Source organism: Plectropomus leopardus, chromosome 17 (genome assembly GCF_026936395.1).
Source record: "Plectropomus leopardus strain MGB_pleo_1.0 chromosome 17, ASM2693639v1, whole genome shotgun sequence".
NCBI lineage: Eukaryota > Metazoa > Chordata > Actinopteri > Perciformes > Serranidae > Plectropomus > Plectropomus leopardus.
Genome location: NC_142192.1, coordinates 22,843,306 through 22,965,201, shown reverse-complemented (window position 1 = coordinate 22,965,201; position 121,896 = coordinate 22,843,306). Strand labels below are relative to the sequence as shown.

The 121,896-nt window shown below is 38.7% G+C and overlaps 2 protein-coding genes across 12 annotated transcripts; one reads left to right on the top strand and one right to left on the bottom strand.

Annotated features, from left to right (window-relative positions):
* The first annotated feature begins 5,599 nt into the window (after positions 1-5,599).
* LOC121957467 (sodium bicarbonate cotransporter 3-like) lies at positions 5,600-61,778 on the top strand. Of its 10 annotated transcripts, none has more exons than XM_088090582.1 (26): positions 5,600-5,774; positions 25,210-25,291; positions 26,978-27,127; positions 30,234-30,372; positions 31,167-31,327; positions 32,183-32,332; positions 33,398-33,781; positions 39,607-39,722; positions 40,436-40,593; positions 41,962-42,049; positions 42,204-42,350; positions 43,076-43,182; positions 45,237-45,411; positions 47,028-47,161; positions 47,337-47,582; positions 49,234-49,339; positions 49,527-49,688; positions 50,166-50,279; positions 50,730-50,891; positions 52,952-53,203; positions 54,213-54,281; positions 54,529-54,702; positions 54,945-55,082; positions 55,463-55,563; positions 56,615-56,731; positions 58,133-61,778. In XM_088090582.1, the coding sequence occupies exons 1-26, from the start codon at positions 5,733-5,735 to the stop codon at positions 58,212-58,214; spliced, it is 3,756 nt and encodes a 1,251-aa protein (XP_087946708.1). In that variant the 5' UTR covers positions 5,600-5,732; the 3' UTR covers positions 58,215-61,778. The 10 variants fall into 10 exon arrangements, with proteins under 10 accessions (XP_087946708.1, XP_087946709.1, XP_087946707.1 ...); XM_088090583.1 differs by having other exon boundaries at positions 5,601-5,774; positions 32,183-32,371; positions 39,607-39,680; XM_088090581.1 differs by having other exon boundaries at positions 5,601-5,774; positions 32,183-32,371; positions 39,607-39,686.
* Positions 61,779-64,420: 2,642 nt separating this feature from the next.
* Positions 64,421-76,528, bottom strand: LOC121958247 (homocysteine-responsive endoplasmic reticulum-resident ubiquitin-like domain member 2 protein). 2 transcript variants are annotated; one of them, XM_042507131.2, is made up of 9 exons: positions 76,402-76,528; positions 74,676-75,021; positions 72,205-72,282; positions 70,548-70,661; positions 70,257-70,378; positions 69,390-69,503; positions 69,011-69,298; positions 68,067-68,181; positions 64,421-65,551 (listed from the first exon to the last, which is right to left on the bottom strand). In XM_042507131.2, the coding sequence occupies exons 2-9, from the start codon at positions 74,820-74,822 to the stop codon at positions 65,384-65,386; spliced, it is 1,146 nt and encodes a 381-aa protein (XP_042363065.2). In that variant the 5' UTR covers positions 74,823-75,021; positions 76,402-76,528; the 3' UTR covers positions 64,421-65,383. The 2 variants fall into 2 exon arrangements, with proteins under 2 accessions (XP_042363065.2, XP_042363066.2); XM_042507132.2 differs by having other exon boundaries at positions 70,548-70,658.
* Positions 76,529-121,896: the final 45,368 nt, after the last annotated feature.

The following is a 121,896-nucleotide window of genomic DNA, read 5'->3' as shown; positions in this document are numbered from 1 at the left end:
AATTTGTAGCATATTAGTGAAACTTCCTCTTATTCAATGTGTGTGTGTGTGTGTGTGTGTGTGTGTGTGTGTGTGTCGCGTGTCTTTGCCCTTCCCTCAGGTCGTCCATTGGCGACCATGTTGAGAGTTCATGTAAGAAAGGCCAAGGAGGCTACGGAGACATTGTACCCAAGGAGGGCTGACATCTAAACCCAGATGAAGGCCTGAGGCTGTTTCCTCACCTTCAGTCACACACTATTACTGCTCTCACTGACTAAATGCGGCCAGAGGCACATGTGTGTCTGGGTCAAGATTTTTTAGATGCCGCTTTTAAAAAAAGTAACCTACAGACAAGCAAGAGTGAGACGGTGGCGATTATGTTTCCTTTTCACACTATATTTCCCCTTTTGATGTGTTGATAAATGTCACTTCCGTTAAATGGTCATCAAGCCAGTTAGAATTATCGTAGAATTGTTCCTCAGGGACGGTTTAGTCTCATACGGCCACTCGGTTGTTTTGTGATGTATTCACTCATGATCTAGGAAACAGACTGCAACTAATGATTATTTTCATTGTCATTTGTCGTCATTTTTCTCAAAAAATCAATTAGGTTTTTTATCTATAAAACTGTCTAAGACTGAAATGTCTTATTTCGTTTACAACTCAAAGATACTGTCACAAAAAAGTAAAGGAACCAGAAAATATTCATATTTAAGAAGCTGGGATCAGAGAAATTTGACATTTTGGCCTTAGAATTTTTTTTTTCTCAAACCAATTAATTGATTATCAAATTAGTGGTCAATTAATTCATTGCAGCACTACTTAATTTATTTTATATTGCAAACTTACTTAAATTGGCATCAATATCATTGGCTGACATGAGTCAGATGCTTTCTTTTTCTATTATATGAAATTATGGACATTGAAATAAGAACTGCAACAAGTAATTGATGTGTTGTCAACTATTAATTAATCACCAGTTAATTTAATAATGGATTGATCACTCTGAGTAATTTTTTTAAATAAAAAAAAAATTCTCTGATTCCAGCTCTCAAAGTGAAAATATTCTGGTTTCTTTTCTCCTCTGTGCCTGTAAACTATTACAAACCAATAAACAAGTTGACGATTCATTTAATGGTTAAAAACTAGTCGATTAATCATTGCAGCTCTTCTAGTAAATTGCTTTATTTTGCACAGACTCTCTTAAATATCTGGAGGTTAAAGTAATTAGTTGACAGCGGTCATATTCAGTCTTTCTCTTATTGTATAAAAAAATAAGGACACAGAATTATAATTGCAACGATTAGTTGATCAATCAACTAGTCATTTGAATTAATCAGCAGCTAGTTTGATTTTCAATTAATCAGTTTGAGTAATTTCTGAATACAACAAGGTCAACATTCTCTGATTCCAGCTTCTTCAATGTGAATATTTTCTGGCTTATTTTTCACTTTTGTCAACATTTTATTGACCAAACAACTAACTGATATTCACTAACCATATGCGGTGAATATTGTGTAACTATTTATCAAATATGATAATACATGTACTGCAGATATCTTCTGGTGCATCATGCTGTATTCTCTTATGCATAATGAGCATATGTTTTTTAGTATTAAGTGGAGGTCATGGACATTGACAGTCCTAATGATGCTGACAAAGGCTCTCCTTTTAGCTCGCCCCAGGTGTCTATCTACACAACACAATGCTTTATTTAGTCTCACTTCCTTGCTCTGGACCTGGTTAATCAGCAGTAAATGGGGGGGTGGTGGGCTGACTACAGCACGGGTGTAATGCTCACAGGTCTGCTGGAGTGAGACCCTGGTGTGAGATGAGTCTCAAGTTAGCGGGGCCACAACTGTTTGGAGAAGGGCGCTGAGTGTTGGCAGAGAGCGCCGAGGTGAGAGGAACCGGAGGCGCGGAAGGGCCTTGTGTCGGTGCCCTCAGACGGCTTGTGCAGCGCGCAGGCCCCTGACTCACCGGTGCATAGATAATGTTGGAGAGAGTATCCCGCGGCTAAGCTGCACTTAACAGCACATTGATTTCAAACCCCTGTGTTCCCTCTGGAGGGCAGTGGGATGCACCTCAACAGGCCGGACCCCCACCCCTTCTTTTCCCCCTTCCCACCTTCCCCTTCTGACCACCGCCACCATTTACCCCAACCTACCCCTCCCTCTGTCTACCCACCCCTGATTCGATTTTGGTACACCATGCTGGTCACTGGCCTCTACTCCCCCCCCTCGTCTGAGCGTCCCAGCGGAGTTAAACAGAATTCAGGGGCACAAAGGCTCCCGCAAGACCCCAGTCTTGAGAGCAATGTTTTGGGTAGGGTGTGCAGAGGCAGCCGCGTGGAAAAGATCTGTGGTCAAAATCAATGCATTGGCACTTTGATGGAGCGCTCCAACAGATTTGGGAATTTCACATTCTCGTTTTTCTCTCCTGACACCAACAGAAGGCCTCACCGCTGAGGAAAAACATCATCCACTAAACCTTCTGGGAAAGGGGGACTCTTAATTTCTACAGCTTCGGGGACAAAACACGACACAGTCAATATTCATTCGGTGACTTGTGAATAACATCTCCCCAATCTGTCGCCTCTTTATGCTTGAAGCAAAATGAAATGCAACCTTTGCACAGATTCTTTAAGTTACATTTGGTTGCAATTCTTCCACTACAGTAAGTTCAGTCCTCCTTTTCTTGCTAAAGCTCGAAAAGAGAAAACTTTCTTTCTTATAATTAACACACCTTGTGGTGTGCATCTCTTCATGCTAGTCCCAGCACAGGTGGATGCCAGTATGGTGCTTCTTCCACTTGTCTAACTTCTGACTCATCTCCCAGCTGCATCATGCGGATGCATGTTTCAGGAGCAGTACACAGCACTCTTCTTTGTGCGCTAATGGGCTCTCAGCATCTTTAAGACTCGGGGTACAATTAAGAGGTGATAGTTTGATCTCCCACCTCGCAGTTCTATTTCTGAGCTGCCGCGTGATTATGCCGGAGGTTGATGGGTGTGTGAGGAACGGGCTCTATTTAAAGGAAGACGCCCATAAAATCTTCTGGAAGAAGAAGAAGAGACTTTTTTTTGCTGTTTGCACTCGCCTGATTTCTATTCTAATTGTGCTTTAACAAAATGCATGACATGATCACAGAGGGATTTTTAAATAAAGCTTTTGATGGAGTGTGATGATGTTCACTGTAATCACTTGGTGTGACATTTTTATCATTATCTGATGGTGTAGAAGCAGACTGGAAATTGGGAGAGAGAGATAAAAGATAAAAGTAAAACTTTATTTTTATTTATAAGTCTTAAAGGTCTACAAAAATGTTTTACATTTGCTTACTGAGCTGGGTTTTAAAAGGCAATTGTATTGGCAAAGAGTATTTTATCACATATCAGCACCAACTTCCATTACCATATCTTACCCATCAGGCAACTTTTTTGATGGTTTAAAAACAAGTTAGGTGCTTCTGCTATTGTAGTCAATTTCACTTTCCCAAATATGTCGCTGAATGAGCAGATATAAAAGATAACTTAATATATCATCTCTGAAGAGGAAAATAAACATGTTCATATCTCGCAGCCAGCTGCCGCCTGACATGAGAGGAATGGTTGATACAGCATTGCCATCTGCTGGTTAAATTTAATTATTACACACTGTCAAATTTTAATACATGCTAAGAAAAGGTGGTTTTATAGAAGATGGATGATAAAGCCACACCAAGAGGCTGTAGGATGATAAGGATTTAATTTCACATTTGTTCATATACTTATTTCCGTTTTATATTCAGGTTTCTCAACCGGCATAATCCATGCAGATGAATAGATAGACCATGATTGTTGACCTCCCACCCTAGGACAAAGGTTAAAATATAAGTCCTTTTTTTAAAGAATAGGGCTGCAATTGACAAATATTGCCATTGTCATTATTTTCTAAATTAATTGATTAGTTTGGTCTTTAAAATGTCAGAAAATGGGGAAAATGACAATAATGGTTTCCCAAAGCCCAAGATGAGGTCTTCAAATGTTTTGTTTTGTCCACAGCCCAAAGATAGTCAGTTAATTTTCTTAGAGGAGTAAAAACAAAACCCCCACAAAAAACAAATAAACAAAACAAAACCTAACAGAAAATATTCACAATCAGTAAGCTAGAATCAGAGAAATTTTACTTTTTTCTTGAAAAAAAAAAACAAACCAACCAACTAATACACTATTTTTTTTGTAACTTGACATTTAAAATAGCCTATACAGAAGTTGATATAATGTAATATAACATTAATATCTGAGGATTAGCAATTAGCAAATCCACAATACACCTGTATATTTAAGTATGCCTAAACAAAGTAAGACTATGTTAAAGTAGAAATCTATAGTGTGTGAATGCTTGGCCATTATGAATCTCAATACACATTTCTATTTTTCTCTGTTTTTGTCTAACATTTGGGTTTCATTAGGCTGTTTTCAGAAGTGAATAACTTTAGGTCATAATAAACATCTTTAAACAATAAAGGCTACTAGGCCTATTGATTACTTTTTCTTGAAGACCAACAAGGACCCAAAAATAGTTATTTTTTTAATGTATATGTAGGATTTATTTTGTAAAAATGTGTAGCCTGCATTCAATTTCGAATGTCTGGCAACTTTGTTTGTTATGTATGATCATTATTCCAATGTCCAATCCCTTATATTATCAAAATAAAATACATTTGATTGTTGTCAAGGAAAAATATTTTATTTTAACATTGTAAAAGTCTTTCATTTTTCTCAAAATAAAAGTAGAGAGTGCTTTTCTAATGTTTGAAAGCCACACCATTGTTTGATTTCTTTGTCCTTCTGTCAGTCTGTCTGGGTCCAGCATGATTCCTATCTATTTAAAAAAAAAAAAACTATGGTGGTGGCCACTTTGGTTAACATTTCCACCATATATAGGCCTACTTTGCCTTTAAGTAGCCTAGCTTTAGTTAGTTAAAAGGAAATTACCTAGCAAAATATAGAAAAATTATGAAGTATATACAGTTGGTTAAGTGGTAGTTGATGAGGTGGCCTACCTACTCCTATAAAAAAAATAATAAAATAAATAAAATAAAATAAATAAATAGGCTAAATAATAATAAAATAAAATAAAACAAAATTAATTAAAATAAAAAAAATAAAATAAAATCCAATGGCATTTTGGCTGATAGGCAGGTATACAGTTAATAGCCAGTAAAAGAGGTGGGTATATCCTGTATACCTGTATATATATATATTGTTGGCCTTTATTCAACTATATGGGTCCCCAAAATAAAAACCAAACAAGCATCATTTTCATATCCAGTTAATTTAAATATGAAACTTGGGAATCAAGACTTTGTAATAAAGTTGTATGTTTTTATACACTTCTCTTGTGTTCTACTTGCATTTAAATGATGGATGCAGAAACCGTCTCAGCAGGTTTAGTGTGGTAAAAAAAAAAAAAAAGAAAGAAAGAAAATCAGAACACAAAAAAGCCCGCTTGGGACTTTGACATAGAAAACAACTCCCGCCCCCATCATTACGTATTTAGATGTGATTGGCTGAGAATGCCGGTAATCGAACGCGAATTGGCAATCAATCACTGTCAATCAATTTAGGGGCGTGTCCTCACTGTGTCGTTAGGGAGAGCACAGCCAGTCTTCACAGTACACACAAGTGCCACCCGGCTCCGTCCTCTCCGTTTACCGACTGTGAAAAAAAAAGAGTTAACGGTGGGAAGAAGACCGGCGGCAGTTGAAAAATGGACGAACCGTCGGAACAAATGAGGCCCCTTTTGAGAACTGTGAGTACCCGCCCAGCCGCTAGCCCACCATTATTATTAGTGTGGCTCTTTGTCCGTGTTTGCCCCTTGTTTGCCAAGCAGCCGCAGAAGTGATGCTTGGGAGTCAGCTTCAGTGAGGCACCATCCGGCGGCGGCTATTGTTAGCCGGCTTTCCACTTCTGACACGTGGCACGGGTACAAGTTGGGTTCAGGTCCCTGGTTTAAGTCAACGAAAGCGTTCATTCAGATATATGTTGTATTAAAGTGTGTTTTAATGCCGTGGTTTTTCACGTTTTAAGTCAGCTTTGTTTGTTTTCAGCTAGTTCTTGCTAATGTAGCCGAGCGCGAGCAGAGTCAAGGCTGTTCAGTGACGTTATTAACGTTATTGACCGTTGTTAACGTTAAATTAACGGATGCAAGTAAGTCTGGACGTTAATGTGCGCCCACGCACTTTGATTGACCTAAACGTACACATAACTTACTATAAACATTCAGAGTTGCCTTAATAAGACTGACAAGAATGTCTGTGTTTAATTAACATTACATAGCTTTGTACCGGTATTGTAGCGTTTTCCCCCTAACGTTCAACAGGTCCACCTTTCCGTTACTTGATAATTTGTGTCCCGGCGAGTCAGTTGATAAGATCTGCCGGTACATTTACAGAAATAAAAGGCTCATTTGCGTATCAAATGCGCCCAAAATAGATCAGCCCTGTTGTGTGACATTTCCAAGTCAGGAAATGCTGCTAATTTTACTGTGAAAGCTTGTGCCACCGGAAAAAATAGACATGAAAGTGAAAGAGAGAATGTTTACACAATGGCAGACACGTGAGTTACAGTATCTACCTATTATTTTTTATTTTATTTCCTTAATTCACTCTTGTTTTGAGACAAGGACGTAGTGTCCATCAAATACTTTATTGTCTCACACATTTTTATTTTTAAATAAACATAAAATTATAGATAGATAGACAGATAGTAACTTTATTAATTCTTTAGGATTCCAGCAGCTCAGTACCCTATGCAGACATAAAAACAGGAGAGACCCCCCCCCCCCACAGGAAACAATAAAAGAATAAAATATGGGCTTAAAAGGATACAAAAGTAAAAACCCCAAGAAAAAAAGAGCCATTCCATAAAATCATGGACTTTCACAATCACATTTTCCAGGCCAGCATAAGTCAAGAAATTAGTAAAAATCATTGAAAGTTTGGGGAAAATCATGGAATTTTGTTGTGTAATGAAATTAGTACAGTCATTCTATGGACAACCTTCCATTTAGAAAAAAACATGACAGCAAATTTATTTTCTGTAGTGTGTGAACATAATGTAGCCCTTATATGTGTAGATTTGCGATTGCGTACATTTCTTCGATTTTCTTTCTGGGTGATGTTTGAATAACATTTGATTTGAATATAATAGCAATTATAAGTAAAGGATAAAAAGTGAAAGTATCTTTCTTTTTAATGTGTATTTTAACTGAGCTGTGTGTAAGACAGACCCACATCCTGTCTGCTGGGTGTAACTTTACAGTCACAGATGGGAGGATGAGCATCAAACACAGCAGTGTGAACACGTCTAAAAAAGAAACAGGTTTCAGATGCTAAGTTTAAAGTGCAGGATGACTTACTGACATCAATGCTGGTGTAGGGTTGTCCACTACTATGTTGGTGTTAGTGCCTATGAGGAGTATATGCGTCTGCTTGCGTCTGAGGAAACTTGACCCCTGGCTGCCCAATAAAAAGGAGTTGCTGGATAGCTGAAGTACTATATCAATGCATTCACTGTGGCATGTGTAACTGTTCACTCATCAAAATGCACATCCCAGAGAATATACAGTGGTTAGGCTTTGAGTTGGACATTCAGCACCAGTGTCTGCATGAGTCTGGTTTCAACAAGACATTTTTTGTCATTTTCAGGCTCACTGGTTGAGTCTTAAATGTCATGTTTAAAGTGAAACATTGATGTTATTGGGCTAAGAAATGGGTTTGAGCAGTGAGAATCTCATCTAAACTACAACGGAATAGTTAGCTATTATTGTTTAGTTTGGCCTCAGCGTCTTTGTTCATTTCAAACAAGAACGGACACATGCTATGTAATCTCATTAAATGGTTGTTGTTCTGCTGCCTTTATGGCGCCGATTATCATCTCAGGCTCTATTTGTGGCATTTATAGAGCTGCTTAAATAGATTTGCTTCTTTGTTTAAGTGACTTGTATTAGAGATGAGTTTTCTTCTCTGCTCATGTGTTGCATGAGTGCTTAGTAGCCAAAGATTAAGCCTCTTGGTACCACCTTCTAATGGTGTGTTTGGTGTCATGCTTGAGACACCAGTAGGGGTTGACAGATAATCAGTCTGGCCGATTACCAGGGCCAATATTTATACATTTTAGTTAGATATTTTGCAGATCATCTGTATCTGTGTTTTATTTTTATGATCGCAGTTAAACTGATTATTTAAAAAGTGCAAAGAAAGTGTCAGCATGGGAGGAATTTTTACTTTGTAAAACCTCAGGGAACTTTTTTTTATCCAGTCATTTTTTTCTTAAATTTTCACTTGACTTTGTAAAAAAAGTTGCAGGGAACTTGCTGGATATGATGATGAAAGTTTTGATTAAACATTTGATAAAGGCATTTAAACAAACTTTTGTGTTAGATTGAATACTAACAAAGATTTTTATTTTTATTGTTAATGCATACTGGTCATTATGTCTCCTTGAGGCATCTGATTGGTATCTGTATCAGCCGTGAAAAATCAATATCTAGTCCAAAGTGTGGCTTCATTTCACAAAGAACAAAGACAACAGCACCGCTTGAAATGTCTGTAAAATTAAGTAAGGGTGGAAACACCAGCAATATGCTAAAACATCTTTCTATGCAACATGTGCTTAAATTCTAGAAATGACATGAATTTGACACTGCACTCGTGAAATTGCTAAAACTGCTAAACTGCTAAATATCTGATGTTATCAATTAACATTAGCACAGTTAAACAGTGAGGCGTTTGCACATCTGAGTATTATGCATGCATTTTTTGAAAACTGTTTCTACACTGTGTTCAGATACAGAATATGAAAACAAATGTGTTAATGCTGAAAACCTGCATAGGCCTTAGGGTTGCAGCAGTATAATAATTTTAAGGTATACCGCGATATGGAAGTTGACGGTTATCGTACTTTGTACATTTGCGGATCTACAATATTGGAAGAAAATGCAGCTGGACAGTATTTTTTTTTCAAGAGGGAGACTTGTACACATACTTTCATTAAAAAATGTTTCAAGTCTGAATCATAGTGATGAAACATTTATTCAACCAAAACCAACCCTTCTGTTTTCATTCCTTCATTAATTCTTAAATACCGTGATACCGTGAAACTGCGATATTTTCTGAGATGGTTATTGTACCGTAAAATTCTCATACTGTTGCAAATATAGTATAAAACCAACCATAGTATAACATTTTATCAGTTCCCAGTCCTAATTGTTATAGCAGTGTTATAGTTTCGAACACCAGGATTCCCATTCTTTTTGTTTGGTTCATGCGTCATAATTTGCTCATACACACTTTCTGAGACTTACAGTCACTCTTTATGGACTATTTGGCTCCACAGTGTGAGCGTTCATTAAATTTAACTTCAGGTGTTTGCTAGCATGCCAGGAAAAAAGGGATTTGTGCGTCCCGCTGTTCGACTAGTGAAAGAGGGTTTTAGTCTGGCCAGGAAAGGCTGTATGACCTGGACTATTATTGGCTCAGTGCAGTAGCACTTACTGCCAGGGATAGTGAGTGTTTTATGAAGCTTACTAAGTGTATAGCATGGCTTTGAATGGGTAATTACACCGAATGAGCTACTTTGCCAGTCTAATGGTGCTCTGTTCTGTTCAGCAGTACTATTAAGATAATACGATAAAAAATAACAAAGTCCCACCATATCCAGCTGTAGGCTAATTGGTGTACAAAACAAAGAGCCTGTTTGTTTATATTGACCCAATCTATTTACTACGAGAATGTAATATACTTTATGAAAGTCGGATGCAGGTGGCTAGTAGCTTGCTTGGTAGAGCAGGTGCCCCGTATGCAGGGGCTGTGTCCTTGTTGCGACAGCTGAGGGTTAGATTCTGGCCTTGGCCCTTTGGTGCATGTGGCCACTCTTTCTTCCCTTTTCATGCTGTCACTGGCTATCCAATGAAAACAAAGAGCCCCAAAAATATATCTGAAAAAAAAGTTTATGGTCTCAATAAGAGCTGCGTGATTAATCAAAAAAAAAATTTCACAATCTCGATTCACACATCTATGCAATCTCATTTCCAAATAACACAGATTTACTCGCTCCTACTTCCCTATGCATTCCTGTGAAGTTGTAGCAGGTTAAAAAACGATATCTCCTGCTTTGGTTGATTCAAAAATAAAATCCATTAAATAACAAAACAAGGGACTTTTACATGAAAGAATGTTTAGGAAATCAAACGTCCACTGTTTTTCAACCGCATAAATCTCTGCTAGCTGCAAGGCTAATTTATACAATGGAAAAGCCATAATCCTGTGCTGTTAACATTAGCATGTATTTGTTATGAAAACATGTCCACCAAGTGTTTTGTCTGTGAATCTTTTTTGCAAGAATCATGCAGCCCTAGTCTCAATTGCTAGTTTCAAGCATTCTTCAAGACAGCGTGATTTTTATTTTGTAAATGATGGACCTATTTAGAGTAAAATGTACAATAAAACAGGGTATGTTTTTTTGCGTGGCTACCTCATGATTGACAAGTCACTGATGGTGTCCTTGGGTTGTCACTCAGATCCACCCTTGCTCCTTCACCCTCTCGTCCAAATATGGTCACTTCTGGTTAAAAAAAAAAAAAAACAACAACAATAAAAACCATGATGGTACCAGCCAAAATGCCAAACCCAAGGCTCCGTAACGACAGTCCACAAATCAGCGTGTGACGTCACATTGGCCACGTCAACTTCTTTTAAGTGGTCTAAAGAGGATAGGGGAGAGTTTCATTCACATCTATTAGCCACCCACGTTTACAACTCATCAGAGGATTCAAACCAGCAGCATTTGATCACAAGCGTACCTGTCCTCTAGTTTACCACTGGGAGTAACAGATCAATGTCCTAAAGGTAATTTCATGATTGAAAAGACTGAAAAGCAGATCAAAATGCCCACGGTTCTACATGGCATTATGCCTCATTATGCCTTTGTCTACCATGTGTCCAGAGATGATTTTGAAGCTCATCCAATTACAGGAAAACTTAGAAAAGTCATCTAAGCCATTATGCTGTTAAGTGTGGTCTGAGTCTTGATGGTTGCTGTCTGAGTCGTGATGGTTGCACATAATGGCAGTTTAGCTTTCTGTTGGGTGGTGATATAACCTGGGAGGGGTAATGGATCTGAGACATTGAGAGGTTAATCTTTGATCCCTAAGCCTCTGTCTTGTGTGTAAACACTGGTTTGTACACGCAACCCTATGCAAGAAAAATCTTTCTGTCTCACCATACAGGAACTGAATGGCTATATGTGTGTATGTGTATGTTTATCCAGATGGTATGATTTTAAATACTTTCAAAAATACAGATGCTTCTTCTTGTATTGAGGTGAAGTATTGTATGTAGTGCACAATGGGCACCACACACAGATACCTTCATGTACTGTATACCCCGATAAAACGTCAGGGATTTACGAAAGTATGTAAAAATTAGGGCTATACACAACTCAAAATTATGTCAGTAGAATCGGATTTGGCTGTTTAATATGACTAGTAAACTCAGGGGTGCAAACTTGTAACTATTTGGAAAATATTGCTGTTTGGAATTCAAATTGGGTAATTTGTGTAGCCAGACACACACTGTATTTCCATGATGCAGAATTGCTCAGTTGTAAAATATATTGAAAATGATTTACTAATTTTAATGCAAGTAGCTGACCACAAAGAACCATGAACAGAAAGAGACTGTTTGCCCAGGGCAAAATATGAATTACATTTTTCCACAGACTGCATCTATTTTTTCAGTAACAATACTACAAATACGGCTCTGTTTCACTTTTTTCTTATGGATGCATGTAGTTGTTGGTGGTATGTCAGTGCACTGGATTTCACATACAGTACCGCTTTGTACCACCGGTATACTAATAATGCACATCATTATAGCACTGCCTCTTACTTTCACTCTTTATTGAAACTGGAACCCTAACTTGGGCAGCTCTTGCAGAGCTATTAAGGCACCTTAAGGTACCACCTCTTGTGTCTGGACTTGTCTGATATCTAGAGGTACAGATTTCAGGAATGTCCTTTTGCCGTACTCATGTGACACACATTCTTGTTGTGGACAGGAAACAAATGAGCCATAGTTCTTTGTAAAATCACAAGTTGTTGAGAGACATATCCAACCTTCAGGCTGTGAGAGGGTTTGTGAATGTCAAGTCAAAGACATGGAAGCTTTTTGAATCTTAATGAATACACAGGCTATCTGTCCTTTTTCTGCTCATTGCACCCCCTGAGGAATGCAGAGCTCACACGTGTGCTTGTTTCTATTTATCTGTGTTAGGGGGTGGGTCTTCATTTGTGACCTGAATACCTCAGCGGGTGAGCATTTGAATGTCCTCCAAATGTGTGTGTATGTCCTCCATGGGGTGGTGTGTATGGGTGCGTTTTTAAGCTCTTGGCTGGGCAAATAAAATATTCATGGTGGCATAGTGGGATTGGCTGCTGAGCAAAGAGCGGGCTGACAGGGTAGAGCAGAGCACTGTGTGTTCAGAAGCATCTCTCTCTCTCTCTCTCTCTCTCTCTCTCTCTCTCTCTCTCTCTCTCTCTCTCTCTCTCTCTCTCCCTCTCTCTCCTCCTGTCTCTGTATAAAGAGATGAGCAGAGGAAGAGGGAACAGACGAGTGCGACAGTGTCTGTTAGTGCTTAGCTTACACACACCTTCTACAACAGAGATAGCCATCAGAAAGAGGGAACTGGCCGACGTCCTTGCTGCCTTTGCTTTTGCGGATGTTTTAGTCTAAATGGATGAACAGAGCGAAGGGGAGCATGTGCTTACGGTACGTCTAGTCCTCTGTGTGTGTGTGTGTGTGTGTGTGTGTGTGTGTGTGTGTGTGTGTGTGTGTGTGTGTGTGTGTGTGTGTGTGTGTGTGTGTGTGTGTGTGTTTCATGTGTGCCCCACTGTTAGTGTTCCACACTTGAACAGGATCCAGTGGCTCTGTGTGTGCAGCATTATTGGTGTGTTTTCTATTGGTTTGTCCTCTTGTGTTCTTTTACGGTAGAGTGGAGCGGTTTATAAGAATGAATGGGGCAGGTGGTCAGTACAGAGAAGCTGTTGCCTCATCGGACGTGACTCTTGAAATGGAAACGTTTCCTTTCAACTCTTTAATCGCCTCAAGGAGCAGGAAAGAGATGAAGCCGACAGAGACAGTTATGGCTGCTTGAAGGAGCGGGACAAGGAGAGCAGGAAGGAGGAGAGGAGAGAGACAAGGAGTGTGAGGAAGAGGAGGGTGAAAAATGGCTCTGCCAAGGTAGCAGAATACAAACAAGGTGCATGCTGTCAGTAGAGATGGCATTTATTGACTGGAGTGAAATTAAACGCAATACCTTTTTACATTCAGTCTAGCTAAAATTAAAAAATTGCAAAAATTACTCTGCCCAGAGCGGGAGCTATGCGCAAGGAGGTACTGGTGTAATCAGGAGGAAAACATTTGTGAGGCAGAGACGGGGGATGGTTTCCATCTTTGTGTTTTTGTGTTTGTCTGCAAAGTCTGTGCATCTTTGGGAGTATTGATTTCATTAGATGGAGACTGTTTGTTTTCCAACATTTCTGCTCAATGAGATTTTCTTCCCAGCTGTTGAAACTATGAGATTAAACTATATCTTCGCTCAGACATTAAATACAGGACACAAGCTTCTGACTGCCTCTGCCTTCTTAGTTTTGTCCTGTTCACACATGGCAAGGATCTAGGGAGGTAAATAATTTAATGGATAGTCAGCAATAGTCAGCAAAATATAGCTGCCTGGTCAAATTATAGAATTTATCTCTGGGTGTACATTCGTACAGCACATGCCAAGTACCATGGATGTTCGCGCCTTCCTGAAAAACACTTTCCAAAATAATTAGTCTATGATTCACTTCCCTTGTATGATAGTATCTTTCAATTTTTGATTAAAATTTTTTGTCAGTTTTAAAGGCTATTACAGTGTTAGGCTACTGAGTCTTGATTTGTAAAGATCAACAGATCATAGGTTTTATGCCCTAAAAATTGTCATTTACATTTTCAGATTTTTTTTTTTAATTGTGGGCTACATGTTAGTCTTGTCAGGATACTGAAATTTCAAACTTTGATTCTGTACCTTGAAAAACATCCATATTTGATACCATTTTTGAAATTTACACTGAGGGCATATTATTGAAAATGATATTGAAATTTAATAATACATGACTGCGAAGACTTTTTCTTTCTTGGTTAGGAATGTACTCACTACTGGACTGTTGTAAATATTCACAATAATAATTTTTTTTTTTACATTAATGAAAACAATTTGAACACAACACATTTGAAAGCTTTTTTAACACACATTAAAAAAGCCAATAAAATGCAAGTAAAAAACTTGGATGACAGAAATGCAATATGATATGCGTATGTTTTCTGTAGTGTACAATCTCCTGAAAATAAGAATTGTTGAGTTTTAGTTATGTTGCCCCGCCATGTTTCTACAGACGCCCAGAATGGACAAACCAAGTACTGGCTCTAGATAGGCCTGCTTGCGCTACTGTAGTTAGAATTCCGGCTGCAATGAGAGTGTCAGAAAAACACTGATTTTTAAAAAAACTTTTTAAGGTAAATCTGCTTTATATACTAGTTTTACTGGTTTTAATCAATTATTCCTTTGGTTTTGAAGAAGAGACCTCTGTGGAAAACGAAGCTTGCTGTAAAAACCTCCTGAACACTGATGGAATTCTAACAGGGAAAAGTTTCAGCAGGTTGCAGTCTCCTATCCTCATCTCTAGATGCCACTAAATCCCCATAAATCCTGCATACTGTACCTTTAATGTAATTAACATAATTTGGTGAGTGGCCATCAATAATCTCACAAATGTCTGTTTCTATTATCTTCCTGTTTTCAAACATAATTTAATTGGTTACATCATTCAAAAGTAATTGGCAGTAAAGGCATGTCAGTATTCTCATCCTTAGTATGTAATTGTGCATTTTGGCAGTGTGAGACAGAGACATTGGGTAATCTCGAGGGACAGGTCTCTCACTATGTAACACCTCTCTTACGTCAGTCTCTATTGATTGGATCAGGTCCCAGTAAAGCAAAGCTGGCAAGACACTGAGATTAGAGGGAACCAGGCCTGTTGGCTTGTTGGGTGGCTCGTTGTTTTAATTCTCTGTCTGGTTGGCTGACGAGATGTTTGGCTGCTGTGAGCTTAAATCACTCCCACACAAACGTACTAACAGAAGTGAGGTTAACCTACATGTTGTTAATGACTTTAATGTGTAAAAAAAAAAATGCAAAGCGGAAACAATTTGCCCATCAAGCGAAAATTGATTGCTAATTACTTTTTATTTATCAGTCAAACATTTGAATTAAAAATATGCAACTTGAAACATTTTCTGGTTTTAGCCTCTAAACTGTGAGGACTGGTTGATTTTAATAGTCTTCATATGTCATTAAAATAAATAGCTATCAGTTGTGCAAAACAAGCAATTTAAATTTACCACATTTAACTATGGAAAGTTGTGATATGCAATTTTTTTGTGGCATTTTATTGACAAAAAGTTAAAGGCACCCTGTCAAGCTCATGTTTTGTTTGTTGTGTGCATGTGCACCAAGTTACACATGCACATGTGCAATGGTGTCACACTATCCCACTGATCTACAGGTGGCGGTAATGCGCTAAGATATGCAGAAAGAAGAAACTGCTTTCTAATGAGCAAGGATGTAAACAATGCTGGATTTAACTTAGGAACTTTACAGGAGTTTATGAGGAAGGTTTAAGGATACACGGAAACTGCATTTTGTTAACTAACACTGAGTGTAAGCAAACAAGAAAACTCACAATGTGTACTGTTCCAGAGAGTAAGGCATTGTAAAGCATCACAACAAAGTTATTTCATACAGCACAACCTACTGCAGCCCCAAAAATTGCCATAGATTTAAATACAATGTCTATATCTTGATTACAAACACCTGTGTATACAGTCTTTAACAACTTTACAAGTCTATCTTGAGCTCAACCATGCGCCTATTTAACATGAAAGTCCTTAGATAAAGTTCAATGGTGAGTTCAAACAGTATTTTCCTTGCGATTGCATGAACACATGGTAAGCCTGGTGTTTACTCTTAAAGGTTCTTGTGAAACACAAATCCTCATCCGTGCATAATACCCAACACATTGGTGAATTTACCTCCTAAGCTGCTGTAAAAGCCAGAAAATCTTTATATACAGACTCACGTACAGCAATGATTTTACCAGCCCTTTATCCTTCATATACAACATGAAAACATTATAGTGAGAAATTTTGTATTTGCATTTTTCAAATTAATATTAATGAATTCATTTTGCGCTATCTAGCACACAATAGGTCTGTATTTCTGTCTTTATATGCAGCTGTTTAAATTATTGAACAGGTTTTTGACAAGCAATCACAGAAACAGTTTTTCACCAAATGTATGAAATTCAGATTGCTAATGGTTTTAAAACTGCATTAGATTGAACTGACTTTTGGGGTTTTATGGGCTGCTGCCACTACATTGGCTTCCACCTAAATCCTCTCCCAGTGCCTACATTGAACACATTAAACCAGCCTTGTTATTAACTGGTCTTCTCAGTTAATTTCTACAATTTTTGGATCCATGTTTTGGTGGTGAAGCCTTCATTTCAGCTCTCTGTGGAGAAAACTAAATCTTAACTTTTACAGCAACATTTCAAGTCTGTAGGCGGTGAGTGTTTCATGCTTAAAATACAATAAAATGTAACTATGAAACTTAGAGCAACTGGGGTCATTTCGGCCCACTTGATATCATCTTTTCACAATTGTATTGGACTTCATATTGTTGTTTGCTGACTGATCTGGTTGGGAGCAGATATGTTAAGGTTATTGTGAAGAACGTGAGAGTTGCAAATGAACCGAAAGGAAAGTGTTTGATATTGGTGATCCTCCACAGACTTTCACACATTTTATTATTGTTGTCTGGGAACAGCATTCCCACAAGAGACCCGTGTGAGAATGAATAGAGGATGAGGGGGCAGGATTGGACAACAGAAAGATGAGAAATGATGAAGAGTGACACTCTTTATGGTTTGATTGTGTTGGCACTTGGCAGGTTGCCTGGTGCTGTTGCCTAGCTCTCTCTGATTGTTATTTGAAACCCACTCTGTACTCGTCCACATTAAATTTGTCTCCTCTAAAGTGTATTGAGCACAGCCAGGCAGGGCTTATCTAACACCAGACTCCATGCATGCTTTCAGTTCTCCCGATCTTGGACTACAAGTGACGTAATGTTCCCTGGTGGCATTGAGGGACTTCTGATCAGAATTTCCCACCACGCTTGACATCTGTTATGTCAGCGGTAGGTGGAGCAGAATGTGACACGTACTATGAGTAATGTTTCTGATATTTGGCAGTAGGTTTATGAAAAAAAAATTAATGCATTCATCATTCATTCATATTTTTAAATGAATACAAATCTAAATGTGTCATGTGGTGAGTTAGCTAGTAGCAAGTTAACTTTTGAGGAAATATACTTTTTTTTTTTTACAAATGTGGCAACAATGTTGGCTAAGTGCAAACTATGGGTTTAAAGTGAACAACTAATTTATAAAGGAAATATTTGATAATAAATAATAATTGGAAATAAATAAATCCTACATAAAAAAAGCTTTCTAACCTTCACTTTTACCTGCACTGCCTAGTGTAACTGCAGCACATGTTTCGTACTGTTCATACTGTACATATCTAGCGTATTCGTATCCTCCCTTTGCCATTTAATCCATTCTATATTTATTCTTTATACCCCTGTTCATTCTGTGTATACTCTGTTCTGCACTTCTGGTCAGATGCTAAACTGCATTTCATTCTCAGTACCTGTGCTCTGCGCAATGATGATAAAGTCGACTGATTAAAAAAAAAAAAAAAACAACAACAAAACCAACAAAAAGTGGTAACAGCCGGCAAACAAAACTAGCAAATACTTTAAGGTTAACAAGCTATGAACTGCATACTTTGCTTGAGGCTACTATCTGCACCTGGTTAACTGAAATATCATAAAAATAGAACATATATGTACTTTTGAAATGTCATCACAAATGTAGTCTTTTGGCCACACAGTAGTGTTGGCAGTAGTGTAGGCTGCACATGGCAGAATGCACTGTGCATCCAGTGGGTTGTAATTTCACTGAATTCTCTTTTATTTGATGTTGGCAAATTATCTATGTGATAGAAGAGTGGGTTGCTGAATATTGTGCATGTTTACTATTCATTAAAAAGGGCAAAGTTTGAACTGAAACATGCTATAAGACCAACTATCACTTGATTACGTGTATTTTACCACTATACAAGTTCACTATTATAAGGTATGTTTTTTATATTGAAATTGTGCAACAATTCCCAGAATTTCCCAGCTTTCCTGGAAATTTTCTGCAAATTTACCAAAAACTTCCCAACCCTTTGTAACCTGATGTGGTAGCACTCATGTCTTAGTGGACACTGACAGGTCAGGAAACACTATGCATGCGTTTACACCTGCAGACCTTTCTGGATTAAGCTCTAACCATGGATCCATTTGAATTTAATGTTTCCATCTTTGTAACTTGATCACAATCTGACCTTTATTTGGCAGTCTAGTTACTGCTGTATTGATCCAGACCTGCTTGGATAATCTGACCTGCAGCTTTGCTATCACTCAATAGTTTCAGACAGGTTTGGTTGCATATTTAAAACAAACATCACAGAATCAGTAAGTGCTGGGCACATATAGTCTGGCTTTTTTTTACTGTGTAGATGCAGCCAGAGACACATCTGCCATCATCAACATCATCTGTTGATGTCACTACATGATAGCTTTTCTTACTCAGCTGGCAGTTCTGCTGCAAACCCTCCCCACTGGCACTGCTCCTGTAGCCACAGCTGTGATTTGAAGGCATAATGGCCAATTGCCTCCCTGGCCTGGGGGCTGTGGGTGATAGACTGGGGGTTTATTTTGGACAAAGCTATGTGACAGGTTGCATCATGTGCTCTTAAAATGTACCGAGCAACGTGGGGTCGAGGGCACAGCAGACTTTAACACGTGCATATACTTCACAGGCATGATGACAACATGCATACAATACACGCACAAAAAAACATGTAAACAACTTTGTATATGGTAAAATGCACAGATTTGTGTAAGTGGTATTTTAAGAAGCTTAAGAATAAGACGATACTCAGGAAACAGGAAAAGGTTCACACAAGTTTTGTACGTCCTGCTTATAAAGATTGGTTCATGTGATATCAGTGGGAAGTTAGTTAGTTTTTTTAATTGATATCGGTCCTAAATTGGCATATTTTTCTTATTTTATTCCACTACAGAAGAGACTTGATGATCAATGAAATAAGTTGGGGAAAGAAAGTGGATGTATTGATAACGGTATACGTTATCGGTCAAATTAGTTTTGAAATATTGCCATGTTGGATATCAACAAAAAATCCAATATCGTGCACCCCTAGTTTACACCTACATAGGTAGCGGATCCTCATCCACTGAGATTACCATGTCTCAACTCCATGTTTCTACAGTAGCCCAAAATGGACAAACCAAACACTGGCTCTAAATAGGGTCATTTCTTTTTTGTATCTGCCACCATAGTTAGCATCCCCTCTTGAACAACAGCTTCAGAACACTTAGATTTTTGAAGTAACCCTGCTTTATTCCGTATTTTTACTGGTTTAAATCACCTGGTCCTTTTGTTTTAGTTAGGAAGAGACCCTTAAAAAAAATTTGAAACATCCTGAACTATGAACACAGAAGGAATTTCAACCAGGAGAAGTTTCAGCTGATTGCAATCTATAGTCTTCACTGCCAAATCCCCCCTAAATACACACTGTTTCTTAAAGTTAAAAGTAATTACACCACACAGCAGTCAGAAATCTATTACAGATGTTTGAACTTCAGCAATCTCCACGTTTCAGCTAGTGTAACTGATGGACCAAGATGTTAGCTTTCTGTCCTGACGATTGCAGCTGAACATCCAGTCCCTCCGTCACTAATGACCATGAGGGACCAGTCCAATTTTAGTCACCCTTGATCAGTTTCACCCACCCGTAGTGTGCTGTGGGGGGGATGAACTCCAGTTACTAGAGAGAGATTAATTTCTTCTTGCTGCTCTTCTCCCTGCAGCTGAATTATTACTGCTCCTCATCAAGGCACTGTCAGAGAGCAACACTGCTCATTATCATGCAAATCCACTTGCAACTGAGAAACATGCGCACATGCACGCAGGCACACACACACACACACACACACACACACACACACACACACGTACATACAGGCTTACAAACGCACACAGACACAATCACAGATGGCATCACTCATCGTAGGTGGGGTTCAAACAGGGGAATGATTATGGTAATATATGTGTGGAAACCTGAATGTCATTGAAGACATATTCGCAGTAGTAAGCCAGCAATCAAACGGGGAAAGCAGAAGGTCATAGAGTATGTGCTTTCTGTCAGAATAAAACCTTAGTGTGGCAAGTGGAAATGACTGCATGTTGTGGCAGACACACAAGGCCCTGATATCATCCATGTATCATGTATCTTTTCATCATGTGGCTGTCATCATCACCTTTTGTTTCCACACTCCCCTGCTAAGCAGCAGTGCTTCTCTGTGATTGGCTATAAGGATTCAAAGGATCATCCAATTGGGGATTGTGTTGTGTTGAACGTGTTGGTGCACAAGCCAGGAGAGCGGTGCATTTGTAGTTGTTGACATGCGATGTCTGATCGTGTTATAAAAAAGTGGATATCTTTGATCACTTTGAACTCAGTTGAAATATGAAGAAATTCATTTTTAGTTTCATAAACAGTATTCTGCAGCCTTACCCAATCTGTATTGAATCATAAGCTGGCAAATAGACTGGACTTAAAGAAACTATAAGACAGGATCAAAACTACAAGCCTGGATGTCACAAATGTACTATCATATATCCCTGTTTCAGCCTGTTCTTATCAGCCTGGTGATTTGAGCCAACATAAGCTCACTGCCAGCCTTTGGTGTTTATGACGCTATATGAATGTGTTTCTAAAATAAGCTTTTCCTTCATGCTCACAATACACTATGCCTGGTTGAAAGGACACACAGATCATAAAGCCACGCTGGCCTGACTTCTAGTGATTCTCTCTGTGTGGTCTTGGAGAACAGCTGGACGTATTAAGTTCCTTAGAGGTGCGAAATTGTCATTTCTCACAAGGGTGGCCTGGCAGTGTGTCACATATGTTTTTGATTGGAGTGATTTGACATTTCATGTGTTTGTTTGTTGATTGGGGTGCTAGTTATGGTGGTAGCAGGGGTATGGTGTAATTAGATGAGAAGAAGCCAAGAGATTCTGGTACGTCATTATTTTTGTGGCCTTGGGTGACATTGATATCAGTAGCTTTATTCTAATAGGGGACCCACAGTGACTTCTCCCAGCAATTTTATTTCCGTTTTGGCCACACATGAAACAGTAATTGGAGATGGTTGTGTCTCTGTGGCTAACTTAAATTCTCTGGCACTTGAGGAGCAGACAATCTGGTTTTTGTCTGTCTGTGTGTGGCTTACACTTCTGTCTGAGAACCAGTTTTGAGTTTCAAACTGAACCAAGTTAAGTGTAGTTTAAAGGTTAGAGTTAAGATTGGGCTAACTTTAGTTTAAATGTTTAAGGTTAAACGGATGGTGCAGATCCTTTGAAGTTGTGTTGTATGAGGTACTTATTCATAGTCGATGTATCACATACAATAGATTTCCGTCGGCACACCCCCAATTTAGAGAAGCAGGCAGGAGTCCAACATGGAAGATTAGCAAAGTACTGCTATGAAGGGGTCTGCAACAAAATGTATTTTAACCACCTTAAAAAAATCTGTTTAAGTTTAAACTAGGCTAGCTCATTTTTCATAACTTACTGAAATTTTACCAGGAAATACAGTATATGATGATATAAGTGTGCACTACCAACCCCTCCTACTTACTCTCAGCTTTTCAAACTAATAAATACACAGCGAAAAGTACAAAATGTTAAAAGTAATATTCTAACATGAATTTTCCTTATCAACCAGAAATATACAACTGTACCCCTTTGAATTCAACTTTCTCTTGGTCACAGAAGACTGATGAGGCTTAATTGCCTCATTAACTCATAAAACACACTTCGTTCAGACTCGACAGAAACAAAATAAGTCATCTAAACTGTCTTGGTTACTCTTGGTGGTAATCTATTTAGTAAGTCCACTGTTTCAACAATCACCAGTTTTGTTTGGTCAAAATAAATCCCTAATTTACCAAGTTAGATGTAAAAAAAAAAAAACCATGCTGTTATTCCCCACAGGCTCTGTCTTCCGTCCTGGCCGCCAGCTGTAACTTTTCTTCCAGCACTAGGTGTCAGGGTGTCTTTCAGCTAAGCTTCCTGTTCCACCATTAAAGATTGGAGACTGAGCTCTGGTGGTGCGTGCTGTGCACTACATACAATGAGTTTAATAAAAATAGCAGTGCCTGTATTTATGACAATATTGAAAAACATACATTTGGGATTTCTAAATACCCTGGTATACTGTTATACTGTGATGCAGCCCAAGATATTGCTAAACATCGGCCTTTAAAGGGATGACTTCGGATTCACCAAAGTCATGCAATAACACAAGCTAACCGATCAATAATGCAATAGATCAGCAGCTCCTGTGTTCAATGAGTCGCTAGACTGTTTTTTTCCCGTTGTTTTCAAAGAGTCTGTTGACTCTGACAAGAGCATAGATGGGGAACTTAAGCCATCAACTGCTACCCCGTCAGAATGGACTTTCTCAAGGTGGCTGAAATACATTTTGCAGTACATTGCTTGACTTTCTTGATGTGGGTTCTTTTCTGCTTCTCCAAACTGGAAAAACCTCCAAACCGACCGTCATATTCTGTATGTCATGTGTAGAGTATAGATAAGAAACCCGTACAATCTCAATCCACATAATCTGAAGTATCCCTTTGAGCATGTACTGCTGATTTTTAAGACTGCAGTGTGGGGTTGAGGGATGAGTGTCCTCACAAATATAGTAATTCGCTGCATGTGTTTTGTTGCAGTAATTATTGTTTCTAAGGCATTATAATTTGATAAAGAATATTAATAATATGCACCTTTGCTACCATCTATCCTGACAGCTTTATGTCTCCTCTAATTGGATCTTTCTATCTCTTGATGTTTCTGTGAGATTGATATCAGGCTAATTATTTTCTCTGAGGTCGTAACCTCTCTTTTTAATGAGTGTAACCAGCCTATCAGTGTTGCTATGAAACTCGACCTTTTATGGCATGGACCATAACAACGAATTTGTTTTCCACTACTGACTAATTAGTATGAGAAACGGCACATATATAAACCCTCTTGAGATGTTAATGATATCATGCTGCATCATACAGAACAAGTTGTTTAAAGAAACCCAGCAGAGGTTAGTGTAGTTGATAAACTATGCTGTTATCACATCTGCCAAATCTAACCTGTTTGTCAGAGTATTTTATTGTGTTCTGGACTCAACCAAGAAATGGTTTATCAGTCTAATCATGAAGTACACTTAATTATATTTTCTTCCAGATCATGGTTTGAGTCGTTGCTCTTCACTGTGGTGTGAAAATGGGCTGTCGGTGTTGGCCATCTGTGAAACCAAAGTGCTTTGTTTGCTTTACTCCCACACATAAAGCCAGAGCTATGGAGCTATGGTCATTTGGTATTGTAATCAACAGGTGCTTAACATATTTGGAGGAAATGTAGACTCTCCATGCTGTGTTCCCACCAGTCTGATCACAGCCAAGCCAATCTTGGTCAATATACTTGGCTTAGTGCCAACACTATCTGAAAAAACTGTTGTCTGATAGAATCAGGGTCCTTTTTCTGCCCTCCTAGTTTCTGACATTCTCACCAACTCAGACATCTAGCTTATTCCTTTGTGACGACAGTCTATTAGAGTTCTTCAAATAGATACTAAAGCTGATTCTTCATATTTATCATCTATGCTAGGAATAATGTTTGCAGCCAATTTCACAAACTACTGGACCACATAGACTAACATTTTGTATGCACATTTATAGGTCCCATCATCACACCAAAATGTGTTGCTAGGAAAGTGTCGCTAGAGAAACGTCGCTAGCAAAACCATTGTTTCCTTATGGTACAGCATGCCTGTTGGGCATTCCTCTCTTGCTGCTGCATGATGCGTTTTTCCTGGCAGTTTTTGGGCACACATAAAAAGTTTAAATGTTTTCATCTTTTCCACTCAAAGCAGAGTCGCACCACTCATTTATGTCACTTCAGGCCAGGCGCATGCAGTATATGCACGCAGTGTGCACACAAGCAGTATACGTACGCGGCCCTGCTCCACAGGTGCTCCCAGCTGATTTTCAGATGCACTTCCAAGGCGTTTTTGAAGCGGTTGTGCTCAGCGAGATGCATCTTGGTGTGATCGCCCCCCTATGACTGTATGCTCAAGGATCTCTCATGGTTGCGATGATTCACAATTGTTGCAAAACTTGTTTTATTGACTGTTTTATACCATCATTTGCTGCTGACTCAAGTCCTCATAAAAATGACAAAGCAAAAAGCATTTACGACAAATGGCTCAGGCAATAAACAACACACTTTAATAAAATAAATAAATAAACGCTTTCTTTTTGTTTGGTCATATTTTTAACAGGAGGGTCAGTGGATGAATTCCTTCCTCGATATGGTATGATTCACTTAAGTTTTGAAAAATATCAGATTGGGAAAAAAATCATTTTGTTATCTTTGCTGCCATCTTGACTGTGAAGGAGCTGGTAAGGACAATTCCACTGGGTGCAGCTGTGCCGCATGTATTATCTTGAGTAGCTGCTATCAGTTCTGGCGATTGCCTGGCAAAGATTTGCACTCTACTGAGTGCACTTTTCTAGTTTCAGTCTGTCATTGTTTCTAACATTTTGCTCCATTCTGGTGATAAAACATCTTATTGAATGTCTGTGTGTATCTGCTGTGTTATTAGCAAAATGCAAGGAAGAAATGTTCTCAAAGGTTTTTATGTCCTGATCTTTCTCATCCACTGGTATTTCCCCAAGACCAATACTTTTCATGTTCAGTGAGCTGTAGAAATATGTCTCTATATAATGTATGTAATTGTATATATAATTGTTATAATATTATATAAGCCAAAAAATCAATGTGCACATGATACTCATATTTCTTCTGTCTCTCTCCCTCCTGTCATTCTCAGGGTCTAGATGAGGAGGCAATAGTTGACCATGGGAAGACCAGCTTCACCACTCACACAAACTATGAAAAGGAAGATTTGGAAAGTAAGTTTAAAGCCACCCAGACTGGATGATTTGTGTGTTCATGTGTTCATTTGTCTATGTGATTTTTTTTTTCAATTGATGAAAAGGGTGATAATCAAACCAGAGGGCATAAAGCTGAAACCTCAGCAAGATTATGTTGCCTTTTCTATTTCTGTTAAACCAATGCTTTATTTTATTTTCATTCATTAACTTGTTGCTGATCACTTTAAGTGTGACTCACCAGGCTAAGTAGACTTAAGACGCTTTGGTCCCTTAGGATGGGATTTTATTGTTTTTGAGATTTAGCACAATGGCTTGGATCATTAGTTTGCTGTCAGCTGATGCGCAAGTTCAGGCATCGGATTTGGATCATCACTAGATGGAGTCTAACATCTAATGAAGTGTCAATGCAGCTCAGGTGTAGCCGCACCACAGATGCTATTACCACCTTAATATCTCCCTCAGGTGTTTGCTATTTGTCCCTCTGTCTTCCCTCAGCATACTGCTCTTTCTTTATGTGTCCACCACACTTCATATCCTCCATCCTCTATTCAATAATGTCTCTATCCCATTCTCTCGTTTTGTGACACCCTACAGCACTCTGCTTTCCGTCCAGCTAAGCTGGGGTTTTTTCACTCCATCCTCTTTCACCTCCTGTTTCTTTCTTTCCCTTCCTCTTTCCCTCTTTCTCTTTCTCTGTCTCTGTTTTTCTCTCCATCTGCTCAGCTCGTGTGTGTCACTTCTGCCTTCCTCTGAGTGCTGCATCTTGGTTTCATTCCTCCTGGGTTCCCTCTCAAATCAAAGAGAGATGACTCATCTGTGAAAAATGAGTATTGGCAGAGAATGTAGGGCAAAAATAGGGCGTTCGCATTTCAGAACACGGTTCCTGTGTGGCAGTAACCATAATGAGGGGAAGTAGATAAAACATTTGGGAGAATGCAGAGAGGTGAAAAAGTTAAATGTTGTACTCTGGTTTCCTTCATGTAGAATATCTAGAGCACTCAAAAGAAATGGAAAGTAGTCCTCTGTCATTCTGCCTGAAATGTTTGTGTGTCTTTTACTTCAGTTGTAAATGACTGGTATTGTGAAAAATGTTATTGTAGGCCTAAACAGTCAGTTCAACCTAGCCTTGTACTAATTGAATTTAATCCATTGCATTTCGAATTTCATCCTATTATTGTCCACCTGGGAAGAATCTGACTTATTACTGAATACTTAATACTACAAATTATTAGCTTTGCCTGCTAACAGAGGCAGAAATCTGCTGTGTGTGCGGGTCAAGAAAAGACAGGAGGCTAGTAACATGTTCTACCAAAGGAGCAGAAATACAGGGTTCCTGCCAATCCTTCTTAAGTCTTAAAAGGCATTCATTAATCTATTAATTATTAATCTAATTTTGTGCTATTGTAAAATTAGTCCATTCTGAGTTGGGTTAAAAAAGTATTAAAAAGTCTGAAACTAACTTTCCTTGAGCTGTAGGAACCCTGAATTATAAAACAGTTTGATTTCAACATAGAATTCTTTACCATGTTTTTAATGATATTCTGAGTAACTTTGTGTCATACTGAAATTGTGAACTGTTTTGTTGTTTGACCTTTATTACGTTATGCTTTACTCTCTTTCCTCATGTTTCCTTTGCTAATTTGTGTGAAAGTGGGCGTATGGGAAAAAGTGTCTGAATTGGTGTTGCACTTATCTTGTCCCCAGGCCACAGAGCAGTGTATGTAGGCGTCCACGTTCCTCTTGGAAGGGAGAGCAAACGGAGGCATCGCCACCGAGGACACAAACACCACCGAAAGAAGAAAGAGAAAGACTCTGAAGAGGGGAAGGACGATGGCAGGGAATCCCCAACCTATGGTTGGAAACACTCATCCTTAATGTCTTAATGCCCCCATTTAGTACCAAACCTGAAAGCCCCTTTTACTATCATTTCTCTCTCCAAGTCTCTCTCCCTTCATACCTGTGTCCCATCACACAGTACCTGGCTGATAATATAGTTTTTAGAGCCTTCAACTGTGTTTATTCATGCACCCACAGACTCGCCTCAGACAAGAAACAGAGACCCTTTCAATCCACAATAGATAGATCATGCTTTTCTAATTCTTTTAATTGGTGGGATTTTTGTGCTGCATTCATAAACTGATTCTTTGCAAATAGTTATAAAGCTAGTTAAGTGATAAACCACTCTCTGATGGCCATGGTGGTGGACTTTTAATGCAGTAACAATGCCACAAAACATCTTGAATTCCATCACAAATAAAAAGCTTAAAAGCTTGGTTGGCAGTGAAAGGAAAATTGAGGGAAGCAGACCTCCCTCTAACAATGCATAGATTTTCAGGTTATAGCACCACTCTGTTTAAGCCTTTTGTGTTTCCCCGCCTTTCAAATAGTTCTGAATAAAACATTTAGCTCTAAAAGGCAGAAAAGGCCACCGGGAACCAGCCGCTGACACTGATTGAAGGCTATGACATTTTAAGTGATGTGTGCGTGCTTTTGTGAGAGAACTTGCTGCATCACCTCAACTGCAAGACACATAAGCAACCAAATAATGCTTTGAACTCTATAGCACCTTTCCCTCTGCACAACAAACATCTGGCTTTTATATTTAATTGATGGGAAAGGTCATAAAGGCATTCATTTCTGGGACAAATGACTTGTTAGTAGTCACAGGAGTATATCAGCTCCGGCTCCCGTCATCTCCAGTTGGCAGTGATGGGAAAAACAACCCCTGGGTGGATGTGCTGATTTTAGCCTCTTTGCTAGTAGGATGCAATGATGGGCCGCTACATCTTCTACCTCCGTCCAAACAGTGCTCATACATCGTTCAAAATTTGGTCACAAAGTTTGAGAGCGAGACACTGATTAAGTCAGAGACATTGATAGAAATAACCACCATAACATTTTAATTGGTCTCCATGCTAATCCTGTTTTCCGGCTCACTTTAAAATGTGACATACCAGAAAAAGAAAAAAGTGGACAGCAGGTTTTCCCACACATTCATTTATTTGTTGGAGCTGGACTGTTTATCTATTTGTTACACCACACTCTTGGAGCGCAGAATGTACTCTAGTCACAGAAGGAGCAGTTGAAGTTGCAGTTTAAGTAAAATTTAACTATTGATTGCACAGAGTCTAAAAGTGTGCTTTAACTTGTCTCTGCTCCTCTCATCCATCAAGTTGTCAGGATGCTAGAATTTCTAACTGGATGCTCAATACCATTGGAAAAATGTAAAAAGCTGCTAGTGAAGGGAGGAGCTGTGAGCCTGCCTGTCTGCAGCTGTGCTGTGTGTGTAGTTGCGTATCAGTGAGGAGGCATAGAGGGCACTGCTGGTATCGATACTGTTGCAAATGAGTATTGTATTCAATACTAATTATAGATTATTTTGGCAACCCTAGCTCTGACTGGATCGACAGATCAATTATCTATCTCACGACTCAAACTCCTCAACCTGTTGCTAAGGAGATAAAGACGTCATGTCGGGTTTAGCTTGTTCTTTGTCTGGAAAAAGGGTATGTGAGGGTTTAATAGACCTTTATGACACTAAACAGGACAGTATTGGTCCTGTTGTCATGACAGCACTGACTGAGGGCACACAGCATCCCAGTTTATAGGATGAATATTCTAGATCAGCACCTTACTCATGTACACAGTTTCATACCTCGTGCTGGTGCCTAAAAATTTCATCACATGTCCAGCTCGTGCAGAGTCTCTAACACACACACACACACACACACACACACACACACACAGAGAGTTAAATAAACCATCTGTCATCATGTGTCTTGCTTTCTTCTCTAGAGATGAATAGCAAAAAATCTTTAAAGGTTTATAAGGGTCAGTAACATGAGTAATTGACCCAGAAAAAAATATCAAAGGGTAGACTGTCTTAATGCTGAGGTTTAGGAGTGCAATAATGTTAAGCAGCAACAAAAGCCATATTAAGTGAACTCATGTGTTCATGATACACACCAGACCACCACACCATGTACCCATGTGTGAACAGAAAATAACTCTCCCTTTTTTTGTTTCCAGTCACTCCATATCTGCCTCCCCGTGGCATGTAGTCTTGTAATCTGCCATATCTATTTCCGTTTTCTCTCCGGTTCCAGATGTCCTGATATCTGCTCTCTAATTCAATCAGACATGAAAAGAAAATTGCTGGAAAGCATTCAGGTTTTCATTAGGCTATCTTGCACAGTTTCTCAGCATCAAGCCAGCAGCTGTATTCCCTCTTATGTAGTATAATGAAAAGCAGTTCGTGATGTGCCGGTCTCACTGTACCTAAAAAGTATTCTCCCCAGCTTGGGAAGGCAACAGTGTAGTTGCCAACACATTTTCTCAAACAGACCCAAAATAATTCTGTTTCATCATGCTACCATCTATTAAGCTCCGATTGAATTTTTGCTTCTTCAAGGCATTTTGTCACGCTCTATGGCTGAACTCACAGAATAGTCTGACACTAAAGGGGAAACTCTTGCGAAAATGTGTTTAAGAATAAGACATCCACTTAAAGGTGCCCTGTTTTCTTGTAAATGGAAAAAAGTTATGTTTCACACTCTCAGAAATGCAAAAGTGTATTATGGCACAATGTGATCTAATGAACACAATACATCTCCATCTTCATTTTTCAAAGTAGATTTGGAGCACATTTTGAAATGTGCATTATTTAAAGCCATGTTTACTAGCTTGCAGTCTTCTTCTCCCCTGCCTTTGCTGGCACATTGCTGCATATCTTGGCACATTGCAGCCACCTGTAGATCAGTGGAAACGTTTAAAACCTTTTGCAAGGTATGAATCACATCATCAGTGTATATTTGCATGTGTTAAAAAATTAAACAGGAACCCACTCAGAAATAAAAACAACAGCTCCACAGAGTGTGATAAATACTGTCTGGAGAATTTCACTGTTATTATTGTAAATATTATTAATTTGACTTTTGGCCCTTGCCCACTCTCTGTCCAGACACACCATCTCAGCGGGTCCAGTTCATCCTGGGTACAGAAGACGATGACCTTGAGCACGTCCCCCATGACCTCTTCACTGAGATGGACGAGCTTTCTTTCAGAGATGGCAGCGCCACTGAATGGAAGGAGACTGCCAGGTCAGAAGAAACTTGAGGGGTGAACGCCATGACGTCCACGAAATGTGACAGCAACACAGAACTACCAGTGGCCTTTAATGCCTCTGAGCTGAATAATTCCAGATCTCTTGGTGTTTGTATGTGATAGCTTTGGAGCATAATCATAGAATGACATTATTGGGAGTTCACTGGAAACCCTGATTAGCTATTGTGATCACAGCTATTACCCAAAGCTATTAGCCTTGGTGACTTCATTTACAGTAAATTTGTTGGTCTCTATATGAGATCTGAAGAGACACAGACTAGGCTCATTCTCCACTGTAGGCCAAAAACTTCAATGTGGTTTACCTTAGGGGTCAACTGAGTGGTTTTTTAGGGCTGATACTGATTATTAGTACTTAATCAGACTGATAACTGATACTAGTTTAGGTAGCATCTCTCATTTGTTTATGTCATTTGTTAGCTTGCAGGCTTGTAGTTTTTTTTGCTGGGTTTGTCTCAAAATCAATTTTCCTGTTAATATGTTTTTCTTGTATTAGACTGCAATTGGCTTTCGTATGAGTAACGTACCTAATCTAGCTTCCCCAGCTTGTGTTTGGAACTGGATTTTAGGGAAGTGCGAAGACATCGCCCCCTTCAGTAAGGGAATGTGAAAACACTACAGATACAATACAGGAAAGTCCATGTCATACATTTTAGGGGATATAAACAGAAGAAAAGCATATTTTTGAATGGAGTGGGACTTTAATAATAATTTGTGGATTCAAGTAAATTGTTGGGTCTATGTGTTTTGTGTACCTCTTGTTTGTATACAGATGGTTGAAGTTTGAAGAGGATGTGGAAGACGGTGGGGAGAGGTGGAGTAAGCCCTATGTGGCTACATTGTCACTACACAGCTTATTTGAACTACGGAGCTGCATACTCAATGGCACAGTCATGCTGGATATGAGGGCCAACAGTATCGAGGAAATTGCAGGTATACATATTGAAATCATGTTTTAACAGGGTTCCTACAGATCCTAAAAAAGTCTTAAAAGGCATCGAACACATTATTTTAAAATTAAGGCTTAATTTGTAGTAAAAAGTCTTAAATCAATATATCAGAAGCCTTAAATGCTAAGACATGGGAAGCAGGATTTTCTGAATTGTTTTTTCTTACCACGTTGCATGTAAGGCTGAAACTGAAAATCAAGTATGCATATTATTTGCACTGAAGCTTCTTTTAGTCCATGTTATTATATACAGCGTGCATGGTTTCACACAGATGATCATTACTGTGGCACACTGTGCTTATGCTGATGGGGCAGCACGTGAAGATGATACCTAAAAATCAAACACCGAAAATAAAAGATGTTATTTGAGAGTAAGAAACACATAATCACCAAAAAAAAACCCCAAATGAAAGCAAACAAACAGCAGGTATGTCCTAGTTTTGTTATTTCCTCGTCACGGCCGAAAGATTAAAATGTTTTATGATGAAATAAAAATTTCGGCAAAATTGTTAATCTGGCAGTGGCAATTTTCTTCCTAGTCGCCCCTAATGTGCCTTTCAAAATTGTTCCTCACTCCTCATAATTGTCAGTTCTGTTAATATTTTTTCTCCAATTTTTCTTATTGTAAGATTGGTCCTAAAATCTATCATGAGTGGCATTAAAAAGTCTTTAAAAGCATTAAATATATCTTGCCTTAATCCGTAGGAACCCTGTTTGAAGATTTGTGACATATTTATATTATTGTATTGTATTTATTTTGTAGCGGATAAAAGTGTGATATAAAGGCTTATAACTCTTTTCTTTCTGTGTGTTTCTGTCCCTGCCTCTGTACACCTCAGACATGGTGATAGACAGCATGGTGGCATCAGGACAGCTGAAGGAGGATCTGCGGGACAAGGTGCGGGAAGCCATGCTGAAGAAACACCACCACCAGAATGAGAGAAAGCTCAGCAATCGCATTCCTCTGGTGCGCTCCATTGCTGACATAGGCAAGAAACATTCTGACCCACTCTTGCTTGAAAAAAATGGTGAGATTCTGCGATGCACTCGCATTTCTTTTTCCTCCATATTTTCGACCACTGGGGAACTGTTCCTAAAACCTCCACTGTTCAAATCCCTCAATGCCATCGTACAAGGTGGATGGTAAAAGTGAGTAAATCTAGAGAATGATTTATATCGAAGCAGTCGGCCCCAACAGTGAAACAGAAATCTGGGTGCTACTGACTGTGCTAACCTGTATGGCTGGCCTGGCTTGGGGTATTGGATTACTGATTGTTTTCACTCCATAGGGCAACACTCGGGAAATATTGCTTAACCTGCAACCAGAGTCAGCATTGTGTGTTTTCTAACTAGGCATGGCTGCAGTGATGTTAATGTATGGTGTGCATTTTTATGATCTGAGGTTTTAAGAATGAGAGAAATATCACATTCTCCACTTCTGTGCCTGTGGTTCTTGTTGGGCTTGCATTTCCATACCATGAAACCTGAAATGTCAAAATTATATATGTCACATTACTGGTTGGTGATGGTAGTACTTGTGGTGTGAAAGATCTATGTCTCTTGCCATATGAATATGTACTGTGCAGGATTTATGAGTGGTTTGTTGCGGTTAGAGCACACGTTTGCTTACAGTGCACTGACATTGTTCTAACTCATCCTCTCCTGCATGAAAACCTCTCTGAACTTCAAAGTTTTGCCTTACCTCAGTCATGATGTGTGACTGGTTTGTTCGGAGTTGAATGAGAGGAGTTGTTTGGCCCCTGCAGACCCTCCTACACGCCTCACTGAATCATTCTTAGTGTCTCCTGCACACAACCTCGCTTTCGCTCATGTTTACGCAAGCACGAATCTCTCTAACTACACCTCTGCCACGCTCTTGCTGCCCACCCCTTCTGGCTGTGTCTCTTCCAGATACCACCTCTGTGATGTACTCCTACTTCATATGTTTTTCCTCTCTGCTCCATCCCTTATTCCTTTTTCCTCCTTTCCCTCCTTTCCCTCCTCTTCTCTCTCCCTCCTCCTCTTCCCTTTTTTGCCATTGTCTCCTCTGTTAGGAGAGGGCCTGTCCTCTTCACGTCTCTCTCTCCACAAGCCAGGGGCAGCCTCCTCTGTCTCCAACCTCTCCCAGAGACGAGAGTCCAGAGTCTCCGTCCTGCTCAACCATCTCCTACCCTCTTCTTCCTCCAACACTGGGTCAGCCCCAGGCACCCCATTCCTCACCACCCCTCAAAATACCCCCTCTGTCTTCCGGCGCTCCTCCCAAAGCCCGCCACGCACCTATGGCGCAGGCGCCGGCCCTCAAGGCATCCCCGAAGTGGTGGTATCGCCTCCCGAGGATGACGACCCACCGCACTCTGCAGAAGAAGACGCACCATCACCAGAACTCAGCCGACGAGCATCCTCGGCATCCCAGGGCCTCGAGCTGCTGCCCTTAGAAGGCAAATATCTGTGTAGCCTGCCAGTGTGAGTCACGGCTTGAACAGAGAACACTAGCACTAGCATGAAAGCTCTGCTTCCTGTTAACTTCCAGTCCTGCGGCCATCTCATCAGTAATCCACAGCAAGGGCTCACTCGCTAGGATGCTCCTCCTCCTGTATTTATCCACAAAGTTTTTGACACCACTCTCCTCTCCGCCTCATGATTCTTGCTCCACTCTCCTCTCTGTTTCTATCTATTCCACCAACCCCTCTTTCTTCTCTCTGAACTCTCTATACTTCTTTTTGCCATTCAAACTTCTCTCTATCTCCTTTCACATTTTTAAGACTTTCCTCAACATATATGCCTTGCTTGGTCCCGTCCTTATTAACACCTCCTTCATTGTGGTTGCATGGCTTCCTTCTATCTGTCTTTCCCCCATCACTGCATCATGTGATGTTTTATTCCCATGTTTAGCCATCTTCCCCATCTCTTTATCATCAGTCAAGGTGTGTCATGTAAGACCAGAAGGGATGTCCTGATCGTGTTTTCTTTTTAATTTAGTCTAAACTATTGTTAGATAGATACAGTACAAACTTAACCTCAAAGAGACCTACATTACAACTTACATCACCACTTCCCTAGTATAATTTCCTACAAAATTTTAAAAGGTTTCCTTTAGTGTTTTGTATGATATAAATAGAGAGGAGTGTCAATATGGATCTGTAGTGACAATAAGCTACAGATGGGATTCGCAAAGCATGTCTGTAGAGTGCCACAGTAATAAGTCCTAAAACTCGGGAAATAAGTTATCATTTCAGCACCTCCGGTTCCCTCGTATCAAAGTCAATGTGTTTTTTGAATGGGTTTTTGGTTAGAAGCCTGAAATAAGATTGGTAGTTAATGCAAGGGACTTTCACATTTTGTTCTACAGCTTAAAATATGTCTGTAAATACCCCATTCAGGAACTTTGATGCTTTAATGTGTCTTTAAACAAGCAGCTGCTAACAAATGACTAAATGAGACTACAGAACGTCATCACGCTGAGCCACGCTAAACACAGCTTTACAGACTTGATGTGGTGGTTACGTTAAATCATGCTGCTGTGATGTAATTCGTTTATAGCCTCTGGAGATTGCATTTAGGCTCCTAAAATCCTAAAAGTTGTGTTCGCTCATGAAGATTACCTTGCTGAACCAAATGTGTAAGTGTCAAAAATATTGTTTGCCACAGATCTTATTTTCTGCAATAATCCAAAATCCAATGGAAAAATCCAATAGCATTTTTGATGAGGGAACCAGGGCAAAGCTAACATCTGCATTGGCCTACAGAAAAATGTCATCCCTTGGGCACTCTTTATCCTAAAATGAACACAACGTATAAACACTCCTATGCAATTTGAGTGTTATGGTGCTGTAATTGGAACTACTGGCTGCTTTTTTTTCATGCTGCTTGTTGTTCACTCACTTACAACATTGCGTTTGGAATAATTTCCTTGTGTTCATGCAGAGTGCCCCGGGCCTTTTTTATAACTTTCCTATTCAGGTGACAATTTATTTTAATAAAGGGGACTAAAATGGATTGTTTTGTAATCACTGATACTATCAATCTTTCAGTGTCAGACACAGACTCTGATATAGGCTTGGGACATCCCTATCTGTTTGTTATTATGCAGCAGCTAACGTAGTACATGTCTTATCCTTAGGTGACCGCCCCATTTTGAGCACACACAGATGTAAATGTCATGCAACTTGTGCTTTTCCCATTGCATCAGTTGGCACCATATTCTTCCTCCTCATCAAAAGTATAAACATTCTTTTACCCGATTAAGTTTAGTGAGGGTGAGGGTGCCAGCAGCATGGCTAAATATAAGACCAGGGTGGGAGTATTGGTACTGTATGTACCGTCATATTGGCACCCAGTGACTTCTTGTTCTTCCCAAAGCAAGTCTGGTCAGTTTATTATTAGACTGTGTTTGCATTTCAGTGTGCATGTCTGTGTTTGTCCCCCTCTGGGAACAGCTTCAAAGTATGGGTCATTAGAACCAGTGATCACTTGGTGGAAGCTGAGTCTGAAAGGTTGGGGTGGTCTTATTATAGCTGGAGAGCTTCTGTAATTGTACTCCCTTCAAGGAAAATATACAGTATTTCCCAAGAAGCAAGCATCTTGACATCACTGTGTGGGTTATTAAAGGGGGTTTTAAGCCTTCATTATCACAGTTTAATAACACTGTAGCCATTTCAAATCAATATTGTACAACAGAGCAGTTTACAATCTTAACTATCTCTAACTGTGTATTGAACAGAGATATAGTGTTAAGACAAATTCCCTTAATGTGTCATTTTTAGAATAATTTGTCTGGATGAGTGATAGCCTGGCTTACAGGTTAAAACAAGTAACAAAATAATTCACGTCAATGATTCACTGATTTATATGTTCTCCCAGTTTATACACGTACTATAATGGTTTTGAGCTGACTGCAGCCTATTTATACAAATACATGCCATGGACCCACTGAGTGTGAAGTCATGGGGGAAATACCTGCACACAGGGCATGCAGGGAATCACCGATACACCCGCTTCATGTTATTTCAGGCTCTACTTGAGAGCTTGTCAATTCTTAAAGGGAAACTGCTTTTTTTTCAAAATTCATACATGTTATTCCTAAGGTCATAGACAGGCTAAAATATAAGAAAACATGAACAACTCTCCCAAATCCAATAAAGTAGCTGGTCCACAGACAGTTAAATGGAAAGATTTCACAGATGACACTGAGAGCCTGTTAACATCCAGACACTGTTAGACAGCCGAACACATTGCCTTCATACCTGTGTCTATCATGTGTCTCCAACTGACCACTTGTGTTCAGATGTCATTACGTACACAAAAGGTCAAAGTGCCCCACGCACCTTTATTACATCCAAGGCTATTCAAAGAAGTCTGGGACACGCTCTCTGACCCTGTGGGAGCTATGGGGTTACAACAATGCAGCATCAATGTAACAAAAGCTGCGATCTTCGAATGTTACAGCAGCTATGAATGAAGGGATGCTGTCAGGTCAGGTGCTCTTTGGGTGTGCTCAGCCCAACAGAACTTTTGGGTACAAATTTGCTTATGGTTTTTTATACACACTTTTTCAATGATAGCAGAATTGTGATTATGACGCCATGACTTCTCTTTTTAACCTCCTTGATTACGTCCACACTCTCGCTACTTTCTGGATCGTCACATTAGCGGTTGTGTTGGTGGAGTATAGGATGTTGCTGTGAATAGAATTCAACACGTCAGATCACAATGTGTCTTAGTGATCGTTTACAACTGTATTTAGTGGTGTCCACTTATAATCCAATCATCAAGACGCATCTTAAAACCAAGTATAAACATTGCCTGAGAACTACCAGGATAACTGAGTATATGGGTACATGTTCTGTTTGAAAACTAAGAACACTGCAATAGAATAAAACTAATTTGGGTGTAAAAAAGAAAACTAACATTTCCGTGGGTCCACAAAATCTTGTTTCCCATTCACTGTCTATAGAGTACCCCAGACTTAATACTTGATGAAATCACAAATTTAAGACTTCAGTGGTTTGAGAGAGAATAACTCATGTTCGTAAATACTGATTACACTTTCCCAGGCCTTGGAAATTATTTTATTGTTTTTAATTTCAGTGTTGTTTCTGTTTAAGTGTTTCTATTTGTCAGTTTTAAGAAACTGAGCATATTATGAAATAGCAAATGGCAGCATCGAGATTCTCTAAGTCTTTTTACAGTGTAATGTCAATTGTAGAAGGGACTTTAGATTACCAGTACTTGACCCAGATCAAGACATGCATACTATGCATCCGTATAACTGCTCAAAAGATAAATTATTATTATCATCTTTGCACCTTTCATCAGAGGATATACAGTGCTACCAGACTGACAGTAAAACAATCTGTATCATTTCAGTTATTAATGTCACTGTTTTGCATAGGAATGAAGTAGCCCTGTGATGCCGCTTTTTAAAAGGCTAGTATGGGGGAGCATTCCAGGGCTTAGCCTTCCTGAATGAAGTGCGTTGGCGAATGCAACCTAAGCTAATCCCTCCCTTATTCCAAGAGGCTTTGTCGGGTATGTGAGCAATCATGCTCCTGTTCAGCAGTCACAGCTACCCAGCTTCCACTGGGGTTACTCCAGGGTACAATTCAAGGGTATGGATCACTGGCCAAACCACAGGCTGGCAGAAATGGCACATTTTAATTTAGATTTGGGATTTTCGTAAATGAGTGACGCATATTGCTTACGCCTTTATACGTGTTTTTTTGTTTGACGTTGGGTTGATTACCTCCTGATGGCAAAATGAGAAATGTGTTGATGTGGAAAATGAGAAAAGAATGAAAACCTGGTAAAAGAAGTGTTCTCTCAGAATTTTCAGAGGATAGTATGTAAATGCTATCCTTTGATCCATATACATGACTCCCTCATTTCATCTCCCACTCTCATGTCACCTCAAGTGCTAGCGTTTCCTGTATCTGGTATGGCTCAAATCACATAAGCAATGTTGAAGTGTGCAGCCAATTACGCACACATCAGAGAGCTTCCTGTGCTTTTTTTTTTTTTTTTTGCTTCAACACTTGAAGGTGCTGAAGTCTGAGGAAGGTGAACTGTCAGGCATATCAAACACATCCCCTCACCTTCAGCTCAGCGCTGACATGAATTTAAGCTAAGCAGGGCTGATTTAACCACAGTAATGGAAAGCAAATAGGAATAGTACATTGTGAAATATATCGTCTCTCCTGTGGAGAGACATCACAGTGTTACAGCTCTGTACCAAATCATCATGTCTAATAATGGCTGCACGGGAAGAAATCCTTTACTTCCAGCCAAAACTGTAAAATATTAATTAGCAAATCAAATTACTACTTTTTCAATTTGTTGTTTATCTATTTCAAGTGACTATTGATCATTGCTGAGCACAGTTGAACTTGCACATTCAGTGCAAGTACAACAGGTTTCATTTTATCCCACGCTGATCAGACAGGCCACTCAACTAATGAGGATAAGTGACTGCATATTACCGATGCAGTGGTTCATATTTTTCTGTTAATTACCAAAACAGAGTGCAAATATCACACAAAAACAGCAGCTTCATTTAACTTGTGGGTCATTTCTCTTATGCAGCAATATGTTAAAGTCAAAACTTTTGAGAAAAAGATGCATTGTTGCATTAGTAGTGACATGTTTAACTGTTTGGAAAACATATTTGCCAGTCTCAGGCACTCAGATAATAATTCTTACAGGTGGACCGGTTCATAATGGCGTAGCAGGGTGAAACATTTTGAGCAAAGTTAGTCTTAGCTTTGTGAGTGATTGAGATTTAGCCAGCTAACCATCTATACATACACTAAACTTTAGTATGTTTTTTATTTTCATGTTGTTGTTTTTTGTTGTTGTTTTTTTTAAAAATCAAAACCACCTTTCTTTAAAATGTAGCAGTTAACTTGTGGCTGTTTTTCAAGAAAATGTTGCTGCATAACAGGAATGAATATTATAGCATTGCATTACAAACCTGCGTGGGCAGCAGTGTGACTTCAGGATTTTGTATTCGCCAAGAGCTCACCTGTGATCCAAAATGAATGTAATGCCTGTGAAATTGCCTCTTGTTTGATATGCCCACACTATAAGTTCATCAAAATTAAAAACTGAGTTGAGAGAAAAACTTGCATTTGATAATAACACCCCAAAACGGCATTTCCTGATTAACTGTGCTGCAATTCTCGACCTGTCTTTGCTTTCTAAGTACTCACACAGTGTCCATCACCACTTTGTCTCTCCTCTCCTCTTCCTTTCCTCCTGTCCCTCTCAGGACCACTGGTGTCTCCAAATTCGGTCCCAAACAACCTGGATGGCAACAAGGCAGTGGAGAGGAGACCGTCCAAAGTAGGGGTCAGTAGAGAAAGCAGCAGTGTCGACTTCAGCAAGGTAACCTAACCGCAGTACTGAGCACAGAAAGGGCCCATGAGTTCATCTTGACTTCCACAGACGTTTGAGTGGTCTGTGTTGAAAATCGCCTGTATGAGAGCCGCCATCTCATAAACCCATCAGAGCTTTTCCTCTGGGCTCAGCAAGCGGCATCTTCAGTCATTGCTCCACCTGTAATGGACTACAAATTGATCAACAAAGTAAAAGTCTTGTAGTTACGTAACTATGTTTAGTTTTGAAAATTCCTCCCTCGCATTGGCCTCCATTCATCCTTCCATTTTGTACCTCATCCATTAGATGAAATGGCAGGGCGCCATAAGTAGCTATCATTATAAAACCATCCACTATGACTGCCAAAAAATAAGGTGCAGTGTTTGTGTGAGTCACAGGATACAAAGGAGGGATCAAGACAGTCTTTTCTAAATAGGAATAAAGAAATTGTTCCATGCTCAGATCTGTATTTAGCATTGCATTTAAGATATATTTATTTAGTAACATGATAATTCCTGACAGACAGTCTTTGCTCAGTACTCTCTAGCAGTTTATGTAGCTACTACCTTGCCTTATCTTTCATTTGTTATCATGGTTTCCGAACAACATGCTGCCATCGCTTACATTCCAGCATCTCTGTTTGCATGTGTGTCCGTCACTCTTCTTGTTTTTTACTGGTCCTTTTGTCTGATTCTTAAATTGAATTTTTTCTATGATTTCAGGTGGACATGAATTTCATGAAAAAGATTCCTCCGGGCGCCGAAGCCTCCAACGTACTGGTGGGAGAAGTGGACTTCCTGGAGAAGCCCATAATAGCCTTCGTACGACTGTCCCCTGCGGTCCTGATCACAGGCCTCACAGAGGTGCCTGTGCCCACGAGGTACAATTATTTGGAATTAAATCATACCATGACAAAGACTTTGACTTCCAAAAATTTGATATCTGACAAAAGCTGCCGACTCTGAGAAGTTATTTTCCTCTGAAAGCAACTTAAAGCAAACTGCTAAAGTGATTTGTAAAAGCCCTGTTCATATGCAACAAATAAAACCAGGGGATTTTTACGGTGGTTCCGACTACATACAATCTGCATCCACAGCCCTGTTTCCCATGTCTCTAATCTCTGCAGTAACAGGACTGAAGCCCAGTTCAGACCAAAGATTTGTGACAAGACAATCAGCTTGTAACAAAGTCCGCTGGCCAAGTCACTTACAAGCTGTCAGCAGATGTTGTGTTTACTTGTTGTGGCATTCTCTGACTTCAGCCATCCCTTCATCCCCTCCGAGCCCAAGTCTGTCTCATTTACATTCTTGTAGCTGTTGGCACGTCTGTCGGTCTCTGTCTTTATGGTGTGTCTTGTGGTATGGTGGGTGGCTGCTGCTTGCTGTATGTGTGCATGTCATACGCTCATACTATCTGCCTAATTAATCGGTGCTGGTTATTTACATTATTGTGACGTATTTATATTTTATATATATATATGCCGTTTCATCACAGCTAGAAATGCAACTGTATCAAGTATCTCACTGTTACTATCCTTATTCATATTTTAAGATGCTACAAATAATATTCAGCCACAAAATAAGCCTGAAAAGTTGGAAATCAGAAAGGAAGTGCAAAGAGTTGTTGCTATGGGTACAATACTCTGTCTCGTCTAGTGGCATTGGTGTAAACTGGCAGGATTTCAGAGTGTTGCAGACTGGCACAGTGCAAGTAGTTGAAAGTTTTGACTGGTCGTGTAGCGAATCTTTGGTCTGAACTGGGTTCAACAGTCTGTAGCCATTTGATGCTCATTACACACCAGACACAAAATGGTGGCTTGGAAAAATAAAAAGATGATTTTGGTGATCGTTGAAACTTAAAAATCCAAGTTATTTTCATATATTAGGGTACAAAAATTTAAAATTTGCTCAGCTTGGTACATGAGCAAGTGGTTGATACCGTTCATCTCACTGAGGACAGTTTAAATCTATTTGGCTTGTCAATAGTAGCTATAACATGCCAAGAAAGAATGGCAGCAAACACAGGTAAGAAGACCACATAGTCAATGAGCATTCATGTAAACAATATAGATATCAAAATGTGTGTTTTCAAAGGAATCTGCAAAGGTTTTACAGAGGAGGAAATGCATCAGACATGTTTATTAGACTCCATAGGGTCATTTTAAGTGAACATGGTATGTAATCATGAGATCTGTATTGAGGTCGGTGTTACTCATGGTGCATTTCATGATATTTTTTCCTTTTCAAAGGTTTCTTTTCTTGCTTTTGGGTCCTCATGGCAAAGGGCCACAGTACCATGAGATTGGCAGATCCATGGCTACACTAATGACAGATGAGGTGAGAGAAAGAGACTGATCCCTTTTTGTAATTTATTTCAGTTTGATCTGCCCTAAAACTGTTTAAAAAAAAAAAATCTCTCATTTTGGATTTTTTGAGCTATATTTTTTGCTGCATAGAAATTTAATAACTCTTACTAATATCCATTATTCAGATTTTCCACGATGTAGCATACAAGGCCAAAGACCGAACTGATCTCCTCTCGGGAATAGACGAGTTCCTCGATCAAGTGACTGTCCTGCCTCCCGGAGAATGGGACCCCACAATCCGGATTGAGCCACCCAAGAACGTCCCATCTCAGGTTAGTGTTTCTCTCAGTCAAAGATTGTTTAACATGTACTTAGCAAAAACGGCATGCAATGGTGTGTTTTACAGACATAAAATGCAAATGCCATGTAAAGCAAGCATACAGTAATTCACCTGGGAAGTGCAGGTGCAGAGATCATTAACCAGCTGCATCTGAACACAGTACTCGATCTGACCTCACATGGAGTAGTTACAGTGTGTCTGATGATCCTTAAAATTAAAGTTTTCTTTTTTTTTTTCAAAATTATTCAAGCTCTTCTGTGTGAAAGACGTTTTGATGTTAGATATCTTTTGACCATTGAACCCAATACCTTCTTTTTTTTTTATACTTTCACATCCTGTTTGCAAAATGTAGATTAACCTAACTCACTCTAATAATCATATTCCTACATACAACCTGCAACTGCACAGGACCAAATATATATACTATTTACTTGCAATGCCTAAATAAGAAAAAGATGATTCAGTCCTAAATATGGTTCAAAATGATCTTGAAAAGGTCTTGATGTCTGACACCTGTATACTCACTGGATTACTTATGTTATCTCAAAATGTTACCTAGATGTTTTTATTTACTTCACTGTACCTGCATTTCTTTAGAACACTTCAAACCACTATAATCACACTGAGAGTGCCCCCCTATGGTTTTAAAGCATCATGACAGCGATGAAATTTTAATACATGTCACTATATGTCATTTAAATGTCCTGTGACCTGCAGATGAAGAGGAAGAGACCGTCCCAACCCAACGGCACTGCGTCTCCAGCTGGAGAGCTGGAAAACGATGATGATCATCATGCAGGGCCTGAGCTGCAGAGGACTGGGAGGTGAGTTTAAAACCTTCTCTTGCCAAAGCAGCGAGTTAAAACAATTATAGGGACTTATTCACTCCAGTAATCTCTATTAATACCCCTGTCAGCAAAAATGTTCATATTAAGATATATTTGATACTGAAAGTGTTTCCTAGTTGAATTTACAACTTCATTAGCACAAGTAGGCATGTTTAATACATCATGTTGATTAAGTTGAGACAAATGATTCTTGTTAGCGAGAGCTGCTGGAGAAAACTTGTCAAAGACACTAAAGACCTCATTTTATCCTCTTTAGCTTCAAAGACTTAATTGTGGTTATGATGTCCTTACTCCAAACACTTAAAAATGTAGATGAGATGAATCAAAAGACATTATCAGATGTATTTTACAGTATGCAGTTTTTCCCTAAAAGAAACAGTTTACCTCAAAATCAAAAACACAGATTTTTCCTCTTACCTCCAGTGCTATTTATCAGTCTAGATTGTTTTGGTGTCAGTTGCCATAGAGATGTTTTCCCTTTCTTCAATACAGTGGAGCTAGATGGCACTTGGATGGGGTGCTCAAGTCATCCAAAAAAACAAAAAAAACCCACTACATTTAAAAACTTCACAGCAAAGTCTCTTTCCAGAAATCATGACCCTGTAACTCAAGATAATCCACAGACCTGGTTGTGAACAGTTTCATGTAAGAACTATTTTCTCTCACTGAGCTACTACCACTACCAAACAGGGAAAAGTGTACAGCTGCCCCTTGAAAGTAGGAGATTCCAATAATCAGTCAGATGCTGGCTCTCTGGAGCTTGGGCCACACAGCAAGGACAAGTTGTGTTTATTTGAAACCTCAGACAGACACACTCACACACACACACACACACACACACACACACACACACAGCACACATACACATCAGATGTGAGGTACTATATTATTTACAGATTCACTCTGCTTTTTACTGCTGCTATAAAAGGCTCATGCTCTGAGGGAGTAGGACAGTGGACTGTATGGAAGTGTAAGAAGCTACTGTAAAGCAAGCTATCAGGAACAGGCTGTATAGAAGAGACAGTGGGACTTGTGCAGGCAGGGAATAGAGGTTGTTCCAGAGGTGTGAGGAAAAGAAAATGAAAGAAGACCTCACAGCAGAGCAATTGGACAGGTGTCAGGGGAAAAAGATGAAAATATACAAGGTGTGAAATGGAATCCCTCAAAGAAAAGAAACAAGACAGAGAAGAGAATGCAGCAAGATCACACTGTTGTTACGTTTTGTGGTTGAATATTATAAAGATGCACACTTACTTGCAAGCTCATGGCACTGCCCCAGCATTAACACTGCCAGTGTTAATATCTTCTCCAGAGTAATTAGTGTTCAAGCAACAATCAGTTGAATGTGTAAAAATTTGACACCTAGTAACTCATTTGTATTAATTTACAAGATGTAGGTGTAGAAAAACAAACCCACCAGCCATATAATGACATCTCTGTAAAATTTTATTATTTTTATGTATCACTTCTTAACCATTAAAGGATAGTTGCATGTAGGCTTTGCATTATTGTTTTTATTCATTTATTTTTATTTCTGAATTAATCTTAGTGAAACTGATGGATAACTTCTTAATAAAGTTTATGTGACACTAAATTGGATGTGTTCACTTAACTCTCTCAATTTCCCTTGCTTAACACATTAATGTGTTTTTCATTCATTCAAGCAAAAATGATACCATGGAGTCTGCCTTTTTAAATAAAGATTTGACAATGTAAATGACAGTTGTCAGGGTATAAAACTAGTGATCTGTTGATCCCTACAAATCAACACTTTGCCCAATGGCAGTTCATTGCTGAAAAAAAATGTAAAATTAGAAATGAAATAGTATTGTGATCTTAAAATGAGAAGTCTAAACAAATAATGGATTTAAAGAATCATGTGAACTCCTGACAGTAGATTAAACCACTATAAATCTATATATAAAAGGGTAAAAAATACCGTAAAATCACCAGAATCTTAAAAAAAAATATAGTGGTACATATTGTGGCTCATACCACCCAGCACTAAAACAACCTCTCTTCTCTTCCAGGATATGCGGAGGTCTGATTCTGGACCTCAAGCGGAAGTTACCGTTCTACTGGAGCGACATCAGAGACTCCCTCAGTCTGCAGTGTCTAGCCTCCATCCTGTTCCTCTACTGCGCCTGCATGTCCCCCGTCATCACATTCGGAGGTCTGCTGGGGGAGGCAACAAAAGGCAACATAGTGAGTCTGAAAGCCTGGCACTTAAAAGTCACTGCTTTTCATGAGCCCAGTGGGAATCAAACTCCTCATCCCTGGTTTTCTAAGTGCCATGGTTTTCCAAATAAGACATAAAAGAACCTAGTGAAATTTGGCAATCACACGTGAGTATATCATTTAATTTAGTGAGTCTTGATCTGGCACCTTAAATAGATGTTGCTATGATAATGTTACTCCTGAATCCTTGTGTTTAGTAAAAAAAACCCATAATCTGATGTAACGTATCCTAAAGATGTTTCCATCAGCCACTGTGTGTAACACAAATGCTTTCTTACACCGTAACATTTAATCTGACACACCCATGTACATACGGTACATGAGGTAAGGAAAGAGTCAACAGCTACATTAACTGTGCCAGTCGAGTGCTGTCCTGATCTTTACTTCATTGGTACATGCATAGAGGATTCTGCACCCAGTCTAAATACGTTTAATTGTGGTAAGTCTGTTGTGTCTCATTTCATCTCATTTTATAAGGAATATATAAAGGAACCCAAAATATAAAGGAACATTCCCCTTATAAAAAAACAAGTAAATTAAATTTCCTCATTCATCCCATTAGGAATGAGGGTGTATCTAATATGAATGAGAAACAGTGAGAAGGATTTTGTCCCTGTTGCTTAGGATCTTTACTGTCTCTAAATCATGAGGGTGTATCTAATATGTATGAGAGACAAAGGGATTTTGTCCCTGTTGCTTGGGATCTTTACTGTCTCTAATCATTCCTTAAAAATAGATGCATCTCAACTGTTGTCGGGGTTGCTTTAATATAGGCAGAAAGAATGCTCCATACCCTAAACACTGAGCTTTTCCTTCTCACATTTTCTGAATTAAATAATATTCTGCAGGCCATATATGGACCATGGGCCACCAGTTGACAATCACTGATGTGGGAGTTAAATGTTGATGTTATGATCTGCATGTAGTCCATCCCAGTCATGACCATTGCTACTACTTCTAAAGGGAGAAACACATTTTCTAACTACCCTACTTCATCTTGTCTTTATAAAGCAGATCATTTAGTATGTCAAGAAAAGTCACCATCATCTTTCAACCACTTCACTGCGCTATTACATACTCATTTAGGTAGATGTCTTTCACTGTGAAGTCTTTATCAACTGTCCAAAAGAGGATATGTTGATTCTTCAGCCTCCCATGCACTAATCTGTTATCACTGCAAGCTATACAGTGTCTCTCTTTTTATTGCTCCCTGTCTCTCTCTGTCTGACTCTCTCTCCTCTTTACTCAGAAGTCCTTAGTAGAACAGGGACTGTTGGCATAGGTACCGTCTGTGTGCTGGTGTGTGTGATGCGTCTGAGTAAACTCAGCAGGCGAGGGCTACACACAGATATGACTTCGGACAAATCAGCAGGGTGGAAACACTCAGACAGTTTATCTAGCCTCTCGGAGGCAGCCCAGAATGTCTGTTTAATCAAAACTCTCTGTGTTCTGGTCCGGGGTCTCTTCTTCACCTCTCTCTTTTCTCCTTCAGTCTTTCCCTCTCTATCCTCCTTCGGGTGGTTCACCTCCCACATCCTCCCTTTCTCACTCCCTCACTCCCTCCCTCTCCTGTGTGTCTACAGAGTGCCATAGAGTCTCTGTTTGGAGCCTCACTGACAGGGGTGGCATACTCCCTCTTCGCAGGCCAGCCCCTTACTATTCTTGGCAGCACGGGGCCTGTTTTAGTGTTTGAGAAGATCCTCTTCAAGTTCTGCAGGTAAGAGCAAGCAAGTTTACTTTTACATGATGAAACAGTCAAAATATTGACTCAATAGTCTGCATAGTGTACAGCATGTTAACTGGACTTATGGACATTAGACACATTGACACATTTGGCATGTGTATGCCTGCATCTGTTCTCCTCCATGTGACCTTTCGTCTGTCTCTCCCAGTGACTACGGCCTGTCCTACCTGTCTCTGCGAACCAGCATTGGTCTGTGGACAGCCTTCCTGTGTCTGGTCCTGGTGGCCACAGATGCGAGTTCCCTGGTCTGCTACATCACCCGATTCACAGAAGAGGCCTTCGCTGCGCTCATCTGCATCATCTTCATCTACGAGGCTCTGGAGAAGCTCTTTCACTTGGGAGAACACTACCCCGTCAACATGCACAACGACTTGGACAACCTTACCCTGTATTCGTGAGTACTAAGAGCTCAAGTACTTTTACATTTAAGTTTATCTTATTCATATTTGTTTACACTTTATCTTGTGGTAGGAGGAGTTGGGAGCTCTTACTGTGAAGAAACAGGAAGCTTTGCTGTTGTTGGTTTTGCACATCAGATGTCTTGCGACATGGCCACTGCAAATAAAGTATTTGTCTGGTAGCTTAAAACAATGTTATCACTTTGTCAAGTAACAACCACTCGAGCTGGTTTCCTGTTTGAGTATTTAAATATAAAAAAATGTCCTCTTGGTAGGTGGTCTTTTTTTTTTTTTAGATATTTTTTTTCTATATTAGACCCTAACCAAAAGCAAGATTAACCAGAGGCCTGTGCTATAAAATAAGCTACAAACTAACTTTAGGTTTAATTGTGGGTTTTCCGAGTTACAAAGGTGGTTCACCTCTTACTCTTACTTTATGTACATAAAGTAGCCGTGGTGAGTTATGCTGCAAACCGTATCTGATCCAGTTCTGATCCAGGGTCTTAGTATATAAGGGCAAGGCTCATCAGGGGGTGGCAAAGTCCTTTGGCTTTTCTTGACAATTTTCCTATGATAGATAGCCTTGTCAGTTGGGAGCTGCCACTCCAACCAGGGTCTGATGAGACATCCCCTCCCACCCCTTGCATTAAGGAGTGTCTCTCATTATTGAAGAGAGCCAGCTCCTCAGCAGGAGTGTACTCCTGTGTGGGAGTGCCCCCTCCTGTCTTCTGCAGTTCATCTTTATCCTACAACAGAGATGGATTAAAGCACTAAAGCTTTGTATTTGTACTATTAAGATATGACAGTAAGCCAACGTGCTGCTTTGGATTATGTTTTTATGTTCATTATTTCCTCCCAAGTCTATCCACTGGGGTTGCACCTGAAAGGATAAGGCTAAAATTGTCATACACGCCATGAGACTATATCAAATAAGCACATTAATTTAATGAAGTACACAAATGTAACATAGTCAGATGAACATGTGCCAAGGTTTGGGGTACTCTTCACATTTGAACCGATACTGGTACTGATGCCAGTGCCTTGAATCCAGTACAGGCACCCAAAGGTACAGTTTTTTCTGTAATTTATTCTTTTTGTGGTACCAAAAATGAACAGCAGTGAAGCAAGGCCATTTCTAAGCCTTAGCCTTGAAATATTGTGATAATATTTTAAAGCCATAGAGCCCAGCCAATGTTCATTAAATCATTGTTAATTAATTCATTCTATAATGCTTTGAATCTATTAAATCCTTTCATTAATAACAAAATAACCATTTCAACATATAAGCATCGTTACTATTTCAGAATTTGAGCAACATTTTTTTTTTATGCACTCTTCAAGTCAGGATGTCTTGTTAAGCACCAAAAGGTTACATAAAGTAGTGTATTATCGGCATAAATAGTTTCCCATTAAGAGCACACTGCTCCTATTGCTGGAACTTTAATTGTAGTGGCCTTAGCTGTTCCCAGTACATCTCCTCCCCAGAGCTGAAATGAAAATTACTCCCTTGCGAAAAAGCAAATTCAAAAACAACTGATGCTAGCAGTTTCGCTGCAGCCTGTGCTTTTAATTAACTTCAAAATGAACCGAACTCTTTTTCACCTTAAGCAAAGGTTCTTTGCTCAGCATTTGTTCTGTTGTCCCCAGGTGTCAGTGCTCTCCACCAGTAAATGCCTCCGAGAAAATCATGCAGGATTGGAACCGGACAGGATACAGCGCAGACTCGATCCCATGGAGCAGCCTCAATGTTTCGGTGAGACCCGTACGCAATGATCTTCAGTGTAATATGCAGGAATCACACACACGCATACGTATAACATGCACTAATGCAACAACTGAAACCTCTACACACAAAAAACTATAAGTGCCATAAATAAATATGACTTGTCAGTACTGTAACAGCTCATCATAATTCATAATTGTAACATTGTTTTCTCTAGATGTGTAAGACACTCCATGGGGCATTTTTGGGTCCTGCCTGCGGCCATCACGGGCCCTACATCCCAGATGTTCTCTTCTGGTCCGTCATCCTCTTCTTCACCACCTTCTTCCTGTCCTCCTTCCTAAAGCAGTTCAAGACAGAAAGATATTTTCCCACCAGGGTGAGATGTTTGCTAGATTTGTTTTTCTACTGTTGGTACCACAACGTTTAAACATGTCACAAATGGCTCAATGCACATCTGAACAAGTTGTTTCTTTACGTCTCTGTGCATACAGTAGTGTGTAGATTCAGCTTAAAGCTTCCCACGCTATGTAAATGTTTACATTGTGTCAGACTTTAGTACGCATGAGCTGTTTCATGTACAGAAAGAAAAGATCTTCTGCATCCTCCCACACAGTAGCAGCTAGTCTTTTATCACTTGGTGTTCTGTGTAGGCAGGTGCTGGTATTGTTATGCTTTCACTGTTGACGTGAATGTAATAATTACTTCAGTTGGATCTCGACAGTGACCTGAAATAAAAGACTGGGGTTATTCTATTTTTTGCTGTGTGTTTTAGTGACAGCAGAAAGCACGCAAGCTCAGCTGCAGTTCCTAAATAAATCGATGAATACAGCTGTGTTGTTTTTGTGTTTTGTAGGTGCGATCCACTATCAGCGACTTTGCTGTGTTTATAACCATCATGATCATGGTGTTGGTGGACTATCTAATGGGGATCCCGTCTCCTAAACTTAATGTCCCTGACCGCTTTGAGGTAGGCAACTATTCCAGCAGGCTGTCTATCTTTATGTATGCATATTTGAATTGCAAGGTGAGATCATATATACTTTCAGGATATTTTTTTCATAGGCAGAGGACTGCATGTAGTACTTTTAAATTACTTAAAAATGTTTTTAATAACTAACTAAATCTAAATGTTTTTTGTCTCTGTTCTTATTTTGGTCTCCACTTAGTCTTTGCCTGTATTTTATTGCATGTGTTGTTTTGTATTATTGTATTGTATTACTCAAAGATCAGTAATCCTACATTTTCTGTTTTAATTCTAAAAGCCTAAACAGGGACAGTGGTTGCAAAGTAGTTGCATTGCATTTTAAATATGAAGCAATGTTTTATATGTTTATTTTTGTCAAGTAAATTAAGAAATGATAAATAAATAAATATTCCTTATATACTAAATGTTGCCTACTCTCCTTTTTCTCTGCAGCCAACTTCAAAGAACAGAGGCTGGCTGATGGACCCGTTAGGAGAGAACCCCTGGTGGACGCTGCTGGTGGCTGCACTTCCTGCCCTGCTCTGCACCATCCTCATCTTTATGGACCAGCAGATCACTGCAGTCATCATCAACCGCAAGGAGCACAAGCTCAAGGTCAGAGCGGCCTGTGGAGCTTTACTTTAGGCATTGTTATATCTCAGAGTCACACACAGGTTTTCCAATGTTGAAGTGTCTTTTTCTGTTTTTGACTGTGGCATCTATCCCTTCTTTACTGTCTGGCAGTGTAGACTGCACCTAAAACTAATCACACAGGTTATATGAATTCCAAATTTTATCAGTGATTTAACATTTTGAATTTATTTTGATGTTAAATATTCCAGTGAGATCAAAATGGATGTTTTCGTTTTTTTTTTGTCACGTGTCTTGCGTAATATTTGGCCGAACAATGATTATGTTTACATTTACAGTGATATTTTACTATTATTCCAATTATGACAATATTCTGAATTTGATATGGGTCATGTAAACAGCATATTTTGTGTAGATTAACAGAACTAGCCCTTTATCTGAACGTAGCATTTTCCGATCAGGACATGGGATAGGCCTGTATTATCTAGATTTTGGGAGAGTTCTTTGAACATGTACACAGTGCTTTCAAATGTTGTACACAAACTAACTCGCCAACAGTTTGCAAGCCAACATTTCTGGTTGGATGGAGAAACAGCTATTTTTAAACATTATGACAGGCTTTGATATCAACAGCTTTTTGGATATTCACAAATATTGCAGCACTAACCTTTTTGAGATGATGGTCGAAGGAATGACAGAAGGAGGCTTTGGTCATATGGTTGAACAAGTCCACTACTGTTGGAAAACTTAGAAAAAAATGCTTTCTTGATCGAAAGAAGCAACAAGCAGCTCCAGTCGTTCCTCTTTTCCATATTTTGATCTGATAAACAACAAGTTAGGGCACATTAATCAGAGTATGCACGACTGCACATAAATGGGAATATTAATGAAGTATTAAATTTCAGTACTCATTTAAACAGCGTGATGGAAATATTATCTATTTAAAAAAAGGGTAAAACCCAGAAAAGTTTGTGGATGTGTACATAGTCAAGAAAAAAAAAGTATGTTTTGTAGGTTTTCTTAATGGTATTTCAAAGTTCATCTTTTCCTGCTGGAACTGATTTTTTTTTTTTTTTTAAAGTTGATAATTCATCCTGCACTTGAGGCATAATAATTTTGTATCTAATGAAACACTTTCTCGAACGTAGACACCAGCAGCTCCGTCGTGTGAATGAGTCTGCATCTCTCCTTCAGAAGCAACACTGTTGGCTTCAGGTCTCAGCTCTAACATTTATGGCCTCACCCCAAACATGACTTAATCATGGCCGTCTTCTTTTTCCATTTCATCCCTGTTGGATTTTTACATTAAAATCCACAGGCGTAGGCGATGGTGGAACGGAGAGTAGTTTGTCCTCATGGCTCCATGTTGAGCTATTAGCTGCTGTCAATGTTAAATTTAGCAGGGGGATGTAATGCAAAGTAAACACTATTGTCTACACTAAATGCCAATCAATCTGTGACAAGTCCTCTCTAGCTCTGTTTTTATGGGAAACTTGTAAATGTATGTAGTTAAATAGCACTCTGATGGCCATTTCATAGGAATTCAAATCACATTTACTAATGTATCAAAACACCATGCGATTAATTTTAATTTTTTATCAACTTTGGTGCTCATTGCTGCCTCTAGCTTGCTCTCTTTATATCTGATCACATGCCCCTCTCTATTCATCTGTAGCTCCATCATCTCCCAGCAGTCCTCTCAGTTCTCCCTTTCTGTCATCCTTAATTACAGTTGAAGCCAACATATTCTCTTGTCAGTTGTTTTGCTGTGTTCATCTCACAGAAATGCTTCTGTAATCTCTTTCAGCCTTGTTTGAAATATTTTTATGCCTTGGGGTTCCACAGCACTGCTGTTTAAAAATAAATCCAGCCCACCTTGAAAATTCATAAAGCAAACATTTGAAACTCAGTATTCTAAGTATAGATTGGCAAATTAAATTTTTTAGACATGCTCCAGAATCTTGTTTTCTGTAACTCTATTTTTACTGAAGGAGTACATTTGCTCCACAGGGACAAACTCTCATTACTGCCGACCTGCCTCTCAGACTTACTTGCTGTCTCTTTTCTCCCTTTGGATCCTGCAGAAAGGCTGTGGCTATCATCTGGATTTGCTGGTAGTGTCAGTTATGTTGGGTGTGTGCTCCATTATGGGCCTGCCGTGGTTCGTCGCTGCAACCGTCCTCTCCATCTCCCACGTTAATAGCCTGAAGGTGGAGTCTGGCTGCTCTGCTCCAGGAGAGCAACCCAAGTTCCTGGGCATCCGGGAGCAGCGGGTCACTGGATTCATGATCTTTGTCCTCATGGGTTGTTCTGTTTTCATGACCTCAGCACTCAAGGTGAGATACAGGAAACACTGGAATAATACTACAAATCATTTTTATTTAATTCTTATTTATGGCACATTCATATTTAACACACTTATAGATCCCCTTTTTAGCATTTTTATTTTTTATTTAAACTCTGGTAATTTGTTGTGGTATGATGTACATATTGTTTTGTATATTTCTTATATTTGTTATAAAAAAGGCAGTATTGAACAGGTGGGTTTTGATGAGTGATTAAAACTGGGAAAGGATGTTGCAGTCACAGATGTGTTTTATATATATATATATATGTGTGTGTGTGTGTGTGTGTGTATGTATGTATGTACTATATATGTGTGTGTGTGTGTGTGTATATATGTATGTATGTACTATATGTGTGTGTGTGTGTGTGTGTGTATATATATAGTGCTCTATACATTATATGTTTTTCCTTTTTCTATTTTTCTCACTTTAACCAATTTTATGGCATCAATATGTATCTAGTAGATTTGAGTGAGTGATTTTTCTTGTGGACCACCAAAAGTTTGATTTGTATTTGCAGCTTTAATAATTTATGCAGTAAAAATTTTGACACTTGGTCTTATACAATATTGCATAATAATATTATACAATATTGCAATACTGTGCTGTTTTGATTTTTTCCTTATCCTTAGAACTAACGCGGTGTCCACAGCAATATGTGGGTTTATATGTAGCAACAACATTGTACAGAAACCTGTCAGATCACATGGGAAAAGTTTTTAGAGGGGCTTGAGCAAATATCATGAGGCTAAAACATATATAACCAAAAGTGATTTTTTGGATCTAAATATGTCAGGAGCACTTCTTAAAAGTAAAGAATGTTATAAAAACCTAAAAAAAATCAAATAAAATAGTGGAACAGCCCTTTAAATATGTTACATATGTTTTCTCTATTCTGTCCTCTTAATTTGTTTCAGTGCAGCAAATCTCATGTGAGCTTTTCGTTTTTGAACTGTAAGATGAATCATTTATTCTTTGGTTGTACTTCTGCTCTTTCTAGTTTATTCCAATGCCAGTCCTGTATGGAGTCTTTCTCTACATGGGTGTCTCGTCCCTCAAAGGCATTCAAGTAAGACTCTACACTGCTGCTCTTTGAAGATAATATGTTTTTTTTTATTCCAAACAGAACGGAAATCATGGGCTGTTTCCCCTTGTAGCACCAAACCTTTGATCTTAATTCACAATCCATAAAAGCGTTTGTTAAATGTGTCCTCTTCTGAATAATGTATTGAAGTTCCCCCTTTCCTCTTGTATTCCCCGTCTTTTTCATTTGCATTTCTTATCTCTCTCACCGAGGCTCTCATTTTCTCTTCCAGTTCTTTGACAGAATCAAGCTGTTCGGCATGCCCGCCAAGCACCAGCCCGATCTGATCTATCTGCGCTACGTTCCGCTGTGGAAGGTCCACATCTTCACCCTGGTGCAGCTCACCTGCTTGGTGCTGCTGTGGGTCATCAAGGTCTCTGCAGCAGCTGTTGTGTTTCCAATGATGGTAATGACCTCAAAGACACATTTTGTGACATTTACATAATATGCTTAAGACTTGGATTAAATTAAATAAAATTTCTAATATCACCAGGATACATAATTAATGTTCTCTGTGGTGTGAGATAAAATGAAGATATTAAATATTTTATCAGTGGAATGCTTTTATTCTTTTTGATAATATTTAATTTGGTTTTGTGATCTAAATTCTGGTCTGAAATAACAGATTCCTGGTCTTTGTGTCTCCAGGTTCTGGCGCTGGTCTTTGTCCGAAAGCTGTTAGACATTTTCTTCACTAAGAGAGAGTTAAGCTGGTTGGATGATTTGATGCCAGAAAGCAAGAAGAAGAAAGAGGATGACAAGAAAAAGAAAGCACGAGAAAAGCTGGTAAAACTCATTTCATGTTGTTTGTTGTTTTTTTTATTTTGGAGCGAAAAGAAGTCAAACTGTGATTCAAGAAGAACGGTGAGAAAAGTTTTTCTAAATATTCTTAAATATCTCTGTTTGCTGCTGCCTTTTATTAAATAAAATGTTTTTTCGTATATATATATATGCATGCCTTGTTGCCAAAATGTGCTATATGAATAAACTGTGTAGATACAGTGTAGGAATCCTGTTATCAAAGCCAGCCTAAAGAGTTAGCTAATAAAAATGCCATGATTTAAGAGGAAGATGACAGTTGTAACCCAGTGTTACCAGTGTTTTACCCGCCTCACTGCAGTCGTGGCAATTCTGTGATTTCGGGTTCCAATGCTGTTTTCATTCAGGAGGAACAGTCCAGACTGCAGGAAGAGGAGGACATGGGACTGAAGGTCAGCTTCGAAGGCTCAAACCGGCTCAGCATCCCGGTGAAAACACTCTCAGGGAGGTGAGTGCTACGGCCCATAAAGCACACTTTAATGCCCAGGTCAGGGATGAAAAGCAGGATTTTATTTCAGATACTTAGTAAGGCATCAGTTGTGTTCTTTGTTTAATTATACAGAACTGTATCACACCAAAGACCTCATCTTTTATGATTCTATTTTCTTTTTTATGGCCTGACTCTTATGAGGCAGTAAAATACATTTTTATAGCTTAAAATGCTGTAAAAAGTTAAAAGTCCCCAAAATATTTACTTCTTCCCTAATAAATGCTTTTATGGCTGATATGGTGCAGAAAAATGAAACAAATAGGTATAGCTCATAGTAAATAATAAACTAGAGCTGTAAAAACATTTTCTGATGCATTATGTACAAATTAAAATGGTAATTCTGACACTGGTCGTCAGCTGTGTGCTATTATGTCCATCTTGAACAGATCATACAGAATAGGACTAGTGACCCACAGCCTCCCAATGGAAGAAGAGGTAGCAGGGTTGTGTGTCTGATGGAAAACATCTGACCCACATGGCTGCGTTCTAACCTTCCTTACTGATACATGGACAGTTAGCGCATGGCCAAAACTGTCGCTCCTCATCTATTTAAAAACAAAACAAACGCCGGCTTTAAAACACACAGCCTTCAGTGTTGTTGTGTTCTTTATTTTTTTCATTTTGAGGGTAAAATGGTCTGCGATAAAATGTTTGTCTTCTTGAAATAATCTCATCCTCGTCTAATTTACTAATTTTGTGCACACAATCATGACAAATAACTTTTGCCTTTAATGCAAAAGGCCCACATTTCTTTATACGTGTTAACATGTAACATACTGTTCAGTCATTTTGTGCTGCTGATTTATTTTCATTTCTGATTTATTTGCATGTTCTGTGTCTTCTTGTTTGAACTGTCTCGCACTGAACCTCTCTCACTGATGTGATGTCTACATGCCTGTCTTCTCTTTGGGTTTGTGTTTGTGTGTGTGTGTGTGTGTGTGTGTGTGTGTGTGTGTGTGTGTGTGTCTGTGTCTGTGTGTGTGTGTCTGTGTGCATTTTCTGCATGTAGTTCTGATTCTGACCCCTTGGTTGTAAATATCTCTGATGAAATGGCCAAAACCGCAGCGTGGAAAGCAGTGAACTCGAGCGCAGAGTCATGTGTCCAACCTGTGAAGCGTAGTGGAAGGTAGCTATGCCATCTCCTGGACTTTTCCAGAGCCCTCCTCCCAACTGCACTACTTTAAACGAATACTTCAACCCCTAAATGAACATTTGTTCAACAGTTACCCAAACTGTGTTACTTGGAATTTTTGAAGAAAACACCATTTCTCACATGACTCCACAGAGAATGAAAAATCCACAAACTGAGGAACTTTCTGATGAATTGAAGTCATAGGGGTTTGTATTTAACAACAGCAAAACTCATTCTCAAAGTCTCATTTAACCAGTCATATGCGCAGTACTTCCCAAACAAAAAGCCTTTACCGACAGGGAACTAAACATAAAGTGAAACTTATTAATGCTCTCTAAAAACCAGACTCCACTGACAAAAACAGTAAATTCAGCTTGTTGAGCTCAGGAGCTGCTGTTCTACCACTGCCTCTGTAAATAAGTTTGTTTTTGTTACTGTGTGACTTTGTTGAATCTAAACTAACCCTTACAACTACTAAAGTTACAAGATAACACAAACTGAGTGACTGAGTGCTAAAAAAGGGTGAAAAATATAGTGAGATAAAATAATATACAATCTGTATTATAACTATTTGTATCTTTCACTTATACAGATACTGTATGAACGTGAATGATGGTTAAATGACTGTTTTTGTCAATAGAGCCTGGCTCATCCATAAGTTTCACTTGGAGTTTAGTTAGCTGTTGGAAAGAACGAGAGAGTCGGTTAGTGCGGATCATACGACTGCATAAATGGGACTTGTTTTATACTGCATGAGTTGTGTGAGAGTTTGTCAAGAATTTACTCCTTTTTTGGATTCTTTGTTCAATGTGGAGGCATGAGGAAAGAAAAAAGATTTCTTGACAACTTCATCCTGACATTGGGTGAGTAACTGATAAACAAATGGTCGTTTGGGGGTGAATGATTCCTTTAATATGATAAAATGTTGAAAGAAAATAATGTTCTGTGTTAGGGTCTACTGAGTTTTATGACTCTGTGAGATTATTTTTATACTGCAGTAAAATAAACTGAAGCTGCCTGGAAGGTAGGAGATCAGGATAGAAAGGTGCATAAAAAATAGTGTTGGGTGTCACAGTCTAAATCCGCACAAGCAAAGATAAGGGTTCATTCTGGTCTCCTTTAGATCTTTATGTTGACAGGAATACTTTTCTACATTACTATATACATAACATTTTAACAGAAGTTGATAGATTTAATCTAGAGTTGTCTATAGCTGCATATTTGAACACAATTATCACAGAAGCCTAGTCATCAACAGGGTGAACTTTAGGTGATAACATCTTTGTTCTGAGAGCCGTGGTAATTGAGCACTAACACTCCTTTTTGCAATTACCCTCCACCCTCTCAGCGCTGCTTTAAATTAGCCAAGTGCTCATCTTGCCTCTGTCTCCACAGCCAGGAGAAGGTGGCCTGCGTTAGAGTCGACGTCAGCCCAGATTTACCAGGAGGGGCCTCCACCACCGAGACCTTCCTGTGATTAACGGAGGCCCTCCCATCCTCTTGATACCTTCTCTCGCACAACACTTTACTCCGCTGACGAGCACCATCTTAGTGGCAAAGGGGGCATAGAACTGGAGCAGCACAACCTGCCTGCGGGTCTCCCTTTGTCAGGGCAGCAGATGAGCTCCCTCAGGGCTGTGAGCCCTACTCCCATGCACAAGCAGTTGCCATGACGCACTGCAGAGCGCACATCACCGAGGATCAAAGGCTATTACTGCCCACCGACGCTCACTGTTTAGGAACTTTTCTCAATCTGCAATTTGTCACACATTAAAACCACAGATGCCAAAGGAAGGGGCCTCACTGGTGAGGATCTTGGACTGTGTGAATCAAATTTAGTTTTAACCCACTGTACATTTTAATTTTAATGTTATTGTTTTATCTGGTCGCAGTACTGTACATTTTCTTTGTAGCTCAGACACAATGAGTTGCGCTGCACTGTTTGTTCAAATGTATTTAAGGTCGGATTAAGACTCTTCACCAGCTTCAGAATTCATTTGATTAAAGCCATTCAGGTACTGTCAGTGCCAGCTGATTATATTTCATAATTAGTCCGGCACAGTAAATGATACAAACCAAACCAGAGGTACAGTCAGATAAATACTACGACGCCACACTACTATTATACCACATACATCTTTGTAGAATTAGCTCATGACTCATCTCTCCTGTCTGCAGGGGAACAGTATTGATATCGCTGCTCGTAAGTTGGTCAGTTTTCACTGTAAACCTCACTGTTCATATTGTATGTGATCTTATAGAAAAATCATTATGTATGTATGTATGTAAACTGTGTTGTTTTCATTTGGACATTAGAGAAAACCTACTTCAGAGGCCATATGAAGTCTGTACTGTACAGTAAGCACTTTGCCAGTATAGTTTCTTACCTGAAATGGATTATAGTGTATTCATGACAAGGTCATTTTTCTCATCGCATCCATAGAGCTTAGAGTTGGGTCGATTTCCGGTTTTGCTGGTCTGGTCTGGTGTAAAAGCTTAAACCGATTTGATTTTGTGCAAATTTTGATGGTTAATTGGCATTTGTCATTATGACAACTTCTAGCAAATTAAAAAGTAGCCTACATCAGCAACTTGTGCTGACAACGACTGTGTTAGGAGATATTCACACTAAGAGCTGGAGCATGCTGTGTCACAAACTGGACTGTTAGTAAATTCAGAGCGCTGTGGAATGTACCGCTCAGTTATCCTGAACAAAACACTCTGAGAGCGGCAGAGTGCGCTCTGGACACTCCGCCTGGGGTGACGAAGCAACAGAGCTCCAAGCAGAGCAGATGTGTGGTAAACTTAACCATTCGATAATTTTTGTATAAATAGAATGCTAAAATATGACAACTAGTTAACATAATATTATGTTTGTTTATCATGGACTAAAGGAGCCACTAGTTTCTGATAGGCTGTGAGCTGAGCACCAACAACATGGAGATTTTCAGTAGAGGTGGGAGGGACAGAGAGGCCACACTGTTTGTTTACTAGAATGTGTTCTTTGGGTGATGAGACAAGACATGGCAGCATTAGTCTCTCAAGGAAACAATTGGCACCAGTATGCCAACATTTTGGTTCTAAACCAACAAAAGAGGTGTTTGGTGTTTGATGTTGCGTTGTGTTGAGCTCAAACTTTTGTCTAACACCCTATTTTTATTTATTCCTGTTGCTCGCTTTGAAAGCTCCACAACAGATGAACAACCAGGTTGTGCAGTTGAACCAGTTCCAGTAAATAACACAATATAAAATGTGTTTTTCGGTTTAAAAAGTACAAACATTAGGAAATAACAAGTACTCAACTATGTTTTGAGCGGTTACATGTCCAGTCTGATCTCAAGTGCACAGCTGATATGGATGTTGTTCATTTACATGACAGAACAAAAGTGCTTATTTAAAGGATTCAGTGTCAGAGAAATGATGTTTCGCGATGGGACAAAATCATCAGATGCTAATTTGCTGTTAGGACATGGTGTCATTTTGTTCCACTTCGGAGCGACTGCTGAGTCAAGTGTGACACTCAAAATTCAGACACTCAAAATTCAGTATACCAGTCTGGTTTGCTGTTAGATTGAAAATCAAACTGGTTTGAAATTTTTTACACCGGCCCAGTCCTCATAGAGCTGTTGTTCAAATGTCAGTTAAAAAACTCAGGAATCTTGAATGATTTCTGACTGTGGTCACTTGATACTTTTTTGTCACAGCACAGTGATAATTAGTCTGCTGCATTTCAAGTCATCGCTGTTATTACAACTATTTTAATAAATGCTGTAAATCATAAAATATAGCGCGGTGCAGAATAAAAAACAGAATATCCCCGACCCCAGTTAGATGCACCGGTTTTTATACTGTCTGTATAACTGTTGGTAATAGTGTGTGTGTGTGTGTGTGTGTGTGTGTGTGTGTGTGTGTGTGTGTGTGTGTGTGTGTGTGTGTGTGTGTGTGTGTGTGTGTGTGTGTGTGTGTGTGTGTGTGTGTGTGTGTGTGTGGTGTAAAGATAATTTGGTATGTTTAGCGTTGCAAATCATTTTATGCAAAATATTTCTACAGTAAATGTAAAAACTTATATTCTATGAAGTTGTTCTTATTTTGCTAAGTGCAGTCCTGTTTTAGCAATAAGTATTCTATACTGTGCAACGTATAGACTCATGAACCTGGCTAACATTCAGGCAAAGAATAATTTGTGACATGATTTTTGTGTCTGTTTCATCGGCTCTGTCTGTGTGTGGCTACAGTTACTCTACGGACAATAGCTTACGTGCCTTGTCGAAGCTCTTTATGTGCAAGTCTTGTACTGATTATTTTAAGTGTTCAGAACAGACGTACAGGTACACACGCGTGACGGCACACAAACGCCAAAGACAGACCAACATAACTTCATTAGAGTGAACCAGTACGCGGCTTCTGTCTGTCGTAGTGTTATTCCACGTCTGTGTGAACGTCGTAGACCGAGCCACCGACTCAAAACAGTGTAATTTTATCTTTTATCTTAATACTGTTTTTGTGTGTGTTCTGCTGTCACAGCTCTAGTGTTTGCTCACATTTGAAAGTCAACCATATTGAAATAATGTTTTTTATTGATCAGTGAATGTCAAATTTATTGTACCAACAACATAGAAAATGAAGTCGGGGACATTTTGCTAAACATGTTTTCTAAAAATCCTAAATTCAGTCACAAGTATGTCACGATTCCCTTACACATATAGACCATTTGATAAAAAAAAACAAATGTGAGTTGTCGATCAGTGGACTCATCACATTAAAGTGAACATCCGCCAACTGATTAATTCATACTATTGTTTATTTAAAATTAAAAATAGCCTGTTTTCACAGATCAGTTTCAACATGAGCTTAAAGAGGTGGATCAACTGTCAACAACAAAAAGGTGGAGATTTGACACTCGTTAATCACTTAGTAAAACTGCGTTTGTTCTGATGTACAGACACAACATCAGTGAAGCACACAGCGTCCTGTTGTTAGTTGAATGATGACTTTTGTCATGAGCAATCGGTGCAAAGCAATAAAAGTGAATACATGGTGATTTTCTTGTCTTTATTCAGATCACACTGTGAGCTTTACGGGATAAAGTGCTCATATTTGAATGTGTTTGGCAGTTTTGTTCTCTGGTGTTACAGATGTGAGTCTTAGATTTGACACTTTTTCAACTGGCATGGCTCTTTCTCCACCTTCCTCATCTCACATAGATGAGGTGTGGACTCAAGTCACATGACTTGGACTTAGGTCAAAAATGAATGACTTTAAATTTAGCAAAATCAAAGACTTGTGACTCAACTTGGACTTCAATGGCAATTACTTGCAACTGTTTCAACTTTAGCCTTTTTTTTTTAAAAAAAGCTGACACTCAATCGTCCAGATCCACTTGGTTTGAACCAGTCTGACAGCATTCAGTCAAGTTGCAGTAAAGAACCGTGAAGAATTAACATAATTATGTTACTGAGCGCCAGTTGGGAAAAAAAACACTGATTATTTCATACAAAAATTATGCATTGGTTGACAAAAAAAATTGCTGTATGCACAATGTGTGTCTGTGTAATTACAGACAGAGATGCAACAATTTCCAACAACTTGTTTTAACAATTGAATGCAAAATTTGAAAAGTATCCATGATTTTATTAAATTTAATATATTATTCATTCGTTTGCAGAACTGGCATTACATTTGGTGAAGAGAGGATTATGAAAATCAATTTAAAGTTTAGGATTTGGGACTTGGATATGTGATCTGCCAGTTTGAGTGCAAAGACTTGAGACTTGTGATTTGCAAAACAATAACAATGTTTTTTTTTTTTTTTATAAATATATCACTATAGTTACATTTTATACCTGTAATGTAAACTCTGGGGAATAAACCAGTATTTCTCAACTGGTCCAGTCACAGGGTCCAGATTTCTCTTTAGTCATTAGTTCAAGGTCCACAGGTTTTAACCTACCATGTTCAATTTTAATTTGACAAAATGTAAACATGTGGGCTTAGATAAAAAAAAAAATCAACCCCAAAAAACATGTCACAAGAATAAACAGACGAAAATAAAAGCTCTCTGAAGAAAATGGTCTTCAAAATAAATTGTTTTTTAGAGACTTGACACAGTTCGACTCGTTTGTGGTCCATTCAGAACGGACTGCAATCCACCAGTTTGGAACAAATGGTCTAAACTAAAATATATTTTTGGTTATTTTAAAACTGTCTGAACTTCATAGTTTGAGCACACCGATGTTTATTTTTCAACTGTGAAATGCCCTGCAAGGCATATATCTTTGTTGCAAGTCCTTATCAATAACATTACATTTCTTAAATTTTGTCATCATATCTTTTACAATCTTAATTTTTATTATTTATTTTATTTTATTTTATGCTTTTAGGGCATTTTTTTTTGTGCTTTTTTTTCTTATAAAGAGATTTTCACAATGTCGACAATTAACTTTTCGTTATTTGTAATACTAATATTGATATATGCCCTAAAAAAAGGTTCCTGACTGTGCTGTTTGTAACATTTCTGTGTTCAGGCATAGGGTGGCAGCAGAGATCCGTCTTTAGCGGCACAGCTGAGTCCTGCTGGCACATTATGTGTAGCTGTGGCAACAACACACACACACACACACACACACACACACACACACACACACACACAGGTGTTTTCACTTATTTGACTAATTAGCCCTCCTCTCAGGCCTGATTGTGTGCCTGCAGATTGTGTTCGATTGATTTCCCTCAATGTTCTTTAGGTTTTGCAGAGAACCTGTCGGGAATCCTGCAGCTAACCGTGAGCAGACTTCTAATCAGCCAGTGAGTGAAAACACCTGTGTGGATGTGCAGACAGTGCCTTCACATTACCTCACAGACATGACATTAGTTTATGTAATTAGTATCAGTAATGTGCTTATTACCCAAATTTCCCTTGCTGTCAGCGTTGTGTTGTGCCTGCAGTATGCACGGTTGATTAGGACTGCTGTAATCAGACCTCCTTAATCTGAAGCGCTTGATTACTCATTATTTTTTGAGCATGTGCTCTAATGTGGAGGCAGCTCTGGTTTCAGTCACATGCTCTCAGACCTGAGAGCTCACAAAATGGAGCTGCAACTGATTCCATGACATTGTGCATTAAACAGGATTAAATATTTGTCTCTCTTTCTGTGATCCAGGATAATCAATGACCACTATACGCTAGAAGACTTTGAAGACTTTAAAAGCCTAAATCGCAACTGTTTTTGCAATTTTTACTTGCTCTTTTGACCCTTTTAAACCTGGCTCGATATCACGTTTAGTATTTAAACAGTTGCACCCTGTCCCATGTTTTTGAACAAAAAACTTCAAAAACATGGTGAATAAAGGCAAGAAATGTCCTGTTTTCAAAAGCAAGGAAAAAATTAAAAATATATTTATAATTATCAGTTATTTTAAAATAATGTTTCTGAATTATTATTTTTAAAGCACCTTTTTGAGGTAATTTCCTTTTTTGCTTCTGTTTTTAAGGTATTTTTTCTTTTCTTTTTTTTCTCTCAAATTTTCAAGAAAATTATTATTATTATTATTATTATCATTATTATTATTAAGTCTTATTAAATCTGTTAATCACTTGGTGTCAGCAAAAGTCATTTATTTGTGACAACATGTTCTTTCTTCATATGAGAATCTGTAGAAAACATCTAAAACCACACGGCAACATTACCATGAATGAAGGTTTAATAAACATGAATATTATTGATTCACAACATGTTGAAGGTAACAGCAGCAGCCATGTTCACACTCAGGAGGTGTACGTTTTGTCCTACATGAACTCTGAATTGTGGCAGTGCTTCATATCACAGCAGGACGTTTCAAAGTGTCTCTCGTTCGCTCGATGCCACGTGACTCAAACCCAAACGCTGACGTTCATGTTTGATACTCATCTTCACTCAGTTCTTTCAGGCTGTCAGAGAATTTGTGGTACATCGTTTCACTTGAGTGAAAATCACACTTCTGTCGCCGACGTCACTCTGACTTCCAGCTCAGCACATGACGTGTTCACACACACTTTCGAAACTCTCAGGCCAGAATCACTCGTGTAAGTCATCACAGGCGCTCCACGTCTCAGGATTATCCTCTGAATTTAAGCTTCTGGACTAAAGTGGCTCTTTTAAAACACAATTTCTTATTTGTTTACAACCACCATTACAAAAAAATCATTACAGTTCAAACAAAACTATTTCGACAGATATTGCAGCTTCTTACAGATAAAACAGGAGATTTAGGTTGTTAAAGTGTTAGAATTTTTTATAAACGTGTCTGCTGTTCCTATTTTATAGATTACAGAAACAAATATAACAATAACGCAGACACTATTATTATTTTGACTATGTTTACAAGGCATCACTTGCAGTCCTTGTATAGAGCAGTTAAACTAATATCATGTCATTTGATTTTTTTTTTGTCTTTGTGCAGACAAAATTGACATTTTATTTCTTTTTTAGGCTGAATCAGTCATTTGTGTTTTGGCTCAAAGTCTCAGATATGTACTAAAGTACACTATTGGGAAACTATAACACTGTACTGCAACAGAAACAGTTTCCTGAAGCAGGAAGGACGCTCGTCCTCCTCTTAAAGAAAGAATGTGCCCTTGTGGAGAAAGGAACTGTGGCGGCTCGTGGTTCAGTTAGCAGCATTTGGAGGTCCCTCCGGGATCAGCGACATGAAGAAGGTGATGATGAACGACCACGTGGAGGACAGGAAGCCTGTGTGGGGGGCGCTGTTTGGATCCTCTGCTCCTTCCTCTCCGCTTTCCCCATCATCGTCTGAGCCGTCATCCATCACGCCCTCCTAGAAAAGGTTGAAGTCAAATTAAGTTCGAGTTTATTAATTGTCATTTATCCATTTCTGTGAGAACACAGAGTGAAATAATGCTTCTCTGGACCAGTGTGCAAATTAATATATACATATATATATATACATATATATATATAGACAGTGGAAGGTAATATACACTGTGTAGAGACACTTTAAGTTGTCATGGTAGCAGAGGTGCAGGTGTAACTAATAACACTAACGATGACTCTGCTGTGACAGTGCTTCAGCATGCAGGATACAAGGACCCTTACTCTCATTATTTACACCTCAGTGAAAAAGGCCTGTAACATTTACTCTCGTGCTACGAAATTTAAACACACCTACAGTGTGTCAGCAACACGTGCACGCTCTGGCAAAACGCTAACAATGCAATCCTTCTGGATTCTCCAGCGCTGTGTTCACTGAGGAATATTTAACGCCAGTGAGGTGTGTAAAGCCTTTCTGCAGTTTTTTTTTTTTTTTTTTTCACCCTCATTCAGCTCAAAATGTTTGAAAACTTGGATAAGCGCACTGTGACAGAGAGTGGACTGGTTATACTGGGACAGAGAGGCCAAGCAGACTGGTTATATTTTGCTTTGAAAGTGAACAAGCAGAGAAGCTGAGCCTGGAGCAGATTTCGGGGCATCACAGCGCTCAAAGACAGGTCATACATCATACAGGTGAGTACCACAACTCCTTGTCATCTACTAATCTGTTGTCTTGCCACACAGCGCTGTGTGTTGCATGCTGCACAGTGTGTTTGCTTGTGTGTTTTTGGCTGCAGCTGCTGTGGAGTTTATATTGTTTACACGTCTGTGCGTTGTGTTTGCTTTGGTGATGTCTTATTCTGCTGTTGATTCAGTATGAAATGCCGAGCTCTTTGATTTACGTGGCTTAATTATTCCTGTTGTTGTTGCACCTGCCGAGGTGCCCATAGCTCTTTTCGTCTGTCATCTATCTTGTTTTTTTTGTTGTTAATTGAGTTTTGTCTCCTGGTTAATTTTCGTGAGGCTACACTGAGGTCAGCGGTTAATGATGATCAGTAATGCACACACTGGCATTTATTGTTGGTTTGGACATGAGAGGTTGCGTTGGTTCATGTTCGTGGGTGTATTCGCTGACATTTAATGCTTTTAATTTTGAAGCGGTAACAATAGTATTTTAAATATCAAAAAAAAATTCTTTCCTTAAATGTAACAGTGATGTTTTCTCAGAGTACATTTTTACTTTTATTTAAACACATTTTTACACAACTTTTACTTTTACATGAGTGCACTATTCTATAAGTTTCGGTCCCTGCTGAAAATGTCACTTTAGCGTTTCATTCACATGGCGCCGAGGTGTCCATAGCTCTTTTTATCAGTTATTTTTGTTTAAGTTTTGTCTCTTTTCTGGTTAATATTAAAGACACTACACTGAGGTCAGCAGGCGTATATTTATACACATTAACACATACGTATTTTTACACAGGTACTTTTACATTAAGTGCTAAATTCTGTAACTTCCTATTCAAGCCTAAAATGTCCTTTTGGTGTTTTCATTCATGTGGTATCAGGTTGCTTGTTGTTGTTGTTGCACCAGCTGAGGTGCTTTATTTGTCTCTTATATTGTTTATTTTTGTTAAATTGTCTGAATTGTGTCTCTTTTGAGGTTATTGCTGGTGAGGCTTCGCTGAGTATGGTGGTCGTATATCTAAAGATATTCACACACTGGCATTTATTGTTTGTTTGGACTCAAGTGATCGTGTTGTTTTGTGTCGTTTTACTGGTATTTGCCTTAAATGCAGTTTATTTTGTAACAGTAGGATCGTATCATAAATGATTTTCTTTCCATTTTAAAAATGTAACATAGTGATGTTTCCTCCAACTGACCTATTTTGTTACTTTTAAGTACATTTTTACACAGGTAGTTTCACATTTACTTAAGTAAAACTGTTTTAAAGTAACAGTACTTATATTTGAGTAAAATATTCTAGTACTCTTTCGTCCTCTTAAAATGTCATTGTAGGGTTTTCGTTTTTGTCTGGCCTTGTTATAATTATCACAATCACTGTTTAAAACACTTGACATTCCAATACCACAACCTACGATGGCATTTTAAATCTTTTTTTTGTCAGATGGGCAATCTAGATATCAAATTTAATTATTAAATCTAACAGATATTAAATTTAAAACGATTTAGTCCTCACCTTTAGAAACTAAGACCAGCAGGAGTTTAGCGTTTTTGCGTGATAAACTGTTTTAAAGACTAATCGATCATGAAAATAGTGGGTGATATTCGAACCGTACTTGTTGCTTTTACTCAGATATACAGAGCATCTACGTCGTGTTTGTAACAAAGATGGGGAGCTTTTCCTTCATTTAATGTACTAGATTGAGAACCACTGTGTGAACATCTGGAAGCTGGTGCTTTACTGAAAGACAGCAGATGCATTTATTGTTCGAGATAAAAATCTGCTCGGCCCTGGGTTATGTTCTCAGAGACGCTCAGATGAACGACAGGCAGCTACCATTTCCTGTAAGTCATGGTTTTGTAGCTCTCCCTCCATATCGTCCTGATTGGCTCTGTCTCCAGGAAGCTGGAGCTCGTTCTCCAGGTTGAAGGGAAACCAGCCGGCCTGATGCCTGCAGACACAAACACCCAGCTGACGTCACAAACCGTTCACATCCTGCAGACAACATTAAATATCATAATCCGGTCTAATAAATGACACTTCAGAGTTCATTTAAACAGATGTTTTCTGGATGTATAAAACCAGGTTATTAGCTCTCTGCTGGAATTTACATTAGTATATATATATACATTATATGTATATATTTTTTAACTTTTGTCATTATGGACATGCTACTCACAATGTTAGCCTGGTAAGATTCTCCTCAATTCAGTGATTCAGTTAATTTTACTGAAACCGCCACCAAAGAAGACGGCGTTACCAGCAGAGTGAACGAGAGAGACGCAAAAAAGAGATCAGTAGATGTAGAGGAATATTTTTAAAAAGCTAGGGAAAAATGTCTGCTGAACTGTCTTCATATTTATTATTGTATATCTAAAATTATTTTTTACAAATATGTTACAATTTTTTTTATTAAAAAAAGTCAGGCCATTTCTTGCTCTTTTTTTAACATTACTTTCTTGTTTTTTTGGGGGGAGGGTTTCAGGTAATTTTTCTTGTACTTGGGTCTTTTCTTCTTTTGTTGCTCATTACTTTCTTTTTTTGTACTTCCCATCTTCGCTAGGCAACAGTTTTTTGTATGAAAGAAAATAAAAGCTCGTCCTTTTTAGACGCCTGTCCCAAATACAAGCCTGTGAGGTCTGTGATTTAAGCAAATAATAGCCCGCACTATTAATGGAGGTTTTACGGTAACTTGTTGTTTGCAGACTGTTTTGATGCGGTTGCAGTCAGACAGAAAGATGGCAAATCAAAACGCAGCAGCGCAGATCAGGAGCACTCACAGGTAGAGCACCAGCATGGCCATCATCACCATGACGAACCGGCTGAATGACGAGTAGAAGTAGACTATACTGAGTAAGATCGCAGCACGTGAAAAAGTGTACACCCAGTCCAGCCAATCCCGGTTCAGCTCATCTTCGTTCAGGATCTCCCCTCCCTGGGCGTTCATCTGGACTTCTGGGTTGCCACGGCGATCCGCCTGAGGCTGCTGGTTCAGCGGGTCAGGCGGGTTAGAGTGAGAGGAGGGCTGGTCTGGCCTGAGGTGCTGAGAGGAGGCAGCCAGTAGCTGACTGGAGAGCAGAAGAGCACAGCTGGTTTGTAGCACTTTTGCCTGCGATGAGGCTCGAAAACAAACAAACTCAGAGACAGGAAGTGACTTACTAATGCATGTAGTACTGCCGCGCGTACAGCTGCTGCCACCACATTAGCGTCATGGGGTTGTAATAGGCGGACGTGTTTGTGGGAGGAGTCGACTGTGGGGGGAACTGATTCCAGCTGCAAATTACAAAAATATTTTGATTATTTGACTCGCCACACACACACACACACACACACACACACTTAGACACACACACACACACACACACACACACACACACACACACACAGTAACATAAAGACAAATTTTCAAATCAGCTTAATCTTTGTATCATCAAATCAACTCATTATTTCCGATTGCCAATTATTGGGGCTGATATTTGGCATTTTGCCGATTATCTGTATCGGCATTTTATTTGACTGATCACCGATAAAATTAATTACTTAAAAAATGCAAAGAAAGTGTCAGCATAGGAGGAACTTTTAAATTGTAAAACATCAGGGAGCAATTTTTATTTAGTAATTTTTTTATTTAAATTTTCACTTGACCTCATAAAAAAACAGTTGCCGGGAACTCGCTGTATATAGTGTTGAAAGTTTCAGTTTTGGTTTAGAATTTGCTAAAGGCAGTTAAACAACGTTTTGTGTTATAGAGTTTGATATATTACAAATTCTACGTCACGGCTGCACTTGGCCATGCATATGGTGTTTTTCTGCCGTCTGTCATTACAAAGTTACACCACCAACTACTGGCCTGGCATGCATACTACAGCGTTTTTGGCTGTTTTTTCAGATCCGTGGACCTGAGGTTGTTTTCACAATGTTATCATATGAACGCAGGTTTTCTGAGACTGTTCTGTTTTTAGTAGGGCTGTCCTCGTCTAACGTGGCCTGCAGTGGTTATGAAAGTTTCAGCAGTTCAGAGCTTACCTGTGCATAAACTGTGGATACATCTGGTGGTAGGGGAAGGCTCCAGTTCGCTGTCTGAGCCCATCACTGCTCTCTCCTGCAGACGACTGGCTGTGAGGACCAGTGGAAGGACTAGTAGAGTTCTGAAGTAACCAGAAAAATAAATTTGAGACTCATGTTTCATCTTAAAACAAAGGCAAGTTTCTTAAATCCTCAGAGAGGAGTAGATCACGGCAGTGAGCTGGATGATGAAAGGAAGTGTACTGATGATGAAATGAACAGAAAGGTGTAAGGAGTGTGTGGCGGACCCACCGTGGGACTGGCCGAGTTCTCCTGAGGCTTGTTACTGCGGCTGCGGGGGGGCTTCGGGGAGCTGGGAGGGGTCCGGGAGGCGCACACCAGATGGAGCATATGGTACTCGTCCTGCTGCAGAGGCAAATACAGCTCGTTATTAAACAGAGTATTGCAGGCTCAAAGGAGAAAAGGGATGAACTTCTGAACTTACAGTGCATCATTTAAGCAATTTAGAACTAGAGCTCGACAGATTATCAGCCTGGCCGATGATTGGAGCTGATATTTGGCATTTGGCCGATTTTCTTTATCTGCGTTTTATTTAATAATCGCCAATCAAATGAGTTAATGCAAAAGTGTGCATTTTTAAACTCAACCAACACCAGGGAAGGCAGTCTGCAATACATGCAAAGAAAGCATGCAGCTTTTGCTTTGTAAAACCTCGGAGATATTTTTATTCATGTGTTTTTGAACATTTGCTTCAAGAACTTATGTTACAAAATAAAAGTTACATTGATAATGTATAATATTAGTAAATATGACACAGTTAAGCATAATAACACTCATTTTCTAAATAAAATACCAAATTAGAGGAAACCTGAGATGCAAACATGCAACCTGAGACACTACATCACTCTAGTCTAAAAGATCATATTTTGGTACCGTCACACTTGATTGTATCTTTAGTGGATGTCATGGTTGCAGCTTATTTTAATATTGCAGACAGCTGCTCTTATAGGAGCCCAACAGTGTTCATACGCCAGTTTTAATTTGTTCTGAATTTAATAAATCTAAAACTAAAACACTTCAAAGCAAAACAAATATTCAAACCTTCATGCATAAAACTCAATCAGTGTAGCCACAGCTCCCAGTATGCTGCTGTACCGGCCTCCAGTCTCCTGGGACGGCTTTCCACAAGGTTTTGGAAACTGGCTGCAGAGATTTGCACCCATACGGGCGATAAGGCTTGGCTTACAGTCCGTGTTGCAATTTCAGAGGTGTTTGATAGAGTTGAGGTCAGGGCTTTGTGCAGGCCTGTCGAGTGACTCCAGACCAAACTGGGCAAACTTTTTCATATATCTCACTTTGTGCACAGGAACACTGTCATGTTAAAACAGGAAATGTTCCTCCCCAAATTGTTGCTACAAAGTTGGAAGCTTTATTAGCAGCATTGTCATATGCTGACCTAAAACAAAATGACTTTTAAACATTTTTACTGCAACAGACACATTTTCAATGTCGGAACAAAATCGTGAGTTTTTATCAGAGTTCGTGTGCGCCTCCTTGATGTCAATCATTTGGTGTAATGTGGTCATACAACTTAGCCTGAGACACCATGAGTGAATCTTTTTCTCGTTTTGAAGAAAACTAAAGGAATCTAATTGTAAACAGAGACCCTGCGAGATCACCAGTTTTTGCATAATCTTATAGTGTGTGACTTAAATTTAAATTGTCTTTTCATGCGTGTTTTTAAAGTATTGTCAAAGTCTTCTGTTGTACGGTAGGCATTATCTAAGAAAACGGGACCATGTGAGAGCTGGACAGAGGTGTTCACATACGTACACAGTATTTGCAGTCGGTTAAAGCAGAGAATCAGGCAGCTTGTATGCTTCTTGTTAGCCTTTGAGTTTTTAATCTAGAGTCACTCCGTATGAAATCCACCACAGAGTAAGCTTACCTTTCTGAGCACATCTTTTAAGGTAAAATGATCCAATAGCAGTTTCCCAGAATACACCAGCCTCTGGTCTTTGGAGCTCTAAAAATAAAAAAATAAGGATAATAGGGTTAAAGGACATAATTGTTTATAAGCAAAAATGTACAGAATTCAGTTTATTTGATAATATTTGCCCTTTTTAAACAAATGTCGACAAGAAAAAACAGACTTTAAAATGTAGATCAGGACATCAAAAGGCAGAGCACCTTTGTGTGAGGTAGTAATGAGGATGAGATTATAGTAACCTCAACTGGAATAAGTGGGTTTTAACGGGGGATTAACCTAACAGTGCAACAAGGTCAGAGTGTGTCCTCTGAAAGCCTACATTCACTGTACGACCATTCAGGAATGTGAATTGCCTATTTTCAAACCCTGGGCCAACATGACGAGGAGTACTTTTTTATTCTGGGCTCATGATGTCTCCTTGTTGAATATGCCACAGTTAATGCCCGCTAAATCACACTAACAAGAGTGCAGGCCTTACAGAGATTACTCCACCGTGTTACAAAAGGAACAGTTTGTCCTTTTTGTGTTAACAGCGACTGCATGGTGAAATGGAGCAAAGTCAGATTAGCAGCAGCACAATACAGCAGGAATCTGAACGCCTTCCCTCTATTGTGATGTCAAATCTTACAGACCCCAAGGCTCTTTTTTGCTACTATGACTCTGGAAACTCTACTTTTTTCACTCCAGAGAGTAGATTTAAGTTAATGTTCTGTGTCACTTTTATGATGATTCAACAGTAATATGAATCACAGAGGAAGTGTAGAGGAATTCAAACTGACTAGTTCTGAGTGGAGTTGTAAGTTTGACATTTAAAAACAGGCAATAATGTTTGAATCTTTCATGCACTTCTTGGCTTTAAATTCTAACACTATACACACCATTACACACGGGTGCAAAGGTGACTATTTATGCCAAGTAACGGGTTAACAGTTTGTGTCAGGCTGGAGACATTTATTACATGTTTATGTCACCAGTTTCTATCTCATTGCAGTTTTCTTGACATAATAATAATAATAATAATAATAATAATAATAATAATAATGATAATCTTAAAGCGTGACAAGATAAAAGCATTGGCATAAAAAACAGATAAAAACAACCAAAATAAAAGCATATTTAAAAGTCATAAAAATAGGAGCATAATAGCAAATAGAGCAACCAGAAAGAAGTTACTTATAAGTCATAAGTTCTGCAAAAAAGGAATGTTTTATGTCCTTAAAACTGCAAATTGCAACACAAGCAAAATCCGCAACACGCAGGATATAATGCTTTCTTGTGGTTCAACAAAAATGTGCTGATTTAGGTGACAGAGGAAATTGGGATGGACCAGATCAGTACAGAGACAGGCACTGGCATTAATGCATTGTTCTCATCTCTGCAGCTTTAAAGGGGGTCGCCACCTAATTCCAGTGTTATTTTCACAGCATTGGAAAGTTCAATTATTTTTTAAGAACATAAGCTACTCTCTCAAAGCTTGAAACCAGAGGTATAAAGTCTGAGACTGCTCCACAGACAACGAATGAGAGACTGATTATGTGGACCCGTAGGATGTTTTTTTTTTTGTTTGTTTTTTAAACCCAAATGAGCTTCATTCTATAATAGTGTTGTCAGCTGTGAAACAGAAAATGTTTGTGAATACTGTAGAGCTCTTAGTGTGTGACTTAATACCCTGTGACAAGAGGTGTGCCATACCTTATCATTCAGGATAATAATACTATACATTTTAATATGATAAGAAAAATTCATTTCTTAATTATGGAAATATTCCAACTTGCGATATAATGACATATCGTTACGCAAGGCAACAAAAGGGATAGCGTAAAGCAAAATTGCTACTGACCCCTCACAGAAAATTTAAAGGCAAACTGTCATTAATGCTAAAATTTTCAACTATAACTCTTATTTTGATGATAAAACAGACGTTCTTGACATTAATTATACAATATTTTTCAGTACTTTGTCATATGGCAAGGAAAGTTTACTTGTATAGCACTTTATTATACACAAATTTTTCAAAGTGGTTTCAGTTTAAAGATAGGACAATAATAATAAAAGAAACTCAAAGAATAAATAAAGAAAAATAACAGGACAGGCAGGATTGATAATAATAATACAGACACATTTAAAAATAGTACAACAAAAAAAGCTGCGGAAAAGAGGTCATTCTTAAGCTTAGTTTAAAAAATGGCTACATTTGGAGCATATCTTCATCATCATGAATATTGTTTTTGCAAAAAAATCCAGAATATTGTGCTGTTAATTGACATCACAAATCTGAATTTTAGCACTCCGGTTCTTTGATTTGGGAGATTTGTTCTTGTTTACTTTATTTTTTTTTTTGGACTGTCTTAGACCGTAGCCATAACACATAGGTATTTTTGTAAATGGGAACAGTTCCTCTTTAAGTGGACTGGAGCACAGATACTTACTGGTTTGCTCGGGTACACATCAGACAGGTGAGCTTTGAGTTTCTCCACAGTCCAGTTCTGGCAACAGTTGATGGTCTGGTCATTGTACTTCTGGTTGGGTGCCCTGATGACAAGGGTGACAGGACTGTCCACAACACCTTGATCCATGACTCAAAACCATTTGTCTCCAGTGCAAAAGATAAAAAAAGATGTGGACAACCCTTCGAGGGTGAGAACTACAAACCCCTTTCAGTTTTCTAGTGAGTTTCTGACAACATCGGAGCAAAACTTTGTTGTTATTGTGAGGTCTGATGTTAATCTGCAGCTGCAAGGTGTTTCCTTGCTGACCGACAGCTCAGAGATGAACCTGAGGGGAGAGAGACACACGAGGTTAACACGATCCCAATACTAGAGATATTGCAAACGTAATTTGTAATTCAAGGTTCAGGCAAGTTAGATTTAAGACTTTCACAGATGTTTTTGATGCCACCTGCAATTAAATTTAAGATTAATTTTACACTGACCACAATTGAAAGAAAAAACATGAACTGCGTTACAGTAAATTACTCAGTATTAGGGACAATTTTACCCAAAATAGTTAATGTAACATAAAGCATGACCTTTTTGGTCAATTTAAAAAGTCAGTCGATCTACTAAAATAATACATAAATAAATCAATAAAACTTCTTCTTATATCCTGATATGTGTGACCTTAATGCGAGAGGCATTAAGTAAATTGTAGATAGATATTACCTTTATTTTGAGATTTTAAACAGGGTTTCTGCACCTTAAGGTCAGGTAGATTTGAGACGTTTTTAATGTCACTTGGAATGAACCTGAAGACCAATATTCTATAACCAAAATTAAGGGACAATTTCATTTATCAATTTTAACACAAAAGATTACTTTTTTTATCCAGTAAAATATGTCAAATAGTGAAAAACACAAACAAAAGCCCTTTTCACAATGGAGACAATGAACATATTGCAGTATCATAAAAGTATCTATTTGGTTTACCAACAGAAAGGGGAAATAGCTGGCCAGTTTCCTGTTATGATAACAATAACAGTGTAATATTAACACTATTAATTACTTTGATTATTTTCAGAGCGCAGAAAAAAATACAGAAAATGAAATCCTACTCCATATGTATCACAATTTTTATCACCTTTGAAACAATAATTTAAGTAAATCTAAAACCAATTAATCCCTTGTTTTAGACTAATTAATTCTACCTTTTAAATGACTGATAACACCCTACCTGTCTTAGCTTTTTTTAACACATTTTACAGATTGATTTAAGACATTTTAGTGCTACTTAAGGCCTCATTTTTATAGATGAATGACTTAAATACCTTGAGAGTTTTAACGTATCCGCTTTCGACGTAACATAAAACGTTACAATAATATTTGACAGATAATTACTAGTGTCAGTGCGGTGAGTAACGTTACTCTGAGACACATCTGTCCAGAAAAACACGACACTGTATAACACTATTATAACGCTGTAATAAGCCCGTACAGACAGATATTGAGCAAACAGCAAGTATGACGTGAAAAACCTGGTTAGGAGCATTTAACAGCCGGCTAAGCTAACGTTAGCCTCGGAGGGCTTTCTGCCACTAATGTCAGTTATCTCAGGCTGAAAAAGTTGTTGGTTAGCATTCTTAGCTAGCAAAATTAAACCGATCTAGGTTTATAAAGATGTCCGTGACAAACGGAGGAGTGATATGTCTTGTTTGCCTACCTTGTTTACCCCCAGTGACCGAAACACTCAGCCGAGTTGTAACTCAGCCCCAGCTGAACCTGGGTGTTGGTCTTCTTCGTGACATTTCAGGATGTGGTCGATATTCAATGTTTATGGTGTATTACCGCCACCGGGCGGTCAAAGTGAGAGTTACAGCAGAGACGCGTTGATAAAATCCAGTGTGTGAGCATAATAATATATGTTGATACAGTCTATGGGCATTAGAAAATATAAGGCAAACGTATTTTTTATGAATAAATAGAAATATCCTCATTTATATAAATTGAATGGACCAAATGGCATGACATTTTTTAATATATGCTGTACAATTTAACATAACCGCAAAGCACAGTCTTAAAATACAAGGTACAAGATAATTTATTAGTTTAAAAAATTAAATTGAAATTTATTGAAGAAGGGGTTTAGGGGTCTCACAGGCTGGGGAAAGAAGCTGCTCTGTTGTCTGGTGGTTCAGCAGCAGATACTTCTGTATCATTTCCCAGATGGCAGCAGGGTGAACAGACTGTCTGGGGTGGGTGCTGTTTTTCAGTATTCTTCAGGCTCTGTGCAGACATCTCACTTCACAGAGGTTCTCTGTGCACCACTCTGTAAGATTGTTGATTTCCTCCAAGTTTAAACTTTCACTGTTTTATAATACGGCCGGTGATGGTTGTCTGCATACATCACAATAGAGTTCTCCCCATGTCTGGGAGCGCAGTCATGGGTGTACAGTCTGAACAGGAGGGGGTCAGCACACAGCCCTATGGGGCTCTGGTGTTGATCACTAATGTACAGGAGATGTGACTGCCAATTCAAACTTTCTGGGGTCTGCATATGACGAAGTCCAATATTCATTTACCTTTATCTTTAAGTAATCTTAAAATTTAATTAATTCCTCTCTAAAACAAACACTCAACATTATAGTCTTCATAAAGATATGATTTATTGAGCAGCTGTTGTATTTGACTGTATTATGTGGCAGCAGTAGCTCAGTCCGTGGCAACTTGGCTTGGGAACTGTAGGGTTGACAGTTCAACCTCTGCATGGGTCAAACACTGACTGTGAATTGAAAGCTGGAGTTTAGGTCATCAGTTCATGCTCCTGGCCACTGCCAAGATGCCCTTGAGCTAGACACTGAACCCACCCACCTGTCCATGGGCAGCCCCCCTGCTCTGACTTCTCTCCACTAATTCATATGTATAGATTCTGCTTGTGCATGTGGCTTCATTTTCAGCCTCTGTGTGTGTAATCTGCAATATAATAATAATTTAAAAAAGAGAATATCCCTTTGAAGCACTAATAAGAAATGTTTCATTAATTCCAGCTTCTGTATCTGACTTTACAAAATAATTTGGCAGTTGAGTCTATTTTTTTCATGTAAGTATGGCCTTAGATTGGAAAGAAAGATTGGAAACAACAAAAACCACAAGCATATTAATCAGCGACATAAAGACGTAGTCACAGACTTTTTGACGTGCTGAATGAGTGAGGGATCAGTGCTGAGAAATACCATGATAGTCTGTTGCTGTTAAAGTTATTCAATTTGACCACCATCTGGTGGTGGCTCAGTGTAACACGCTTCATTGCGGTTCCCCGTTTGATTTTACCAAACTTTTGGTGTCCTTGGGAAGATTTCCTCTGTATTCACCAGCTGCAACAATATTGCAACAGCTGGTGTTGTTTTCAGCTCACAAATCTGTGTTTGTGTGTCATCATGACAAAATGTGGTGACACCAACTGAAAATAGTCAAACTGTCACAGCAGAGGTTGTTGACCTGTGGCAGGTGTTACCTTTTTCTCATGTGACCCATGTTCTTTCAAACACATTCATGTGATGACAATTGATGTTTGACCATTTAAGCTAGAAAAATATAATTAAAGCAAGCAAATGATATGATCGAGCCTGAAGAGAACAGGAAGTTCTGCAAAAAAAAAAAGTTGGCCTGTTATGACCTTCAATGAATAATGGAGAATAAATGTGTTTTATCTGCTCTGAAAATGGGTCAACCTACTTCTGCTCAATTCATAAAACTCAGGAGCCCTTGCAGGACCTTGCACAGAACAAAACTTCCTGGCAAGCAGGGCATTACTCAGTGTGTTTGAATGTCGTGTGTGTGTGTGTGTGTGTGTGTGTGTGTGTTACATAACAGCCTATCAGTGCTTGCAGGAGACGAGTGTAGTTGTCTTGAAATCAGTCACAACTGGGCCTAATTGCACCAGTAAATCCACAATACAAATTTCTGTAGATGGACTTGAGGGTCCGTTTCACATCATTTGACCACTTTAATCAATTGACCATCTATTGGCCCAGATTTCCTCCAGGTGCTCTGGTTTCCTCGCACAGTCCAAACACATGCAGGTGAGGTTAGGTGGGAAATTCACGGCCATCTGTCTCCATGTTTTACGTCCAATTTTGCACTGTAATTGGTCCTGACCTTGCACATCGTTGTGATGAAATACATTTTTTTAGATGTCTTTTAAGCATTTCTTTAGAGGTCACTCTCTTAAAGCTCACCAGTTTGCAAATAAATACAATGAATCATATCCTGGATGGGTTTATACAACAATTTAAGTACTTCCTGCAATAAAAACACCTCGTATCAGGAGGGTGAAGTGCTTCCCTGGTGATGTCCATCATGTTTGTTCACTTTTGTGGAACAACATGTCTCAGAGAACGCATGTTGACGAGGTGATGTACAGTACAGCACTTATATGCATGCCTCCCTTAATGACAGTGCATTAGACATGTACAACATCTTTCACTCCTCTTCACAAAGGCCTGTTTTTCACATCTTGACTCAATTTAGCAATGGGTAATATTGAAAATTGGGACACTTTCAACCTGATGCTCCTGTTGGTGAGATGGTAAAAGGGTTGAAATTATTTCAGCACTGTGATAACCCAAATTCTGAAGTAATTTTCCATCCCATAGAAAATAAATTCTGGTGTGTTTTTAAATACCTATTTAGTTAACATGCATCATCAGAAGATGTTTCTTTTTTACCCTAGTTGGTTGTTTTTCTGCTTTTTTCATTGTGTTTATTCTCGAGCTGTTCAGTGGGCTCCTGCTGCAGCCACGCTAAACTCATTGGATTTTAATAAAAGCTGAATTGAATGCAGTTCGGCCTCATGCAAAGTGCATGGGTACACACGCGTCGGTTTGCATTAGGAGGAGATGTGAAAGAACATTGCAGGTCAATGATTTTCAGTGATTGTTCCTGATTTTATTTATTTCGCTCTCAGACAGGTTAAGTCGCCCTTAATGATGGTTGCACCTTATGTAAATGAACCTTATGCATCCATTTACTCTGAACAAAGGAATGACAATTTACTGACACACTTTCACATTTTCATCCCTTCATTCAGGATTCATAAGAAATGAAGGCCTATGAAAAAAAAAATATATTCAGATACAATCCAATGTAGATGTAAACTCATACAAGTATATTTTTAGGAGTTGTTAATGTATTTGTCAACAACTCTTCCTGTGAAGCATTTGTAACTGGAGTAAACAGTCAATGGGTGATTGAGAATATAATAAATCATGATTGTAATAACACAAATTATCCTTAAATTATATATAATATGAATATGTACTTATCTATTATTACCAGCTGTCATAGGCTGACTGGGGCTGGCTGTGTAAAAGAAAATGTGATCCTGGCGACGCCAGTTATAGCTGAAACTACTACAGGCGCCATTTTTAGTTTACTCTACCAGGTGAGCTAGGGGCAGATAGTATCACACCTGTGCATGATACAGTCACGAAACTTTTCAGGTGTGTAGTTGAGATTTTTTAAAACAGGCCAAGTTTGAAGATAAGCATGGTGTGAGCAATAAAGTAGGGGGGCAGTACGTAAGAAAGGGGTATCATTGGCCACCAAACTTTACACCCACATATTTTTTTGGGTTGTGAACTGCTGTATTGCAGCTGGAGTAATCCCATAGCACGATGGTCTCTTGCCACTGAAGTACATAAAATAATTCTGTTAGTTCTATCAATTAAGGGAATGCTTCTTCGCAAACACTTTTTCTTAACTCTCGCAAACTCCAGGCACAGATAAAAGCCCTGAGATGTAGTTAAAAGCTGCAAAATAAATCTATTTATCTGAATCTTGAAGCTCAATATGTTTTCATCTGAAATCACTGAATATGATTATGTGATCACTGAATATGATTACAGCTGTTGTACTATCCTATCAACGTATACATCGCCACAGATGCTTCATATGTATATATACTTGTATATATTTAAAATGTCCTTATATCTGCTCACAAATATATCATAGTGTGTTAAAGTTTGACAGTTAATTGAGTGTTTACTGCTTATAAATGCTAAATAACAGGGTTAAGTGTAATCAAAGCATCCAGTATCCGCCTTTTGATTTTGGATGATGATAACCATCACTGTTAACAAGCCAAGCAGACTGGAGATTCTGTCTTTGCATATTTTATCAATACAGCCAAGAACTGCAAAAACATGCTCTGTCTTCTATATTTTTCTTCCATTTCTCCCATTCAGTTAAATATCAGCCTGCTTCCAGAACCTACAGAAATCTTCCTGTGGCTTATGTCATAAGAGAAGGATGCCACTTTATGGTTATCCATATGTCACTTTACTCTTTCTTAAAGGGGGCTTTGATCTGCAGAGATAAAAATGCAATATATTAAAAACAAGGGAGGGTCAAGTCACTGGAAAGCTTCTAAACAGGAGGTTAAAGTAGAGGATAAGTCATGTCTGGGTGCATTAGCTTTTATCATGCACATTACAAGAAAAGCAAAGGAAAAAATGGCCTCCCCAGTAGCCATTAGGACTCATGGCAATGTCAAAAGAAAACACATTGAGCAGGGATCATTTCCGCTTTCTGCAAAGTAACAAAAAAGTCTCAGAAAATAAGATCTCATAAAAATCCCTTTTGTAACATTTGCCCTCTGACACACAGTATCAACAGTCAAAGCAAATAAAAAGCGGTCATTTATTCAACAATGCAGGGAGTTTTCCTTTTCTGTTGAGCTGAACAGACTCAGAGGGGGCCTCCGTTCTTAATGAGTGCCCACATTAGTGAGTCACTCATGCTAAAAGGTCACTGGCTGGAGGAGGTTTTAATTAAGCAGGAACAACTAGGGGTGTTTTGATTTTGAGGTCAGGGTGCAATTTTGATTTCTTTGTGTGTTAAATAACACTGGTATTACATCTACCTATCTATCCATCTGCAATGTTTCAACTAATTTGGAAGGTCATGAAAAAATAAATAAATAAAAGTGCTGACCTGAATGCTTCGAAGCGTCAGTCGTTGCCATGGTACTTGACGTCTAACTAAGTATTCGAAAGCTTTGTTTTTTGTTTGTTTTTTTTTACCTCTAAAGTATTGAAAGAAGGTGGCAGGTATGGATGAGCCCAGAGTTGTCAGTGTTGTCATCGCCTCTCGCCTTGTGATAAATTTGGCTGTCTGACAAGAAAAATGAACAGGTGAGAGAAATTGTGAAAGGTTATCTGTGGCTTGTAACTTTAGTAAAGTTCTTGCTTTGCACCTAATGCTGAGGCCAAGCCCCTATTATTTAGAGTCTCTCACACAGACGCAGCAGCACTAAGTCCTACCAAAATTAACTTGGGCTCTGATTATGAATTTGAATGATTACTATTACAACCACCCGGGGGTTGTGTTGCATCATGACGAAGCTTCAAATATTCAAAGGTAAAAATCACTGAGACTTCTAAGCCCCCAAAATGGTTCTGGGACAGCCAGAGTTTTCAATTTGATTACTGTAAGGGCAATAAATAAATATGGATGCATAAGAAACTCTTGAGCCTTTTGAAAGTCCTCCTCTGTACTCCTAACAATTTTTCACCTTGGAAGCTCTTTTAAAGGCTAACGTGCTTTGTGAATAAGTGTAATCTTTAACAGGATCTAGTCTTAAGTTTAATAATCTTTCTTAATCTCTATACTAGGAAAGCTTTGTGAATATGGCCCCAGATCTTTGTGAATGGAGGAGACTTATCTCAGTATTCCTACAACCCTGGCTGCGGCCCTGCTGAGTGCCTCACAGATGATGACACTTGAAGTGATTAAAACTCGGTTGTGTTCTTGCTACTTTTTTCGAGACCTTTCTACTCTCTCCACTTAAGGTATTCCCACAGACTCTGTGATGTCAGTGCAATGAGCTCCTGCCATAAAAGATTATTAAACAAGTAAACAAGTGCAGGCTGGCTCACGCAGAAGATTGAGTTAACGTTTAATACCTGCGGTGCCTGGTTTTACAGCTCAGTCATCCTTTGATGGATGATATTGTATATGACAGATTTGTGTCGTAAATGACATGCTCAGGGATATTAGTCACTGTTGTGTGAGGTCAGGGTCTATCTGTTCAGGGCTTCCTGTGCACAGCTCACCTCTGGCGTAGGTATTAAAAACAGTACATTGAGAGCTTTCTTAATATCTTGATGTTACAGTCTGTGCTAAGATTTCTGGTCATTGAATTTTTGGATTGATGACGCTCAAAAGTTTCATCACAGAGTAAAGTGAATTGAATGTCATCCAGTTTAACTATGTATGACAAATGTATGCATGTATGTGTCAATATATCCTTCAAGGATATCAAGAAAGTTTTTTTCAAATGTTTATCGTTTTCTTGACATTTGCCATTTCACGTATCATGAGTCACAGGGAATAAAAGAAAGCTGCTGTCTGTTGGTCGCTGCTGTCAGTTTGTGTGTCCGTTTGTATGCTTAATATATTCCGAAGGCCTCGCGCCCCCTCAGTGTAATTCAGGATGCTTGTCTGCAATTAGTGAGTCACTGCTGGCGTGGAAAAAAGTCAACGGCTACATGGGGAAGGAGGAGGATTTAAGTGCACGTCTGAACTCCGGTTTTGACTATGTTAAAGATCATGTAAAGTTTATTTAAACCCTTAATTAGGCCCTAATGATAAGAGCTTTTTCACTGTCCGGGGTCAATAATAGACTGCCTGGATGATTCACTACCATTTAACGTTGTCTTTACATGTTACAATGCATGCTTTACAGTGTGAAAATGCATGAATGTAACCATGCGACAAAATAATTCAAATGTTATAATATGCAACCTGATGTATACATTAAATCTCACAATGATTTAAAAGTATAATTTACAAGCACAGCTACTTGAGTCACACCTTTTCAAAAACCTGTTGCTTACACTGGGTGGCAGTGTGCATTCACTTTTACGCCAACACCCTAGAGAGTAATTAACCTGTGACATCACCATTCTTACATTTCCTGCACCTCCAGTGTAATCACTTTTAAACCATATTTCCGGGCTTACAACATTTAAAAAAAAAAAAAAAAAGAAAATGCATCCGGTGCATGACATTCTTGTCCACGGAGGACCATAAATTACGACTCTTAGTAAAAAAACTACTGAAGATTTTTGCAGCAAACAATTCGAGAAAGGTGCAACAGCAGTGTCCTTGCTGCCTATGCAAAGTGCAGCATTGTTTTCATATAGACATGCATGCACAAATGCATCAATGCATCTAAACCTATCAATGCATCCACTGTTGTTTTCAAAGAAAATACATATTGCTGAGTCCTAAATTGATATTCCTGTGACACTGATTGCATTTATATTACCTCTATATTATACAGTTGTCTTAAACCCTGTGCACTTTGATCCACTGTGCAGACCCCTTTGCAGGCCTCCAATTCAAACCCTCACGTAATGTTCTTGGGTTGTAATGGACCATTGATTAATCAGAGCAAAATGTGAAGATTACCCTCAGTAATTCATCTTCCGTCAATAGGTGAAGTATAGAAAAGTGAAAAACTTTTCTTTTCGACCTGCATGACTGCCTTACGCACACACGTCTAGCCAGTCTAAAAGACGGCAGTCCCCATGGAAACAGGTTTCCTATGTGCAGGAGCTCCATAAACAGATTTCCTGACAGAAGAGGAAAGAGGGAGGGAGAAAAAGACAAGACAATGATGAAAAAGTTGAGATCTATAACATCTGTTCCTTACCATGTATATGCAGTAAATATATTATCTGCACATATAATGAAAGTTCTGCTTGCCATTTAACCTGACTGTGTATCGTCATGTTCTCGTGACTCACCTGACGATTTGATGCAGCTGAGATATTTTGTTAGCACTCACACAGTTAGCCTTAAAGGAGCTCTGTGCGATATTCAGAGCATTACTGTTGCAGAAAATAACTATTTGATATGGTACCCTGATCTGAGAATGAAGTCACGCTACCTCAGGCTACCCCATGTGTGCATGTTTATGTGTGCATCCCACTGGCTGGCAAATCTCTAAAACTCTGCACTGCGCTCATATGGCGATTACTGCTGATATTGGGAAGTCCTATTTTTCTATCCAACTGGTTAGCTAATCACTGCTGCTCTGCACTGCACTCACAGGCAGATACCACTGATAACAGAGAGACATTGTTCACTTTGTGCTGGGCTTTGAAGCCAATTTTCCTAGTGGCCAAACAGTCACATTACAACACCTGGGTCCGTCATGTGGTGCCATTGGGCCAAAAAAGACTTCTGCCCATGACTTACATTTGGAAAGTGTTAGCAGTGTTTACACTGTTAGCATCATTAGCCGCAAGCTCAGGCACCTCCATGTTGAGGACTGTGTGTAGACAACCTCTGAATCATTAAAACACACTGAATATTATGGCTCCTTTAAGCTTTCCCTTTTACAAAAGCCCTTCAGCTTGAACCAAACCATGCCCTTTGTTTATGCAGGTTAAGTGGTCTCAGCAGGCAGGAAGTGAAATTTACAAATTAGGCAGGGTCAATTGCATACTTTCTGGCTAAAGAAATCACTCCCACTGCTTAAAATGGATGTGAAGATGGTGAGGTAAATTGCCCATGAAGTAACGGAAATGGTATTTGTCTCCTCTATCATCTTGGTACGGGTCGTTAGGTTACATCACAGGCATGATGACCCTGTGCTATTTTTCACCAAGGGGATACCATTGATTCATGTGACACATGTGGGTCTGTGTCACACTACCTTTTGTTAGTTTTATTTCTGGCAAGCTCCTAATGGTCCCATACAAACCATGAATAGCGTACTCAGCAGACACTGGGCGTGCAACGTTCAGGCAGAAACATCCTAGCAGAGGCACTGTGATAAAAAATTGTTCCCTGTGTGGGTAAATTAGTGGTTACACCAGCTATAAATAGTTCCTTGAATCAGCTCCCAAGCATTGACAATAATCACTGGTGGTGAACAACAAGTGGCTCATTTTCAAGACATGTATTTATAAGAGGCTGTGATCTAAAATGGATCCCGCTATAGCTGGAAATAGAACTTGTCAATCTACTATTTTAAAAAAGAGCTACTTGCATCACCAGACGTTTTGTTCGATAAAAATAAAATGTACAGTAGCTTTCTTTTCTACTGTACATACTTTCTACCGTACGTACTGGACTATCTTTTTTATATAACCTCAAGCAAAGAAATGTCAGATTGAAAGTTTTCCAGTTTAAGTTTAGAAAATGAACCAAACCAAACAAAAATAATTTGTTCAAGCTGTTTTTACCTTTCCAATAGCTCAGATAATTTGTCTAGTTATTTGTTCTTTGACATTTAAAAGCAACATTATGTAGCTTTTCCAACTTAAAAATCGCAGTTTTGAAGGCAATCTAATAGAACACTAAGTTTCAACAGGGACAATGGCGTCTATCCCACTCCCACAGGGCACTCTAGCACTGTAATTTGAACTGTGGGCCGCGGTTCTTTCGCAAGAAATGTCTACAGCTTCAGATTTCGATCTCTAAGTAAGCCTTAAAGGTTTGTTACCTTACAAATCTTTCTCAAGTTGCATGTAATAAATATTACATATATTCATATTTGCACAAAATCCAATAATATTACTGTACTTTGTTGGTCAACACGGCTGACCTTTCACAACTTGCCTGCTCTGCATTCCTCAGCTTATCAATAAATGCATGTTATCTATTAGGGGGAGGCCTAACAGCACTTTGTGTGTTTTATGACTGTGGTGTTGCAATCAGAGGCCGTCGGTGTCAAACTGCAGGGTACAGAATTGCTATAATGCTGCTTTAAGCCAAAAAGCTGTAGCAAGTTTACAACAAGTTCAAAATGCTGCTGCATAATTATTAAGCTTAAACCCCATATGATCCTGGTGCTGGTTCCACTTTACTTGCTTCCTCAAAGTTAGAACTGAATTCCATATTCATTTCATGTTAATGTTTTTAAAGGTTGCAGATTTAGTGGCACCTAGTGGTAAGGTTGCAGATTGCAATTGACTAAATATCCCCCCTCAATCATGGGAGGCATCATTGGACCAGTGACAAGTGTTTGTGAGGTTGTGTGTGTTAATGCATCAAAAATATATGTTAGTACATGGTTGCAGCTGTTGCAAATTCACAGTTGTTTGTAACTGTTAAGCACTTTGTAACCTTGGTTTTGAAAGTGCTGCTCAAGTTAAGATACAATAAAAGTTTTAATTATTCAGATATTGATTTTTTTTGTATGTTTGCAAGGATACCCTCAAGGATATCAGCTGGAAGAACATTTGACAGCTCAACCCACTGATATACAATAGATGCTGTATTCTTCCTGAAAAGTGCCAACTTTTTTAACCACCCACTTTCAAACAAAACCAACAGCAAAACTGACAAACTTAAGGCGTCTAATTTATTCAGGAATAATTTGAGGGCTAATCATAGATTTAAAATAAGTCTTTAAAAACGTTTCAGTCAATTTGTATCAGCAGGTGTGATCATATGGTTAGTGTTGCACACAAATATTTGGCAAATGAGTGCAACAGGTTATTTTGGGGTTAGCCTTTCATGATCACTTGATTGGCATATTTTTCTGAGAATGACTTTTTTTTCTGAACTAGTTGCTCCTGCAGTGCAATTTTTGAAAATCAGGGTCTCCGATTGTAATCATTGCCACTAGCATGGCCAGTGTTAAAAAGCTTTTCCTCTTCGCCCCTCATTAGTCCTCAGCAGGAAGCAAACATCAATGCCCAGACGTCACAACAGTTCCTCAGGGATCTGTGGTGGACTTGGCAGCTCGGACAGCAAAGGAGGGTCACTGAGCAACAACCAAAACACTAATTTTCCTGCATTCTGGTGAATTTTTATGCACCAATTTGTGCTTTTTCTGCATAAATTTATTCTGGAAATGTCTTAATAAAAAGCCCAATAATATGTTAATGCTTTTATTGGGGGAGGGGACAAATGCACATGTTCTTCTTATTGAGGGGGGAGTGTCCCTTGTGTCGTATTTGACATCTACGCCTATACTAATAGGTGAAGGATACCTTTTTAAAAAAGGTGTAATTATTTGGTTGTCAGGAGTAGCAGTTCTTGTACAGTAAAATCATGTTCTGTGTCAAATTACATCCCATTCATGTTACCCTCCTACAGTTTAATTCATTGAATATTATGCTAATAAAAGTGTTTACTGTCATCCCACTGAAAGGCAAAAATAAAACTAAAATAAAGCACCAAGTGCGTTGGTAGCATGAAGCCTGACAACTAGTAAACCTCCTTCTTTTTAGTCCTCCTTCTTTCCATGAATGGAGCCACAGACTGAGACATGTCAGTGCTGTCAATGGACTTGACTACTCATTGAAGAGATAAAAATCCTGCAGCGTATACAAACTGTTGAAACCAGAATCTGTGTCTATCATTTTATTGTCGATCAACATCGGGATAATGGGTGCAAGGCCTCCACAAGAGTCAAGCGGAAAGCTGCACTTAAGTGAAAGTGCTGTGCAATGCTCAAATTGTGGTATTGAACAAGTTGCCACTTGAGGACGAGTTTCCATAGCTACGGGTTCATCAGAATGCAGGACACATGGAGTCTAACGCCACTTGAGATGTGAGAGAGGGGACAGGCAGGTTGAATTGATGCACTCTGCCGAGTCACAAATGGTACCATTAAGTTCAATTAATAGACGTCCATCCGATTACTTGGGGCCGTTGTCTGGATAGTTAGTCCTAATATTCTTTTATACCACAGAGGACCACAGCATGACTTCTGTCCATCTAAAAGTTAACTACCTGCTAAATAACAAACTTACCTTGAGCTCAATGCATGGGGGGGGGGGTGCCTGATTGCCTTGATTATGTAATTGCAACCATTACTACTATTAATATTACTACTAATACTTCGATTCTCAGAACCCACTCAGTTGGTACCAGTGCCCTTAAAACAGTGGTTTACAACTGGTCCAGTCACAGGGTCCATATTTCTCCTAGGTCATAAGTTAATGATTCACACATTAGATAAATGAACACACATCCAGTTTTATTTCACAAAATGTAAAGAACATGTTGGCTTACAACACAAAGAAATTAAACATTTTGCAGGAATACACAGAAAAGGGCAAAATAAAAGCTCTGTGGCAGAAATTCACTGTACTTCCAATTTAAACTGTGTTCAAGACTCAAGATTCTGCATTCAAGATTCAAAATAGTTAATTGTCTGTCACATAGTGACAGTATGTTTCCACACCAATGCTGCTGGTTCGGGATGGTGTTATTAGCGGTTATCGCCTTCAATGAACTGCGCCGCTAGCTAACTCCCACTAGACATGTTTGGTGTACAGTGTAGTAAACTGAAGACTGGCAAAATTAACCTTTAGATGTAATATTCTCAGTGGTAAACTGATTAACGCCAATTTTTACGACCGTTATTTTGAAAAATCACATGAAATGATTGGTATTAGTTTTGTTAAAATTGTGAAAAAAACTCCAAATCAAACATAAGCTATCTGCATCATATGAAAGTAGAAACTTTGGTATCAGATGCAAATAAAGAAAATGTGTTATTTTAATGTTAATGCAAAACATTTCAGGGATGGCACTATATTTAAAGATTCCGTAATTCTATAATGATATTGTGGAATATATTTTGGTTTTGAGTTAAAAAAAACAAAAAAACAAACAAACACTTTAGAGTATTTTATTTCAAACTAATCTTCTAGTTTAATATCAAGATCTTTTTTTCATGTTATTAGGGAAAAATCTAGTTTGGAGATGTGAATGCATGCTGCAATACAAATAGAGAATAAGCTTTATAATGTGTGAATAGAGAAAATCTTTATTTACACCTCAGTCAAGTTATCACAGTCAAGCAGTGAGTGGGAGACCCTGGGGGCCCGGTGGTTGGGCGGGGTGTTCGTGTATAGTGTCTAATGATTTGTACTCGTCATTTCGTTAAGTGTCTGCAAATATAAATAAATTCTACTTGTAGTTGTTTGCTGCTTGCCTCAGTCTACAAAGGACAACAGCTCAGCCTGGTTCTCATTTTCACTTGTTGATAGATTTATACACTCTGAATGTAAAGGCAGAGCCAGAGCCTGCTCGGACAACATTTCAATAGATGTGGGGACAATTGGAAGAGGCTTTTCTCTCGATTGTCACAGGGATAACCTGTAATGATCCTGCAGCACTTGACCTTGACATGGCGCTTTAACCTCCCCCTCCTTACAGCCGGCACAGCCTGAACTGCCCCCCAGTTCCAGCCGTCCTCTCCGGTCTGAGCAGGGAGCATGAGCCACCTGACAGAAGCCACTAGAGCTTGTCAGTATCACAGCGATGTATTCAGCTCCGCTCTTTCTTCTCCCCTCAAGGGCAGCCAACTTCCTGTTGCTGGGTTACACTAATTGCAGCATTAGTATTCTGTATCGAGTTGCTGCCGGAAGCTGAGGCTCTACCAGACACCAATGGCTGGCGAAAGCCATTATAATTCCACTCTCCTCTCTTTGTCTGAGTTGCTCAGACCCATGCAACTTCCGTTTTATTTTGCTTTTCTCATTTCTGATCCTCACCTCTCAGTTAAAGGGGTGCATGGGTCATATTTCCAATTTCCCTCTTTTGACCACATCTATATAGGAGCCGTGCCTTTTTTTGCAAATCATAAAAAAATAATCCTCCAAAAGTTATGTTTGCAATGTGCCCCCAAGAAAATATTTAGATTGAACAGGAGTAAAAGAAGTATTTCAGTGCTGATAAGATTGTCTTTTAATAATGCTAGGATGTCTCTGCAGCAGAAAGATATATAAATTATAAAATTGTAAAATCAGTGCCGCTTAGTTTTACAGTTTGATCTCTGCTTTTTCAGCCTCCGTTTTCATGGTGCAGGAAGCTGTATGGCACCCAATCCCTGTCCACACACTCCTGCTATAACAGCTAAACATGGCACTAAAATGTTTTCTGAAAACATTTTAAGCAAAAATAGGCAATGCAGAAACATAATCTTGTTTTTATTTAATCATCACTGCCTAGTTTTACCGTTTAACCGGATATCGGTCCACGTTTGAGAGACAGACAGAGGGGCAGATCTGTTCCCTGATGCACATCTATACTCTTTGTGTCTGTGGTGGTGGCATGGGTGGAGGGCAATAAGAATATACAGAAGTAAAGCAAGTAGCTTGAGAGCCAGCGAAACTCCGCCGGACCTTTTGCACGAATTTGTGTCATATAGCAGAGTTTAGCCGGGGTGGAGGAGGGCACTGGTTAGATGCAGGGAAGTTTACCACAGTTAACTTACACATACTACCCACATTATTTTGATACAAAGTTGGTTGAAAAGTATCCCTTTAAGCAGGAATCAGTTTTACCATCTGCAATATGAAGTTAAGGTCTTTGAGTTTAAGATATTCAATGTAATATGAAAACAGTTTCCCTTTTTATTGAACAGATTTTTATATTTACATAAAGTTGTTTGCAGTGATATTTTTGTAGACTGGTGTTGCAGTAATGATCAATCTTGTGTCATTAATTGTTCATTTGAATGCCCTGCTGCCTTCACAGCTCAAACTCTTCTTGTCAGATTCATTTAATTTATTCTGAGGAAAAACATCACCACAGCAACAGGGCTATCACAAGCTCAGGGTTCCTCCATATGTCAGGCTCAGTTACCGTGACAACACGTTTAGCGGCGAAGTTCCAGCACAGAGGAGCTCCCTGCATGCTGATGAAGAAAAGAGGAATTACTTTTTGGGTGGAAAACATTAAATTTGGTGTTGACTTCCGGCAGTGTCAAAGAGAGCATGCATGAGTTTATGCAGAGTGTTTGTTTGTATGCACATGCATTGCTTATGAGAGGGTGAAGTGTGCAGAGCTGTGGGCGGTCCTTCAAAATAGCCAAATTGTTGGTGCCTACTACATGACGCACAAGATCTGTTGCAGCATGCGTGTCTTTCTGACCTGGCCAAAAGCAGACAGAGGATTACTGTCATTCTGAGAGCGAGGCATTTATCGACAAAACATGTATTTTTTTGCAGTACTTTCAGAACTGTTTCACACATTCACACTGTGCACAGAATCCATGTTTTATCTTAAACTGTTGCTGTAGAAATGTTTGAATGATTGCACTTTCACAATTTTGCATGCAGACCACGATTCTCTTCTGCGTCGATGAAAACTGAAGAAAGCTTCACTAATCCAGCAGAGCATGGATTTCACGTCCCTGCTGTTCACCTGTCTTTCTGCCTCACTGAGCATACCTTTTTTTTCAGGGTTATGTGCGTCATTAGACCTGTGTGAGGCTAAGCTCTCTGCAGTAACATCCTTGCCTCAGACAGGTGGAGTCACCAGGTTCTTATGAGTAAGTCATCTGCTTCTGCAGTTCAGTGTGAGGAAAAGACGCAGATTGACATTAAACATTTATTGGTGAGGGATATATTCTCTGTAGAGAAAGAGAGAGGGAATAATTATTTCCTCAACAGCTTGAAGACACTGAAATAAAGCAAAAACAAATCTTTTAGGTTATAAGTAGCATTTGTAGGGCATGTTTAGGCTCTGCAATCACCTACAGCGCCTCACAAATCCCTTCAAGGCAGCCACTTACAATCCGGTAGAAGTGGTTGATAACAGCATACTCATGCCCTGATTTGCAAAGCACAGTGGTAACCAAGCATCAAAGAAACATATGTTGTGGGTATGTAGGAAAATCTAAGCCAAACAGAAGACTTATGGGGGGCAGAGAAAATGATCCCAGTTTATGTTTTTGAAGAAAACAGTGTTAATGCAACAAATGGAGAGATTATCTTAAAAGCTTATCCTCCACCTGGCGTACTACAGTTTGTCAATTTTACTATCTATTTAATCATTGCTTTATAACATATGAAATTATTGGCTCTTAATACATTAGCATTTTATTTGGGCTTTTGTATGTTAGGCATAGATCAAATAACAGTGTGAAAGGTGTTGCTTGTAGTAATGAACCCACTGATAATTGTCACCCTCAGCTGTACGTAGCATTTTAGTGTCTTTCAGCTCATTGTTTTGTTTGACAGACTGTAACTTTACTGTTCTGGTTCACTCTCACTGTTGTGACCAACCCTTTATCCAGCCACAGCAGCAGCTGTTGTCACTGAAAAGCTCTGATACAGTCTGCCACTGTTGCCTATTGCAAAAATGAGACATCTGTTAACAGTTGACTGAACACCTCAAACTCAAAAGGTCACTTAAGACTCTTTGCATTTTATATTTTTGATCCTTAGTGATTTAATATTTGTTAAACATTATTCAAGCTGAGAAAAATGATTTAAAAATCTGTGATGTCATAACAATGTAAAGTCTATGAGCCGAGTGAGAACGGGCTGCAAGTAAACCATGAAGCTAAAAAAAGTTTTTGGCATTTGCGCCAGATAAGCGATTGGGGCTCTGGAATCTAATTGTTATTATACATTTATGGCCACCTGTCTGTCAGTGACTAGCTGGTGAGGACAATGGATCTTTTCGCAGCTAATGAAGCTGATATTTCCCTTTACACAGAGCAAAACAGACATAATATCAGATTTCAATTCGCCAGATTACTCCAGATGAATGCTAATGACTAATAATGGTGTCTGCTGGATGTGTATATAGGCATTAATGCTAGTGCATTAGCTGCAACAACTTAATAAGTTCAAAAGGACAGACTAAAGCTACTTTTTGTTTACTTATTTTTGATTGTATATCCAACAGCATACCCCACTGCCTTTAAATATCTTAAGAGGGATAATTAATTCAATTTCGCTTTCAAAAAAGTTGAAACTCAGCTCAGTCATATACCACGTGTCAATGGGGTTCAGAGGTCTATAATCTATAAAAGTTTATCCACACATGCCGATCTCGCTAAATAGTAAAACTCTTTTAAAAAAAAAACCTCAGGGCAAAGAACAAAAGGGAAGTAGCCCTCAGGGAAAAGTTACTCCATGTGACGTTAAAGTTCCAGTGTGCAGGATTAAGGAGAATCTAACTGCAGAAGTGATATATAATATTCATACCTTGTTTAAATTCAATTTTAGAATTACCTGAAAATAAGAATTGTTGTGTTTTCGTTACCTTAGAATGAGCTGTTTATTTCTATACACAGGTCCTCTTCCACGGAGTCTGCCATGTTGTTCTACAGTGGCCCAGAATGGACAAATCAAGCACTTGCTTTAGAAAGGGCTGTTTGTGTTTTCATGTTGGCTATGTTTTCTCCTACATGCTTGGCCTCACCAACCTCGCCACTAGATGTCACTAAATTCTACACACAGGACCTTTAAACCCATAATAGCTGCAAATAAGATATTAATTACAGCTGACAATTTTTGCAGTTATAACAGGGAAAGACTGTCCTTTAATCCTAGAGAAATCCTATAGAGAATTATACCGTAGGTCCAACACTAAACCAACTACTCCACTAAAAATAAATCCAAGTACTGGATGAATTTAATCTAATGCATTGAGCCAGAATTAAATAATACTTATTTCTGCAGGTACATTTTGTCATCAGAAAATTCAATAAGGCATTTAAAATATCATTAAAACGGAACTTTCCAGCTTTTCGGTCACCATTAACTGTTTTACTGCTGAACTACCTCAAAGCTTCAGCTGTTTCTCCTGTGGAAAGAGATTCACACTGCAAACAGAGAAATAGCTGCTCTGAGTCAGTGAGTAGCTGTGATGACAATGATTTAGCAGAAAGGGTGAGATTTTGTGATTCTCACATGTCAGCTGTTGCCCCCTGCAGAGGTGCCTTGCCATTACCTGAAAATTGAAAATCCATCTATTGCTCAAGCATATGATCGTTACACAAACTAGTGGAGTGCCAAGAGCATGTACACACCTCGACCCCTGGAGACTTTCTCTATCCCTGAAGTGAAGTGAATTTTCTCGTCTTGCAGCAAAGATAAGAAAGATTTTGGTGCTAGGAGTTTTTTTTTCAAGTGAAACAGCATTCTTTTTCAGATACAAATGGCTTTGCAAAAATGTATTCAAATGCAATTTATTGTTGAAAACCTTGTGCTTCAGCCATTTATTGTGCAGAGATGCATTCACCAGGTTGTAAAAGGAATGCTTTTTATGAGAATGGCACATTGTTCATCTGCACACATTGCACAGATTTCCACATATTTTCAATTCAATTTCTTATTTTCCTTATATTTGAGGTCTGTGCAGACAGATGTTATAGATAAAATCAAACTAAATCACAGAGGGAGACCGCAGGCTGTTAAAAAAACAATGAAACAAACAAAAAAAAAAAACCAACAACAAAAAACCTCTTGATCCACACTTCCTGCAGATTAATGAGGGCACTTTTACCGACATCATTTTGTGTTTCATTGATTACCTCTCAGTGTAAATTTCATTTTGTACTGTTTGAATTCCCCGTGCGTATGAGAATTCATTTAATCTTTCATTCTGTTTGAATATCTTTGTCTCTCCCTCTCTCTCTGTCTCTTTTCACCTTCAGCGTTCAATGACGTCTGTTTCTGCTCAGCCTGTTGAAGTGCTGTCATTCATACTGCCATTGTGTTCGATAACTGCAATCAGCCCACTCTCTCTCTGTGTGCACTATATGTGTGTGATTGTGCATGTGTGTACGGTTAATTTGTGTCTGATGGGAATGAAAAGGGTCTGCGAGAAATGGTCGAGGCTAGCCGTTTCTCTCTCTTGTTCTCTCTCTTTCTTTTACTCCAATGACGTCAATGACATTTTAGGGGAGACAGCAACTAAAGAAAATTAATACCTACAGCAATCACTAACTTGGAAGTACCAGCTCACCAAGGCAATTAGAACCAAGTGTTGAGTACTTAGACGAGAAGACAGAAAAAATAATTCTTTCCTGCTGTAACTGACTGAAGGCTTTTCCGGACATCAACACCTTTTGGTGACTTTCCCCAAAGGATTTCCTGTGTGCAGGGTGCCCACATTTAGTCATCCCCCAGACTTGTTGCACAGCATTTGAATCATTTGGAATAAGCATGTTCATGCACATTTGTTTTTGTCAAACAGCACACAAATGATTGCCTCTGGGACAGTATTTGCAGCACACCTGAATTGCACTGCAAGGCACACGCTTAATATAGAGTAATTGCATAGCATAAGAGGAAACTGAGGTATGAACATGATGTACAGGGAGGAGTGAAAGCAAAATTCTCACAGTGGCATGTGAGGATTTTTTTTCTGCCAAGTACATTACTGCACCATAACCATGTGAAGGTCAAGTGGACTGTTATTAAAAGGATGTTGTATGGCAGTGTGTGGGATTTAGTGGCTCCTATAGAGTGAAGACTGCAGAATGTAAAGCGTAAACTTCTCCTTCGTGCCAATTGTGAACTCAGAGTTAGGATTCCTGCAGTGGACATTATTCAGGAGGTTTTAACAAGGAGCCGAATTATGCACAGAGCTCTCTCCCTCTCCAAAACAAGCAGACAAGGTGATTAAAACTAGTAAAAAAAAAAAAAAGGAAAAAAGGAAAACACACAGTTTCATATTACGAGTCAGTGTTTTTCAAGCCCTGTACAGCTCATTGGAGACTGACCACTAGCCCCGCACCTGCTAATGTGTGCTCACCTTAGGTGTTCACCATGAGATGAATTATCCACATAGTTCTCTTCTTCTCCAAAACACACGGAGCAGGTGATTTAAACCCTCGGAAACACTGAAGAAAGCAGTGTCATGATAAAAGTCAGGGTTTTCCAGTGCTGTTTGACTTATTGTGGAGGGGCTGCTAACTATGGTGGCCAACCCAAACAAATAGGCCTGGTGATTTAAACAAGTAAAAAACACTGAATATTGTAGTCACTTTTCGATTTGTTGGGGCCTTTTACGGTGGCCAATGTGAAAATACAAATGGCTCTATCTAGAGCCAGTGTTTGGTTTGTCCATTCAAGGCTACTGTAGAAACATGGCGGTACAACATGAAGGACTCCATAGACAAGGACCTGCTTCCTATGTGGAAATAAAGTGCTTATTCTAAGGTTGCAAAACACAATTATTCTTATTTATACACTAAAGAAAACATACATATTATATACATTCCTGCCTATATATCCCTCTAAATGCCACACACTGGACTTTTTAATAGAGCATTTATTTGCTATTTCATGCATGTGCACACCTTTTCTCTGAGATGAATTCATCTAAAAGATGAAAAGATGAAATTATTCATCACTTCCGGTTTGGAACTACTTGTTGAAAAGCAGGCCTTGGACTTTATAAGCAATAAAAGTTTCATAGAGACTCATTGATTTCTTCTGCATGTCATAGAAAAGCAGTAACTCAGGGCAAATACACAAAATAGATATTTTCTTACCTCAGTGTGTTCTCACTCAGCCTTCAAAGGAGTGCATGTGAGGTTAACAAAACACAGATAGCAGAGGACCAGGACGTGCAGATCACCATGCAAAGGCTCAGTTCTCCACACCGGAAGTGACCATTAGAGGCTCAAAAGAGCTGCTCAGTGAAAGCTGTTTAACAGTGCAGCAACAGACACTCCATTTCTGCTACACAGACAGCCAGGTGGAAGGAGATCAAGGCAGTCTGTTCAGAAAATTGTAAGCAATCTTAATGGGTCACTGAATCCTCAGCACTGCAAGCCACAGGTATTAACCTGCTGGTTTGTGTCGATAGTATGGTCCTGAGAAAAATTAATCCATTGTGCAGATTTAATATTTAACCCATCTGAGATTTTATTCATTCATCTGGTGAGGACATTTGGTTCTTTGAAGCTTTTATGCCTCACAAAGACATTGTTGTTTCAATCTTTTTGTTCAACCTGACTGTGAGTAAGCAGCATCACCTTTACTATGAAATCTTTTCCTCACAGTACCAAACAACAGCAGCAAATTTCCACTCCAGTGTGTTTTTAAATTGGTCTGAGCATTGTGGGACCAAAAGAGGTGAGAGGGGCGTGATGTTTTACATAATAGTGTCTGCCTCTTGTATAACATATAATATAACATATGTGTCAGCAACACTCTAAACAAAATCAGTGGCAAAGACAATCATTTACCTTCTCCGGTTAACGGCGGCCGACCTTGTCCTGAAGAGCTCCCGAATCTCATTGTTTTCCCAATATACAGACATTTATGGCCGTTTATCTTTGAATTAGCCACTTACCGCTACTTTTAAAATCTCCTTTGGCGGATGGCACTCAAAAAATCACACGCATGATCATGTCTGTCCAGCTTTACATTTTACACAGACCTTGTTTTCAGGATGCTGCTTCCTCCTATTCTGGCTCGGTGGCAAGACCACTTTGTCCCCCCCTTTGCTTGATCAGTCAAGTGCATAAAATGACACACAAGTACTTGCCTGTAAGCCACTTTTGACGGAAAAAATAAAATTGCACAGATAGGCACACAAGATCAATTTTGATCTGCAAGATCAAAAGTGTAAACTGAGGTATAAACTTGATGCAGGGAGAAGGCCAGAAATCTCAATGGGAAAATGGCACGTGAGGAAAAGTGCATTACAGCACCACGATAATGAGGAGGTAGAAGTACCTCTACAAGTGCAGTTATTTAATAGAGCATTTAATAGAGCTAGTGCATCAGCAGACCTTTGCTTTGAGTTTGATTTATCTAAAAGATGTATCACTATTCAGTATTACCAACGTGGAATTATTTTCTTAAAAGCAGACCCTGGGGCTTTATGGGGAAAGAGGCTTTATAAAGGCTCATTGATTTCTTCTGTAGCACAATGACACTGTGCAGCACCAATGGAACTTTCACACTGCATGTGATAACTCACCACCACCACTGATTTCAATGAGGGAAAAAGCTTTTGAACGCAGCATCAAGGGTATGAAACAGTTGCCGTCCATGTGAACACACACTAATTTTGCATTGCTGTGCAGAGTTCACCATGTTGAACTTCTGGCAGATGCTGCCTGACTTTGGCCAATTAAATAGACTAGCTGGGATCTAGGAAGCAGAAAGAAGACGAGATTGAGGAGCTGATTCATGTTGGTGTCTGAATACGAACAATTATGGCAATAGCAATTTAAAAAAAGAAAAACTGGGCCTGCGATAACATTTCCACCAAACAATTTGTCCATACATGTGTCTTTGGTAATTTCAGTCAGATCTGTCATCCTGCTACAGTATGCAGCCACAAGCTGGTTTACAACTCTGCCAGTGTTCACCAAAGAACATGCTTGTCATTGCAGCCGTGGACCATAGTGACAGCAACCGCTTTAAAAATGTATTTGCTTTTGGGGGTGGACACTCTCGTGTTTGCAGACCGGTTTCGCACAGCAGTGTGAAAACAGCATAAAGGCCTTTGCACATGTGCGTAATTTTTTAAATGTATTTTTTTTTAAATCCATTTTCCATCATTATGCATGGAAACCCTACATACTGAGCCGTATTTGTGGCAAAAATTTGCAACATGAGACAAAATTTAAAGACACATCTGCTCATTACTGAGTTACCTCCCTGGCTGTCGTCACTCTCTGGCCGAGGGGCTGAGCTGTCCTCCCTTTCTGTCTCCAAACCATGGCTGTCTTTCCATCTTGGTATCTGTGTGCGGTCTTTGCCATCATAGTCCATATGATTATGACTCTATTGTAACAGAACGTTCTATGTTGTAAGTCCCTCTAACTTGCTGTAGGGCAGAGAAAGGTTTTGGGAACTTCTGCTGCTGAGGGACTCATGAGGGCAACAGTTGCTGTTCGAGCTGTAACAACATCTTATAATCCTGTTTATTGTTTTATTAATTATTCAGTTCAGTAAACCAAGGAAGGTCGACAATACTATTTTATAAGGTTCAGTGAGTTATAAAATGACACTTTGCGCCCTGTGTGTCCCTGTTGTTGTGTCTCCTGCACGTTACATCACATTTTCTTTAGCTGCGTCTTGGTCAGACAACTATATAAAGGCATTTGACGGATGCGAAAAATACAGAAAATTTAACCTGATTCGAAAAACTTTGGACAAAAGTGTCCGAGTCAGTGTGCAAATGTGATTCAGGTTTTCTTTATTTTAAATGTGACACAATTTCAGAAGAAAAATATAGACTTGTTTTGCAATGTCTCTAATTCAGGGCAAACAGAGAAACTGCATGTTTTATAACCTCTGTGTGTCCTCATCTCAGCCTTCAAAGGAGTACATGTGAGGTTAACAAGACACAGATAGCAGAGGAGCAAGACGTGCAGATCACCATGCAAAGGCTCAGTCCTCCATAGCGGAAGTGACCATTAGAGGCTCAAAAGAGCTGCTCAGTGAAAGCTGCTTAACAGCGCAGCATCAGACGTTCTCTTTCTGTTACACAGAATAGCAGGTGGAAGGAGATCAAGGTAGTCTGTTCATAAAATTGTAAGCAACCTTGATGGGCCACTGAATCCTCTGCAAGCCAGAGACATTAACCTGCTGGTTTGTGTAGATGTTATTGTGAGGATGTTTGGTTCTTTGAAGCCTCCATGCCCCACAGAAACACTGTTGTGTCTACGTTTTCGATCTTTCTGTGAATAAATGGCATCACCTCAGAAGTAATTTAGAGTTAAAATATTCATTTTCAGAATCATTTCATATTTTTTTCCTTTTTTTTTAAGTATGTGCCCAAATCTCTAAAATGTAAATCAACAGAACAGCTTTCTTAAATTGCCAGTAAATGATGCTTTTATAAGCAATATTGCCAATGAATGAAAGTGAAGAAAACACCTTTATCGACATAAAATATCATTACAGGGCATTTGGGAAAGACAAACGAGTCACGGTGTAATAAACCTCTGTTATTCATTTAGCTGAGCTTTCTACTTATTTCTTATCTAGAGACTAGCTGCTAATATATGCCAGTACTTTCCCTAAAAGCCTGTTATCTCAAGGAAGCAAATTGACAGCTTGTTGTGAGGACATCTCCTGGCTAATTCAGAGTTGTACTCCCCACTCAGCCTGGCTCATTTGAATTCACATCCCAATAACTCAGTGTCAGTGTTGCAAGCCTGAAGCCAATCATTATCACAACAAACAGCGCAGAGCTAAACAGACAAGCCATGTTGGTTCATCTTACAACAACCTCACTGAATCAATCAACATTTCCTTCTGAACCTGAGCATTGACGTCAGCATCTTCATTGGAATTTTATCTGGGTTTTGGTGGACTGATATCTGTCACTGCCAGCTTCCACCTCCCCTGTCTGCTCTCACTTCCTGTGAAATAGAGACAAGTTCACAGCAGCGCTGAAAAAAAAAGAACCTGTCTTGAATTATGAACAGCATACAACTGTGTTGTGTTTTCCAGGAGGCCCAAAGTCTCAGGCGCTCCCCTGGCCTTCACCAGAAAAATATCACTCAAATTAACATGTAGAGACACAAAAAGACCACAAAGAGATGCAAAGAAACTTTAATACACACAAAAGACTACATAGACATAAAATGTTCAAAAAAACCCACAAAATTACCTCAAAGAGACATAAAAAAAAGCACAAACATTCAGAAGAGACAGGAAATAACCACAAAGATGCAAAAGAACTACAAGAAAAAAAAACTGCAATGATACAAAAACAACCACAAGGGCACACAAAATTACCACATATAACACAAAACAATAAACTGAAGCATCAAACAACTACAGAGAGATGCAAAGGAACTACAAAGAGACATGAAATAACTATGATGAGGACAATCGACCAAGAAAGCCACCTATATACCACAAGGGCACATGAACTTACCACAAAACAAAACCACAAAAGATGTGTAACAACTACGAAGACAGGCAAAGGAATTACTACGAGGCACAATGCTAATGCAAATGCTAAACAGAGAGAAAAAAACAACAACAGGAAAGACTAAAATCTAAATAAAAAAAAGAAATCCTACACAAATATACCACAAAAGACACAAAATGACCTCAAAGAGAAACAAAACAACCATGATGAGAAAAATGCCTCATCGTGGGCACACAATACTACAAAAATGAAACAAAAATACCAAAAGATAAATAACGACTAAAAAGAGACACAAAACAAAGAAAAGAGAGAGGAAAACAAGGGCCAAAACATGCGACCAGATGAAACCATTTGCGTGCACCTGAAACGATGAAGACAACAACGCTGTTTGTAACCACGTACTATAAGTAGCGCATGTGTGCTTACAGGGTGGGCGGGTGGGGAGGTGGATGGGTCCCACAACCTCTTGACTTTCGTGCAGGAGTCCGGAGTTTGATTTGCGTGCACATGTGTGTATGTGTGTGTTTGTGTGTGTGTGTGTGTTTTCTACACTTTACCATGTGCCTCTTTTGCCTAAACCTAACCATCCGTGTCTTTGGTGCCTAATCCCAACCATTGTGACAGTCAGCACTGTTGTGTAAATATAGGAACTGTGTCGCTTTGTCTCACCACACATGCATTTGTTGACATCATCATAGTGGCATCCTGGAGCGTAAACAGCTGACACACAAGGATTCCTCATACGTCATTGGCTGATGTGGACGGTCGCCATGTGATGAGCTCGGAGTGAGAATGAGTTGTCCTATGTAGTAGAGGTGTTGGGGCCTTTTCTACATCTGTGTCCAGGAGCCTATTGTTTTATAATACATCCATGAGTAGAAGCCAGTAGAACTAAAGCCTGCAGATGGGGCAGGGTGTTATTGTATTTTAATGTAATTAATTAATTGATAGAAGCTCCCAAACATACCACCTACAACACTAAGCAGTCACTTTCTTGCTCCAGATTTTTCTCAGGGGAACCGGAAATACATTTTACTATTCTGCCCGATTGCCTTATATTAGCGTGTTAATATGAATCTCCCCATCTCCTTGCATGTGGCAATTAAAACTTTAATTATGCATCGCCAGATCTCATAATGAATATGGAGGAGGTGGTGTCAGGGAAGGCCTGTGCGTCATTATCTTCCTCATTCTGTTTGGGTTAGATTGAGGACTTGTGAGGCTGCAACTACTTGTTGTGTACAGTTTGGATCGCTGACACATGCGCCCACCTGCTACTGGCTCTACAATAGCCTTCTACACACATACATACACACACACACACACACACACACACACACACACACACACACACACACAGATGCACACACACACACATGCATACACACACACATGCACATCAGGCAATACTGACTAATTTTTAAGAGCATAATGTGGTCATAGAAAAGGGGATTATATCACTGATTTTTTGCAGGAAGCTGGAGAAAAACAAATGAGTTTAACTACTGTCATTGTACAATAGATGACACACAAACTCATTTTGAATTTAAATGTCTACTCAGTTTGGGCAAGTCATCCGGTTTTGTGCTGAAATAGGTCCTGGAGCACAGACCTGGTATTTCTGAGTCATCATAGTAATGTTTATTTATTGCAGGATTTCATAAGGTCAGCGTGGGAATTGGATGTTATTATGTGTGTGTGTGTGTGTTCACTAAATTACCCAACAGATATTGTAACAACGAGAGGGAAGAACTAGCTAACCTCTGACCAGCACAGGATAGATAAAGAATAATACAACATTTAATTAACCCTTTGAAACCTAGAGCGACATCAATTTTCTTGTGCTGCTCTCAGGCGCCTTTCGCAAGTAGTTAAACCTTTGATCTCTGAGAAAATTGGTGTGAATTTTTTCAAAACCACGGAAATAATGGCGGCGAACCCCTTGTTAACAAATGTTCCAGGAATTGCAAGAAATCAGCAGATTTAGAAAATGAGTTCAAAAAAAGGTAGGGAAAAATCTCAAGCTGCACTTAGGAAGTCTCAAGTTATTCATATTATCATAATTACATATTTAAAATTATGTTTTTAGAGATTTAGAGATTTTTTATACATTTTTAAAAATACTTTTTTAAAACTTTTTTTTGTTTTGTTTTTCAAACTAATTTTCAGGTAATTCTCTTGTACTTATTACTGAAATCTGTCCAGTTTTTGGGTAATTTCTCCTTGTCTTGCTCAATGCCTTCTACCTATGTTTTTTTTTTTTTTTTAAAGAACTCAAGCTAATTTGCTGATGTTTTAAAGAGGTAAGATATGGATAAAATTTAAACAACTTCTTTACAAAAATAAAAAATATTAATTAGAGGAAAGAAGAAATGAAAACATGGGAAACGTAGATGGGTATGGTGACCATTTAAAAAAATTACCTGATAAAGATCTGACGAGGACTGAGGAGCAAATCTAAATTCATTTGTGGTTAAGAGTCGATGTGCAGTTACCTTTTTTTAATCAATATCAGGGAATGGAAGTAGCTAAAAAATGCAATGGTGCATGTCGGGACCTTGTGCCTTCTTTCTTTTTCTTTTTCACAGGAGTGTTAATAAGCCTTTGCAGAAAAACACATTTCATGTGCATGACATATTTCCTACACATTCCCTCTGGGTGGTCCTGTAATTACATATATGATTTATGGCTATGATTTCTGTGGTCTTCATAGCAACTCTGCTGCTGACTACAGGAACAAGATTAAATTGGTTTACCATAGTCAATTATCACCAAGGCTAACACCTACTGCATCCACAAACACAAGAATTGTCTGTGGAATTCCTTTAATGAAGATGCTTAGTTATTAATTAAGCTTAAATTGAATCAAGGTACACTGCCGGTCTGACATCTAGCCATTAGCGATAAGGTGCTGTAATACAAATGAATGAAATTACCATTGTACTTTAAATATTGCAAACAGCACCACTCAGCCTTATAGAAAGTGTTGGAAGTATGTTAAAAGTCATGAATGAAAGGAGGCCTTATGAAATCATTGATGAAAGCAAGTCAGAAAATTGCTTTTAGGCACGGATTCACATTAATAATGACTTCAGTAGTAATGAAAGTGCTTTTAACATGTTTGGTCTTGGGTTCACAGGAGAATCCTTTCATGAATTTCCCATTAAATTGGATGTTCCCCCAAAGGTGCATTTTAATCCAAGTGACTAATTTGCTGAATAATTGCCCTCATTTTGTGCAGCATCAGGCTCAGAAAATGAATAAATTACATATCAAGTACAAAGTTTTAAACAAAATCAGTAGATTATGCACTGGAAAACTTATGTTGATACATCTATTCAGTGAATACACATTCACGTTTAGATCACTCTCTTCTTTCTGAGGCTATTTCCAGCTCTGAAATAAAATGTCATAAAATGTATGCAGCACCATAAGAAAATGCTGTAATGGTTCAGTAAAGGCTCCTAACACATGAGATAATGACATGAGAGATAATTACCACTTCTCCCCTTGATGGACAATGACACCAATTTCTCCAGCTTCTTCTGTAATTGGCCATTTAGGATATAGATTGACAGGAAAAAGTTCCTGATTTAGCATCATATGGTTATGACAAAGAAACACAAAATCACCACCACATCATCAGTGTCTGCTTCCACTTAACTTTGCTGTATTTTGTTTCTACTCGTACACCAGCGTTTCAATCTCTGCTAAGCATAAATTATAATTTTATTATAATTATACAATAATTTTTTGCAATATTGTGCAAGAACATTTTTTTTTTTTTTTTTTTTTTACACGTGAATGAAATTGCGCTTATTGTCTTCAGAGATTAATTCTAATGTTGTTGGCAGTCTCCTATCCTATACCTCCCAGGTGCATAGGTTTTGCTTGGGGGGCACGTATGAAACAAGGGATGTGGAGGGGTTGTCCACTAAAAAAATTGAGCCTCAAACACTTTTTCTCCATTCTTATTTTTTTATGCACCAGTTTGTGCCTTTCCTGCATAAATGTGTGGTGTAAATGAATTGTGTCAGATTAAAAGTCCTCATGTTTTTATTGTGTGCACACTGTAACAAATTGCTGTAAAACTACGGCAAAATTCTTACAGTAATATACAGTCATTTGAAAAAATGCAGAAAAAACAAATATCAATCTTTATGCTATTTGCAACCAACGTTATTCTGTAATATTACACTGTAAACCTCACGTTCAACTGTAGAATACTGTAATAAATGCACCAGTAATATACTGTTAAAGTAATTTACGGTAAAGACTCTTTAAAATAACAATAGCATGCTGGCAACTACAGATGCCAGTTTGCCGTAATTTTACAGAATAATTTGCTGCAGTATATGCTAACCTAAGTATGATAATATGCCAAAAGTTAGAAAAAAGCCTCTGTTTCATAATCTCTGTTTAATTTGCCATATGGCTCCCTTGTAGCAGTTAATGCAAACTGAAAACATTTGTGTTTACTTGTTGTAAAAGGTAATTGTCAGAGCATCCTCCATCAATGCAATAGTCTCACTGTTTCAGTACTGTTTCTAGTATTCACAACAGTCTGCCCTCACTAATTCCACTCATTATAGTACATACTTTATGTAATCCCCATCATTTCCTCTTATATGAACAATGGCTTTCATTTGAGAACTCACAGTAAACTGGTTGGTGGCATATTAAAGGGCCCAGCAGGGTATAATCCCTTGTTATAAATTTTGTAGCCACCTTTTGTTTTAAATATGGCTCACGGATGTAACTTCAAAGCCTGTAATGAAGGACTAAAGATGGGCATTTATCAAGGCAGGAGATGCTCTCCAACCATGATAATTTTACTCACATATTGCATCTGTCAATTAACAGTGCAAATTATATAATTCTTTCTAGCTACAGTACATGATGTTTATGTTTGTGTTACCTCATTAGTCTGTGAGAGATAACAACATTAAACTATATAGTTTTAATTACTTTTAAGAGACAATTGCTTAGTAGTGAACCCTGTTAAATTATAAAAATTTGCACGTCAAACAACATTAAAATATATTTTACTTTTCTTTCTTTTTCTTTCTATTACTACATCAATGAGTTATGTTTCCAAAGCAATTGTTTTTAAACAGTCTTTGAAAAGTTGGAGAATATATTCAGTACTTTTGATTAAATGATGATTTGGATCATTCACTCCTAACAGCTTTATCAGTATTTTATATAATGTTAAGGACATGAAGTGGAAATATTTAAATTCATTGTATTTCTTTTCTTGCTTTTTTATTTGTTTCTGTCTCTCCTGGCATAGTCAAGTTTATTTTCATTATTAACAATAAATCACCCTTCGAACTCACATGGAACATTTTATTAATGTGACTACAGAGGATGTCTTGAAATTTATTGTGTAGGCTCTGACCTCGTAACTTCCTGCAACATAATCTTCAATTTCATCCCTAAAAATTCTCATCTTAACACATTCTTAAAGCCAGACAAATGATGAATATATCTTCTCCCTGCTGTCCACTTGTTGTGGAAGACAGGAGAACAAGTTAGTCAACACAGGGACAAAGGACAGGTTAAGGGCGCTTGTCTGCTTGTTACCTGTCATAACAAGGCAAGGCAGCTTTATTTGTATAGCAACATACATACAACAGGAATTAAATGTAAAACATATTAAAGGAGAAGTGACTTACAATAAAGGAGTAAAGAGAAAATATATAAATGGTCAAATAAGTGCTAATGATTTTCAAAAGAAACTCAGCATTAAAATAGTAAAAGTGCAGAGAAAATGATTTAAAATACAGTTAAAAAATCAATTTGCAGTAATTGCCAGGTAGAGTGTAAAAAACATTTTCAGCTTTGGTTTAAAAGTGCAAGATGACAGGATTTTGTTACCTTTAGAAAGCACAGAGCCAGGCTGTTTTTCCCGAAGGGCCCATTAGCTCATATTTACCAAAACAGATGAGACGGTGTTGTTGATTTTCTCATCCAGCCCTCAGCATGAAAGCAAATACTATTCCTCTGAAAGCAGAACTGTGGCTATTTGATCATTTAATGACATCAATTCAAAATGTATTCTTTCATATAATGTGGTAATAATGTTTATTAGAAGCAACCAACCATAGTCCTAGAGATTCATTTTAGTCGTCTGTTTTTCAGCATGTTGTCTTACTAGTGTTACCTCTGAGTTTTAACATCTTTATGCTGGTTAAGTTGTGTTTGCGAACATACTACCAATTTGGAGGGTTGTTTCAGTGGGCTGAGGAAACAAGATGATTGTTTGTTAATAATTTTGGAGTTGCAGTTGGGGTTGATTTTCTACGCTCCATGTTCCCTCCATTCTGACGAAAGCCACAAATAAAGCAGTGGGACCTACTGTACTAATCCAAGCGCGCAACCTCAGGGGTTGGAAAATGATGCCAACACAGAAGTGCAAAAAATTGCAGACCTCTAATGGTCATTTGAGGCTGGCTTCACAAGCCAGTCAATCCCTGTAGACCTAGTGTTAAAATGCCCACCTTTACACAGGAAAAAAAACGTGCTTACAGCCTGGTACCAAAAAAAAACTGTTTTTTTGGCTCAAAAGCTGGTTTTAACATTCATAACAACTGTGCTGGAGATACTTTTAAAACATTACTTACCCTTTCAAACGTTTTAAACTCAAAATAATGTAAAGGTGTGGCCGCCTTGCTTGGTTTGTGTCATCCGCTGACAAGTTGCTGAACGTTGGTGAATGTGACATTTAGTAACCCTAAAAAAGCACTTGGAGTGGTCGGAGGACTAGAAAGACACTATAGTCCATTTAGTATTTGCAATATTGATTCTTTCACAGTCATTTAAGGTTGGATTATATCTATATGAGTTGCCTGAGGGTGGTAATGAGATTTGGAGAAAGCGTCTTGGTATCAGTGTTATGATACTTCTCAGTTTGCAAGCAGTCAGTGCACCAGGAAACACTGGCATAATAATTTCCCAGGAACAGGTGGTTGTTTTGGTGAGAATTCACAGGAAGTAGAAGAGAAGAAATTCAGTAACTTTTGATCAAATCATATCAAAATTGGTATTTGGTTGGAAATTAACTTTTTTGTCCACTTGCCATTGTGGCTGGTGGAATCCTAAATTCATAAAATTTCCAACCCTGTGTCGCAACCATTTCAAGTTAAACCACACCCACTTTAGACTCAAACCCCGCCCATTCCAATTACAACTACAGACATAAATAACGGTGAACTCACTTATCCCCAGTACCCTAAAACCCCCTCTGTAACGCAGAAGTAAAAAGACTGCAAATTGGATAATCCTGATGTTCACATCACCAAGTGCAGTTTTGATGAGGTAATATTTTTCACCCTGTTTATCAGAACTGTGACTGTTTCTCTAAGTTTTTTTTAGGATCAGTTTCATCAACACTGAAAGCCTTTTTTTAATGATGACGAAAATGTCTTAAATGGAGCATTGATCGTACTGATTAAAAACACACACGCAGCATGTGATTATGTACTGTAGGACAAAAACTGAATGGGCCTACTGAGCTAATGCTAATTTGGTCCTCACCCACGTTCTTTAATTTGGGACTGCATTTATGTTTGCTTTACACTCATTCTCATTCTAGTCCTCTTTTTGTGTACCCACTGTGGCATTAGTTTCAAAGAGCTGTTTCAGGAGAAGTGATCCAAGTTAGACAAAAAAAGTTTTAAAAAAAGAAACTTTAAAAACAAAGGAAAACTGAATGTAACTTGATCTCTGCTGAGAGATAAAAAGCAATAATCCACTTTCCCTAAGCCTTGGAAACCGGAGCCAATAATGGCGAACCACTGAGGAAAGTAATGATTCACAGTCACCCCTGACCCCCCTCCTTCAACAGGGGAGAGCTCTTCTACTGGTGGCCTCCAGTGAAACAGTGAGAGAATACGTCACACAACTCAATCCAGCAGCACAACTGTGAGTTCATGCTGGCGTAGGTTGTTAAATGTGTCTATGCCTGTGCGTAGATGTCTCATTGCATGCCCGACTGTCTTCGTGAGCAGGTGTTTTGGTCAAATGGTGTTGCTGTGTGTGAGGTGGTGGTGGTGGTAAGGGGTGTATGGGATACTCTTTCTATGTCTCAGAGTCTGTTTGTGCAAACCCAGAGCTCTCCATGTGCGTGGGCGGGTGTGTGCTCCATGTGGCACATGACTGGTTTAGCATTGCCTTAATTGTACTGTATTTATGCATTTGCATCATCGCGTACGTAAGAGAAAACACGGTGCCAAGCTAAGTGTTTCTAAAGAACTCCTCCCACGTAATCTAAATACTGCGACGTTTATGGTTATTTCTATTTCAGAATGTCTTGCAGTACATTTCTGCTGTCATTACTTTTTTTTTTTTTTTTTGCTGTTAACAAGATTTTCATCACCAAGATTTTTTTTTTCCCGCCTCCACCAACCCCGGAGGCTCTTCTATCTATACAGTTTTTATTCCAATTTCTGAAACAAGAAGCAAATGTGTTACATCCGCCTGAATAGGGATGCTCAACTTATTTTGCCAGTTTTGCAAAGAGACATGAGGCCAGGGGTCCAGTTAATAAACAAACATTAATTACATCCATCCATATTTCCAATTTGATCCGCTTATCTAGGGCGAGGTTGCAGGGGCAGCGGGCTAAGCAAGGTATGCTAGACACCAGTCTCCTCAGAAACATTTTCCAGCCCCTCCTGGGGTACCCTGAGGCGCTCCTAGGCCAGATGAGATTTATAATCCCAACAGCAAGTTCTGGGTCTGCCCCAGGGCCTCCTACCAGTAGGACAGGTATGGAAACCTTCGAACAGGAGGCACAAAGGAGGCATCCTGATCAGATGCCAGAACCACCTCAACTGGCCCCTTTTGACTCAAAAGAGCTGCTGCTCTACTTGAAGCTCCCTCTAGACTTTCTTAGCTTTTCACCCTTTCATTAAAGCTGAGCCCATGCAGCCACCCTGCAAAGGAAACTTATTTTGGCCGCATGTATCTGTATCATTTTGTCATTCTTACCCAAAAATCATGACCATAGGTGAGGGTCAAAACACAGATGGACCGATAAATAGAGCTTTGCCTTGGAGCTCAGATCCCTCCTCACTACAATGGTCCAGCTCAATTTCGCCCTTACTTTATTATTATTATTAGATACCAAACGAACAATTGTATGAGGATAGATTCATTGGATACATTGCCATGGAAAAACATACATGCCTCCTGCAGAATATGTAATAGATTTTAAAACTGCAATATCTGCTTAGATTGGCTGCAAACAACTTTTTCACCTATGTGTTTGTCAGAATTGAAAAATGCCTTGTTTTTCATTTCTTCTTCATGTCTTATGTAACACTTTTTAAATTATCTTGTTGAAAGGTGCTACACAAATAAACTTACCTTGCCTTACCACAGTACGCACACAGACAATGTCAAAACAGGGTCTAACTGCCTGGACAATGATTTATTATGTTTTTGCCTAGCAGTGTCGACTTAGAAAATGTGTTACATAAGTAAATAAAATATTTTATTCACAGAACAGAAAATCAACATTTACTTGCAGACAAATAACCACAGTCTTAAATTTCAGAATTTCAGTGGAGCAGATAAACTGTGTTTTTCTTTTTAACTTTACTTTTAGAATGACTGAGCTTTTGAGCTTTGGTTTGATGCAAAGTGACACTATATAAAAATGTGGAAGACCATGTAGCAGCACTGCATACTACAAAAAAAACGTTATTGCAAAAGCAACAAAGCTAAATGGTACAAACCCTTACAGGGGTAATTGTGTAATAGAAAATGTTGTATCAAATGTTCCTTCTACACTAATAGAGACTTTAAGGTTAAGGCAGTTTTAGATGAGGAGCGCAGACAAAATGAACACTGGTTCATCCACAAAAGAGCTGAGGTTATGAAGGAATCTGTGGGGGAGTGTTAAGGTCATTCAATTTGTCACTTCCGCTACCAGATGAATTCAGAGTGAATAAGAGCGATGATAAAGGAGCAATACCAGCCTCGGCTTTGATACTCAAGACACATCATTAACAGTTCAAATTTAACGGAAGTTTGATGCCATTCAGTTGCAAACAAATCTTTGTTAATGCTTCAATAATGCGTGATTCACACAAAGTTGCTCTGACGTTTTGTAGTCTTTTTAAATTAAGGACTCAGAAACACCCCTGGCACAATGAAAGAAGTGCCTGGAGGCAAATGAAGAAGAAATAATTGTGCGATTGGTCATTTTTCACCCTGTCTTGGTAATAATTAAACTTTCCATGCAAGAGAAACAGTTACACAATGCAGCCATCAGCATGAAAAGCATTGCCCTTAATGCCATCCACTGGGAATTGATCCACCTCATAAATGCAGCGCGACATTCAGCTAGAGGCCATTTACCTCATCTCTGACCCTAAAATCAATTCAAATGAGTGGAGTAAGAGTTCCTGTCAAACTCAACACAAAGAAGTGAACAATAGAAAAGCATAATGCAGCATAATGTCAGAAGCTCTGATATAACAGCAAAAACAGGTCTGAACCTGGTGTTTTGTGCCACCTTAATTTCACATAAGAGAGAGAGAGAGCAGATTCTCTGTTTACTGAGTGCCACAAGATTTAAGGAGAGGACACAGTGATTTAGTTACTGATCTTGGCAGTCTGTACCAATAGTCATAAATCCGTAACACCAATAAGCAGGTATGTGCCACAGAGCATAAATGCATGAATGAACATGTACGTTTGTTTTATGATTATGAAGATGAGCATTTAGAAACAAAAATATTAGTCTCTCTCTCTCTCTTTGAATATGAATTTGCACCAATAGACCCATTAGTGTGCTTTTAATCATTTCAGGAAAAAAAAATTGATTAGAAGACAGGTGACGTAAATACTACATCAGTTTGTAGGACGTAAATATGACTAAAATGGATTCTACTTTGACACAACTACTCTGGATTTTGTACTTTCATTGACTGATTGATTGAGTTGGAACAAATAAAACATCTAAGTGGCACTTTTAGCATTGACAGGGCAAGGCAACTTTATTGGTATGGCACATTTCTTACAACAAGGCAATTCAAAGAGCTTTACAGAGCAATGAAACAGAAAAACATATTAAAGCCACTAACCATTGCATTTTGTTTTTCCTCCAGTCCCATGCATTTTAGGATAAAATAGTTATTTAACCCGAGGTAAATAGCTGTGCAGCAGTAGGAATGCAAAGTTAAAGGAGTGCAGATACAGAACATGCAGTATACCAGTACTAAAATAAAATGAAAAAGCAAATGAATGGTGAATATGAAATACAATATATAGAAAAGAGAAACTAAATATAAAATAAGATAACAGTAAGGTGCAAAATGTAACAAAAACAGCTAACAGTAAGGTGCAAACAGTAAGGTTCAAATAGGTGCAAATCAATATAAAAATATATATATATAGTGACATAAACAGGTTACCAGTACGAATAATATATTGTGTATATTTGGTTATAAATGTAATTTCTGAGAAGTTGGCAGACCTGTCATTCTCTACCTGTTCCCCAGATGCCCTCGAACCCGCCAATTCAGGTCACCTGACTCCCACATCCACCTGCACACCTGAGTTGCATGAAAAAAGTGTGGCCAGATATTTATTTAGACAGAAACAGAGGCATGTTAAACATACTGTTGGGTTATGCAGGTGCACTGCCTTTTGATACAGCAGGGTTGATTTCCATTCAATATATGAAGGCTTTACTGGTATGGGAAATTATGAATAAAACTAAAAACTGTATGTACAAGAAGTAAAGATTTACCGAATTCTGATCGCTGTTGATTTGGAAACACCTCAGCAAACAGAAGTAACTCAAAGCCTGTTGCGTACCACTTCAGGGAAACATGCTGCTCAACTCAGAAACTATGGCAAAACACTGCACAACATTTTTTAGATTGAACGTGCCGAAAATCATCCACACCTGCTCACACACCTGCCTGTCATTATCTCATCAGTCCTTCAGTACATATAACCAGCCCTTCCTCTTCGCCAGTTTGTCACGTCGTTTTTTTGCTTGTTTGGACTGCCTTCTTTTGCCTGACTGCGAGCCTGGTAATTGAAGCATTGCTTTAGCAACGTCCTCTTTCTTCCTTTCTGAACTGCCTCGTCCACACACCTGTGACAGTTTAACGCCACTGTGTATTTAACACTTGAACATTTTTTAGCTTCGGTGACAGTGGTTTTCTCACAACAGACGCTTTGGCTCCAAGCAACATTTAAACTGGCTCTGATTTCACCCAATGCATGAATGTTGCATGTTTTGGCATGCACAAGCAAATCTATTACATACATATATCAGCACATTTCTCATATGCAATATCAGGAGCAATCAATCAAAGTGTATTCCCAAAGTTTGGAGGAACCAAGAAAAAGTTTTGAGAACATACAAACTCCACAAAGTCTTAGCACTCAAAGCACTCATATGTGTCCTTTATTTAGCACTGCGGTCTATATCTTAACTTTATTAGTAGAAATCTCTTTCCTCTGCCCACAGAAAATCAAAAGCAAGAGAGTTTCATCCTCCACCGTCTTTTAATAGCCCCTCAGTGAATCATGGTTCATTGAATGACAAAACATTATGGATTGTGACACTGTCTCTGTAAGTGACATAGTGACAGCAGAAAACATGAAGCTGACAAATTAGAGAGCGAAGGCGGTGATGGAGTATTAATGAATTCTTTGTTTAGTTGATCACACTTGATGTGTCAAAATAAACTTAGAAAAACAACAACAAGGACAACTTGTGCATTAGAAAATGTCAGTAAAAATTACATTGAACTTCCTCTGGATGGAAAAAATGTAGGTCAGACTTTTTCTTCATGTATCTTTATGTATTGTATTGCATTCAACATTCAACCTGCTCAAAACCCAAATATGTAACAAACACACACAAAAAAGATGTAACTACTCTTTTCTACTCCAAATGCACTCATACTATTAGCAAAACCATTTATTAAGAAACTTAAAATTCTCTAAGCTTTGTTTATCTCCATTCCAGTGGGCCCAGTGTGACCAAAACCATGATGACCAAAACCATGATGTTTATAGCTAACCAATTGCTGCTATTGCCTAATCCTGATCACATGCTTTTGTTGATATCCTGGCATTTGTTGCAGAACCCCGAAATGGCAATACCAGACACATGACACTGAGTACATTGAGTCTAATATGTAGATGCAAAAATCAACTGACAAAGTGGCAATATGTGATGACTTGGGATGAAAACCTTTCCTCACAGTTGGTCATTATTATCAAAAAAGGGGGTGTGTCTCTGCTGCAATCCACCTAGATGAGGTGAAACATTGTGATTGGCTTAGAGACGTTCCATGAATAAGTCTGTGTATTTGGGTGAAGTCAGATGATAGTCATCACAGATCTACATCCCAGCAAAGTTTTGTTCACTGTAATGATCAGGGGGTCTGAACATGTTAAGTAACTATAATGTGTTACTAGGAGGTGGAATAACAGTGTATATATGAAGACACAATACATTACAGGGTAAATATTAGTAGCCAAGAAAGACTTTGTAGAGCATCCGCTTTTTGTCTCATGAAAGTGTCATCATTGCAATATCCAAATATGTTTTGGATGAAATATAATGTGTTGCAGGGTTTTGATACTTCATCAGCCATCTGGCTGAGCTGAGCAGAGTGCTGTTGCCATGGTATCCAGAATCACTGAAACACACCAGTGGCCACTGACCTGAAACCATTTTACTGTACAAGTGAAAAATGTCAGAAACATCACATCCTTGTAACATATTGGGCATTTTCTCCTCACCATATGCCCTGTCGTGACAAAAGTGAACATTTTCTAGTCTAACAAAAAACAAACCAGAGAGCAAGATGCAAAACAATGAAGCTGCATCAATACTGATCAGATGATTTTCTTTCATTATTTCTTAATTTGCTACATTTGTGGTGCAATACAAATATTGCACATCAACAGAACTCACAGTTTAATTGTTTCTCTTGTTGAGTGTACCCGGTGAAGCAGATCTGATTGTAAAAAGCAGAAAGCTCCTCTGAGCTTCATTAACTTTTATGGCGATGACTGCATCTCAGTCCCATGAGGGACCAAGGATGACGCTCCCGTGGTGCTCAGGAGAGGACGTTACTCACAGTCATACTCAGGACTCAGCTTGATAAAAAGAAATGTGCAGAGTAAATGACAAACTCATCAGCAGCAACTTTGTTGCTCATGACATGTGAGTCCATGTCAACACTTCCACTTACCAATGCATGACCCATCATAACAGAATAAAAACATTTCTGCAACTGTGAAAGAGACAGTGTTTTGGAAGCTTATGTTGAAAATTGTGATGCTAGAACATGATGTGCAATGTTTGTGATGTTTTGTCACATTGTCCTTGAGAAAGATCACTCATCAAAAACACCATAAAAAGGAGTATCGGCTACAGCAAATGTCAAAGAAATAAATCCAGCAAAGTTATGCCATAGACTCAAGAGATTCAGATGTGGATCATTTTGAACAAAGCAATTGTAATCAGACACTCTAACTTTATGCAAATAAATACAGGAAAAAAAATACCATTGACAGTTATGTTTACAAGGATCCATAACGAGCTTCGGTTACTGTGGTTTGTGAGAAATCGAACTAAAAAAAAACTCTTAGTAGCTTCAAACTCTGAAATTTATGAGTGGCTGACATTTAAAAAAAAAAGCCCCTTTCCCCTCAAAGTAAAGGGTTGCAATGATAGTTTTTTTTAGTAGTAGTTTTAGTACTAGTTGTATGATTATTATGATACCTTGTCAAGACAAATGACATTTTAGCATTTTTATACCAGTGAGATAGAAATTAAGGCTTCTAAAGCAGCACAGACGATTTAAAAGGACAGTTCACCCAAAATCAAAAATACATATTTTCCTCTTACCTGTAGTGCCATTTATCAATCTAGATTGTTTTGGTGTCAGTTGCAGCATGTCGTAGATATTTGGTGTTGAGATGAGTGACGTCTGCCCATTATGATGGAACTAGATGGCACTCGGTTTGTGGTGCTCAAAGAGCCAAAAAGTACATTTGAAAAATTCAACAGTAATGTTGCTGTGTCCAAGATAGTCCCAGAAATTACGACCTGGTTATTTAAGATAATCCACAGACCATGTTGTTAGCAGTTTCATGTGGGAACTATTTTCTGTCTACCGAACGACAGCCGCCAACTGTGTTATTGCACTGAAGGAAGCGTACTGCTAGCTCACCCAGCACTACTGAGCTAGCTAATTTTACAGCTCAGGCTGTTGTACATTTGCTATTAAAAGTAATGCACCCAATTTCATATATATCCCACATAATCATGAGTCAATAATTCATGCATAACTCACGTTTTCGACGTGACTATATGTGCTGATGGCAGTAAAGAAGCAAGGCAGGTTGAGGTGGTTGACTGGTCACAAAACACAGGACTTTTCCGAACCGTTGTATCTTTACATTAAGTATGTAACATCATACATGGGGTGCTGACTTGTAAGGTCATTAAAGTAAAAGCAGTGTGCTGTTAATTTAAATGTGAAAGTGCAACACAAACATTTTGTCCCAATAACAACAAATCTTGGTAAATAATTGTGATCTAAATATTGATCAAAATAATTGTGATTATCATTTTGGCTCTTAAAGTGCAACCCTACTCTACGGCCAGTATCTCCAACACTCAGCAACTCACAGCAAAGTTTGAAGTTTGAAGTGAACTGTCCCTTTAAAGAACTAAAACTCTCATTAAAACAGACAAGCTCAGCAGCCCTGATTAGTCAGGGAAACTGAGTTTCACCTGAATTGCTGCACCTCTTGACACTAATTACAGTGGTGCAGACGCAGGAACAGCAAAGTAGACTCTATGGTGCAGAGTAAGAGCTCTTTCAATCTCAGGACAGCCGTTTCATAACTCCTCCAAAGTGTGCTGTGAGACTCAGGTGCTTGTCTACGTGATGGAAATGCAGATATTTATGACACATGCAGAGCATACACAAAGATATACCCATGTCAGCGTTGACTGACTGCTGTCTCCTCCTGCTGTCATCTGTTTGATTGTGGTGGTGAGATTCTTGTCAGGCAGAGTGAGAAAAGTTTGTGATTGAGGGACTGAATTTACGCTAAGCTTTTGTTGTCACTGTCATTGTGCTTCATATTTTTACGCAGTCTTCTACAAACAACTACAACCAGCTCTGTGTTTTAAACCATGCATTATACTTCAGAAGCAGCACTACACTAAAAAATAGGGCAACCTAATTACTCCTACCTTTTATCTACCTTTTACCTTTTATCTGTGTGCATCTCTGACCTCGAATGCAATATATCACTATATGATGGAAGGTTGCACGGATGAACTTATTGATAGCAGATAGATGGCAGAATGGATCTTAACACAGGTTTCATAAAATCTGCTGTATGCAGACGATTCTTTAATTTTTAACGAGGGGAAGGACTTAGTTCATTTTATCGAAATGAGCAGTTTTCTTCTTAAGCGCACTTCTGGGTTAAAAGTTGATTTCTGTCATCTGGAGTGCATGAATGCTGCATTTTTAAGCAATTAGATCATTATTTAATACATTAAGATATTGAAAATGTATGGATTTGCTTTAAAGTGAGACTTTATAACTTAATAACTCCTGAACAATGGCAATGGTTGCTACAAGTGTTAATTAAAGGATAACATCACAGATTTTCCTTTTACTGACACCATCATTAGGTGACTTGCCTGAGAGCAAGTGGAAATTAGACCATAATCAAGAAACATTGTGAAGTAATTCCACAATGTGGAGCAAAGCAGGGCATACCTTTACTACTGCACATTTCAGGTTTCAAGTACATTGGGATTCATATTGTGGATTCACTTATTGATTGTACTGCGATACTGTGCATTACTATTTAAAGAATGGGAATTCTATGTTTTAAATTATTCAAAATGCCAGTATGTGCGTACTGTTGCCTGCAGCTCTAAGCATTGAGCAAGGTCTAGTGATACACCCTGAGGAGGGAAAAGTGATGAAAGTTATTTAATAATGTTTTTGCTTGAGTTATGTTTAAGTTTATGGCAGTCTTTAAAAAATGAAGAGGTTGGACATTACCCCATGCTAATGAAAGTCATTATCACACATTCAGTGTATTTAGTTTAAGTCCATGTTAATTACACTACTGAATGCATTAAAAGTTTAACTAAACTGAATTATGTAACACAATCAATGGTGATGTGTGTCGGTTGTGAAGAAGATCCCTTATCTAAGAAATTCTCTGCAGTTTTTGTGCAGGCAATCCAGGCAACAGGCCTTTCAGATGGAGCAGTTGATGTCCTCACCTCAAGTGAGGCAAACTTTGATCTTCAAAGGAAAACACCTCACCTCCCAAATGACTATTTTATATTAGTTGCTCACCCTTTGTTCTGTTGAATTTGTGAAGAAAACTTTTCTCATGTGCCTCCACAAAGAATCCAAAAACTGAGAAAATTCTTGATGAATTGTTATAAATAAGGTCTGCCTTCAACAACAGCAAAACTATATCAAAATACCTGTTTAAAAACTCTCACATTACTTTTGCAGGATAAGTGCCTTTTCTAACAGGGAAGTGAAAGTGAAACTCTGAGACCAGCAGCCCCTGTGTTCAGCGAGGTAAAATACTGTTTTTGTCAATGGAATTTAACTTTGAGGAGCCCTTTGATAAGTTTCACTTTCTATTCAGTTCCTCATTGCAAAGAATTTTCTGTTTAGGAAGTGCTGAGCATATGACTAGATTAATGAGGCTTTGATTATTCTGCACAAGTTGTTTGAGATTTTATAGCCTGACTCTCTGATATGATTCATTATCATCATATCATTCATTTATTGCTTTTGACATTGGGATCTTATGCAGAAAGCACTGTTAAAAGTGACAGTATTTGACAACTTTAGAATGAGGCTGTAAGTTTTGCTGTTGTCTTTAATTCGATCTATCAAGAGTTTTCTCAGTTTGGGGAATTTATTTTCTTTACTAAAGGTAAAAACTACAAAGTTTTCTTCACAAAGTCAACCTAACAAAGGGTGAGTAACTTTTCTACAATGATCATTCAGGGGGTAAAGTATTCCTGTAACCCCTTAGAAGCACATCAGTAAGATCTCTTCTTTGTGAAAAAGCATTTGGATCTGAAGTAAGAAAGTACAATAATTGTGAGTGAACATTTGGTGCACACAAAACTAACGACATGCCATTCTTTATTCTCAGATGTCCTACATTTGTGTTTGTTCAACAGCTAAAGAGAGCTGCAACTCTAGTCTTTTATGGTTTACTTTAATCTCATAGTTAAGCCAAATAGCACACCAAACAAGCGACTTGGGAGCAATTTTGGCAAGTATTAAAAAAAAACCCAAAAAAATGAGCATCTTGATTGGCAGCAGAAAAGAGATTATGCAGCAGCTGTTCGTGTGGATTTTTTTTGATACTTTTGTTAAGCTATGAAAGCCTGAAGTGCAGTATAACTAACATGAACTCAAGCTCAGACGCTCTTCTGTATGAAAGCGAAAACTGTTACTTCACACAGCCACCATTCAAATCTGCAGGGGGTGAGCCCTTCCCTGAGAAGACTTTGAGTGAAGTATCTATTTTGTTTTTTGTGTTTTTTTGTGCCAAAGATGGATGGATGAAAACAATGCCACATAAAAGTAGAAAAAGAAATGAAAAGAAAAAGAAGCACATAATTTCTACCTATTAACCGTCCATTTTGACACTTTTGCACATGATAAAATCAGCTCTACACTGCACACTGACGTGCAAATATGATAATTTGCTTTTAATTAAAGGAGCAATTACTGAGAATTTTACTGCCTGGGAGCACAAAACGATACTATTATCTGTTATTGCTATACAGAATTACTACTGAATACTGATGGCTGTATTCATTTTATCTCTACTGTGTTTACTAATGTTTAAAATTATTATCTTCAATAAGAGACATATTTGTGTATCCACGTGACTTTGTCTTGCATTTAACGAGTCAGTTAGAGCCTAAATGCATACAAAGAACACAAATGCGTTTGGTGTTCCTTCTGTGAGGTGATGTGGTTGGCAGTTGTAATTTGGAGGACAGAAAATAGTCCATTAATGAAGCTGCTCGCAATAAGATCAGTGGATTATCTTGAGTAACTGGGTCGTCATTCCTAGGAAGGCACATTGCTGTTGGGTTTTTCAAATGTTTGTTGCAAGCTGAAGTTATTCATGTAAATGTTCCTAAATTGACATCTTAAAGAAAGACCCAGTTGTGCTACTGTGGAAAAAAAACATCCTGTATTTTATAATGACAACATTTCTGTCAAAAAAGTGATATATAAAATGAATTTAGTGATGTTTATGATGCTGTGTTTACAGAAACATTGTTGGAAAAATTTTTCATAGCAGTGGTTTCATGGATAAACTTATAACCTAAGGGAAAAACCAAAAGTACTCTTACTGATAGTGATATCATTTGTTTAGATAATTCTTGAGTCCCTGTTAACTGTTGCAATATGTCAAGGAAATTAGTGGAGCTTTTCATTAAAGTTTTCATTATGGTTATTCATGCATTTTGACGGAAAAGGACTCTAAAGGGAAACATAGTGATGGTGTTGCAAGTGGAAACAAAAAAGTAGTTTTTTAAGTGACAACAGTGTATACAACAGCCAGCCGGCTGTTGTATACACTGTTGGGGAGCAGTGAGCTATCTGTAATTGTTTATCTGCATTTTAAAGTAGCTCGCTGCTAGTTAAACTATATTCATGTTTGCATAGTGATTAGATTGTGACATTTATATATATATTTTTTATATTGCTTCTCTACTGTAATTAGACACCATATGGCCACAATAAGTCATAAATAGGGTTGCTGATTTAATAATTCATTATTAGAAAATGTTAATGCGTGCTGTGTTTACTTCTGCTGTGAAGTTAGGGAGTTTAACATGGAGTTTAACATAGTCAATCAATATTGGGATTGACTGGCTTCTGGAGCCAGACTCAAGTGGCCACTCAAAGAACTGCAGTTTTAGGGCTTCATTTTTCAGCCTCAGAGGTCGCTGTGGTGTTTTTCTTTTTGCTGGCATATGACTTTTTTATGTTATACTTTTTATAATTTCAGTGTGAGGTAACTTGTAGCTTGCAAAGTTATGCTGTCAAAGTAGCTTTTCCAACACTGGATGAACACGTAACACATAACACATGAATGTTATGTATTATAGCAATCCATCCACAAGTTGCAGAGATATTTTGGTCATTTTTTTCATTATGGAATATTCGTGTCACATTGAGAAAACGGCAGCTTTGAAAGTCTTTGCTGGTTGTTCAAGTTCAGTAGTTATGGATATTACTGACAATCGAGCAGTTACATCAGTTTCATAATGTTTTTTCTGGTAATTTGCTTAGCTCTTCTTCCCACATGCCTGAGACTTTTGACTGCTCAACTTTACTGAGCATGGCAGATGAAACATGTTATATCAAAGCAATCTTCATCATGTTTTCTTCAAACACACAATTTCCACAGAGACAAGGAGTCCGGTCTAAACATACAAATTAAACTGTATGACATCTTGGCATGATTTCATATAACTAAGTGTGCCTTGTAACTTACTTGA

Excerpts from the sequence above, each read along its gene's own strand:
- LOC121957467 (XM_088090579.1), top strand. The coding sequence starts at position 5,733 with ATGGACGAACCGTCGGAACAAATGAGGCCCCTTTTGAGAACT. Across the intron at positions 50,892-52,951 it reads GCAAGGAGCACAAGCTCAAG|AAAGGCTGTGGCTATCATCT; the intron begins GTCAGAGCGGCC and ends TGGATCCTGCAG. Across the intron at positions 54,282-54,528 it reads CGTCCCTCAAAGGCATTCAA|TTCTTTGACAGAATCAAGCT; the intron begins GTAAGACTCTAC and ends TTTCTCTTCCAG.
- LOC121958247 (XM_042507131.2), bottom strand. The coding sequence starts at position 74,822 with ATGGATCAAGGTGTTGTGGACAGTCCTGTCACCCTTGTCATCAGGGCA. Across the intron at positions 69,299-69,389 it reads CGGCAGTACTACATGCATTA|TCAGCTACTGGCTGCCTCCT; the intron begins GTAAGTCACTTC and ends TCTGCTCTCCAG. Across the intron at positions 65,552-68,066 it reads ACCATGACTTACAGGAAATG|GAGGGCGTGATGGATGACGG; the intron begins GTAGCTGCCTGT and ends AACCTTTTCTAG.